Genomic DNA, 121,896 nt, shown 5'->3' with positions numbered 1-121,896 from the left:
TCACGACCAAGACTCTTCAAGTTGCCTTCCTTTCTTTGAAAGACCAATTGGCTAATATTTTTACCGAACCGATTGTTTTTTCTCGTTTTCACTTAGTGAGGACAAGCCTCATGGTTGTTGATACACCGTTAGGCTTACGGGGACGCATTGAGCTGTCCACTCTATCCACCACCTCAGCTGCTCCTACCAACGGCTCCTCCATCTCAACTGGCTCAAGAAGGATCACTACCATGTCAGACTATTCTCAAGCAGATCCTTCTGGAATTAGCTAGACTAGGTTGGTGTCTACCCTTTGAGTATGAGGGTTGATTCAGTGTTGTAGTATGGCCAACAGCTTTGTAACAAACTCTAATATTGTATTCATTTATGTAATACACAGCAGGTGCTTGAGAATATTCCAGGCAAATTTCGTTAGGATTGCCTTGTATATATATTCATAATTGTACACATATACTCATTCAATGAGAATACATACATATTTCTCTCCTATGTGATTTTCCTACACAACTCACCAGCAACCATGACATAAAGATGAACAGAAGGGTGAGCGTGGCAACCGACCAACTCAGAAAAACTCTTTGAACCATCAACGGCTCCTCTAAATATATATAGATTATAAAACATGTAGATTATGAATAAACAATGGAAAATATTAAGAACTGTGCATATAAGTTTGGTTCCTTCTTAATTACATGAAAAAACAATTCTGTAATTCCATTGACACCAGCAATCCATCCTATCTTTTCTATTGAATCGATCATTTATCAAACGGCCACCACCATTCAGTTTCCTGGTTCTCATTGTCCACTCCATTCCATGGATGCTAGGCCATTTACACGGTAGGCCACCAATGTTCTCGACGAATTATTTCAATTAGCAACAATGCCTAGTCAGCATTCAGGATTCGAAATCCAAATGTGCCTTCATTTCTCTTCCAAATTTGCAACTGATGAAAGTTTCTCTTCCAAGTCTTCAAGCAGATCATGGTATTCAGAAAATGCCAGATGCGACTGACAATCATTGATCAATAAAGAAGACATTAAGATACGGATACACAAGTAAATGCATAATTAATTCTAAGAACATGAAAGTTTAGAGGCATAAACACCTGCAGGGTAATGCTATATGCCTTCCATAACCGCATATCATGCTGGAAAAGATCGAAAAGAACCTGACAAATTTACAAGGAATATGGGTTCATAAAGGGTCTAGAGTTATTATCAGACTATCCATATGAGATAAAAATATTTTTGGTAAAATCACTTTTGTCTTCCCCCACTTTCAAATATCAATTCACATGGCACCTAGATGCCTCTTTGGCAAGCATGCACGTGGATGCGCTAGAATGCTCAGCATTAATGCCTTTCCGCACATGCAACAAGTCAAAGACCTTTCTGTTGGCACAACACTAGGATGACAAGAATCATCTGAAAATATTAAAATCTTGACCAAAAATAAATATATGAATACAAATGACAAATCAAACAACGTCCTTTAATTCACAGTGCCATCCCACCATCTGAACATATTTTGAAATTTCTCTTCATATGCTTTTTAGCTTGCTGTACTGGCTCTAATCAATGGTTTTTGTCATTGATTTGTTGTTATCTCTTGTTTTACAAGTGATTGTAACATCTCTAGTGCAAAAATGTTGAAATAGTATATTGAGCTATAAAACACCAGAAGGATAGTAATATAAGAATGCAAGCATTCCCACAGAGGTCAAATAATTGCCCCTACTAGGCTCTACAAAGTCGTCACAAACACTCCTTTGTAGGGTAAGCAAAAATAAGTGTAATTGCCGTTCCACGGTTCCAGTTTGAAAATTCTCACCACAGAAATTACTTATTTGTAGTGATAAGATTTCATCAATAAAGAAAGAGGTACACAGGAAGTATACAAGTGATCCGCCTAACTATCAAAAGGAATAAAATGTCCTTTAATGCGTTTGTCCTATTTGATCTCAGGAAAAGTCATACCAATTATGCGGATGCATAAATACATGAGATACCACAGTTTGTATGAAGGAAGCCAACTGTACCTCAGATCTTCTTAGAAGTGTAGCCAATACAACTATCCACTCTTTGAACTTGACAGAGCACATATGAGCCAAGAGGAATTCTGCATCCAACCGGCTTTGTAACATCCCCATTTGAAGCTGGATACAATAGAGAGATCGGTGAGAGAAGGGGGGGGGGAGGGGGGCGCACGGGGGAAGAGAGAGAGAGAGAGTGTGTGTGTTTAAAAATAAATATTGTGGAATTAGATGCCTAATCATGCTTTGTGATCAAGCCTCTGTATCAATTACTCTACGGTTAAAACACTTAATATAGAGATTAATTAATCGCATTTAAGAGTTTTCAGATGTTAATGCCTTTTGCCCAATCAGTTCAAGCCCTGAAGCAAAGTTCTCCAAGCGAGCACATCCATGTCTTTCTCTTTGAAGATACTCCTGCAGCACACGTTGTCATCAGAAAACTTGAAATCACTTCACAGTAGGACATAATATGCAGAAGAAAAACACAAGCTTTTCTTACCACCAAATCAAACTGGGTGCCTTTTACAAATGCAACAAGCTTGGAAAGTTCTTTTCCTGACATTAAATAACTAGCATGGTTTTCTAAGATATTCTTAACAGGAGCAACATGAGCGCTTTGCTCTTTCATTGAGTTGCTGCTAGAACAAAGAGGGAAAATAAGATCTGAAGTTAGTATCACACGGAATGTCAAAGCAACCGGGGTCTGAGAATCCTAAAAACCATATTGAAAATTTAACCTTTTATCCAAGGACTGCTTCCGGTAACTTGTATGGAATAGAAAATAGCCCAAGAATCTAGGAGATGATCTGTCTGAATCTGTGGATGCCTGTTCATACTCCCTTCCAGATCTCAACAAGAACCTCACCTAATAATAAAATGAAGAAGAAACTATTATCCCTCTTCAAGTTATCGGTACCAATTGTCAAAAAAATCATATCATCATATCAAGCTCATACCAGCTCCCCAGCAAGCTCATATAATGATTCATCAAGCGTTGCCTGCAAAGGGTTTGACAATCATTGCCAAAATTAAACTTAAAAAAGAACAAACAAAAGGCGAACAAGGTTAAAAATGGAGTAATTTTTGCAATGTAAAACCAGTCTCCACCTGTAATAAACGTAAAGCACAGTACTGACTGACAGCGGGACCTTCAAGTTTAGCAATTACCTGAACATTCAAGATGAAATGAATTGATGAAACTAAATTGACAGGTTCACACACTCAGATCACATCTAAAGGCAGAAATTTATTGTATGCATTTAATAATCTCAGACCAGATTTTATCATGCATTACAATAGGGACACTTTTACTTCTTGTGCATAGCCTTGTAACCACACAAGGAGAGATTTTGAAAATGCACCTCTTACATGGAGAATACTGCAGTTTATGTGTAGGGTTGAAATTTTCTTTTTCAAAGGGGCAAAAAAAAACACTTTTCTTTCCTATCAAATTTTTTTTTATTGGTTGTTATTACCGATCAAATTCTAGCGGAGTACTCTAGAAGAGGTAAATGATTGTAAGTGTAATACTTGTTAAAGCATTGGATATTACGCATAAAGTTAAACTGCTTACCATCATGTAATCAGGGGACAAGAATGATGGCAACGATTTTAAATAAAGAAACTTTTTTTTATAGGTTAAATAAAGAAACATATTGTCTCAAAGAATGGTGCAAAACATATTTAACAGTTAAGCTTTAACCCATACTTCAGAGAAAGGAGAGGTTGCCTCCCCAAAAAATGGAGTATGTCTTACAAGTATATAACAAGCAGCAGTTCGATACCATCTCTGCTGGAGGCATTCCTCAAACAACCTAAAAATAGAAAAAACTAGAAGTAAAAAACAATTGGATTTGAGATAATTAGAAAAAAGAACACCAAAATTAAGCATACAAAGTTGCAATGTCTATGGTCCATAATTTGCTGCATTGTGATTAGTTCCTAATATACATGATTAATATACACTTAAAAAATGAGGTAAAATTATTAAATGGAAGAAAAAATGACTAAAAATAAAAAGTGAAGTGAAACACTGAACTCTGTTGATCTTCCAGCAGCAGAAAACAAATCTGCCCAATGTCGACCATCGGTTTTTCTTGCAACGCTGACAACCACATCAAAATACTCTGGGAAACTTCTGATCAAATCACAGGTCTTCTCCAGAAGAGATGAGTTGTTAGCAAATTTAGGGCCTGAAACGTGGTGCTTGTTTATGTTTTGCCTGGAGTTCAATTTACATAGTAAGCAACATGGTTTGCATAAACAGGTAGAAATGTTGAAATTATCACACAACTTCCCTCAAAATAGAAAATTAGGGGAAAATCATTTAAGAACAAGGAACTCATCAATGCCAATAAACAACTTGATTAAGGAACCAACTAACATGTTGGTATAATGGCTCAAGACCTGGTATCAAGTTATACCTTTATCAATGTTGAGGGGTCTTATTAGTAGGTAGGAATGACATTTTAACCTTCAACAAACATAAAAAAAAAAAAAAAAAAAAAAAAAAAAAAAAAAAAGGGGTGGGCACCTACTCACATTGTCTAGTCAACTGTTCCCATATGTGCTAAAGTCAATTCACTTGAGCAAGAAAGTGCACATCATGTCCCATTAATATACGGTCCAGCTAAAAGTCAGATTGATTCCCTTCCTAGATTCAAACATACCTGGTTATTTCTGTGTCAAATACTGTGAAAAGAAGCCATTCCAGACAGTGCGAAAAATGAGGCTTTTCTGCAGATAATTGCGCCAACCGTAAAGCCTCCTCCCTTTTGTCCCTCTGGCCCACGCATACAAAAACTGAATTAGAAAGGAAGAATATTGAAACATAAGAATGAACACTGTTATCAATATGACATATACATGAACTTCTTAACCAAACCAAATACAGAAAGCAGCATTATTTTTTATAGCAGGGAGATATTCTTTTTTGAAGTCTGCTTTTGGACCTATATTTATTTGTAAACAAGTGTTCCAATTTAAGTAGAAAGATTACATACTGACAGACTCATATGTGAGGTTTCACATCCTCACTGAAGCTCTACCATCATCAGTCTGAAGTTGAAAAAACTCTCTAGTGTTTTTTCACAAGTAAAAGAGTTGAACAAAAAAACGAAGAAACTCTAACTGATATTATAAGCCAATAATTAGGCAAACATAAAATATTTTTTGTTATCCTTGAAGCTGAATTTTAAGTGCTTGACGGACCCATCCACTAGCCCTCCAAAAGTCAATTCTATTGTGAAATCACCACTTGTCCCAAAAGCTTAAGTTAATGGGAAGAGGTAGATTATATTATTTAATTTATATTTAACATCTATAACATTCCTTTAGGCTGAAATCACTTTCAACCTCATCATTGAGTAGTCAGAATCCATAACGATAAGCCCTACAACATTGAGTTTCGTATAACCTCAGTGAGCTCTACCTGGCTCATTAAACAAGCACCACAACCAGTTATTGCATGCTTATAATGGCAGTTGTTAAGTTTGTTAAGAGTATAACAACAAAAACAATTAGCTTTTCTCATTGAGAATATCAATCAGTTGTTATCAATTTACTAGAGCTTGCAATCCCTTTGTTATAGACTAATTTTGGTTCATGGTCAAATCATGACATACATAACAATGGAGGACAAGCTCTGATGGGCCCCTTAAAAAAGTGAGGTCTTCAAAGTCAGATCATTCTATAATGTTTTATCTCCCACAATAGTAGCTCATTCCCATGAAAGAACATTTGGCAGAAAAAGGGTCCCTTTAGAGTATCTTTAGTTGTTTGGACAGTTCCTTTAGGAAAGATTCTCGCTTTTAATTATGTAAGGAAGAGGAAGATAACTGTGTGGATTGGAACTGCATGTGTGAAAGAGATTGGGAGTCAACTGATCATCTTTTCGTTAACTGTGAGGTTGCTACTGTTTCATGGAATTCTGTTTTTGGGTTGTTTGGATTATGCCTTGTTTGATAGATCTTTCAGAGGGTTAAAAAGGGTAGTTTGGCTGTTCTCAAAACAAAGCATTGTGGAAGATCGCCCCTTGTTTGATGTGGTGCATTTGGAGAGAAAGAAACAACTAGAATTTTGAGGATAGAAAGAAGATGGAGCTCAAGACTTCTTCTTTAAAACCCTTTACCATTGGATGATTGCTCATTTCAGCTATTCTCTTTCTAGTTTTTTTTTTTTTTTTGATAAGTAATATTAAATTTTATTAATGAGAAGAAGGCGTAAGCCAGGTACACTGGAAGTATACATGTGAATACACCGTTTTAAGAGGTAGAAAAAGTTACAAGGAAATCATGGAAGCTGAGGCCATTGAACTCTAAAGCCATGCCCACAAAAATAAAGTCTTCCATAAAAAACCCCTAAATTCTTCTATAGATCTTTCCTGGTCCTCAAAAAGCCTATTGTTTCGTTCACTCCAGATGCACCATAAGATACAGATGGGGGCCATTTTCCATAGTGCTGCAATCTGCGCTGTCCCTGATATCCCTCTCCAACTTGCCAATAATTCAGCTACCCTTCCCGGCATTGTCCATGCTAACCCCATCCTGCTAAAGAAATGATTCCAAGTGTCCCTAGCAAAATCACAATGTAGGAGGAGATGATCTACTGTTTCCCCACTCTTTTTGCACATACAGCACCAATCCATCATTATAAGACCGCATCTTCTTAAATTATCAATGGTTAAGATCTTCCCGAGGGCTGCTGTCCAGACAAAGAATGCAAGAATCGCATAATAAGAGCCTACCGAGAATTTTCCTTTCCGATGCACACCAAACCAGCTTATCATCAATTAAAGCATTAGGGGAGATGTTATGAAGTAGGTTGAAAAACTCTACCAGCATGCTCACTTCCCAGTCATGAGCCTCTCTAGTGAGATTTATATTCCACACTTGAGTATCATGTGTAGTACCCCACAAGTCTGCCACATTCGCATCTTTTTCCCTCGCAATGCTGAAAATATCAGGGTAAGCCTCCTTAAGAGCTGTATCACCCACCCATACATCATTCCAAAAGCTGATTCTCTGGCCATTCCCCATATCTAGCCTGGTGTTGCTAGAGAATACCCCCCACCCTTTTCTTATATACTTCCATAACCCCACACCATGTGCCCCCCTTCCCTCTTTCTAGTGTCCTGGACTTTGTTTTTCTTCATCTTTTTCTGGTTAGGTGTATCTCATGTGTACATCTTGTGTAGTAGGGCAACGTCTCTTTTGATCATCAATAAAGCTTAACTTATCAAAAAATGAGTATTCATGGAAATTAAGATTCTAATACGAACAAGCAATAAATTTGGTTAGTCCTTTTGCACTTTTTAATAAGGATTTCCTACTTGCAAGAAAAATAAGAACAATAAATGAATTTGGTTAAGTAAGCATCTGATTAATGCCAACTAGAAAGTCAGAAAAGTTAAGATAGTAAATCAGTTTTTTCTAGAAACTAACCCAAAGTGTGGTAGCGATCTAAATGAGATTCATGATTACTCAGTATGCACAAACTTTAATTTTATTGATAATGTTGAAGCCAGCCAATCATAATCTTAAAGCTAATAGTCAAGACGTATTAGTAAATAGCCAATTGCTTTACAAAAGAATACTCCTAAATCATAGCAACACTGCAATACTTGAAAGATTCAAATCCTTAACAACAGGCCTTATACATACCAGTCCCCAATTTTCTTGCGATTCTACTCAAGCTTTGAAATAACATGATTGACTAGACATTGGCCCAGCTAACATAATAAGTACAGCCCAATAGCCTAGCTAGTTGCCAGAAATTATTACACATGCTAATTTTTCAATTATGATAAATCAACAAGGACCAACAATCTGCCGATAGGATTGCTGAATATGGCAATGAGCTCAAGCTTTAGTGTTCCAACAAGAATGGAGGGTGAGATCATAGGTTTAAGACCTATGGATGCAAGTGTAACTTAAAGCCAAAAAGGAAAAAATAAGTTTCATTGCGTTAGATGAGTAAACACAAGTGAAAAGCTTGAGACTGGGAATTTCCAAATGAGGTCACGAGGCTAGTAATTCATGCTATCTGCAGTTGATCTAGGTCCCTTCAAAGATTACCATTATGAGAATGTTGTGTATAACCACCCACCCCTCCCTGAGGGCAAAAACTCTTGAAACACACAGAAGGGCGGGTGGATGGTGGCATTGAGGAAATTATAATATGCTCAAAGTTTTGGTATGAGAAAGGGAAACCTCCATATCAAAGAAAGTTACCTGAAGAAGGTGTCGTAGTAGGCAATGAAGTATAGTTTGAGCTTGAGGAGTAGGCTCAAAACATGGAAACTCTGTGCATGCTGAAAATGACATCCTCTGGGAAACACCAACAACAACACCAGCATTTGGAAGAAGCCCCAGTGGGTATATCTCGCGATCAAATTCCAGCTCCGGATCCAACTAGAAATTAATGCCGAGTTACTTAACTCAGAGAACCTCGACTAAAACCAGATCAAAATATCTTACATCCCACAAGCTCATTGTTAAAGATGCAAAAACATAACTTTTCTGGATGAAAAATTAGTCAAACACATTACCAATCTCAATAATTAGTACAGTTAGTATCTCCTTTTCCAAAGGTAAGAACATCTACAGCCATATTGCTTGCATGAAAGACAACCAGAACATAAAAACATAGTTGACTCCATCTTAATCAAAATTACAAAAGAAGCCACATCTCTCACAGTATCAATTAAAGCCAGAGACATATAATATTGAACTCCGATATGTTTTGAATCAGTACCCCCTCCAATTTTTTCTATATTGGATGATTAGACATCCAATATAATTGAAAAAGATAGATAAATGGAATAGAAAGAATACAAAAACAAGAAAACAAACAAATTACACAAAACTTCACATGTTCTGTTTTGTACTGTCTGGCGAAAAATCAAATATAGTCTTAAAGACATGCATACCTGCATGAAATCCTCCTGTTTAAAAGGGTCAATACCAGGAGAGGGATACCAAACCTGTAAAAATAAGTGGTTTACATCATTTTCTAGGTCTTGAAATGATATTTTATAATCTTTTAAAAAAATTACAAAACACGCTTTTTTGACCTTTAAGCATACATATAAGTGCCAAAAAGTGAACTTTTGTAAATGTGCTTCACTTTTGGTAAGAGAAGTGCTTCAGCTCAGGAATTTTGCACTTTTCACTGAAGCAAGCTTTTACCAACACTGAATAAAATATAAGAGTATTAAAAATCAATATAGACCCCTACAGTTCATTACCTGCATTCCTCGGTGACCATAATCTAACCATGAAACTTCCTCTATTAGATTTGTTTTCTCCTCTGGACCACAAGTGACCCAAAATAATTCAACAGAGTTGGTGAGCTCTCTTTCGTGTCCATCATCCAAGTCAAGAAGTGAAAGGTCTCCATTCGCCCTCAGTATCAGACATCTAGCATAGCACACATCCATTCAGAGCCATGTGATTTCTGAAAATATCTATTTATCACTTTGAGGTGGGGACACATACCTCGCAGGCTCTCTAAGTAACAGAGCCGAAGAGGACGAAAATTGATTGTTTGGGATGCCATCTCTTGGAAGCTGATCAGGGATAAAACGCATGGCTGCAGGATGGCTCTTTGCAGTCATGATTGAGAGTTCCCGTACTGTAGAAAGCTGTTTGTCATTTTATCACTTAAAAATCTATGAAGTATAAAGTCTCATTAAAGAACTATCTACCCTTCAGAGTGCAAACTGAAATTTCAAGAAAACAGAAAGCAGTACTATTTCCAATTTTATACTCAAAGAAGAACAACTAAAAGAACATTCCTTTACCTGTAAATCTGGGGTGCTAGAAGGTGTCAATTCACCTAATAACTTCACATGGAATATGTGGACATCAAACGGTCGATACGTAACAAGAATGTACTCTTGATAGACATCCATCACCATTGGTTTGGCAAGCAATGGTTTCCTACCAAGCAGTGAGCTTTGATCAAGGTGATATCTAGGATAAAAAAGCAACTCATACCTGCAATGGACCAACTCTGTTAGAATTATAAATAGCAATGCCCTGCATTGCATAATAGATGAGCATCAATTGAAATATATTATCATAAAGTATAGGAATTTCAGACAGATAAAAAAAAAAAAAAAAAATGAAGATGAAATAGATTAACTAAATAGAACATGTAACCATTGATAATCATCTCACATGTTAGAAGAATCAATGTAGTTGCAGACAACAACGATCTTCCCCAGCCATAACAAACCCTTGCACTGAATCTTATGTTCCTGAGTAATATCTCCAAAGACTCGCCACCTTTTTGCCCTTATATCATGTAAGATTAACCCACGGAGACCAGCAACTGCTAAGAACATTCCATCCTTGCTGGCGGCCACATGTTGAACTGGCCAATTTTGGGACATGTACGAAACCTGAGTCAAGGCAAAGCTTAATCAGAAAAATCAATATTGCAAGGATATCAATTGTTTTTTCAAGTTTGCAAGTCGAATTCATAACTGGAAGGTTAAGATGTAGCATTTTAAGTTCATCAGTATCCTCGGACTGCACAACAAGCAATCGATCTGCCCCATAAATCACTTGACGGACATATGTTGTGCCTGAAACTCCTCTGTTTAGGCAACATTTTCCAAAAGAAAATGCAACAATTCTCTCCGGAGATCCTTCCTCGATGGTATAAAGCCTATATCCATATTCATCCCACTCTATCAGTGAGGTGCCCCCCATTAAAGGTTCATACTTACTATGCTGGCTTGGCTTAACCATTGGAGAAGATACAGAACTTAAACCAATTTGACGGATTGTTGACATCAAACGGCACCCAGAAACAGACCAGACAGTAAGTCCTCTTAACTTCCACCCAACTGCAAAAGCTGAATTATCAGGTGTCCATGCAATACAACTGACAGAGCCAGTATCCTCCATTGAATATCTGCAAAATAACATTGTCAATATATAAAAAGTTAAAACCTACCATATCTCATGATCTGTAACCTATACCCATATAGTATATGACACAGACTTCAATTCAAACTACGATGCTAATGTCAATAATCCTAATCCAGCAAACTTAACAAATAGGAAGCAGATATTAGCAAATAAATCAAATTGGCTCATCCTACAGAAGAAATACACAACCGACTTTAGCCATCATTAATCAATTCGAATGAACTGCTAAAATAAGGAAATGCATAAAATTTGATACAAAAGCAAGCCTGAAATGCTTAATACTTTGTGGTATATCATTAAACCATGAAATGATGCATCATATTAAACATGCAAGATTCCAATTCTCAGATGCAATGCAGGTCCACTTACTTGCCAATCATTTGATACCACATTACCACATTAAGGACGATGGAAAGATGATGAAAAAGAGACTTAAGAATATCATTTCTTTAGTGTGACTCTAAAGAAACTTAAGAGGATTAAGAATTTGTCTTCTATTTGCAGATGATACCCTTATTTTCTGTGAAGCATACCCTTATTTTCCTTTTAAACTCTAGGGGTTCACTCAAGTGGTAAAGTCCTTGGTCTTGATGGTATGCAAACAATTTCCAGGAGCTAGTGGACTTGGGGAATTTCCCCTTAAATTACCCAAGGTGCACTTGCGGAAAACTTCTTGCCGAGGGCTTGGGACTTTATTCTCGGACACCCGGTGCCAATCAAAAAAAAAAAAAAAATCTGTGGGGCAACTTGAGGTCAAATTCAAGCTTTGAGGACACTCTTTTTATGTGAAGTCGTTTCAGGTTTGAAAGTTAATCTAGCAAAGTCAAAATTGGTCCCGATGGGAAGTGTCGCTAATGTGGAGAACTTGGCCAGAATATTGGGGTGTGAGGTATCCTTCTTGCTTATGAATTACCTTGGGCTTCCTTTGGACGCTACTTTCAAGAACACGGCTATTTGGTATGGCATGATCGAAAAAACAGAGCAGTGACTGGACAGTGGGAAGATGATTTACTTGTCCAAAGTAGGGAGGATTACCATGATTAAGGCCTGGTTTGAATAGCAAAGTCCTCCCAAGTCATCCCATCTCATCTCATATCCAAACACCACAAACACACTTTCTAATTTCAAATTTTCAACTTTTTCATCTAATCATTACCTAACCATTACAACTTTTCCAAACTTCCAAAAAATACAAAAACAATTCAACATTTTCAAATCCCAAAACAAAAATAAAAATTATAATCTAATAATATTTTAACGTTATAATATTTTTATTCAACTTTGTCTCTCTCATTTCCCAAAATCCCATAAAACATATTAACTCAAACATTTCACTACTATTCACAAACCATTTCACTACTATTCACAAATCATCTCATCTCATCTCACTATTCAAACAAGACCTTAAAAGCACCTTTTCTTACTTGCCCAAGTACTTCTTGTCTTTATTTCTGCTTCATAATATGAGGACCAAAAGTATAGAGAAGATACAACAAGGTTCTTTATGGGGATGGGAGACGAATTCAAGTTTCATCTAGTAAACTATGCATAGCTATGCGCTCCCATTTAAAGTGGAGGGTCGGGAGTTTTTGAGTTGTATGTGTTCAATCGGGCTCTATTGCGTTAATATTTTTTTATTAACAAGTTTCAGGGGGCAAATCCCCCTGAACCCCCTCTGAACAGCAGACCAACTTGATATCTTTTACCAATCTACAGAAATGTTCCTACAGGAATCATAATCGCATTTAGCGGTCATTTCCTATGTATTTACACACTAGACTTGAGGTGGGTGATGGGTCTCGTATCAAATTTTGGCAGTCTATGGTATGGAGATAGGATCCTCAAATAAATCTTTCAGTTATGTATGAGATTACGTGTGCAACAGAAACCTCAATAGTCGGTCTTGTGGTATTCTCTGATGGTTTCCTTCAATTGTACATTAGTTTCTTCCGAGGAGAACAAGATTGGGCAGCAGAAGCCATCATAAAATTTTTAATTCTCTACCCTACAAGAGTGAGCTAGAGAAGCAAACAAAATCCTTTGGTGCCTTTCTAAAAAAGGAAGGTTCACGTTTCAATCATTTTAACAGGCTCTCAAAGCCCAAGACACCAATACATTCCCTTGGAGGAACTTTTTCAAGGCTAAGGCACCCCTGGAAGTAGCTTTTTTTGTCTGGACAGCTGCCTTAGGGAAGATCCTTACTATGCTTAACCTAAGGAAAAGTCTGACTATTGTGATGGACTTGTGTTACATGTGCAAGACCATTTGTTACTACATTATGTAGTTGTCAGGACCTCATGGAACAATTTCTTTGCTAGAGTGGAATTAACATGGCTCTCATGCCTAGAAGCTTGGTGGACTTTCAAGCACATTCTTCATTGACAAGGAATCTCGAAGACTATACAAACCAATGTTTTGAATACCGTACCAGATGCCGTATCGGTCAAGGCATTGGAACGAAATATTTCGGTACCGGTACCGTTTCGTGTACCGTTTCTGGATAATCGATATATGAATAAATTATATATATAAATATATATATCTTAATTATATTCCAAAATAATAGTCTATATATGAATAAATTATACATAAATACATATATATAAATTATAAATAGTCTGATCTGAAATGGGGATCAAAAAATGAGTTCGTAGTTTGAAGAAATGAAAAAAAAAAAATAGAGGCCGAAATACCGGCCGGTACAAAATAGGCCGAAATAGAATTTCTGTACCGGTCCAGTGGCCGGTACAGCATATACCGGCTGGTACGGTACGAAATTAAATACATTGATACAAACACAACCACTTTTACCCTGTGAAACCCTAGACCGAGGTAAGGTGTTCCCCTCACACAAATAAGGCAAATCATTGGCTTTTTTATCGATGGGACGTGGCCCCTAGAAAATATTTGCTCCTAAGGGTTTGAACCTTAGACCTAGAGCGACAAATACCACTAAGACCAAGGTTCTTACTATTTGAGACCACACCTAAAGGTTGGATTTTATAGCAAATTAGAGAGGCTTACATGGTAATCCACAATTGCAGTAACAAAGAAGATGGCTCTCATATGCCTATTGTGGTGCATATGAAGGGAGAGGAATAATAGAAGCTTTGAAGATCGCAAGAGGATGATAGATGAGCTTAAAGTTTTTCTTCTCTCAACATTTTGTTCCTTTGGCACTGCAATAGATTTTAAGGGACTGAGTGTCCACAATTTTCTTGCATCGGTTGTACATTCTTGTATACGTCCGGTATACTTGAGCTATGCCTATTGTTGTTATTAATAAAATTTCTTGCTTATTTAAAAAAATATTAATTCTTTAGAGCAACTCTTGGAATTCGAGGACACTTTTTTCTTTTAAACCTCTTGCAACTCAATGGTGATAAAAGAAACTATCATGTGAAGATGAAAAAGAAATGAGGCAAGTTTAAATTATAACATAAAACAAGGACATGAAGGAATATTATCTTAAAAATCTTAGGCAAGGCAACTATATTTTATAGCAGCCTCTGGTGATTCCCAGAATCTAGCCCTACAAAGTAAAACAAAATATCCTTACATTATGCCACTGATTTATAGATTTACTAATTTTATTCAAACCTTACCCCCAGTCATACAAAGACACGGTACGAATAAGAGGTGTGGATTCTGCCAGATCATATAACTCAACAACCCCTCTTCTGGTGCCAACAGCAAGGATTTGTTGTTCGGAAGCTACTGAAGCACATACAGCATCACCAGAGCCCAAAATTCTTTCAGCTTTAATAGAATCAGCTTGCTTTAATCCTTTCTTACTTACTGAACACAACACCATTTGTCCATCAGAATATAACACAAATAGCAACCTCAATGGAAGATTAAGCTCCAATTGAATAATAGCAGCCGTTCTTGAAACATTATGGTCCTGGATAATAACTCTCGGGGCTCCACCAGAAGTGAAACCATTATCAAGAGAATTTGATGGATGAGTGCTTTTACTGCTGTCACGAGAGCGGGGATCAAGTACAAATGATCCATAAAACTGTCAAAGTGAACACTATAATTAAAAGGAAATTATTACAACTAGAAGAAAAATGTCTCTCAATACCAAAGGACTTATAACATCAATGCTTAAAATGTGCTGGCGAGATCTAGTTGAAAAAAACTGCTTATGCCTATAGTATGGCATTACCTCGCCCTTCCATGAGATGTTATATAAAGATCCATTAGAAAGTCCAACTAGCAAATGTTTATTATCGCATACAAAATTGCTCCTGCCAAGAAAAAATATTACTAAAAAGATGTCAGTATGAAAGTGAGAAGAACAGCACAAGATCAAACTATAAAAATGAAATGCTAGCAAACATCATACTGTCTTGTTTTTTGTTACAATATGTTTTTTGATAAGTAACAAACAACATATTGTTAAACATCATGAAAATCAATATTTAATTCAAAATCGAAATAACAAGAAAAATTAGAGTGCTCTGAAAAACTAGAAACCAAGTTGGTCATATCATCAACAATATTAATAACATTACTAAGAAAATACAATCTCATACATGGGAAACTTGAGCAAGATCACATGTAATTTACCAAACAGAACTTCCTTGAATACTTCCCTATACTTCATTTTGTTTTCCTTTTCAAGCTACTTGGATGGGTGGAAGATAAAAGACAAACAATTTCTTAGGCTCTTCAAGAAACGTGAATCAGGTCAAAAGAACTTCCATTTAGGGCTTTATGCAAGCAAAGCAATTTTTCTTTTTTTGATAAATAAAACTTTATTTGGAGAATAATAAGCAAGTTTTGTAATCATTTACCACTGCATGCAGACTATATTCCATCTGATTTTTTTTTTTTTTAATTAGCACTGGGTGTCCAGGAACAACATTCCGACTAATATTGGGGATACACAGACCCTCGGCAAAGAGTTTCCTGCAAGTGCACCTTAGGTAATTCAAGGGAGAAATCCCTCAATTCAATAGCCCCTAGAGATTGTTTGCACCCAAGGGGATTTGAACCTTAACCTAGGGGGAGCATACCCCCAAACTCAAGGCCTTTACCACTTGAGCCAACCCCTAGGGGTTGACTATATTCCATCTGATTTACCTGAGTACGAAACGGAATCGATAATTCTAGTATGACCAGAGTGAATTTTGTGAAGTTAAAAGATATCATTCCATTTTTCATAAGTAATTGAAGATTGTAGTGGTAAATGCCAAGGGCGGCAAAACCCGAGTATACATGATGTAAACAAGAGGAACACTTGAGAGAGAGAGAGAGAGAGAGAGAGAGAGAGAGAGAGAGATCATAAAAATTCAGCCCATTAACATCTATAGAAGCTGCCTAAAGGTCAAAGTATTGAAAAGTAATTTTTTACGTTTGGATGCTGAGGTGATCTCAGATTATCTGAATTTATCTGTGAATGTTAGTATTTTATGGGTCACATTGAAATGCGTTTGAATGTAAATAGGTTGAGATATGTGTTTGAATATATTAAATATGTTGAGATGTATTTAATTTTTTTTATAGAAAGTTCAAGAAGTAGTGGGTCCTATCAATGATTGATTTGGGATGAGTTGGGCTCACTCTAACAACCAAACATATCTGGACATCGTCTCCTCACAATCTTCAAAATTTCTATGATTCCTTTCCCTCCAAATTCATCACACTAGGCAGATAGGGACCATCGTCCATGCTGTTACAATTTGTGGGTTTCAATATAACCCTCTTTAATTGGTAAAGAAGTCCCAAGATATTATAAAATTTTTCAAAGACTACAAACTACAACTGACATAGAGGTTCCGTTGTATGAGTAAAGGGTACTTACACAGCCAAGTAATTTTCCGCAAAAGGCACCTGCTCACTCAGAAGAAGAGATATAGAAGCAAGAAACAAACCAGAGGGTTGCTTCCCTCCAATCTGTATTCTTTTCTCTGTAAACTGAACCTTAAAAATTTGAAGAAAGAAAGATGATGTCTGCAAATAAAGAATAAATAAGCATGAGGATGACACATTGAAAAAACGTTTCAGAGCAAGATCTGAAGTATGCATCCAACACGAAGCGTACAACATGCTACAAAATATGAAGTCAAATCTCTTTCGTCAAGAAAATTATAATTTAGGTCAAAATCAAAGCTCTTGTCATCCTAAAAGATTGATGGTATGAAAATGCTAACACACTCGTGAAGGGTGTCATACCCGAGAACTTAGAGCCCTGACTAGGTATATTAAAATTTCAATTATGTTAAAATATATATATATATATATATTTATATATTTGTTGTTTATGGCATATGCAATTATAAGTGTATTTTCAAAGACTGGTTGGTTTTATTTTGGATGCTGATTTGTGATAATAGGCAAGTGGAGAAAACTGTTGGATTGGGCCCCTATTAGGTCTGGTGTAGGAAAAGGGAAAAAAAAAAAACACTTGACAAAACTTGGACAGGTTCTATATCAGAATTTTTTTTATGGGTCAACAAAATTTTATTGATCACGAGAATAGGCAAAAGCCCAAGTATACAGGACATATACAAGAGCATCGCCCTATGCGTTCTTGTTTAGGAATACAAGAAATTCATGGAAGTTCAAGAATTTCATGCTGTAATGGATGGATTTAGTTCCAATGACTTTCTTGCTGTTTTTCAGCTTTAGTTTGTAATTAGGTGTTTTCTCTAGTATACTTTCTGCGTACTTGGGCTGTGCCTGATTATGTGGTTTTTTAATAAATTTCTTACTTTTCAAAAATAAAAATAAAAAAATCATGTTCATTCCGTTAAAATCAATTACAACTGACCAATGGAGTAAAGTATTGACCATATCAAAAATTTTAGGACCCTAGAAGCCGTAAAAGTAAGTCTACACATCTCTCAAAGAGCCTAGGAAAATGCTGTATTGAAAAATTCACAATAGCAGCTTCTAGGAAGGGACAATGGTGCCGAAAGTCAGCAGCCATTTAAGGATGGTGTCAAGTATTTTTGTTCTTTTTTTTTTTTTTTTTTTTGATAAATAAACAATTTTATTGATCAAAGAATGGCAAAACCTGAAATACAACTCTATTGCCCCACCTAGGTAGGCACATTAGAGGCAAGAAAATCTTGAAGGGCCATGCCATTAAAATCAACAGCAATGGCCCATCTACAAAGAGTTCTAAAAAATAAACGTTTCAGCTCCTCTAACGATCTTTCCTATCTTCGAAAGTCCAATCATTTTGCTCCCGCCACAAACACCACATAATGCAAATAGGGATCATCTTTCACATAGCTTTAATTTGTTATCTGCCTCTTATGCTTGGCCAACTAGCCAACGCTGCTTCCACGGTTTTTGGCATCACCCAGGCCATTGCCAAACGAGCAAAAACCTCACACCATAGAAACCTTGCTAAGTCACAATGCAATAGAAGATGATCTAATGACTCTCCCCGACCTTTACACATGCAACACCAGTCTGCGATAATGATCCTTTTTTTCCTTAGATTGTCAATGGTGAGGATCTTACCCAAGGAGGCGGTCCAGACAAAGAACGAGGCTTTGGGTGGTGCCTTGTGACTCCAAATCTTTCTCCAAGGGAACTGATTATTGGACTTTGGATTGAGGGCCTTATAGAAAGAACGGACTGAAAAAATACCTTTTCTTGCTGGAGTCCACCACATGACATCTTCTTGCTGGCTATTTAGTCTTATGGAGTATATAAAGCTATAAAAATCTGCAATGCTACTTATCTCCCAGTCCTGTACTGCCCTACTGAAATTAATGTTCCAACTAATCCGTCCCCCCGATATTTCCATAACATCCGCCACAGAGGCTTCCTTTGTGCTCGCCAACTGGAAGAGAGAAGGATACAAATCTTTTAAAGTCCTGTTTCCACACCACATGTCGCTCCAGAATTTTATCCTGGATCCTGCACCCACCTGAAGCTTAAAAAAACGGTTAAACACCCCCCAACCTCTTCTAATGTGTTTCCATAACCCTATTCCATGGGCACCTCTGACTTCTCTAGTGCACCATTCCCCCCATAATCCACCATATTTCTTCACAATGACCAACTTCCATAGAGAGTCCGGTTCCCTCGCAAATCTCCATAACCATTTGCCTAATAATGCCCGATTGAATACCCTTTAAAACCCTTAGTATTGCTGCCAAAAGAACTCACCCTCTTTTATCATGAGCCTGCCGTCCCTCTCAGCCTGCCTGACTTTCTCTAAATTCATCCTAAAAAACACATTGGAAAAGGCATTAGAAAACCCTCCTTCAAGTCTACCACAGCTATAGGTGAGAAAAACTTCGAATTTTCAACACTCTTCTTCGTGAATGGATCAAGAAATAGTTGCTGATTTCATTTCAATCCATCTGTCAAGATTAGAATTCCGAAATTTAAAGCCAGGGTCTGAACATCCATTCTCTCAAAGCTGCCGCCACTTGATTGGTACTTAACAGTAAAGTTCTCTTAACTCTAGAAGGCTACCATCTCTATTTCTGTTCCAGAAGTTAAATAAGTGTCCTATGTTTTCTACTCCTACACTCCACAGCACATCTTTCAAGTCCTAAAGGATTCATAGAGGTTGCAATTCTTTGTTCAACCTCTAACAGAAATATCTCCCACTTCCCAATAGTTTTTGATTTGATTTTTGTAAAAGTTGTTTTGATTTTTTGTGTTTGGGTAATGATTGGATGAATAGTTGAATAGTGAATTTTTTAAGATTTGAAGATGTTTGCTTTGATTTTGAAAATGTTTTGAGATATTTTGTACAAATTCTGAAAAAATGCCCGAACCAAACATGGTCATATTCCTGGAAACACGAGCTCAAAAAAAGGAAATCATACCCATTCATGTAAACAAAAGCTTGTATAAAAATGACTCAACATTAGCAGGAGTAAAAAGGGGTTGATAGTAATGGTTATGAATGTTTTCCCTAAGTTGCAAAGGAAGCGTGGATACTGTGCAAGTTAGGAAACAAGGCAAGTAGTATTGACCATTTTTTGAAAAGAGATATTCAAGTTACATGCTATGATATTGACCTTCCTGTAAGCACTTTTTTATGCACCTTCTATATGTTATGTTGTCAAAATATAGTTCTCATGCGCTATTTAAACATAATGGACATATTTATGTTACGAAAGCTACACGAATATTTTTAGTATGAAAGTTATGCGTGTCATGAACTCATGATTATTCTCAAGTCATGAAAGTTAAGATCATTCTTATGTTTTGAATTTTATGAAAAACTTCTTCTTTTTTATGACGTGGGAACCACCCCACGTCAGAGCCATTAGGACTCACCCATGGAACCAGAACCCCTAGGGAGACTAGCACAGCAACCCACCGCTATGACCTCCTAATTAAATCGCAGTCTTGATCCCAAGGAGAATCGAACCTATGACATGGTGCTCATGCACACAAGTTCACCTTTACCACTTGGGCTACCAACGAGTGGTTATGAAAAACTTATGTCATGATACGTATGATTATTCTCATGTTTTGGTACAAATGTTGTTGATGGATGTGCAGGTCACATTGAAGATTGTCAAGAAGGTGTGTTCCACAAGATGTTTACATCCAACATGATGTTTAAGAATGTTTTCAAAGGTAAAACATGGTTCAAAATAATTTTCCTATATGTTTTACTATTTACTAGATATTCAACTCATTTTCTTTTTATGCTTTAAATGTCCTAGGTATTGATCATGAGGAGTTGGCAAGCCAGACCCAGTAATGGAGACCGTGATCTAAATTAGTGTTCAACAAATAATTGTTAGGTTTTGGATTTGATGACAAGATGAAATTGTTTAGTTTAGTTTATTTTATTTTGTTAAATTTCATACTATGGTTTAAGATTTTGTTTAGAATAATGCTACATACCACTCCCATCCCACTTTCATCTCACTATGTAAAATGTGGCACTTTTCTCACCCTTGGATCATCCTTTATTTTTTTTTTAAAAAGAAAAAATTCAAAGGTTAATGGACAATGACACCTCATCATAGTTGGATGAAAGTGGAATGGAAGTGTGATATGCAGAATTTTCCTTTAGTTTATGAATCACTTTTTTTATAAGTATGAATCAACTATAAATTAGCTCTCTCTATTCTTTTTTTCATCCGTAAACAAGATTTTATTGATCAAAAGAATAGCAAAAGCCCAAGTATATGGGACATATACAAGAGCAACGCCTAAGCATGCTTAGTTTAGAGATACAAGGAATTCATGAAACGACAAGCCATTAAAATCAATTACAATCGACCAATGGAGTAAAGTATTGAAAAATACTTAGCTCATCCATTGACTGCACTTGATCTTCAAAACTTCTTTCATTCCTCTCCCTCAAAATACACCACCATAAACATATTGGAACCATCTTCCAAATTGAGGCAATCTAAGAGTTACCTTGAATGGCTTTCCAAGAAGCTAGGAGGTCCATTACCCGTCTCAGCATCACCCAAGCTAATCCCACCCAGCAAAAACTTCATTCTCACAATGTCCTGGCAATTTCACAATAATCTGGATATCTATTGTTATAATGTAACCTTCCTAATCCTACAAGAAGGGAGTTTGAAGGATGATTGGTAACGTCAACAACTGATAGCTTCTCCTCTCCATAAGTAAGGGGTGGAGGATGAGGTCATGGATTCGATCTAAAACTACTGCTGAACTAAAGGCATCAAGCTTAATTTCCAAATAAAGGAAATTACACTTTGACCCCCAAATTACCACCACTTTTTCATTTTGCACTCAAGTTATCAACTTTGACACATTGCATCCTTAAACCGCCTAAAAGTCACACTGTGCACCCTCCACTAAAGATATAACCATTAAAAACTATCATGTGACCTGGCTTTCATCCACCTTAATGGTGAAATCTTTTTTTTTTATATAGGTAATCGTAAAATCTTAACCAAATGGTGCACGTTATAGGTTTTTGGTAGTTTGAGGATGCAATGTATTAAATTAGGTAGCTTGGGGGATAAAATGCAAAAAAAGGTGATAGACTGGTAGTAAAAAGTAATTACTCCTTCCAAATACCTTCAAACTACTAATGCTGCGCAAAATGTTGGATATTTTTCATAAGGGGACTGTGTGTTTGAATTCAACAAACAGCACAACGCAGGACACCATATTCCAAGATCAAACTCCCTATCCCGTTTTTCATGCTGAGTCATTCTGTCCCTTCAGTTCCCAACATAATGCACAATATTCTAATGTTAATATTGAACATTGCCGTTGCCACGTCTGTCAACCAATTATACAAACAAATGTCTTCTTTGTACCCAGACACTTTCCAATGAATTACCATAAGGTAGGAGAAAGCAATACCAGTCGATTCTACGACATAGTTTTACTGAATTGATTGAAACTTCTTTGTTTTTTTTTTTTTTTTTTTTGGGTAAGTGAGCTCATAAAAACACATCAGTAAAATAAACCAAAAGGAGACAATAAAAAGAATGAAACACTTACAAGAACAGCGACTAATTTAGCATCAGGGCTCCAAACAGCCTGTAAATTCTCTCCCTCCCGCTGCAGCGAATCCGAATCCCTCTTGTACTTCCCCAGTCTTACTTTGTGCTAAACCCCAAAGCCCACAAACAACAGAGAAAATGTTAAAACCCAACAAATTCAGCTTGTCCATAACAAAAACTCTCCACACCCACAAATTCGCAAAAACACACATACCCCCACATACAAATACACCAAAAATAAGTGTGTGTGTGTGTGTGTGTGTGTATCCTTTGTATGTGAAATTTAGTACCTGGGAAGAGCTCCAGAGCTCTAAATGAGAAGGGGAGACGACTAGCAATAGGCGATTGATGACCTTGAGGTAGATGATCCGCTGGGAAGAGGGACAGAGCCCTCGTTCCAGTGGGATCACCTGGGGCCAGCCATATGCCATATACATCTTGTTCGTCTTCTTCTTTGATTTGGTTTTTCAGTTATTGTGGTGTGATAAAGATCTGAAAATTAGAGGCCTTGGCTCAGATAGATAGTAGCATACTTGGGATAGATCTGACGCATTTTCTATCAGAAACAAACAGAATAATGCACCCATTTTCGGTTGGATCTTGACCGCCCTTCAGAACATCGTAGCTCTGTTTACAATTTCTCAGTTCTTTTTTTTTTTTTTTTTTTTTATTGAACTTAAAAATGGGAAATGTTATACTATTTCTATGATTTTTATGCAATCATATTAAATAGAAAAATCATATTTATTATCTTTATACGCTATACATTATATTTATTTTTATTTTTTATTGTTTAATTAAATATATGATGTATGAATAATAAGTAAAAGAATTTAATTAGTTTAAAAAAATAAAAATAAGTAAGATATGTGGAAATGATAATATGATGACATATGCATAATCCAATGTAGTCAATTTAATGATCTAGTTATATAAATACGTGTTTGCATTGATATATACATAAACTAATGTCAATGCTCTAAGGCATCATGCTGATACTAAGAATAGTTCAGGTTTCAATTCTATTATATTCAAAAAAGAAAAATTTTACTCATCACTCTCACACTACACACGATATATAATTGTTTTAATTTTTTTCTCTTATCAAATGTGTGATGTACGAATGATGAGTCGAAAAATTTAATTAGTTTAAGAAGAATAAAATAAAAAAATAAATTTAAAAATAAAAATAAATACAATGTAGTGTGTGGAAGTGATGAATAACAAAACTCTTTAAAAAAGATAAACTTTACAATTAATCTACAATTAGTTTATTATTGTACTTAGTTAAGTAAAATTGAAATTCTTTTAATAAAGTATCATAGTTATTTTGGTTGATTTAAAATGAATTGTAAAGAGAAATATAATTTGGTATACATATTAATACGCAACTTTACTTGCATATAACAAAATTCTTCATTTAAGAAAGTATCATAGTTATCTTGGTTGATTTAAAATGAATTGTAAAATAGTTGTAGGAGTATTTTTGGCTCGCTACCAGTCAACCGTTTTTCCTATATCCGTTAGCTCGTTCTTGACTGATCCTATTGGGTGTCAATAATATAGAGTAAAAGGATTCGAACTTCTATAAATTACAAGTTTTGAACACATTCAAAGATCGCAGTAAGGCTTGGGATTGGAAAAATCTGAACAAACTTCATGAAAGACCCATTTCATCACAAGAACTTTTCTCAATCACATTTGACGTAGCAGTAAGAACAAGTGACAGTACCTCAGCAGCATTTGGAAGAGACCCCAATGGATCAATTCAGTATGTAGTAATGGAATTCTCACCAAGTTGCAATCCACACCAAGGAGAAGGTAAGGCAGCTAGCAATAGAGTTCAAGAGACACGCTCAAGACAGATAAAAGAGATTATCATAGAGGGATATTCACAAAAAGTAATAGAAGCCTTGAAAAACCCACATCAAAATATGGACCGGACCATAGAGGGTATCATCTGTGACACTCTTTTTACTGCATGACTTTGAGGAATGGACTGACAAAAATACATCATTCTCAAAATCGATACGCGCATTCCATTACGCAATGGGCAGCAATCAACAATATGTTAAGCAGCATACTCCTGATCAAAATTTCCCAATGTTTGTTAAAAAAATAAGTCTGGTTGCAACCGGTTTTGGGGAACCTGCATCATCGTTGTCCTACGTGGCAGGTTTCCGATACGGCATCGTATAGCATTATCACATTTTAGTTTTGTTTAGTTTTTTTTTTTTACTTCAGTTTTCATTCCATTTTCTCCCTCTCGATTGTCTGAGACCCTCCCCCTCCCCCCTTCCTTGGTTTTTCATTTTCCCTCTCGAAGGTCCGAGACCCTCCCCCTCCCTCTTCCCTCTTCCCATCATCTTCCCCGTGTTGCCTTCCATCTCAGTCACTAGTCTTCGTCCTTCCTTCCATCGTCGACAGCGCTTTCTTCTTCATCTTCTCCTTGGTAGACCCACAAACCTGTTCCCCCGAACCAGAGCCCCTATCATCTTCTTCAACAGATCTAAAGCCCGCTCACAGAGCAGTCCCCGTAGACCATTGGTCTTTGGCTTCGTACCGAAGAGCCCACGAACCACAAAGCTGATTTGTCACCCACGAACCAGAACCACAAAGGCCTGTTGTCTTCTCCACCAGATCTGAAATAAACTACCCCACATAGCACCGACAGAACATTGAGTTTAATATCAGGTTAGTTTTCAATGACTTGAGCTTGTTGTTTTGGTTTTAGTTTCCAACATTCTAGAATATACATTTGTGATCATGTGTGATTGTTAATATATTGGGTGTAATGTACGGGAGGTTTTATTTTTGTGTTTTGTTTTTCATTTTATAATAAAGCTGTTAAATTTGATATTGCCATTTGACACTCCATTGTTAGTTTCGGTGACTTGAGCTTATTGTTTTGGTTTTAGTTTCCAACATTCTAAAATATACATTTGTGGTCATGTGTGATTGTTAACATTTAACAGTGCAATGTATGAATTGTTTTTTTTTTTTTGTTTTCTTTTTATTTTCTTTTTATAATAAAGCTGTTAAATTTGATATGGTCATTTGACACTCCATTGTTAGTTTCAGTGACTTAAGCTTGTTGTTTTTGTTTTAGTTTCCAACATTCTAGAATATACATTTGTGGTCATGTGTGATTGTTAATATTTAACATAGCAATGTATGAATTGTTTTTTTTTTCTTTTTTTTTTCTTTTTATAATAAAGCTGTAAAATTTGATATGGCCATTTGACACTCCATTGTTAGTTTTGGTACTTTCTGTATTTAATATGATTGAACAGTGGCATGACAACCACTTGGTTTTGTTTATATTTTGGTATTTTCTGTATATTGTAATGATTGAACAGTGGCTCTACAATCACTTGATTTTGTTTACATTTTGGTACTTTCTGTATCTAATATGATTGAACAGTGGCTCTATAACTAGCCTTTATATTCAAAGCCTAATGTTATATATCATTTTATTGAGGCAAATATATATCACTTACCAACTAATTTTGGGAAATTAGTCTTTCCTTTCTCTCCTTTGTTTCATCTTAGAAATGTCATCATCCTTATTAATGTCTTATTCATCTTTTGCTAAACGTACCACGGCTCAATCATTGTACTGCTGTGGGGTCAAAGCCACACTGAAATATTCAACTACAGCAAAAAACCCTGGGCGGCCATTCTTAGGGTGTCCAAAGTACAACACAAAGGTAATTACATATGTATCCTTTCTTTTAACATTTCTTTATGTGTTCATTAACATCTTTGTGTTCTAATGGTCAGGGATTACCCTTCTGCAAGTTTTTCCAGTGGGCAGATAGTAATCAAAAGACTGAGCTCCAGCTCCAAGAAAGAATCGTGGACCTGTTACAAAGGGAGAAAGATCTGGAAAAAATAGTCCATCTTCTCGAGAAAAGAGAGATTGACCTGCGGAAGATAGTGGATCATCTTGAGAAAGAGTTGGTGCGTCACACAGAAGAACCTGATATTCAGAGGGAGCGCAAACTGGGCTCTACACTTTTTAGTGGTTTTGCATTAGTGGTACTTTTAATTTGTATTGGATGTTTGATGCTCTTGTATTAGGGGAGAGGGAGTTGAATTCTTGGAGTGTTGTCATTAGTAGATGTCGTAGCTCCTGAATGTTAGAAATTTTTGTAGTAAATTAGGTGGTTTTGTTTTTGTATCTAAATGCACTGAGAATTGCTGTAAATTATTAATTTTGTTGGAGTACGTAATGCACTGAGCATTATTTATTTCTGACTAAAGTGGGAATTTCCAGTGGGCATTAGTGGGATCTAGAACAACATCTAGAAATGATTTAAATTATGTAAAGAATCTTATTGTAATGAGATTTGGATATTTAAAATTCTTGTTTTCAAAGCTGAATTCAAAGTGATCAATGCAGGTTGAATAAATCTAAGCTACGGGTTCATTAGGACCTGGGTTGTAAACTTCTTTTTTGTAAGCTGTCATTCATTAGGACTACTCAAACGGGAGCATTTACAATATAAGACACAATCATATAACCTTCAAACGGGAATAACCCAAATCATTTCAAATAATGCCCGGAATTGATGCTACGGATGCACTACAACACAGATTCATCCAACAATCACACCCAGGTCCCTCAAAGTTACAGATGCACTATAATCCAAAATCAATTACAACTACATGCACTATAACCCAGAATCAATTACAACTGCATGCACTATAAGCCAGAATCCTATACAACCCAGAATCCCAACATTTCAAAACAGAACACATCTTGAGTATGGATCAAATACAACAATGCCAACCAACAGTAATTGATGACCATCTTGTGGACTATGAAGTCCTATAAATCTGGTGTGTAACCAATCCATTTCATAACATAAGTACAAAATCAACCCAAACCATGTATTCATGTAAATCTCATGTATAACCAATCCATTTCATAACACAAGTACAAAATCAACCTAAACCATGCATTCCTGTAAATCTCATGTGTTTTCCCTTCCATTTCATAACACAAGTACAAAAGTAACCCAAACCATATATTCTTAACAAAATATTTCTTGAAGATGTTCTCTACTCCCAATTGCCATTACACCAACAAAGGATGCTTAATACCACAAGTACAAAATTTTCAAAAAAATTTTAAAGCCCTCTCATGCCCAGTAGTATTTCCACCATGGCATCAACCTACACACAAAAACCAATGGAGATCATTTTCATGCCAAATCATAACAAGTTACCAACGTGTACAAGAACTGTATAACTTCATCAAAAACATTTCATATAAACAAGTTGCATTACACAAACCATAATACCATCTAAATGTTATTCAATATTGACATTTTTTGTACCCACGACAATCATGTCATTCCCGTGGTTGTGATCCATCCAACCCAAACCGCATCTATAGATCGATAGAAGTAATATATCACAGTTGAGGTCAACATTACTATTAAAATATCGATAAACCACAAGTTGGGATCCACTTACACTTTCTTGACTTTGCACAACTGTTTCTTGGGGCTGGGCTTCAGTAATGTCAGCATTTGGTATGCTTTCTCAAACAGCCTGATTCAAAATGAGAGCAATGATTCAAGATCAAATATAACTATAATTTTTTTATCTTATAATTCAAACATACATAAAAATCAACATTATTACTTGCTCAAAGCCAAATAAATTCTTACGCATGTCTATGATCGGTGTATCTTCTCCATCTCGCTGAAAATAATATATCAAATATGTCATATAGCAATTATAAAATTAAGCATCAACAAGGGAAAAATCAAAGTATTAATATAAGGACCTATTTGCGTTTTCCCTTTCCCTGCGCTCGCTTCGTCTTCTCCTTTACTTTTCATAAGTCTCTCTCCATCCTGGATGCTCTCCTCATAGATAGAGGTCTCCATTTTCCTCTCACAACATGTGGACTGAGTACTTGTTTTGAAGAACCAACAGTAGCTGAAACATTTGTAGTACCATCAACATTGGGACAACATAGGAGATCTTGATTGCCAGAATACAGGTTAATCATTGCATGCAACTTATTAGTTGCATCCAAAGTATGTTCTCTCGAACCCGCAGCATGAGTAATCATCTTATAACATATGTTCAAAAGACTTGAATAAGCTATAGAATCCTCCTGTTGCTGTACTGTGTCGTAGCTGCTGTGGATTAACATGTATCTTCTTTTGATGTCCTTCCTCCATCGATCTAAAGTGTACCTATCAGGCAATGATTTAATCCCATTACATTTGAACACAGCGAAGATGTGCCGGCACACTATCCCCCTCATTTCAAATAACCCACAAGAACACTTGACAGCTGCATCTTCCTGACTAAAGATCACTGAATGTGTAACCAATTTAGTGAACTCTTCGAGACAAACTTCATCCTCCACTACATAGGTCTTTATGGTACCATCCACCTTGAGTAAAACTGGATCTAAGTCAATAATGCGGGCAAGTTGTTGCTGAACTTCCCTAAACTTTCCATTCGTGTACAAATCTTGATATCTCTTTTCAATTGGAGATCTTGAGATGCAGGGAATTATGACATTAAATGAGTGGAAGTGCGCTACATTTTCATTCTCAATTTTCTTTTTCAAGACATCAAGTTTGTCGATCATGAACATAGCCGTCAAAAAATGCATTCATGCTCTCACTCCGCTGAGTTATACTCATTCCAGCCCAGAAAACCTCTCTCAAGAAGGCCGGTACCCAGTACTCACGCTCAGTGTATAAACTCTACAACCATACATTCTCATGCAAGTTGTACGTGGTGGTGAACTGATCCCAACATTTCTCAAACTCTTCCCAAGTTTGGCTATCATATACACATCTCATTAGTGCAGTTTTCATTCCAGTTTTGTAGGAAGTAAAGCTGCCAAGTTTTTCGGAAACTTTCTTAAGTATATGCCAAAGGCAAAATCGATGTTGGCTCTCGAGGAAAATAATTGAAATTGCATTTTTCATCACTCTGTTTTGATCAATGATAATAGCCTTGGAGGCTATACCATTCATACACTACAACCAGGTCTGGAATAACCACACGAATGTCTCAATATCCTCTGAGGAAATCAAGCCAGCTCCCAACAAAATTGATTGCTCATGGTGGTTTACACTAACAAATGGTGCAAAGGGTATCCCATATCGATTCATCAAGTATGTGATGTCGAATGTGACCACATCACCGAAATATTGGTAGGCTGCTCTACTACGGGAGTCTGCCCAGAATACATTTTTTAACCTCCCGTCATCATCCAGGTCCATTAATGCAAAGAATCCCAGATTTTTGTACTGCATCCGTAAAAAGTAGTCTCAAAGCGCCCCAGCACCACCTGCACCCAGTCGTAGATGTAGTACCTTGTCAATATAGTTACGACAATCCTTTTCCAAAAACGGAAGGTTCTCAAATCCACCCGCGCCAACAATAAAAGATCCGAAACTCTTATTCAATCGGATGCCAGCCATATCATTTGTATTAATGACTCTTTTTATGGATTCACTTACTTCTCTATTACATCGAAAAAACCGTGATTTCTTTGGGCTAAGGTTGTGGTTATGGATATTGTGAACTGAATTCAGCCGAAACTTTCCATAAGGAGTTTTTGAGGCATTAATCTTTGTCTTACATTCAGTCTTTCCTGTCGGATGAGAGTTGGTAACATTCAAAATCCTATTCCGGGCCTTCCCACCACGGGCACAGGCAAGCGTAACATATCTAACAATCCCATCCTCTCCCCTCTTACTCCTTTTTGTCATCACCCCAAACCTACATTTCTTACCATATTCCTTATAATAACTCATTAAATCTTCTAAGGACTTAAACTCCATTTTCGACTTTGGCACATCATCATCATCCATTTGCACTTTCTCAAATTCTTCGACACGGATATGGGGGTTTCAGTTTCCCCACCATCGGATTTATTATCCTGTGCATGTGGTCCATCCGCAAAACATTCATCAACTCTAGAGAATGTACATGGCGATTCGGTTTCCCAACCATCGGGTCTATTATCCTCTATACCTTGGAATTTGCTCATAATGGAGCTTGTACTAATGCGAGATACCCGACCTTCCATGCCATGTTGAAATGGGTAATTACCATTCTGGCAAAAAGAAAAAAACAATGCAATTAAACTCTTTTAAAAAACCAAATTATTAAAATTAATCATATTCGATATGACATCACCACCTGTAGGTTGATTGGATATTGGTTGGCACTAGGATATGATAAAAAACCCAGTGACCACGCATGTATTGGTCCATAATAACCGTACATGTAATTTGGGATGTTTGGACAAGTTGATGATATGTCCTAAAATGTACTTAAATAAGTTATTGATGTGTTTTGAAAATAAATATCAACTAATAAAAAAATAATGTTTTCGATATATTAAATAATATAACATACTGCGGGTGAGGGATTTGAACTAGATGGCTTTGAATTAGATAGGTCTTCTTTTCCGTTTCCCATGCTAAGAGGGAGGCAAATGAATTGTCAATAGCAATATTATATAACTTAAACCACATTAAAATCTATAAACTAGTATATAAAAAATGATCAAAGATATGTATATCTACAAAAAATCCCAACATCAACATTACTAGGAAGGAAACAATGTATCGCAAATGCTTTCCAGCCAATCACTTGGAATATATAAAACCAACAAAGTTATCATTGAGTATAATAATTCTAAGGTGGAGAACATTGACATAGATTTGGTAATAATTCACTACATTCTAACTATGGTTTACCAAGTTGACAAAAGCTTCTTCTAGCAAACATTCAATTTGTCTTGTCAATTTTTTTCCCTCTTTAGATATTTGATCTCTAAATATCTATCCTACTCATTCTGGGATTTGATCTCTAAATAATTAGTGGCATGTTCTATTTTAATTCATAAAGCAATTTCTGTAGTGGACTCATTGTTTTGATTTAGACATGAAGACTTGCTCAAGAGAGATATCAATAAAAACCAACTTTTCAGCACCATTAGATATAGTAAAGAGGCTTGAAGCCACACGGTTAGTACCTATTTAGTCATTCGAAAATATGAAGACTTGCTCATGACTAAATATAGCAAATATTTAGTCATCTGAAAATTGAATCAACCAACTAGCCTACTGTTAAGAGATTATCATGGGCATTAAAAACTTTAAATTTTTCATAGAAGCAATTTTATTCCAGCTCCAAGTCCATGTATGTTGTAGTTGTAAAAATTAAACTAGAGATGCATTTTCATTAAAATACACGTAATGGAAGAAGCATTTTCATTTTTTGTCGTAAGCTGAAACAGAACATCTTCATCAACACAACAACAACAGTACCCACGCAAACTGGAGACACCGTAAACATCATTACTACAGACCAAAAAATCTTTGAAACCAAATACCAAGACTAAATCAATTTGTGTAAAACGAAAGAATACAACAACAGGAAAAAAAAAAGAACAAAAAAGAAAAATAAAAAACATAACTCATTACCGAATAAACCACAATGAGTATGAAGCAAACTCAGATCTAGAAGTAGTGACGGACGGCGACCTCAACAACCAGTTTTATCCACGCCGGCGACTTTCAGACGATATTTTTCAGATCACGACAGTATCGGGTCTTCTTTCTGCTTCAAACGACTAGAAAAACCAAACATCCCGTATATTTCGATTTCCTTCTCTTTTTCTACTTTTTTTTTTTTAATATTAAAATATTAGCTGACGTGGCAATACACGTCAGCCGATGTCGCACCTGTTCTGCAAAACCAGTTGTATATAGTAGTATTGTTGTTAAAATTTTACAATGGAAAGGACCCACCTCTCTAGTATCAGTAACTTTTGTAAATTATGTAATATTTTTTATTTCAAGTACTCTATTTTTATTTCAGGTAGACCAGTTGGTCAGTTATAATGAAGTCTGCAAGCTCACGACTCTTATACAAAGAAAGGGGATCGAAGTTCTCTACTCATCAAAGTTGGTGAACACTTCTATAACCTTGGACTCGTTACGTTGCTCGACTAAACTCGTTGGTTCTGTGTCCATCGAAAGTCAGTAACTTTCGTCACTATCAGCATTTGGTACTCTCTCGATCCCTTGAATAATTCATTAAAGGCCTGTGGTGTAATTCAAAAGGGCTTGATTGCGGGAACAGACGGTGACAAACGTTACTGGGCCAATGCGTCGAGTAGTGGCCGCCTATTAATGTAGAATCATGGATAACCAAGCTGCCACTACCATGTGTGTAAAGTTGGGGCTTACTATCATTTTGTCATCCAATAATGGATTCTACTACTTTGAAAATGGAATAGTGAGGAGAACTAAGACTTTGTATTGGATCAGGCTCCTCGGCTCATTCAAATAAGAGCTGTACCCCATATGAAATTATTCTGTTTCTCGGTATGATCCGGCTGATAGAAACTTATTCTTGTGGATCCTTCCCGCCCCTCTCACATTTCAACATTTTCTATCCCTATGATAGAGAAGTTTCAGCCCTGAAAGAGAGGTTTTCATATGAAAACAAGGTCTGCTGAAATTTTTTCATTCTCACAGAAGATCACCTCCAACTGAAAATTGAACATCCAAAAAAAAAAAGACTTTTTAAAAGTTTGTTTTGAAAATTATTTTCACATAATTTCAATAATATTTAAAAAAAAAAACTCAAAAAACTAATTTTCTTAGTGAATTTCTGGGTTTTTGGGGGCTTTAATTATTTCGCCCCTGTTGCAAATTGCATGGTACCTATATATGAGGGTCGGCCTAAAAAATCTGCGTTTACAACTTTAATTACTTTGGATTTTCTGCATATGTATACGCTTTTCTGCCTTTCCTAGGGATATGGCATCCCATTGCCTTCTGTTTCGTATTTAAGTGTCATTATTTTGTTAAATATTTTGGAGAGAAAAGAAAACAAGTAACAGGAAGAAAACAAGTAAAAAAGAAAAAGAAAATGAACTCAGATATCATGCTGTATGACTAGACTATGCCCACTTCCCAGTCTTGTATGCAAGTTCCTTTCTGCATCCTGTTGACATGTTTCATCTCCTGTGCATGCAAGTCTAGGAAAGGAGAACAACTGAGTTTGAAAAATGAGCTTTTATGATGAACATAGTCTCTAAAAATGAGAAATATTACGGCAATAAAGAGATTCTATAAAAGTAAACTCACAAATTAATATGGTTTCATATGATACGTTGATCTACTTTATAATAAAAGTAATTTTATAATATAACATACCATATCAAATTATGTCAGCTTGTGGATTATTTTTTTGGGATCTGTTTATAACTAAAGTAGTTCTCAAAAAGACGATATTATATAATTTTATTAAGAATTTCTTGTGATGGATAGATATCTTTGGGACACCTTGGTCATTACCATAATATTTTAGGTCACAGTGCCTAATTTACTATGCTTGTAATGGTATCCAACTGCCAGATGAGTTTCAGTCTTCAATTAATCATTTCACACCTGACAATAAAGACTTGAGAAAGCAAAAAGGGAACGACAATTAAAGTTTCATACATGCATATGTTGTCAAGCAAGCACCAGGAAGCCTAAAATATCAGAAATGCATGCATCTTTGTATAAACCTAAGTTCTTTGTGGTCCAACATAATACAGTACTAAAGGAAATAGCATGGTTTCCATCTTTCTATTATTATGTAAGACTAAATCAAATAGGATGATGTTTGTGGTAAATGATTCATCTGTCAGTTTTTCTCCATGTTCTGTGCTCATAGTTTGTTGTAAATTTGATACTGATATTGAAAGCAATACTAAAAAAACTATCTGGAATGGAATTAATGGATTGATCATAAGATTATTGTAAAAAGAAGGATACTAAATCGGCACCCAAAAAAGAACCAAATATTACAGGCAATTGAATGGACACAAAATGGAAACTTGTCATCATCAAAATCACATATGGATATGACAGAGGCTAATGGGGCGATGAGGACCCCCAAAACACTCCATTAGAAAATCCAAATCAAGGGTCAACTCAGTGAAAGCCACAAATCGGAGAAAGATGAGATAATATTTCAACTTTGAGGGGGGAGGGGGGGTCTGCATGCTTGAGAAGTAGTGAGAGAGGAGACAGAGAGGAAACACTTTGTTTATGCATTGGGTCCCTTGAAATCTTATACATATCCAGCACTTTTGGTACAGGAAAACAGTACCTAGTTTCAACCGGTGAAAAGAGCTTGAATGAAGTTTGGGGGCCATGAGTGTCTTGGCCAGGCACAGCAAAAACTTGGCACTGTGGTTTAGTGTTAGCTGAACTTTCATGTTCAAGGGTGCACCCTCTGGCCTACTTAGGTTGGGTTAAAGTCTAGATGCAGGGTCTGCTGATGCAGCCATGATGCTTTTTATCGGTTTTGGTGGCCAAGGATTAGCACCACCGACCGATATTTGTCCTGTTTTCCTCTTTCACTGCTCTACTCTCCATGGCCCCCTGCTTCTCCTCCCCTCCTTATCATGGACTGTGAGGTGGGCATGTCCCACCCAGTTCACCAGTTCTTGTTATCACCTTGTTGATATCCATTATCCACTTTTTCTTTATTCAGTCGTTCTTTTATCTTTTCTTAGTGTGGGGTTTTTTTCTATGAAATATGTAACCATATTAAGTTGTAGAAGTTTAATAAATCAAGAAAAATTATCCTCACAAGTCGATGTAGAGAACACCCCATCGACATCACTGATATGACAAAATTTGATTTACAAGCTTCACTCCATAAAAATTTTTATCGTCATATCGTTTAGATTCTTCTTAATGAGACTCATTTTCAATAATATTAACGGTTGCATGAGACTCCTTGTATTGATAATACTTAACATTTTTATTAAAATTTAATTTAATCTGACGTATTACAGTAAATCACTGTCATGCATACTCATCTTTGCTTGAAACCCAAATCTTTCAAGAAATCTTCCCACTCTCAAACGCTTGTAACAGATCATCACTCTTTAAGCTGCAAAAACATTATTTTAACATATCTTCCTCTCATAATGAGCCTCAACTTTTTCCATAAATTATTATCATTCATCTCTTGAAAAACATGATTGAAAACATTAAGATAATCAACCCACTATCTGATATATCTATGATTTTTCTTTTGGCTCTTTCTCAGTTAAACATAGCCACAATTTGCTCTTGAATAAACAAAAACCTCTGTTATCTCTCATGTATGAATATGAATTCACATTAAAAAAAAATCACATCATAATGAAACAAATCTAGTTCTTCTTTTGAAGACAATGAGCCTTAAAATGGGAAAAATGAAGAAAAATAATTGGAGAAACCAATACATGTACTCAAAAGAAGTGAAAACAGGAATCTTAAATTTTATTTAATTTTTCTATAAATAATAAATAACTGTAGAGAAATAAGAAAATCGTACTTGCTTTGCGTCTACTTCTTTTTAATTTATAGATATGATCAGCTGAAATGATAGATAAGTAATAAAGATGCCAATTAGGGGTACAGACAATAATAATTAGGCGTGATATCATTGACAGAAACATATAATAATTACACACACTAATGCAACTTTAATCCTTGTTTTCTGAACAAATCCTTTGCTTTGTGTCTTTAAAAAAGTAGTTTGTCCAATAGAGAGTGAACATGCAAGATCTTTGTGTCATAATTGCACAAAATAGTCAAACTTTTCCATGCAGAAGAAGCTGGTTTAACTAACAAAATCATCAGGAAACATGAGCATCCCATCCCCCTCTAATTGGTAATTATTAAGAAAGACAGGGCTATCATGGGGTATAATTAAACACATTCAATCACACGAGTAAACAGTGTTACAACAATTAAGGACTTGAGACTTTGCTATTTTTGTTTAGTTGCCATAAGGATCCATTTGTTAGGGATGTTTCTTAGGACACCATTTATGCAGATTTCTCGGATGATTTAGGAATTAACTCGATAATGTAAACGAAAGGAAAGAACTCAAGCATTTACTTCACTAATTAAAAAAAAAAAAAAAAAACCTCGAAATTGAATTATTCATGCAAAATATTTATTGACAAGTCGATATGGACACTACTGACATGTTATATTAAAGTTTTTCAACGTATTTTATAAACTCGTTTATACAAAGTAGACATCTTTTAGATCGAGTACAAGTTGAATAACTCTTATCAATATTAATTTGATTTGAACTTCAAATCAAAACAAAGAATTGATATGAAAATTTTGTGACAAACCAAATCCATTGAGAAGTTCAATTACACAACTATAGAGATAGAATTTAGAAACCCTAAATTATGATGAAGCACCCACTTCCTCACTATTTCCCAATTACAGCACGTGATACACACAAATGTAATTTTACAGTCTGCAGAATGGCTACAAATAGAACATTATATATTACTACAATTTTTAACTATTTTTCTAGAATTGTTTAGACTATCGTACCGTATATTAGGTGAGGCATAGCTCATAAAAGCAGCCTTGCCTGACCCAAGTCACCAAACCACACCCACAGGCCCTTCACTCACCCCACCAATCATTCTCCTCCACATGCTGATATCACCTGCACTAATCAAGGGGGTCCCACCCAAAGATGGAATGAAACCCCTATAACTCACAGCCTGTAAGTATAGCATCTTCTTTGTACTGTAGCTGGAACAGAAGCTTCCAACCCCTCTCTCTCTCTCTCTGTGTGATAACTCTTGTGTATAAAAGTCTCTCCCTGTCACTCAATTCTAAACGTAGCTAAAATTCTCTCTTTCAATCTTTCAAAGGGAAAGGTCGAGGTTTTTGTGTTTATTTTTTCCCAGAGCTCCATGGGCTTCCCAGTCGGATACACGGATGTTTTCTTCCCGTACCTCTTTCTCCATGGACTGTCACTTCTGGGTTTCATCCGAAGCCTCATTTTCTCGCTCTTTCGCTGCCTGGGTCTCTTGGATATCATAGAAACCGACGCGACTTGGCCGGAAGACCCGACCCAGATGCCCGAACAAAAACCCGTATCCGAGCTCCTAATCCAGGAATTCCTGCCCGTTATGAAGTTCCAGGACCACGCAGACTGCGCCGAAGTCGGAGAACCGCCGGAAAGTTGTGCGGTGTGTCTGTACGAGTTCGAGGGAGGGGAGGAGATCAGGTGGTTGAGGAATTGCAGGCACATATTCCACCGGGCTTGTATGGACCGTTGGATGGAACACGAGCAGAGGACGTGTCCTCTGTGTAGGACCCAGTTTGTGCCCGATCATGAGATGAAGAGCGAGTTCAATCAACGGCTCTGGACTGCTACTGGAATACTTGATCTTTACAGTGAGTACAGTGAGCAAAGCTCGTTTTCAGGGTTTTTGTAATATGGATGATGATGGGGTTTTACTCAGCATTTTGAAATGTATACATGCATGAGAAGTTTGTACGTAAAAAATAAAATAAAAATACATATAATATATTTAGAAAATATTTTAGGATTTTTTTTTTTTAATTTCTTCTCATTTTTTTTTTATTCTAATATCTTGTTTCTCTTTGTTGTGAGATTGGGATGCAAAGGGTACTTGAATTATTTAATATTTGGTATTATTATTTCTTAAGATATATATATACACATGCAATTATCGCTGATTTTTTCAAAAAAAAAAAAATTAAAAAAATTATTATTCTAATTTAAATTCCCTTAGGAGTTTCATCTCTGTCTCTCTTTTTCTTCTCTGTCTTTTTATAATTCATTGAGGGGTGTGTCGCCTTTGAATTCATGATGTCAATAATGAATTATGAACTCTATATATGGTTACTAAATAACTTTTATAAATATGATTTTGAACATTTAAATATTAATAATTTTCAAAAGTTTTGATTTCACTTTATTGCATTAATCAAGGTACTCTTAAACCAATTAGTAGTTAATATTATTGAGTTTTTGAAAAAAATTTATTGACCAACTCTTTATTGTTGGGCTGTTGGAATTTGAGTGTAGAAGGGATACGCAGGCAAATAACGATTTTTTCAGATCTGGATAGGTCATGCACTGAATTAATGAAAATATAAAAATTAATTAAAATTTTTTATTGAAAATTTCTTTAACTAAAATCCATGCATTATTTTTTACATGGTATCAATTTTGGAAATAAATCTGAGATAGTGAAAGATGAGTGAGGTGGTACAATTTTGACAGTGAAATCATAAAAAAATGATTGGGTAATGTTATTTATTTATTTTATTATGATTACGTAAATTGGGTATCATTTGAAGCGTATTGATCCATCTTAACGGTGTTTGATTCGGAAAATATCTCAATCCATCTCATTTTATCTCATTATTATAATTTTTTTAAATTTTTATATACATAATTTAATTTTTTTAAATTTCAATTCAATTTTTTTTAATTTTAAAATAATAATAATATTAAAAAATAATATTTTAATAATATTTTATTTAACTTTAATTTTTTATCTAAAATTATCTCATATCATCTCACATCTAAAACAGGATTCTAAAAACTCCTTTTGATATGTGACAACAAATTGTAGGCATGTGGTGGAGCAGTAACCCCTTGCTACTTTTTATAAGTGCAACACAATTAAACAAAACAAAACAAGGAACAAAAGAAAGTGAATAGAAAAACAAAACCCCCTACTCCAATAACTTCTCATGGTTGCTCAGAAAAAGGCGAAAAATAAAAAAGACTTGGCATGGTTGTGCAGGTTATGTCTTCTTAAGATTGGATCTTTAGTATGCATGGAGAACTTGATCAAACAAATATTAGAGAGTAACATGAGATACAAGCTAAAAGTGTCTGGCAGTTTTTCATTAAATCGAAAAGAGATTAAGTTCTCGTTTAGTTATACATATATATTATCAAATAAGATAAAATGAAAGTTGAATAAAATATTATTATAATATATTTTTTAATATTATTTTTATTTTAAAGTTTAAAAATATTGAATTATTTTTTATATTTTTTTAAAAAATTAAAAAATTACAATAATTAAATCACACGAGAGTTTGTCTGTAAACCCAAAGCAAGGCCGAAGTGTGGGGCGCAAAATCATAGCAAAGTTGCATTGAAATTGGAGCCTGTGCCTGACCCATCGGCCATCTCTATCTCAGGCTGTCTTGCTCTAAAGTGTGATGGATTTAAAGGCAAATCTGCTTTGAAAGTTTCCAGCTTTGAGTCGGAACGATCAACCACCTGTCAAAACCTCTTTAAAGTCCCAAAAGATGAAGATCTGATGGCATTCATTTTGCGAAAGAAAAGAGACTTTAAAGGCCAAATAAGTGATTTTTTTTTTTAATGATTTTACAAATGGTAATAAAGTTTATAAATACTGTATAATTATTTTAAAAAAGAGTAAAATTTATTATTAAAAAATAAATTTTTTAAATATAAATCTCGTATTTATTCAATTTTTTTAAAAAATTATCCGACATTTACGCATTCTATTATATCATTTTTTTTCCTTTTTTTAATCTTGCATTTACCTTGTTTTTATATGGTTTTTTTAGTTTATTTTATTTTTTCTAATATGTTAATACAACATTTTTAAAAAACTTAAGGGACTATTTTAAAATTTGACAAAAGTCTAACAACAAATATGTAATTTAACTTTTTTTCTCCACTGTAAATTAGTAATGATATTTGAATATCTTTATACCATATGCCATTTGTATAATATAATTTGATTCGTAATATTTAAATTTAAAAATTTATCTCATAAATCAAATTACGCCACTTAAATATTATGTAGTGTAAATATTTTCAAATAGAATTATTCTTTCCTAAATTTTCTAGCTCCTCAAAAACCATATCCTCCTTAATGAGTTAGGGTTGGACCTCTTGGACCTTAGTCTTCGTTTGGATAGTCAAATGAAATGAGATGATCTATAAATAACAATAAAATAGTTTTTAAATAGTAGTAAAATAGTTTGAATTAAGATATTTTATTGAGGTTTTGAAAAAGGAGAAGAAAAAGTTGAATAAAAAAAATTCTGAAGTAAAAATATTTTTATAATTCATTTTCTCAATATTATTTTTGTTTTTAAATTCGAAAAAATTCAATTTTTTTTTATGTTTTATTTAAAAATTTAAAAAATTTGTAATGATTAAGTAATTATTAGATGAAAAAATTAAAAGATTTGTACTGAAAAGAATTTGTCTTTGTGGTGTTAGGATGCTGACATAGGATAAAATGAGATGAGATGAAAGCATCTATTAATCTAAATAGGGCATGAATGAACAGATTACTATGAAGAATGGTGCATAGCAGTTACTAATTCTTTCCCCCCAAAAAATACTGCATTAGAGACTCTTAAATTTGACAAAAGTCCAACAACAAATGTATAATTTAACGTTCTTTCTACTATATAAATTAGCCTAGCCTTGCTGTTTGAAGGCATTTACACTACACGCCATCAACGTGGCGAGATTTAATTTGTAAAATTTAATTTTCAAATCAAATTATAAGACGTGAATAATATATAATATAAATAGCCTCAAATAGAATTACTCTTTCTTAAATTGGCATGCTCCTCAAAAACCAGATCCTCCTTTATGAGTTGGGGTTGGACCTCGTGGGTTCTTTCGCATATGTGCAATGCTTTTTCACGAGGTTTTGAAAGATTAGAATACGCTGGCATTCTCTTCTATGGACAAAGGTTGCAAGAAGCCAAAAATGGTGGAAATCTACTTGCATTTTTTAACCACCATCAAATAGTCATCCATGTATGGTGAAAACATAGACCTTACGTTCAATTATCGAAATTGGTCTAGCACATTAAGCTAAATTTCTAGGCCAGGAACTACATAACCTACAAAATGAAAAGGCATAACTTTGTCTCCTTTATAGAAACTATAAAGTGTTGCAGACATGTTTTGGATTCAAAGGCAGCCAGACTGCATGAAGAAAACAGCAGCAATTGCACAAAATAAAAATTTATTAATAAAATTTACAATTATTTATATATTAAAAAAAATGATGACGAACTCCCAACAGGCAAAAGTCCATTGAAAATAGAAAACTTCACATAAGTAGCCACCAAATTTGCATAAACCCCAATGGTTGCAAAAGAAAAATAAAGAATTATGCAGCATATAAATAACTGCAAAACAGAAAGAAAACGAAAAAAGTAGATATGATTTGAACAAGAATGAGGAGCTGGAACTTAAAGATGAAAATATGTGCCCCCAATATATATTCAATCATGACTAGTTAAAAATAAAACCTGGTGCTTGATACATTTTCTTCACCTGTAAAACTTATTTATTTAGGTCAAGACCATTGATGGAAACCAAAGCTAGGATTGAGGTTGAAAACATGCCTATGTACAGAGAAACATTCAGCAGAAAAGCTCGTATTACCAGGATTACTTTGAAGGTGACTTTACTAGCATATAGGCATGCATCATGGTCAACATCACTTGGGATAATTATGAGGATAGGCAGGGGCGGGAGGATATGCAGGTGGAGGATACCCAGTGGGAGGGTAACCTTGAGCATGAGGGGGTGGGGGGTAGCCATAGGGCTGCTGCCCATATGCTGGTTGGGAAGGATATCCAACAGGCGGAGGAGTTGGCTGATCAATACGAGACATCTGCTGGACTGGCGGTACTGCCATCATTGGTTGTGGCCCAAACTTGCCATCTCTTTTATCCATTTCAATCTTGTGCTGGGTCTGCATTAGAAACAATTAAAGTAACCATGTCATAGAAACCTTGGAATTGCAAAATCTACATGAAATTGTTTAATCTAGTACACTCCTAAAAGAACCAGATGACTATCCATCATTGGGTCCCAACCCAAGTCATATGATATGATATTGGCTGTCAAAAATGATTGCGTGCAGTTAGTTTTACAATTACTCTAGGTATTTATATTACTTGCACCTTCCTATGGAAAAAGGGGGTTTATATATGGGGAAAGTAGACAGTTTATGTACTGCTCCTATTATGTTGCCAATTGTACCATCCATCTATTCAAACACAGTACATAGTATATGAAGTCCGTATGCTCTATGGTCGTTAAATGAACTTTGTTTTGTTCTCTTGCATACCTGCATACATGCACAAACCCTGCAGAAACAAACCAAGTCAATGAATTAGCAGAGATTTTGCAATTTATGTCTCTTGGGCTCAAGAATGGTGCATTTTAAGGCCTTACGTGCAATAAGTCAGATCAGCCAAACAGTTCAACATCTGTGAAAGCTCTTGAATTTCATCACTTCCGACTATGCATGCAACTATGGAACATATACATGCAAGTTGCTGGAGACAGAACATGAATCCCTGCAAAGAAGACAGTGTGTCACGCAACAAACATGTTGATGATAAAGAAGCAGAGCAAGTGCAAATTGATATTTGGGTGGAGGAGATGTGAAGGAGAGAGAGAGAGAGAGAGAGTACAATAATGCAGTTATCACATTGCGTTGTCTGTATATTGAACTCATCTTGCAACAGAAACCGTGTCGAGGCTACTGAATTTCCAAAGCAACAGAAAACCTGAACAGAGTGAAGAAATCACACATGCAAGAAAGAAAGTGATTATTTTTCTTGTTATAAATTAATAAATTATAGGAGCAGAAGTGAGACTTCATGCTGGGACAAAGGCCCCCGCGGGCACAGGGGAGGGGAGGGGGGGGTGGGGTTGCCAGAGGGGTGATGCCCCCCAAAGCTCTGAAGACCCAAAGAAACCTGCAGGTTGTGTAAAGTTCCATCCCTCAAAAAGTCCCCAAGGCCCCCTCTCCCAACAAACGGCACCCCAGGAAGTATTTCTGGCTTTGTCTCTGACTTCACATCTGAAAATCTCCCTTTTCTCAATTATAAAATAATGACCATCATGAAAAGCGTAAAGGAAACAAAACTGTAATACCTCAGTGCAAAGACAAACTTCAGGGCAATGACTTTCTCCACACCTCCCACTGCATGGCATATAGCCAGCACAGCATGTGTACCTGAAACATATGAAAAATGAGAATTGTGCCACGTTCACTCTAATTCTTGTTAGATGGAAATTCAAAGGGAAATATGTCACAGAATACCTTGACATGTCATTATAAAGAGCCCGTTTTCGAAGCAAGTACGAAACACAGGGACCACTATCACATAACAAAGAAAAATTATACTAGGCACACCTATGAAAAAAGAAAAGAAAAAGAAGAACAAGACTAGAGCAATCAAATTTTTCCATGTCATTTAGTATTGTATTACAATGATTACTAAATAACAAGGTCCAGATCATCTAAGTGAAAACTATCCTTATAGTTCCATTGAGACTAGCATTGACATTATTATATATATGAAAGCAATAATATATATCTGTAAGCAATATGATCGATAATATATATGTAAGCAACTCTGCTCTGAAACAAATATCTTGATATCTTGTCATACATCTATTATTGATCATTGAATACTTATGGAACAGTATGTTAGCCCAACAAAAAGTTGTCCGTACAGAAGATTTCAACATCTGATACAAAAATTAACATAGTTGAATAACCACCAACACCATAACTATTATCCTAGTTCCTATTGAAACCAAATTTTAGTTTGGCTTAGATGTATAGTTTTTCATCTTCAGAAGCTTAGTATCCAAGAAAAGGTTTTATGAGAGAGAGAGAGAGAGAGAGAGAGAGAGAGAGAGAGAGAGAGAGCATGGATATGAATAAACAGAATGATACCCCCTTTATCCCCCAAATCACCCGAGTATTAAAATTTATACAACATGGCAACCAGTAGAACTCAGGATAACCAATATGTCGAACCCAGAACAAACTCTAACAGCCAGAACAAATCAAGAACGCATCAAATATCAGAACACTTACCACAATAGTGCAAAGCAACAATCTGCATACCAAACAAGAAAAATAACAATTTAATCAGTGATCAATGTAATTTGAGAATGAAAATTATTGGTGGAGAGGCGTTCTAAGATTGTAAATCAAGTTTCCAATGTTTTTGAAAAAGCCCAGAAGTATGCATTGATATTACTCAAGAAAACAGAGTATTTATATACTTTCCACTTAGCGTCATTTGGATAGTGAAAGTGTTTAATCTGATCTGATCTGATCTAATCATTACAATTTTCTCAAATTTCCACACAAAATATAATATACAATTCAACATTTTCAAATCTCAAAACAATAATAATATCAAAATCCAAAAGTCTTGACTCTTCAATATCCAATTCGTTTACAGCATGTTTTCAGCAACCAAAAGAGTATGGGCCAAAGGGCGTTTACGAGAAGAAATCACTTGAAAGAAGCCAAACTGTCGCTACCAGTATAGTTTCCGTCTAGAGAACATTTAACACTCGAGTATTTAATGTTATTTTTCTTTTCTCACATTTTCTCCGCAAACGAACAGAACTCTACTCACAAATCAAACGTAAAACACACGCCCGCAAACTTATAAACACCCAATCTCAAGTAAAACACAAATAGATATTCTCAGGAGCAAAACAGAGTCATATATGCACACTATATATATTGCATACAAGGAGTATCGGCGTAGATGGTGCTCATGAGATCGGAGTGCCAGAAATTCCGGTAATTCTGCCGGAGCTGCATTTTCTCCACCTGTTGATCCATGGCAGTTGAAACAAAATGAGATAGCGATTGCAGCGAATAAAGATTCCAAATTAAAACCCTAGCTTCGAAGGGAAAGCTTCAGCTTGGCGTTCGTAGAAGACGCGTCGTATGGACGTTTACACAGACGCGGAGTCTGGTAAGTTGTTAAGTCTGCGTGTGCGAATGTAAATGTAGAGGAAGAATTGAAGAAATAGAAATGCTCCAAAATTCGTAAAAGTACAGCTGCGACACGGATGCTTCAATTAAATGGTTGTTTGGATTCCCAGAAAAGTCTTCCAATCTGACGAATCCACGAGGAGAGAAAGTTCTTACTTCATTCTCTATTATTACTTTGACTTTATTATTAAAATAAGTGTAATGTTATATTACACCACTATCTTATTTATATTTTATTATATATGATGTGATTTATTTATTATTATTTAATTATAAAAAATACGTAATAAATAATTATTTAATAATAATAAATATGTCATATCTTATTTAATAGAATACAAGTGAAATAATAATATAATATATAAAATTTTTATTAAAAATAAATATTAGAGTTTTTTAGATCCTAAAATATTACGATATAATAACATTTATGTCACATTCTACTTACAACTAACTAACAAATAAAATTTTCAAGTGGTAGATAAATTTTAGAGTAGCTGGTGTCGTATATTGCCATTGATTTGGCTATACTTAAATGAAAAATGATGCTCTTGTTGTTGGTGGCTCCGTCTCGAGTTAATCTTGGAAATTTTTATTTATTATTATTATTTTTTTATTTAATGATTAAATAAATATTTTTTAATAATATTATAAAATACATATAAAAAAAGAAAAAATATATATATAAATAATTAATATAAAACCCCAACGGTGGCTATATAGCCACCCATACTTAATTATGTACACTGATTTAAACTTTTTTTTTTTTTTAAAGTAGAAAGAGTAATTTGTACAAACATCAAGAGCGAATCTTTTATAAAAAAACAAAACCATCGTCGTGGTCGCATAAAAAATTGTAAGAAGCATAAAAAGTAGGATAATGCTAAGGTGCATATGCACCTCAAATATGTTATATGAACATAAGCACAAATGATTTTTTTTATAAATATTTTAAAAAAATTTTAATTATTAAAAAATAAATTCATTAATAGTCACTTACTTAATTATTAAGAAAATAATTAGTAAAATAAAATACATGAGGGGTATATTTGGAAGCCATAATGTCGTTTTTCTCAAAAGTATTTCTAGAATAGCGGTGCTACCCTCTCTAACAGTGTAATTATTTTTTATTTTTTTAACATTTTGTAAAAAAAATTAGATTTAAAAAATTATTAAAAAATTCTTTAATTATTAAGTAAAAAATAAATGCAATTTGATAGAAAATTTCAGTAGGAGTAATCTTTTTCTTTTTAAAATTATCGGATATTTATCTCGAGAATTAGTCGAGAACTAGAACCTTATCTAAGATAATAAAAGTTCTTGAATATCTCGTCATAAAAAAAAAATGAAAAAATATAGTTGCAAGCACAATTATATATTAATCTGTGCATCAATATGATGTGATTGATCAAAAAGTAGATTTTATTGAAAACAATGTTAATTTAAATTTTAAGTATGAATAAATCAGTATTGGTACACAGATTAGTGCGCGACTATACTTATATATAGTAAAACTCAAAAAAAATATCAGATATTGGTATTAATATATTTGTATTACTTTAGTCATAAATATAGTTGTAATTATAATTTATTTATTTTTATTGTGGGAGGATTTCTTGTTTTGGAAAAAGTTAATTAAAAAATTATCTCAAAGATCCACCTTTTTAAAAAATTCCTTTATTTACAAATTTTGTCGTAACTATCTCTGAGGTTCCATTCCTTAATAGAAAAGCTGCTCCAATCTCCTTTAATCTAAAAAGATATCTCAGATTCTCAATGAGCATTGAGTTCAGTAAAAATAAAATAAACGTGACATTTGAAATTTGGATTAAATTGAGATTCATTTAGTTTAATTTAATTTTAAATTTTAAATTAAATCTAATATTTAAATGCTTAATTTTTAAATTATTAAATTCATATAAATTCAAAATATTTTTATACGTTAGACTTATAATTTTTTTCAACTTACTTTTTTATATTGAGCCCCGTAACTTTTTTTAACTTTTTATAAATATGTATAAACTTATCTTAATATCAAACACATCTAAACTTATTTTATGTTAGACCCTATAAAACTTACTTCGCAATCTCAACTCATTACTATTCATAAAAAATTCAATACAGCTCAACATTCAAATATGGCCTAAATAGCATCTTGTGTCTTAAATATTTAAGGGTGGTTTAGATACAAAAAGTCTTTTATCTCATCTTATATTGTATCGTCTAATTATTATAATTTTTTTAAATTTTTATACAAAATATAATAAATAATTTAACCTTTTTTAAATTTTAAAAATAATAATATTAATAAAAAATAATATTCTAATAATATTTTATTTAACTTTCATCTCAATTTATTTTATCTAAATTCATTATCCAAACTTTCTGAATATCGAACTCTGAAACAATGTAAGGGTGCTTAAAAAATAAAAAACCAACATTAAGGGATGTGTGGATATTTAGAATATCTTAAAATTTAATAAATAGTAGGAAAATACTTTAGATTATAAAAGAAAAATAAATAAAAATATTATAAAATCAAAAAATATTTAAATATTATGTTTGTTTAGAAATTTCTTACCCGTATGTAAGAGCACTCCAAATGGTTTATGTATCCTAAATTTTAAAATATATCACTATAACTCTTTTTTTTTTTACATATTAACTTTTACAATATATCATATATCAACTTATCTATTTTTTTGTTCGTATTATTTAAATATTATACATTTTAGCATTTAATATTCATTTCAAATATGTTCTCTAACTATCAATAATATTTTCATATCTTTTAATATTTATAATATCTCCACATATACAATGTCATATAATTATGTTTTATTTTAAATTAATTCAAATTTATAAACTAAAATAAAATATAAATTAATTCATAAAAAAATAGATTATATAATGAAAATATTGCCAAAGCATATTCACAGAATATCCATTCTTTATAATTCTTGAAAATATTCTAAAAAAATACCTATTTTTATTATTAACAATATCAAAACTTTTGCATGTATAAAAGTGGATTATAAAAAGAGTACTGGAGAGTAGATGAGAAATAAAAGATTGGGGCCTGTGCAAAACTGATAAAAGGATTAAAATGAAAATAAAATAAAAAGAGGATAAAATAAAAGAAAAATAATAAAAAAATATTTATAAAAATGAACAGAATTACTATAATTAAATATAAAATAGAAATAAAATAGATAATTTAATAGAAGGAATTTTTTACATTTCTTTTATATTTTAAAATATTTAGCCTTTTTTTTTTTTTATATTTTACAAAATCCATTAGTGCTCTGCGACTATGAGTGGTATTTGAGTGGTCTGCGATTCAAGCTGGAGGGTAGAATCTGCCCTGATGGGGGCGGCTCTAAGCTCGATACAATATATGCCAAAATCCACGTCCCATCAATTCATTCCGCACACGGATCGATCCTCCACCCTTATTAACATTTTTGACCTTTTGAGTCTGTCTTCCATTGTGTTAAAATCTAGGACTATGCTACTGTACCGCTGTAGCTTGTAGCTCCAGGTTATCGCACTTGTATTTTTTTATTTTATTTTTTATATATTTTTTTAATTATTAAGTAAAAAAAAATTATCAATACACTTAAAATTATTATTTTAATCACTAAATCAATACTCTATTTTAATATATTTTTATTATTATAGATAAAGTTCAATGCATTAGTATTATAATTTTCAACATAACTTATTGAAAAAACTTTAATAAAATATATGCTTTTATATAAAAAGAAATTATGCTTCTCAACAACATTTTTTATTGAAAAATTTGTAATAAAATATAGGACTTTAGACTAAAAAAACTATGCTTTTTAACATTATTTTTTTCTTGAAAAAAAAGATATAGACTTTAGTTAAAATAAAAATAAAAATAAAAAAAAGGTACAGCTTGAAATCCAAATTTTTTGATTTCATCTACATTCCGACCCAAGTCATAATCTAGGCTAACCCGGGCCACGTATACCCATTTACCCAGTTCAAAACCCTCGTGAATAGTCTTATAAGGATGACTCTTTACTAGGCAATTTAGATAAGACAAATGCTAGATCTACCAAAATTTTTTACAAAAATATATTTATAAATTGACATGGCTTGTGACTTTTGTTTGGCCGGATCTCACTTGCTCTTTTATTACTCTTTTTTATTAGAAAAATAAAGATACGATAAACTTTTGTCTTTCGATTCTAGAAATTCATTCAAATCACCTTTGATGATGTAGATGATTGAAGGATCCGACCATATCAAGTCTCAAGAATAAAAAAGAAATTAAGAGTAATGATACATTGAAAGTTTTTGTACAACTATTTTTATTAAAACTAAATTTTTGTAAAATAATTGTAAACTAGTTGTAAGGTTATCATTTTCCAAAAATTAATATGAAAATAATTTATATAGATAGTTTTTAAAATAGTTTTCAATAAGATACTAAATATATTTCTCTCAAGTAAGGGTACACATGCAACTCATTTTTAACTATTTTTTAACCTATTTCATAATCAATCAATGTAATTAAACATGCAATTTCATTAAAAACGAATTTCATTTTTATAAAACTATCTTTCATTTGTAGACTTATAAAAGAATTGTTTATTATAAATTACTAGCTATGGTTGTAAGATCAATCTGGTGGCAAAGAAATAGGTGCGTCTTTAGAGGGATTTTACTAATTTGAATGAAGTTTTTCTCAATTCATAACATTCATATAAGAACAATATTTTAACCACAAAGAAATTAATTCTACAAAAGTAAACTTACAAACTGATGTGGCTTGATATGGTACATCAGATTGTAAAGTTATTTTTATTGTAAAGTAAATTCAACGTATCTTATGAAATCATGTCAATTTATAGATTTACTTTTATGAAATCACTGTGACTGTAGCAGTTTTCATCATATAAATTAGTACATCAAAAGAAACTGCAGACTAACAAAATGTGAATTCTACCATGGAAGTTTCTGGAAGAAAAGTTCAAAGAGAGAGAGAGAGATGTAGAAGAGAAAGAGAACTTGAACTTTGCTTGTATTGAATATGAGAATTCTTTCTGACAGCTGTTATGAAAATAGATGTAAAGTATTTATAGTAAAATAGATTATATAGTTGAGTAAACTAACTGAACTGAACACATTACAACCAATAGGATGTAACTATTGTGCCAATATGGCTATTTCTAATAGTCACCCTCGAGATGGAGTGTGTATATCCAAAACACCTATTTTGCCAAGTAAAGAATGAAACTGAATACATCCAAGAGCTTTAGTGAAAAGATCACTCAATTGATTGTGAGAAGCAACATGAAGAGTCTTGATTACACTGGCTTGTAATTTTTTCCTGACTATATGGCAGTCTATATCGATGTATTTGGTTCTTTCGTAGAAAACTGGATTGGCTACAATATGAAGAATAGTTTTGTTATCACAAAAAAGAAGTGCTGGTTGAGAGTGTTGGAGTTGAAAATCTTTAAACAATGCAAGTAATCAAGAATGTATACATGTAGAAGCCATGACCCTATATTCTACTTCAACTGAGAGCCTTGAAACAGATTGTTGTTTATTTAATTTCTAAGAAATCAAAAATTCTCCAAGAAAAACACAAAAACCTATCACAGACTTGCGAGTGTCTACACAACCAGCCCAATCCGAGTGATGGAAAGCTTTAAAGTGAAGATTAGAAATGGCAAAGAAGAAAAGACCCTAACCAAGCATGCCTTGTAAATACTTAAGCACTCTATGCACTACATCTAGGTGAGTTTGTCTCGGTTTGTCCATATACTGACTGAGAGCTTGAACAAAATATGCACGGTCAGGTATGGATATAGTAAGGTAGATGAGTTTACCAATGAGCCTGTGATAGCTAGAAGGATCTTCCAAGAGTTCACCTTTTGTAGAAGAAAATGTTCTATAGGAAATTTCACTGGTTTGGCTACTAAGAATCCTGAATCTTGCAAAATATCCAAAGCATACTTTATTTGACATAAAGTAATGCCTTTGGATGATCTGGCCACCTCTAAACTAATGAAATATTTCAAAACTCCAAAATCCTTGATTTTGAACTTGTTATCTAGAAAAGTTTTTAGCTTAGTAATGCATTGAAGATTATTGCTTGCTAAAATTATGTCATCAACATAAACTAGCAAAGCAATAAAAGAGGAAGCATCAGATTTGATAAACAAATAATAATCTGAATGTGCTCGATGAAACCCATAATCAAGTATAGCAGTAGATAATTTGTGAAATCACTGTGTAGTGCTTGCTGTAGGCCATAAAGAGACTTTTTGAGTCTGCAAACACGATGGTCCCCCTTTTTTGCTTAACCAGGAGGTATATCCATATAAACCTCTTTAATGAGGTCACCATGTAAAAAAACATTATTTACATCTAATTGATGTAAATACTAGTTTTTAGTCGCTACTAAACTTAACAAACATCTCACTGTGGTCAATTTAGCAACTAGGGAAAAAGTTTCTTGAAAGTCTAAACCTTCAACTTGAGTATATCCTTTGGCAACCAACCTTATCTTGTATCTTTCTATGCTACCATCAACCTTATATTTAATTCTATAAACCCATTTGCAGTCTATAGATTTCTTCCCAATAGGTAAAGAAGTAATTATCCAAGTTTCATTATCCTCAAAAGCTTTGATTTCAACATTCATTGTCGTTTGCCACTCAGGTATATGAGAGGCTTAGGAAAAGGATGTGGGTTCTGTGTGTGTAGAGATAGTTAAGGCAAAATTTTTGTGAGAGGGAGAAAGTTTATGACAAGAAAGAAAATTAAAAAGAGGAAATTTTGTACCTGAGGAAATATCTACCAATGAAACAGATTGTAATGGATGAGAAGCAGTCCGCTGACAATGATAGTCTTGCAAATAACTTGGTTATATCTGTAGCCTTTTTTATTGTCTAATGGGAAGATAAGTGGTAGGAGGAGAGGGAAGATTTGTAGTTGAAGTAGAGGAATTATGAAAGAAAGAATCAGGAATATCTGAAGTTGAAGAAGAAGAATTATAGAAAATAAAATCAACAATATCTAAGATAGTTTTAGATAGAACAAATGAAGATTGTTGTGGAAATAAATGATGAGAAGTAGGGAAAGAAAAAGGGAAAATTGTTTTATAGAAAATAACGTCCTGAGAGATGAAAGTAGTATAAGTCTCAAGATGAAATAGTTTGTCTCATTTGACAATAAATGGATATCCAATAAAAAAGAACTTTCTAGCTCTATGATCAAATTTGGTTCGATTTCTATTTAGGATGGATGCAAAACAAAGATAACCAAATACTTTAAAATGGGTATATGAAAGAGGAATGAAATGTAAACCTTCATAGGGTGACTTGTTTGACAGCAAGGAGTTGAAGTTAGGTTAATCAAGTGTGCAGTTAGGACACAATCACACCAAAATTCTAATGGTAGACAAGATTGAAAATGTAAGGAGCAGGCAATATTCAAAAGATGTTGGTGTTTTCTCTAAACTGTATAATTTTGTTGAGGTTTTTCCACACAACTTCTTTGACGAATTACACCATTGATTGAGAAATATTCGGGCAAATGAAATTCAACTCCATTGTCTGTTCAAATATGTTTAATCTGAAATTGGGTTTCTACTAGACTAAAGAATGATTGTAAATAGGTCTTGGTTTGAAATTTGTTTTGCATGAGGTAAACCCAAGTAGATTTTGAATAGTAAATATTCAGGCAAATGAAATTCAACTCCATTGTCTGTTCAAATATGTTTAATCTGAAATTGTGTTTCTACTAGACTAAAGAATGATTGTAAATAGGTCTTGGTTTGAAATTTGTTTTGCATGAGGTAAACCCAAGTAGATTTTGAATAGTCATCTACAATGGTTAGGAAATATTTAGAGCTGTCAAGTGCAAGAATAAAAAATGGACCCCATATGTCATAATGAATGAGAGAAAAAGGAGATGTAGAGACATTATCACTATGTGGAAAACGCAAGCACTTTTTTTTAGCCAATGGACCAATTGTACAAGGAAAGGAATATAACATGTATATATTTGATACAAATTTATTTAAAAATTTTAATCTAAAATAAGAAATGTGGCTCAGTCTATAATGCCACAAATCAAAATCTTGATGAACCGTTGAAGCAATAAAGGAACCAACCAAAGATTGTTGCAAGAAATGATATAGACCAGCTCTTTCCTCACCCATCCTAATTGTTGTCCATGTAGAAAGGTCCTAAGGAAAACAAAGGTTAAAAATGAAAATGAGACAACAAAAAAAATCATGGGTTAACTTGCTAGCTTATATAAGATTAAATGAGAAGGATGTAACACAAATGACATTGTGAAAGACCAATTTCTTAGAAAGAAAAATTGTTCCAAGATAGGTTACTTCAACAAGATTACTATTTTGTAACTTTATTGAAGATTTAATTTTAGACGTAATTGAATAAAAGAATTGAATGGAATTGGCCATGTGGTCTGTTGCTCATGTGTCAATTGTCTAAGTTGTATGGTTTGAAGAGATTGTAGATGCTGAAGTTGTGGATTTACTTGAGAAATTTCACAAGCAGAAGATTGTGGAGTTGGAAGAACACCAACTAAAAGAGATGTGGAATTTGATTCTTTTGGCAAGAGATGATCTGATTTCTAGAATAAAGAGTAGTAACAGAAGGTTTAAGAATTGTAAGCAGTTGCTGACACTGCTCTTGAGTAAATGTCAACTGTGGAATTTCATTTCTTACTTAACCTGTCGTCGAAGAAGATGTTTGATTTGTTAAATGAGTTGTTGCTCTTTTAGACTTGAAGTCAGGTGGAAAACTATGAGTTTTGTGCATTTATTAGAGGTATGCCTTGTGTTTCCACAATGGCTACACACAGGAATATTTTTGCTAAAGCTAGATTGCTTGAAAGATGTGTTGCCAAGTTTTCCAGATTTTTTCATCAATGCAACAATTAACTCAAGATTTGGTGCTTGTTTTGTCAGTATTGTAGCAATTAATTCAAGGTTACGTGCAGAATCAATAAGCATCCCTCTTTGTCATTCTTCTTGAAGCATAAGTGTAATAACCTTGTTAATAGAGGAAAATGGTAATTAATTTAAGGTTACGATAAAGTATTTTCTATAGTTTAAATGATCCAAATGTTAATCTTAATAGGTATGGTTTATGACTCATTTGGATGCACACTTAGAATATCTCAAAATTACGTAAATAGTAATTAAATTATTTGAGTTAAAATATCTAATTAAATCAAGAAAAATAAGAGAAAAAAATTGAATAAAGATATTATAAAGTTAAAATATTATTTAAATATTATTCTTATTTTAAAACTTAAAAAATAATAATATTATTATTATTTATTATAAAGAGAGGGTATGGGTCTCCAACAAAATCCCATTAATGCTAACAAAAAATTTGGGCATACGCTGCCTTATGACAGCGTTTGACAATCTGCTAAGTGGACTATCAATTGTAAAGGTGCGCTGCAGTTTTTTGTTTAGAAATCATATATAAAGAACAAACCACAATATTTTCGTACTCGAGATTCTGTGGTAGGGTCTATTCGGAAATAAAATTATTTTCATATATTTTAGATTATTTTATTATTATTTATAAATAATTTATTTTTATTTATAAATAATTTTATTACTATTTACAAATTATTTTATTACTATTTATAAAATATTTCAATAGAAATCAAATTATCTTAACATCCCAATAAATCTATAGTCGGCTAGGGGTATAACCGGTTCCCTTTTTCAATTTTAAAAATTATTTATGTTAGTAATAATATAATGTTTACATATATTAAACTATTAGTCTATTATATTATAGTATAAATATGTTATTTTATATTAACTAACACAAAGTTTGTTAATTAGTTCATGTTTGTTGTTGTGTATTGGTAGCAGGAATATTATTACTAAATTAATTCATATTTATTGTTGTGTATTAGAATTTAATTAGAGCAATATATGTGTTTTGTAATGTTCTAAACAAATCAGTTCAAACAATATAATATGTAATGATTTTTTTTTCTTTTTAGGTTAATTAGTTGTTTATAGCGTTAGCTGATATGTATGTATTAATTATAATTAGTTGATATTTTTATTATCATGGACAATGATATAAAAAATATAAGCTTTATATAACAAAAAAATTTACATTTCAACAATATTTCTTGAAAAAATTGCAATAAATATTGGATTTTTGAGAAACATTTTTCAACATAAAAAAATTAATAACAGAGAGATTTCAGTATTAAAAAAAAAAAGGTTTGATCTGGAACCCGAATTTTCAAGTTGTAAAAATCTGGATTAATCCGGACCGGATCATAACCCGAAACCCGGATATAGCTGGGCAAGAACTCGACCCGAATTTTGAACCTAGGTTTCAGCCCAGGTATATCCAGATACCTAATCCGAAACCCGATTGAATACCTCTAACACAAACTAGTATAGTAGTAAATTTAACTGTAATCTATATAAGTTCTAGACTTTTTATATGAGTATATATATATATGATCAAATATGTAAAACTTTATTTACAAAAAGAATATATATGTATATATATTATAATTTATTATGCCAAAAATGTATCACTGATATATATATATATAAAATAAGTTTATATTAATACCTAAATGTTAATATTTATGTTTAAAATTAAAATTTTATGTTATATTAATTTTATATTATAAGATTAAAATTTATATTTTCTATCAAATGTTATATTAAAATTTATAAGATTATTTTTATGTTATATCGCATATTATCTTAATTTTATATTATAATATTAATAAAATTAAATAATAAAATTACAATTTTATATTGTATTAATTAATAATTTAATATATAATTTATAATTATAAATATATATAACCATTCTATTGAATTTTAGCTAATTTTTAATATATGAAAATGGGAACCGTATCAATTTAAAATCGATTTCAATTTTTAAGAAATGATACTGCATGAAACTTTTGATGCGATTAGATCTAATCAATTTTTTAATATATTTTTTAATAATGTTACATAGTTACGTATAGTTATTTTTATATATTTTATTAATATAATTAATTATAAAATATATAAAAAATATATAAAAGTGAATATTAAATTTTTATATTTTTTTCATTGCTATAATCGGCCATAGCCAGAACTCGTTGACCGCACGCGCGAGGTACAAGTTAGAAGTTACAACATCACACCATGCACATCGGAACAAGTGAAAACGCGAAAAGGTACGGCTCCTCTCTCTAACTCTCTCTCATCACGTACACAGTACTCGACACGCAGCCTCTGGCATTGGTACGAGGGTCTGTGATCTTTCGAACCAGACGAGTTTGAGATTCATAGCGGTGTCAACCTTACCGCTAGTAATTCACTTTCGAAATATATATATTTTTTTTAAAAAAATAAAAAATAAAAAAATATACTTATATTTTAAAAATTACTTGTTTAATTATTAAATAAATTCTTTTTTCACAAAGCGGAACACTTGAATGGATAAGCTAACTTTATTCTTAAAAATAATAAGATTTGGGTTTGGTTACACAAGATGAAAATATTTATCTCATCTACTTGTCAAGGTTTTTTTTTTTTTTTTTTTTTTTTTTTTTTTTTTTTTTTACATAAAATATAATAGATAATTTTTTTTTAAATATTAAGATATAAATAAAATTAAAAAATAACATTTTATTTAAATTTTAATTTTGATCGGCACATAGCTACCTCTGCACCCTTACTACAAAAAGTGTATTTTTTTAACTTTTTTTTACATGTATTTTTTTAATATTTTTAAATATTTTAAAAAAATAAATTTACAATTTTATTAAAAAATATTTCTTTAATTACGAAGTAAATAATTAAATAAATAGAGAGAGAGGGTGGGGAGCTACCAAGCGGTGGGTTTAGAATTTTTTTTTGAGTTTTGCTACATACAAATAAAGTTACATACTAATCTGTGTATCAATACTAATTCATTCATATTTAAAATTTAAATTAACACTATTTTCAATAAAATTTATTTTTTGATCAATCACATTAGATTAAGGAAAATGTTATGATGTGACCAATCACATTAGATTAAGGAAAATGCTATGATGCCCTCTCACTGTGCCCCCTCAAAGTGACAGTTGGTCACAAAAAAAATTTTTAAAATTTTTTTATTTAGTAATTAAGAAAATGATTTTAAGTGTGTTGGTATTTTTTTATAATTTTAAAAAATGTCAAAATATATTAAAAAGATCTGAAAAGAAAAAAAAAAAGTGAGCGTGCGGTTAAAATGAGTAATATATTCTGGATGGTAGAATAGCACCGCTCTTAAATTAATACACATATTAATATAATTATCCTTATGACTAAATTTTTCCTTTTTTCTTTTACTCATAACTGATTCATCTGGTAACCAAATCGGCCTTAAGGCTACTGCATCCATACCGGACACAGACACGTGAGTACGACTTGATCTCCTTCCCCTACTCTCTCACATGATCTAAAACCTCTTTATTTACACTGCAATGCATGCGCAGCGCTCAACCAACCGGCTCGATCGGCAAAACGGCCTCTTACTTTCCCAGCAGTCCAACTCCCCCACCTACCTACCTTCGTCTGCTCTGAAAAGCTAATTTTCTCTCGACTATATCGATCACAGCTCCTTCTATAAATCTTTCAACTATTTCCCTCTATACATTTTGATTCAGTATGTTTCTAAGTGCAAGCATTTCGATTTTCTTATATATATATATAGACCAATATCATCAACCGCTAATCCCGTTTCCAGATCTGGCGCCATTGATCTAACTCTTCTCTATTGCAGGTATTCATTCCAACATTAATCAGGACCTCGCTGCACGCTCTGTTTCCAGTACGTACGAGATTTACGAGCTCGATCGGTAGTCACGTTTACAAGCTCAGTTCAGTTCGATTATTTTCGTATGCATGCAAGCTAGCTACAAAGTTTTAAGGTCTTCATGATCAGATAAAACGCTAGCTAGCTCAAGCGCGCTTAGTGCTTTCGTACACACCGGCTGGCCTGCAACAGAATTAGTACTACTACTACGTCTCTGTCGAATTTGCTCAATCTTATAGGTAAAAATTCAAACCTTTTTTTAGTTCAATAGCAGATTGATTGGGGTCTTCTTCTGATCTACTCTGCTATTCAAGTACCGATTCCTGCCAGACAATTGCTGATAAAAACGTACATTAAGCATGATTTTCTTTTCGATCCTGCGTGCACTTCATTTTTTATGCATGCAGCAGTTGTTATTTTAAGAAACAGAAGGAAATCAGACATGATCTTCCCGCCGATCAATATTATTGAGTTTGATTTGGCAAGAATATTGAAAAAGAAAATGGTCATTTGGGGGAGAGGAAGATCAAATTATTCTGTGAAGGAAGAAAAGGACAAATGTCTTCTGTTAAATCATCCAGAGTGAGGTAATCCAATAATAGCGAAAGCAATATTGCTACAGTTGGATCCATCAAATTCAGTCAACTCATTCATTTTCACACTTTATTTCCTGTCCTTTCTAAAGATGGATACATTACATCTTGAAGAAAATGCCCATTTCTTCTCTGTTATTAATTAACGACGCGCCAATCTTAAGATACCAAATACATGACATCATATTACACGATTTAAAAAAAATATATATAAAATCTGATTTATAATAAAAATTTAAAATTTAATTCCCTTATAAATCATATATTATTAATGTCGCTTTACATATATTATAATCTTGATAGTGGGCTTGAACAAAGCTCAACTTATGAATTCGCTCAAATATTACATGGAGCTAGCTTGAGCAAGACACAAAATCTTAATGTTTGTTTGAGCCAATATTTATTAGATATTCGCTCGACATGTTATTCGAACGAATAACGTAATTTTTGCCAATTAGGATTTTCAGTGCCGCTTTTTATAAATATATAATATATTGACTTCTTGGGTAGGTTTTTCAGCGATTTTCAAAGTGAAAAAAAGAGGTGAATGCATATTATAAAAGAGAAAAAATCCTAAAATAAGTGAGTTGAGATTGTATCATTGTAATCTTATTTGAATTAATAAAATTTTTACAATTTTGTATACGTAAGCATTTTTCTAAACCACGTAAATTATGTATAGTGTGATTTTGATTATTATTTTTATCTGTCTGCCATTGTTGGTATATGTGTTTTTCACAATACTATTATCATAAGAAAGAGTAGGTTGCACATGCATGCTTCCCCCACTCGTGAACACATATTAGTTGTATTAAAATTGTATATAAAGAGTAACTGATCTATTATTGTTCAGTAGTATTTAATTTATGTTTACAGTACATTTTTATTTTATTTTTATCTTATTATGTAAAATGTGACATATTTATCATTATTAGATGATAAATAATTATTTAAAAATTGATTATCTAATAGTGATAAATATATTATATTTTATATAATAAGATAAAAATAAAATGATAATATAATGTATAAAATTTTTTTAATTAATTTATACCGAGCGCGCGAAGTTATGTGCAATTGTAGAAACTTTCCATTAGTAAAGTAATAATGATTGTTGTGTTGCTACGCTAACGAGTGACAGGGAAAACAAAAGGAGAATAAAAAGGTGGTGATGCTTTTAAAGCTTTTTACCCCAAAATCTGGCACAAAATAGTTGCAAACCCTTTATCAGTAGTATTTCCGACAACTTTTTTTTGGGTAACTGGTTGTGTGTTGTCATTCTACATATCGAGAGCAAGTGCTTCGAATTATTTTGAAAAAAATACCACAAAAATAAAAAATAATCAAGCAAAAATACCAAATGATGGACCATCGAGAAAATTGTTTCGGTTTTATATATTTAATATATTTTTATTAGAAAAATTTATACTTATGATAGTAATGATGTAAGATTCCCATTTTGTATTTACCAAAACGATCAAAATTTTTCGTTTCAATGTAATACCTGATATACTATTCATCCTTGTTCTATTTTGTTACAAATTCTATTTTATTCCGACCAAAATTGGTCGGAATTTGCATTCCCAACTATATTCGATTCTGACTTTTTAATGACAATTTTGTGAATTTTGATTATAGATGACATTCATGTAATTTTAAAATCTAAAAGTCATTTATATAATTTTAAATTTTTTGTAACTTTAAATAAATATGACTCCTCATTCTTTTTTTTTTTCTTAAATCTCATTATTTTAAATAATTTCTTAACTCTTATTTTTTTTTATTATTTTGTGTGTCTTAACTCAAGATTGTGGTTTTATTAAAATTATTTTTTAATGCCAATATCTATGCCTTTTTTTGTTTGTGTTTTTTTTTTTACCTATATTCATTTTTATAAATATTCAATGCTTCTACATAATAATATATATAGATAATTTCACAATGATACTCCAAAATATATCAATATCAAAATATTACGTTCCAGTACTTAAACCTGAATGACCACTATAATGAAATTTAAAATATTATGTAAGATTTATTTCTTGTGTCTATATATTAAGACTCCAACAATAAAAAAATAAAAAAATCCTGGCTTATTCCAATAATGGTTTGCATGCATGATTGAAAACTTCATTATGAACTATACTTAGTGGGGAAATAATCAAGCTAGTTTATTTAACATATCGACATATAGGATTCTTATATTATATTAGTCCTCAAATTATATAACATTCACTTGGGTATCTGTCAGATCTCGTTCGGAACTTAGATTGAATTTTTAGTGGAGTTTAATTTTAAGTTGAGTCTAATATTCAAATACCCAACTCTCAAATTACTAAATTCATTTCAATTTAAAATTCCTTTACAAATAAAATCTTCAATTTTTTTCAACTCAATTCCTTTTTATATGTAAAATCTATAACTTTTTTCAACTTTTTATAAATATATCTAAACTCATATTAATATTCAAATACATCTATATTCATCTTGAATAATTTCTATAAAATTTACTTGATTATCTCAATTTATTATTATTTATAAACAACTTAATTCATGTCAACCTCCAAACCGAATTAGAATGTATTTTTGAATGAATAAATCTGGGGAGCAGCCCCTGTTTAGGAGCAGCCGCTGCACACCCTAGCCAAATGACCAATTTCTCCCTGCAATAAAACGCACGCGTCTCTCAGATTTCACCCATTCGAATCTTCCCAGCAAACCTCCTCTCCCCCATCCTCAACCCACGTTCCTTCCGTCTGCACTCTCCCACTTAAATTTCTTATTTTCTTGTTTAAATCTACACATGTGACGGATGGTTTTTTAATTTGGCTTGTTCTCGTGGATATCGGTATGATTTTTTTACTCAACTTGTAGAAATTCCAACAGCTCACAGATTTTTGTGCATCAAAGGAGGATGATGAAGTTGAGGCGAAGGAGTTCAAAATTTAGGAAGCAGTAAATTTCATTACCCTCCTCTAATGCAAAATGATCATCAACTCAACTACTCAGGGTTGAAATACTCGAATCCATACCCTCCACTGATAAATTTATTTTCTCACTTCAAGGAACAAAAAACTGGCATAACCCAACCAAAGGAGCCCTTAATGCAACGGACCCATTTTTTCATCTTCACCTGTCGGATGCTCACAAATTCCAACTGTATTCGCACCACCTCCACTTTCCCTTTCTCCAATCCCTAAAACCCTAGACCCAATGGGTGGTTCGCCTTCTTTAGCCAGTTTTCATTCACTCGACGCGCACCAGAATTGGACCCAAATGACTCATCCACACTCATTAAGGAAAACAGTGTAGCGGTTTGTTCTCAAATGTGGTAGGAGAATTTCTGTGAACGCGACAGGTTAGTGACCAATTTGAGTTCTTATTTACACCGGTTCTAGTTGTGGGTTTTGGCTCACCAGAAGGTTTGAGCCGACGAGACTGGGGCGTATATGACCCGCGGCTCGATTGAAAGGTCAGCCCTCGAGGACATTTTGACGTTGCAAAATGCGGTGTTTGATGATAGATTTAGGTGGGTGGAATTGTGCAGATGGAGGAACGTCACTCGGTATCGCTTGGTAGAGAGACGGCGTCGTCGATGGTAGTGGGCAGAGGAAGGTGACGCGACGCGATGCGAGTGAGGGAGGAGGTTTTTCGCGGGGCAAATTCGAATTGAGGAAAAAACACTACCGACTGACAAAATGCACGTATTGCATTAAAATTAATAATAATAAAAATGACGCCATGTATAGTGTGCAAAGTGTGCAGCTGTAGAGTTGTGGATGCGTAGTCTCCCTCTTTTTGAATGCATGTTATGATCATCAGCCTCACTCCGAGCCATCACAGCCGTCAATTTGTGGGCTGAATCAAAAGTGACCCCACAAGTACGCTCAAAGCGGGCTTTTCAAGTGGGCCATAAGTGTTTCCCCAATCCCTCTTATCCTCGATTTGGGCGCGTACATTCCACGCCTCCCCACTCGACATTCCCTCAGTACCAGCCAGGAGCACAAATTTTATTTTAATATTTATCAAAAAAATCCAAACTGCATTACATAATGACCAAAACGCCCTTCTGCCTAAAATGTTTGCTCTTGGGAGGAAAGATCGAGTGAGGTCAAGCTCACACCTAATCATCACAGAAGCCACACACGTTGCCAACATTATTTCACAAAACAATTATGACATGCCGATCAGTTTGGTAACTTTCGTTTTAATTGCTTTTAAAAGGGCCCCACCACATTATACACTGTACTTAACTGTGGGGTTGACCCCAGATCATTGGTTCCTCTCAGATTTAATTTTTTTTTAAACAAAAAAATAAATAAATAGGGCTTTTGGACAACCATCATGACGTGGCATATCAGCAGCTTTCCTTAACCCCTCTCACAGACCGTTAATTCAAGGAAAGCACGGGCAAAAACGCAACAAGCGGAAAAAATAAAAAAACAAAATAGAAACATATGAAGGGCCAAGAAAGCAAAACCCTGATTATCGAGTTCTGTGAGATCTGCAATATTTAGTGAGAGAGAGACGCTCAAAAATTCCTCACAGAAAGAGAGAGAAACTCCAATGGAAAGTGCGAGAAAATCAAGCAAGAAACCAGGAGAGCAAGAAAGCTAGCTAGCTGGACAGCTCTCCCCACAGCTCCCGGCTCCTTTGAGATCTTTCCAGCTCTTTTGTCTTTGATCTTTCTTTCTATTTTCCGCTTGGTTCATCTTCTGTTTTTATTTTATTTTATAAATTTCAATATATATATATATATGAGGATCCGCAAGAACGCGAAGCTCTCATCCCTGTGGTTCAGCTCATCGCACGCTTTAGCTCCTGAGTCCCTCCAGACGCACGTGTGCCGGCTCAACCAGTCTCCCTGGGATGCGATTTCCTTCGGCCCAGACACCTCTCACCAGGTCAGTCCCCCAATCTTCCATTTCTTTTCATCTCAGCAGATCTATCTGCCAAAACCCTCTTTTGTATATATCTTCGTCCATTTCGAACCCCCCTTCATCTTGCATTTTTTTTTTCTCTAGGGTTTTCTTCGTTTTCTTCGTCCCCACATTTAGGGTTGTCGGAAACACTGATTTCTTTCACTTTTTATCGTGTATTTACCCCCGAATACCCGATTAGGTTAACGGGTCCTCCTCGTTTTTCTGTATAATGACATTATCCTTCGGTTCTTATATACAGTTCGAAGGAGAAGATAGCTTCACGGGAAATGCGAGCCTGGGCGATTCTGTTGGAGCTGAAGAGAGGTAAACTAAAAAACCTTACTGCAATCCTTTAAATTCTGATAGTTTTTCCAATTTGTATCGTATTTTTCTCTTCTGGGGTATTTAGCTAGGGTTTTCCATTCCATTCGGAACTAGTAGTTTGATATGAGAGTAATTATCCAAATTTCGTTGCTGAAAGCATGTAAAACTAGTCAGTGCCTGGTTTTGGCTTCAAAGAATCAAATATTATCTGTTCACGCAGTGTTGCGTCGATGATGAACGCGGTGGCAGCGAAGGCGGAGTATATGGTTGTGAGCGATAACCATATCGTCGAGAAGCAAGCAAAAATGTTTGACCATAGCGAAGAAAGGTCAAGAAGCTGGAATGAGTTCGGGTCGGAGAAGCTGCGACTGGGAGCTGGGAGGAGCTCGTGCTGCCAGAAAACCGATGGGAAAGGTTGGCAATGTAGGAACGAGGCCAAAGAAGGTCAATCCTTTTGCGATCGCCACCTGTCCCATCTTAGGTCTTACAACAACAACTACAACATTGGCAGTCTCAGGAGAGGCCCGGAAGCAGCAGCGGTCGCCGGGGCTCGTCGCCCGAGAGGTCGGGCGGGGAAGAAGGGTTCATCCTCGAACCCTTACGAATTCTATTACTACTCTGGGTTCGGCCCGCTGTGGGGGAGGAAGAGAGGCGATAAAAGATCAGGTGGGAACAAGAAAGATATCGAAGCCGCCAAACTCGTCGACAACAACGGCGCCGCCACTAATATTACTACCGCTCAAAGAGATCAAGGCACTCCCTCCTCTTCGCAATTGGATAACGGTGAGGATTTCGATTACGTGGATGAGGACGACGACGAGGACGAGGACGCCGCCGCCAACAACGACAGTGGCAAGAAGAGGATGCGGAAGCCGGTAAAAGCTCGATCCTTGAAGTCTCTGATGTAGGGATACTCGGTTTGGTTAATTTTATGGCGGATTTAGATTTTCGTATATGAAAATGTGCGTTTAATGGAGTTGGTGTTTTTTAGGGTTAAAGGAACTACCTTTTTTTTATTTTTTATTTTTTTTAAGTTAAACGTTGCGTTCTGTTTTGTCGCGGGTGAGGTTAGGTTCTCTCCGCAGCCCTCAATCCATAGACAGTAGTAGTTTTTCTAGGGTATGAGTCGGGTGGACCAAGATGTCAGTCAATGTTTTGAAATGGAGGAGCTAGAAAGTAATTTCCTACCTCATATTTTTTTCACAGTGACGTGGCACCACATGATTCTCGTCGCAATTAATTATTATGTGATGGAATAGAAAAATGAGATGTTCATTCACAAATAAACGTAGTTAACCTCAAAAAATAAAAAATAAATTTAGTTAAATTTTAGTTCTAATTTAAATTGAAATATGATTCGGTTCTTCAAATATAAAATTACTTATTAAAAAAAAGTTAAAATACTCGAACGGGTATTTTGAGAGACTTTAATATCATTTTTCTATATATATATATATTTAAATGAATGATTTAAATAAAATTAAATACTCCGATAAATATTGTAACTACTTATATTTTACAATGTCTATCTTATTTCAAGTACTAGAGTTTAGGTAGGGATCAAGCTATCATAGTCAATTAGCTTTTATAATTTAGGTCAGGAATCACTCACTTTCAAACAATGTAATCCTAGTGATCATCACCATCATAGCCATAGACTCAATCCGGCTTATGATAAGACATGGTTTTAATGTTTTGAAGTTTAAGATAAGATTGTAAGAAAGTATTAATTTCTTGGTCTCCCAATTATCTTCAACCATATTCTGGATTTGTGTTGTGACATAATTCTAGTTGTTGATTACTTATTTAATTTTTTTTTTATACTTATATGTAATTCTATGTTTTCTACATATTTATTTGTATTTTTTATATTTTAATGTTTTATTTTAACATATTTTGTACTTTTTTTTTTTATCATTTTCTTGTTGATTTTCTCATTTTTTAAAATGTAGTTTTTATATTTTAAAAATAATCTTAAGATCTTTATATGATTTTTGTTAACTATTTAGAAAATTATTCATATCTATATTTTGTATTTTTTTTAAGGCATGTGACATTTCGTGTTAGTATTTACTATTTCCATTGATAAAAATGTCTAAACTAAATAGCAAAACGATGAAATTAAAAACTAAAATGATACAACTATAAAACTCAATGATGATTATTACAATATTTTAACAAACAAATCGATATTCCAAGTTGTTGCCTAAACCCAAATGTCATGTCGAGAATTCACTGTTAAAAAATTAATTTTGTAAAAAGTGAGTAGGGTTCACTATTAAAAAATTAATTTTTTATCATATGAATTATTATTTACTCACTTTTAAAAAAAAGATTATGCAACACTTATACATCCACGGCAATATCATTTTTCATAATTTAAACGGTATGAAGATATATGTGAGCTTATAATTATCCAAGCCTCTTAAAAGTGAGACATCTGTATATACTCATACATAAATTAATATATGGATATATAGATCCAAAGTGAGAAGGACTTGGCCTAGTGGTATACCCTTTCCATAAATATATGCAAATAGTTTTTAAGAGTCATCCTAAATCGGTGAAAAGTTGATGATTTTCTTGAATATTGTTATAGGAACTATATATATATATATTATGGGTATGTAATTGAGATTTTAATTGGTCTTGAACAAAAATATTTTTTACATAAAGTACATTTGAATTTGAAAAATAAAAAATATAAATGGAAAAGTAGAATTGAATGAGAGAGAGCCAATACTTGGCGGGAAAGGTACTTGGGGAAAGCCAAGTTACTTGCTTTTGGATGCCAAGAAAACAAACGGATATGGGAAAGAAAGTTTCATTATCTAATAGCCATGCTTCCTCTTTAAAAAAAAAAAAAAAAAAAAAAAAAACCAAATTGAACAATTCGATTAGTTACATATTTGTGATGTATCTTAATAGCCAGAATTGAAGGATAATAATTAGATGATTTATTGTTCTAGTATTCATAATTTTAAATGTAAATTATATCCCGTAAAATTATATCAGTTTGTGAATTTATTTATGTAATTTTTTTTATATTTGTAACAGTTCTTAAAATAAATTATATTTTTAAGAGAGGGAGAGAGAGATGAAATCCAAAGGACAGGTGAATTTTCTGGATATGTTACAATCTCTAACAGACAGACAGGCACATCGCATGAAATCCCAGTTGTAATGTATAGATGTCCTTTTGGTTTTTTGAAGTAAATGCTCGACTTTTTGGGTAACATCTGTAACCTGTTGTTCCAGTTCAAGTTTCTGATCAGATTATCACTGCAAAGCAAGAAACAGAGCGCCATTGTATTTGGCAAGTACAGTTTCGTCTCTACCTTTGGCTTCATGCAAATAGTCTTCTAGTTTCCATTTCACTTTCTCCACCCAAGAAAAACATGGTTCATCAACTTTGTGTTGTAATATATCCAATGGAAACAAACTTATTAGTTTGGATACAAGAATTATTTCATTTCATCTCATTTTATCATTACAGCTTTCTCAAATTTCTACACAAAATATAATAATCAATTCAACTTTTTAAAAAATGAAAAACAATAATAATATTAAAAAAATATATTTTAACAATATTTTATTCAACTTTAAACTTATATCTCCACTCATTTAGGTTGCGTTTGGATGTTGAGTTAAACTAAATTGAGTTCTTTATAAATAGTAGTAACTTGAGATGATGGAATGAGTTCTGTAGGACCCATCAGATGAATTTAGTACTTTTTATGAAAATTTGGAAAATATTATGGGTCCCACGTGTAAAGAGGTGTTGAGTTGAAAAATGTTATAGGTCTTATGTATAAAGAGGTTTTGAATTTAGATGAGTTTCGTAATTTGAGAGTTGTGTGTTTAGATGTTAGACTCATCTTAAAATTAAATTGAACTGAGCTGATCTTAGTGCAATCTGACAACTCAACTGACTATCCAAATCGCCACGGCCGCCGTGGCCGAGTCATGCCATGTATGAAAACTGCAGATGTGCTAGTGTGCATTGCTTCACAAGTGACAGAAAAAGAGACGGAGATGAGTATCCCACATACACTACATTAAGCAAAAAGAAAGACATCGGGTTCCAGCTGTATGAATAAGAGAAAGTTGTACATGCACAAAATGCTCGAGTATCCCTGTATTAGAAAGTAGAGAAGCTATGGTAGTAGTTTCCAGGGCATCAATATCACTTTAACACACTGCATCAAAGAAAGTACATGAATCAAATATGTATACGTATCAACTTCGTCCACAAATTGTTTTAATAGGCAATTGCAAATTATGAGTCTTTCTCCAGAAATACATTAAAGACAAAGGATGTCAATCACAATCCCTGGGAAGAGAGGACTTTGAAATGCATCAAAGCAATGCGCACCACAACGGCTGTTTGTTGTATATGGATAGTTCTTTCTAAAAAACTTGGTTGGGTTTGGGTGTTGAGAAGTGTTGAGATATGTTAGGAATAGTAGTGAAAAAGTAGATAAAAAATAATAATAAAATATTAAATGGTAGTAAAAAATAATGAATAGTAATAAAAAGTAGGTGAAAAGTAATAATAAAGTAATGAATAGTAGTGGAGAGTGTTGAAAAGTGTTGGTCTCATCTCATCTCAACATTTGGATATACAGTTGGTCTCATCTCAACATCCAAACACTACTCAAACACAAATATTTTTCAATTTCTCTTTCATATTTTTTCATCTAATCATTAAAATTTTTCCAAACTTCCATATAAAACACAAAAAATAATTCAACCATTTCAAATCCTAAAACAAAAATAACATTAAAAAATTATATTATAATAATATTTTAACTTTCTAATATTTTTATTTAACTTTTTCTCTCTCCTTTCCCAAAACCCAATGAAATTTTTTTAATTCAAACTATGTCACTAGTATTCACAAACCATCTCACTATTATTAACAGATTTATCATCTCATATCATCGCATCTGACTATCCAAATAAGGCCTTAATTCCCATCCGCTACGAGGTCAGCTAGATTTAGTTAAAGAATGGCAACCATTTTTTTTAATAATTCAGCTCTCAGGGATCCAAATGAAACATTGAATTAGAAATCCCTAGACTACACACTCAAAAACTAACACCATCTGGCCAAACACAAATTAGTGGAACTATGGAAGAAAATGCAATAGAGACTAATCCACATCTTTAGGCTGGGAGCTTACTTGTATAAATAGGCAGCAATTCCCAAAATTATGCACAAGAGGATGATATCAATGCAAAAGTTGCGGCTGGACCTCAGCCGCATGAAACAAAAAATACGTTCAAAAAGGATGTGAGGGGAGGAAGGAGAAAAGAGGGATGAGGCGTTTTCTCAAAACATGGATGGATAATCTAAATTTCAAATATGAACGAAACGCATATACCTTGGTTATAGTTTCCTTGAGTTTCACATTAGCACTTTTAAGGTCAGCATTTGCTCTATCAACTTGAAATGATGTCGCAACAAAAGTATTCAAATTTCTTTAAAAATGGATCTTGCAACTTTAATTTGCACTTTTATGTTGCCTAAAGGGAAGAAGGAAATTCACATCAACCTAGCCATCGACAAAATTAGATAGAGGATTATATGAGAGGAGCTGATATAGATTCATTCTTCCCAATCAGTGGTATTCTTCCATGACAGATGATCCAGGATATAGGACACTGGCAAAAACACAGAAATTATGGATTACCTTATCATCAATTTCATCCATTAATGGCACTTGTCTATCCAGTTCCTGTACATCAAATTCACATTATTACAGGAAAAACTAATAAGTGGTGGAGAATGGTAAGAGAACAAACCTCATTCATGTCATGTGCCATGTTTTTCAATGTACCCAATCCTTCAGCTATAACATCCAAACCTTGATCCTGAGAAAAAAGATCCAAAAAACCATCTAAAGACAAGCTTCAAAATCAGGAAAGGAAAAAAAAGGCCCAAGTAGTTCTACCTAGCTCATAAAAGTAGTTAAAAACAAGAGGAGGTGCTAGAATCAAACAGCAGGTAGGCAAGATTTCACAACTAACTCAATAATCAATGTTTTATCCATACTTGCCTGTTGCATTCTCCGCATTTCGTACTCCTGCCTAAATCGATCTGATTCTTCAGTTTGTTGAAAATACTCATAATCCAATCTCCCCATCTGGTATAATATATTTGAACAAAATTGGTTAAAAATTACAGGTTTATGATAGCCTCGGTTAGATAAATTGTTACCTGAAGTTGAGTTAAATTTGATTCCAGTATATGAGGTGGAAGTTGCCCCACCTCCAGTTTGTTTAGCTCCATTAGTAGTAGATCCATCACTTATAGCATCAATCTTCTCTTTCAGTGCAAAAACTAAATCATTTCGAGCCTCGAGCTCTTCTTTTGAAATCCCTTTGACCTACAACAAACAAAGTATTATATACATTAATAAGCATACAACAAGGAGAAATTCAATAGAAGCAGTAGCATAAATGTTAGGTAGAATCTATCAAAAGATGGGAAAAAATATACAAATGAAAATCCAGGAAATGCGCAAGAAATCTTACAGATGCAAATCTGTACTTTTCAATCTATTGTAAGCATATATTCCACCAGCTTTTAGATCAATTAAGGCTGGAAGGCAACTATGCAATGTAGACAACCTAATCTTTGGGAAACTTAAGTTGTTGTAAGCCTTCCCTCAAATAATTGAAGAAAATAAGAATCAAAGTGCAGCAGCTTAAGTACACTCGTATCCTTTCCAGTTTCCAACATTTTCTCAGGAACCAAGCAATATGAAGGGAATAAAACTTATCAACAGACAAAAATTGCATTCCCGCCTCCACTCACTCAACGTGAGATAATATAATAAAGATAAAATGTAAAAACAATTTAACCTTTTTAAAAGCAATTCTCTGCAATTTAGGGAGCTCCTCCAGCAAACGAGATTTCGTTCGTCGAATCTCTGCACTTATAGCAACGGCAGTAGCCCTGTTCTTCTGGGTGGCAGTCGCCTCGGATTTCTTAAAAATAGAAATTAAACTAAAACAGTTAGTGACCCACCAAAAGCAGCAAAGTCGGCTCTAAACTCACAATTTTATTTATTAAAAATAAGAAAAATCGATGCCTTAACCAGTAATTTTATTAACAAAAACAAAACTTCAAAATTCAAACTTTTATCTTCTTCACCTTAACGTTCGTTACAATTTTCTTACAAGCCGAACAGAGATTATAAAAGGATAAAAAAGAAAAAGATAAGCAAACACAAAAACCAGCAAGCACCGTCTACGTAAAATACGAAGTCCAACTTCCATACGTTTTTTTGTTCTTTTGCGTTTCTTTCAATTTTCTCGGCAACAAAACAGAGCATGGACACTTCCAAAAGAAAATAGAAAAAGCAACCCTTTTCCACCCACACATACACACGCACAAACAGAGACCTGGAAGGTCGCCTCGGCATCGACCTCGATGACGGCGTATAAACGAGCGAAAGCATCGTCCCCAGAAACATTTAAGTCCTTGTGCTTATCAATATCGTACTTCTCGTACATTTTGCAAACCGCGTCGACGTGCGTAATTAAATCAACCACACTCGTTCGACTCATTCCGCCGGGCCCTCTGAGACAATTTCCGTGTGTATCTGTATCAGAGACTTTCCAGAGTTACCCGTTACTGGATTTCAGGGAGAGAGAGAGAGAGAGAGAGAGAGAGAGAGAGAGAGAGAGAGCAGAGTTAAGGCGGTTCTGAGTGAACGTCTTCTTGTTTTGAAAAAGGTGAAAAAGGTCGTCGATCATTGGTCCTCGAGAGTATCGATGATACATTCTAGAGAAGGAGAGAGGAGCTGTTATCTTGTAACAAAACTTCTATTCCTTCGTCTACATGACTCGTGTTGTAACTCACGTCAGGCCTTTTTTTTTGTAAAAGCTACCATTTAGGAAAAAGGTCGTAAAGCTTATTTGTAAAAGGTCGTATTTAGGAAAAAAAAACTACTATTTCCACTCAAAGTATACCGCTTAAGTATATAGCTCATTAAAAAAATTTATTAATTTTATTTTTATTTAATGATTAAAAATAATTTTAAATATATTAGTATATTTTTTATTTTCAAAATATTTAAATCTATGAAAAAAAAATGTAAAAAAAAAAAAACCTAAAATAGCCTAACGGTAACAATAGACAATAGAGTAGCATGCTCTTTTATTTGTTTGTTTATTTTTATACCATTTTCGTTTGATATTTTTTATTTTATTTTTAAATATCTGTCTATTAATTAAGAAGTAGACAATTTAGGCCTTGTTTGTTTTTATAAAATTTTCATCTCATTTTATCTCATTACAACTTTTTTAAATCTCCATATAAAATAAAATCTCAATACAACTTTTTCAAATTTTAATATAAAAATAATATATTCTAATAATAATTTATTTAACTTATCTCAACGCATCTTATCTCATCTCATCTCTGAAAACAAACTAGGCTTTAGAATCTACATGAATACAACATTGACATTCCTCAAGCAAAATATTAACCGACAGAGATGAAGAGCAGACTTTGTTAAGAAATGGGCTGCCTTGCTAAGAGCAGTCTTCACTTCTTGGGTAATGATAGACTTATAATTTTTTATTATTATTTTATTATTTATAGTGTATTTATTTTTTTTATTTTCTTTTAAGTATTTTTTTAATATTTTTAATCATTAAGAAAAAATTTAAAAATATATAATTTTACTAATAGTCACTTTCTTAATCATTAAGTATAAGAAAATTTTTTAAAAATTAAAAAAAAAGTAGTAGAAGAGTGGTAAGGCTATTATTATTCTCACTTCATATGTTTTTACAGGTGAGATGAAATTAATTGAAATAAAAGTTGAAAGTTGAATAAAATATTATTAGAATATATTTTTTTAATATTATTTTTATTTTGAGATTTAAAAAAGTTGAATTGTTTATTTTATTTTATATGAAAATTTAAAAAAATTGTAATAATTAAATAAAATAAGATGAGATGAAATAAAAAATTTTATAAAAATGAACGAGACCCAAATCTACTAAAATTCTCATAAGGATCATTTAAAGCATTCACCACTTGTAGGCCGACAATCACCTTCAAATAAGACTTGATGGAAACCAAGTTCCACGGCAAAACACCATAGCCTCTAGAGCACCTATAACTTCGACAGCACCTAGTTCCAAGAGCAACACAAAGGTTTTTCCATACAAAAAAGCTATGGAGCGGTCTGGCTGATAAACCCATAATAGCAGCCCTGCATTCACAAGGTTGTCGTAAGACATTTAATGGGTTTATTCTACATCTGCTCCCACCTGATCATAATAGCAGCCCTCACTCCTTCGATCTCTTTTTCTTCCCTCACTTCTTGCACTCCATTCCCGATGAAGGAAGATCTCGACCCAGATGGTGACGGAGACCTAGGCGATGACAACGACGCTCGACCCATACGAACTATTCTTATCTTTCTCTCTCGACAAATAACTCCTATACGGATAGGGTAGTAGAATATCACTTTCAAGCAAATAAATCATTGTCGAATGTAAACGGCTAGTAGAGTATCACTTTCAAGCATATTCATCTTCTCATTGACATTTAATCAAACATATGTAGGGTAATTAGCATCCCGATTGAGTATTGGAAATGATGAAAATTACCTCAGCAACACCAAGATCACCTTTCTCGGCCATGAAAAACCGTGCTCTTGCCGAATAGGGTGGTGCAATAACTGTGTTCTTGCCAGAGTCCTCCTTTGGTCAACAAAATCGTATTGATGGTGAACAAGCAGGGACAGACCCGTCTTGCCCAATACTACGAGTACCTCACTCTCAAAGAAAGACGTGCTCTTGAGGGAGAAGTTGTTAGCAAATGCCTCGCCCGTAACAAGCGACAAGTATGATTATGACGAAGATGACGAAGCTCAAACATGATGAGGTCTGAAAAGTAACACAATTTTGTGATGGAGAAGAGGAGCTTGTGTGTGATGAATTCTAATTGCTTTAGTGTGTTTTTGCCTATGTATCATCTTGTGAATGGAGGGTTGCTGATATGGCTTTATCAGCCGGACCGCTGCTCAACGTTTATGTTTTCCATAGTAGCTTGAATCTTACCTTCCAAATCTCTGATAATGACGCCAACCCTGAGTTTATTATTCTCCATATAAATTGCCACATCTTAGTTCACTTTAAAAATACCTGGAGTAGGAGCTATCCATCTGCACATAGCAGGTTGTAAAAGGTCATAACTCTGGTTAGCAATGATAACAAGCTGGTTTGGATGTGTGAAAACACCATCATGTACCAACTGATTTCTTCTCCACCATAGATTTCTTGTAATTACTTCAAACAAACCAAGCTCGTCTAAAGATAAGAATTTAGCAAATTGGGAAACACCTGAGGAAATCTGGTTAGTCAATGTTGCATTTCTGCAATTTAATACTGCTTGCATGCCAGACATCTTGAGTAGCTGGACAAAACCATAGTACATGAAGAGTAGTTTAAATAGATTGACTTTAGTAGGGATACCATCTAGACAAGCTTTCCAAATAAAGGTTTTTATAATATTAGACACATTCATATCCTACAAAACTTTCCACACTCCAGCAACATTCCTTTGATATGATGTTTGTCCTTTATGTCGATCCATGATAGCCCTTTTCAAATGGTAAGCACTCTCACTGTAAACAATCCTGTGAGGGGCTATCCCCGGAGTCGGGCCAAGTCTAATGGGCTCGGCCCACAAAGCCCAAGAAGAGGGGGTATCCCTAGAGCTAGTCTGGGTACAACGGGATCAGACCATGAAGCCTAGGAAGGCTCTAGGCCCGAGGGCAAGGAAGATGCCAGGCCAGATCGGCCCAGGAAGCCTGGCAGCAAGAGTGACTGGAAAGCACATGCCGATCAGAAACCACCTGACATCCCTACTGGCCAACAAGCCTCTGCAAGCGAAGACAAGAATAGTCCTTGCCCCAGAGCCTTGGCATGTTTTTCAATGTACCCAATCCCTCAGCTATAACATCCAAACCTTGATCCTGTATGAAATAAAATTGATCTTTCATGTTAAGGTTGCCACATCAGGCTACATAAACTAAATGTGATCCAATAACCCTAATTGGCACATTGTGATTTAAGATATTTCACCAGTCATTGGTGCTATTATCCTATACCCATATGTATGGCAGCATATCATTGACATGGGTTTATAATGGGTTCTCAAAAAATAAAATTAAAAGAAAGCCATGCGAGCATTGAGGGCAGAGGTGTTGTGAAAAGATCCAAACCATCTAAAGACAAGCTTCAAAATCAAGAAAGGAGGCCCAAGTAGTTCTACATATCTCATAAAAAGTATTTAAACAAGAGGAGGTGCTAGAATCAAACAACAGGTAGGCAAGATTTCACAACTAACTGAATAATCAATGCTTTATCCATACTTGCCTGTTGCATCCTCTACATTTTGTACTCCTGCCTAAAGCGATCTGATTCTTCAGTTTGTTGAAAATAATCATTATCCAATCTCCCATCTAGTATAATATATTTCAACAAAATTGGTTAACAATTATAGGTTTATGATAGCCTCGGTTAGATAAATTATTGTTACCTGAAGTTGAGTTAAATTTGATTCCAGTATATGAGGTGGAAGTTGCCCCACCACTGGGTTTATGACTGCCAGTAGGTGAGTTTGGTGTTTTCATGGTTACTACTAGCTTTTTTCTAAGATTTGAGATGATAATCAGTGGGATTTGGGCTTGAAATTAGTTCATAGGGATTTTTTACCCTGATCAGATGCTTCGCAAGGATTGAAACTTCATGAATAATTTATTTTTTCCTTGAGAAAATTCCTTGCTATTCTTCAATTCGCCCCTAACAAATAAATTTCTTCTAATCGAGAAGTTGTTGTCTTCGACCACCTCTTTCCCTTTCCTGATCGATCCTTCTACTAGTGATTCTTCCCATTTATCAAACAGAGGGGACATTGGCAAAGTCAGAGCTGAAGAACCAAATACCCTGTTTTCCCTTAAGTCAGCGCTATATTGTGGAGTATCTTGGCACATATCTTTCTCTACCCATGGATCCATCGGGAGTTTGAGGACCCTTCCTTGACCATGATGCAAAGATTGAACAGTCATGAATATAGGAGATTCCACATATAGCCAGGGCCTAGACGGCATTTGTTATGGGGAAGAATTTAGAAATTTGCAGAAAATTTGGGAGTTACGAATCATACCACACGCGTAATAGAAGTCGAGTAATCATTCGTATTTAAAAGAAACCCAAATGTCGAAATTGTAGTTTTTTGGTTCCCAAAGACCTTGTTTCAAAGGTTTGGTGATGTCAATCTCCACCTTAATCCTGATGAGTTTCTTACAGGCTAAACCAAACAAAGGGTCAACATCTACTCCAAGAAAAATACCTAGAGCACTCCCTATTTGGAAAGCGCCTTTTTTTCTTTTTGTCATATGATTTTTGGTAAGGCTGTGGATTTGAACATAAAACAGTGAAGTAGTGAGACTAATTTCTTTTCATGTAGATTCTGCAAGGCAGCTTTTAAGGAGATGCCCCTTAAAGTTCCAAGGAATTTGATTCAAGATTCTCCTTCTGTCACCAGCATTTTGAAAAGTAAAGAGAAACAGGTTTACATCGAAGTCTTCAATGTGGAACTTACAGAGGAAGCTCCAAGCAGCTCTGAAGGAAGCATGTAATGAAATTCTATTAAGAAGTCGAGTTGTAACTATCCTACCAATGAGTGCTAACTCAGGATCTCCATTTGCTGGTTCATTTTTAGGAGATATGTTTAAACCTTTTCAAGAAAGAGCTTCTGTTTGGTTAATCAATTCTTCCATATCCATAGCAGAAGATTTTAGAGAAAGAAGTTGTAAAATTAAATGAAATGGTGGGAAGATTAGAGTAGTGGTGGTTAAGTTTCACTATTGAGAGTTGCAGAGACAACTCTAATATAGAGAGAGAGAGAGAGATCCGAAGACAATATTAGATAAAAGATTTGTAAATGTTTAGATAAATTTATTATAAGTTTTTGTCAAAAAATAAATCTCATTTTGAAAAAATATAAAAAAAGAAATTACTTTTTTAGTAGAGTTTATTTTTTAATTTTTTTTATAAAATATACTTATTTATCTAAAACTTATACTTAACAGTACTAAAAGAAGAAAACATAAGCATAAAAGAAGCGGAAACGTGTGTAAATAAATTGGATGCTATTGATGTCACTGTAGATGTCGGCTAGGCATCAATTTTGGGTACCGGGTGAAACGCATTAATTGTAGATGAATAATGTTATATATAGTTATGAAGTATGTAAATATTGTAGTCATTTTAAAAAAGAGTGAGGTTTATTATTAAAAAATTAATATTTTTTTTTTCATGTGGATCTCATATTTATTTATTTATTTTTAAATGATTGCATGACGTTTACATACTCACAACTATAACTATCATTTTTCCTGTTCAAAACTCACAATACTGTATCTTTCTCCCTCTCTTAACTCCCGTCACCACCTTGTATAGAAGTGTTTCTTGTTCATGTTTTTATTTTTGCTTTCTTCAAGCTAGGCCAGGGTTAGATATAATAACCATGTTTCTTGTAAATCACCATGTTTGGTTTCATGCCCCTCTATATTTCACCGAGATCACCAATATCAAGTCTTTGTCTGCGTCGATTCCATCATTTATCTGCTGAATTCAACATGAATGATATCATATGGTCCAACACGAGGAATATATGCATAGAAATTGCCGATAAGTTTTGCATGTCAAGTCCCTTTCTCCCAATTTTCTGATCCAAATATGAAAAGACATAAACGTACATCTCATGTATACTTTACCGTATTTCATGGTCTGATCCACACTGTCCACAAACTGCCTTTTCCTCTCTAAATTGAGTGAAAATAATTTTAAAAATCCAAACCAATGATGGTTTTGTTAGGTTCCAAGATCAATTAAACTCGAAGAAAGAATGAGAGAGCTTCATTGTTTTTTGTAATGTTATTGTCCGCTTGGCAAGATTTCCACAAGGATCGATGCCTCTTGATTTTCCAAACCAATGATGGTTCAATTAAACTCGAAGAAAGAATGAGAGAGCTTCATTGCTTTTTGTAATGTTTTTGTCCACTTGGAAAAGGTCTAGATTTTTCATAGTTGTATGTATCTCTAATCTGATATCTTACTGGTATGGTGTTATGGTAGGTAGGTATAAAGAGAGACGTGCATCATCAAAATGTAAGTACATGAGGTGTAAGTTATCAGCCAATACGGTACAATATCGGCCATGTTTCAACTTTTTTCCTCACGTTCAAAGTGCAGGCCACCAAACGCATTTGCATTTGGACAACGATATTATAAGGTGCGGCTCTTCCTGGACTTCCTTTACGCTTCTATATTTCCAAGAGTTGAAGAACCCACGCGCAAAAAATTGTTCTGTTATAACAGCTACATCAACTACGCCGGAATTTACATCAACAATAATTCCCTTCATCATCCTACACAATACACTACACATGATTTTTATTTTTTATTATTTTTCTCTTAGTAAGTATGAGGTAGGATAATGAGTAGAAAAAAAAAACAATTAATTTAATAGAAATTTAAAAAAAAATTAAAACATGTAGTGCAAGATAATGCGTAGCAAGTCAGTTGGCGTCCCGATGTTTACTGCCGTAAGCAAAAATCGAAGCACATGTGTTGGAATATAGGCAACATCTGAAATTGATTCCAATCAGAATAAAAAGTCATAAAAAAGCTGTTGAATTGAGTTGAGATGAATTTGATTTAAAATTAATGTGTTGTCAACACTGTTTTCATTGCTAGGTGAAACATCTAATTCACTGGCAATGCCCAATTTTAGTTTTGGTTCATCTAATATTGACGAGAGACTCTTGAGAGTTTCGCGTGCTTTAGCTTGAACGACAAGAAATTGGAAAATTTTACGTCGGTAAAGAAAATAATCCAAAGAGAAACACAGCTGAATGAGATTGAACATTTTACTCGTGCTAAGACAATATCTCGAGGAAACATAAATTGATGCCTAAGCATAAACCTTGTAACCAACTGAATTAGCTTGGAACAAGACAAAATAACCCATAAAAAGCCAGTGAAGAGCATTGATAGTTTTCCATCATGAAACTAAACTTGGAATGTAATCCCCCCGCCCCAGTTGAATATCAATTATCTACATGACTTTAAGGTCTCATTTAGTTACATAGATGAGATGATATAATAAATCCATAAATAGTAAAGAGATAATTTCTAAATAATAGTGAAATAATTCAACTTTAAATTTTTATGAAATTTTGAAAAATGAGAGAAAAATATGAATAAAAAAATTATAAAATTACAAAAGGATTTGAATATAATTTTTTTAATATATTTTTTATTCTGAAATTTGAAAAAATTGAATAGTTTTTCATATTTTACTTGAAGTTTTTGAAAAGTTATAATAACTAAACAATGATTAGTTGAAAATTTGAAATTAAAAAAACGCTTGTGTTTAAATGATGTTTAGATATTGAGATTAGATAGTTTCAAAAATGTGTGAAAACAAAGCCGGCCTAATGGATGCTTGGAGCATGATTACAAATCAAATCATCCATGATACCTACTAAAAGTTGTCCAAACCCTATTTGTCTAGTGGCAAACAAAGTTATTGTTTCCTTCCTCTTCCTTTCTTGGTTGGCTGTGCGTCCATCGGTTCCTTTCCGGTAACTTCTGATACATCCGCTGCAAAATGAAGGCAGAAGAGGGTTTTTTTTTTGTTAGTATAACTTGTGACGCATCAAATCAATAATAAACTGATTGAATCATAATTATATGTTAGTTAAAGAAGTGGTCCGTTGGAGCATTACTTAGGAGCTGGGGGATAACGGATGTGACAAAGATTACTACAAAACTCTACAAACACACGTATGTACATCTTATGGAAAGAAAACTATGCAATTGCCTTTTATGTAGCATCCGAAATCAGTTTATCAGCTTATTTTGAATTCATTATCATAACAAGTATCGGGTCGGAGAAAGATTTAAATGTCTTGGAAGCTATACTGGTTGGTGTTTTATCGCATGGTGACATTTCCCTTTTTTAAAAATTGTGTGCTCAACAACATCCCTATATAAAGAATGAAGTAATTTATTTCCATGGAATGCCCAAATGCAGCAAAAATTACAAAGAAAAGCTTAGAATAGGATAATACCATCAGGACCCCGGGCCATCAACGTGAAGAATATATTGTTAAGCTTCTCCATCTTCTTAGCATCTTGCGCCTGGTCTGTCTTAAACTTGAGACACTAGCAATAAGCAAAAGAACCCATCATGCGAGTGACCACATGCTAAAGAAAGAGATAAAATTCTGATTCCATGGTCATTAACAACGAGTGACATGCAGTTATTCTCTATTCTTGAAAGCCAGCATGTGCACAAAACATTCCAAACCCACTATCCATTGCTGAGTCACCTATAATATTAACTCCAGTTTTATGATACACACACTCAAAATACATGCATTATGATATAATGGTAGATTTGCTTTAGCAATGAAAGAAAGCACGGTGATTTTAAATGTCAGGTTTCATTGATGCCCAAGTGGCAATGGCATAATAATGAACAGATCACATTTATTGCTAAAGAAAGCACGGTGATTTTAAGAAAAGATTCATGCCAGGTTTCATTGATGGCAATGGCATAATAATGAACGGATCACATTTATATCACTGGCATTCTCGTTAGGGGTGTAAATTGGTCCGGTCTAGTCCCGGGGGAGGGGGGGGGTGATGGACAAAAATCGGTCCATCATTTTGCCCGGACCGAACCGGTAGCTATTGGCCCATTCTGTCCGGCCCAATTATTTTTTAATTTTTTCTCAAATAAATTAATAAAAAAATTATTTAAATTACTAAATTAAAATTAAGAGAATTATTAATGCAAATTATGTAACTCACTCATCAAAAAATATATTTTACTACAATTATATTTATGATGCTGATAGTTACTAATTACTAACTTAGACTTTACTCTTTAGTATGTATAATTATTAATCATGTCATACATTTTATATATGGTTAATGAATATCAAATAATTTCATTATTCATAAATTATTTATGCTTGCTTGCAACTTAGGTATTTAAAAAAAAAAACTAACTAATTATTTTAATTAAGTTTAAATAGTAGAGAGTATGTATGAATGTATAATGTATTAACTATTTACATATAATGACATAAATTATCACAAAATTTATAATTTATTATTAATTTATAGCATATATTATTTTATATGGCCATTGATAATAAATTAGATGAAAATTACATCATTAACTAATATAATTACTATATAATAATAATTATTAAATTATTAAAAACATTTTAAAAATATATATAGGAGTTCGGTTTGGTTTGGTCCGGTCCAAAACTTAAGAGACCCCAGACCAGACTGAATTTTTTTGGTCCACAATTTGTGGGGACCAAGACTGACCGGTATGGAGTTCAATCCAATCGGTTTTTCAAGTCCGGACCGAACTCCTTACACACCTAATTCTCATGAGGAAAATAGTGAGCAAAATGTCCTCCAGTGCCTCATAATCTATTTTCAACTCCCAAAGACCTATTAGGATGTTTTGCTGCTCAAATAAGCAGTTATTACACAAGACAGATCAATTCTCTAAAGGTATAAATAAATTATATTATGTAGATAAACTGCCTCGGCTAGCTAGTCAGCTGCTTTGGTGATTCTTTAAAGAGAAAGCTTATTCCAATGTCATCCTCTTTCTAGTTTTAAATGGTCTCATTCACCTACACTCTGATAAACTGCCTCGGCTAGCTAGTCAGTTGCTTTGGTGATTCTTTGAGGAGACAGCTTATTCCAATGTCATCCTCTTTCTAGTTTTAAATGATCTCATTCACCTAAAAGAGTGTAGATGAGTGCCTTGACATATATTTTTCTGAACTTCCAAGAAATGTACGATCATATGAAAACTCATATACACATCTTGACACTGTTAAATATGAAAACGATAAACAAATTACATATAAAGGAATAATGCCAAATATGGACACTAGCAAAGAACCACCAAACATAGATTGTCATTATCTTTTCATTAATACATTTTTCCTTTCTAGGCAAGACAAATATTAGGACACGTTTGGTAAACCACAAAATTTCCAAAATTTCTCATAAACTCCTCATACACAAAAAAACTTCTCTATTTCGAATTTTAAACTTTTCATCTAATCAATACTCAAACACAAAAATTATTACAAATTTTACAAACTTCAAACAAAATTAATATTAAAAAATTATATTCAAACAACTTTTTAACTTTATCTATCCACTTTCACAAACTCTAATACAACACTTATTTTAAAAAATATTTTTATTCACCTTCTTCTCTCTCCTTTCCCAAAACCTAATCTCAAAACAAATTCTCAAATATTTCCAAACATTCTTGATATCCAAACATGCCCTAACATTGACCAAAAAGGAGCACAGACAATGGGGAGGACCCCAACAAACGCCAAACTGGTTAATACAGTGCAAGAAATAAGAAACAAACAAATGAACATGAGTACAAAAGCTGATCCCATATTTCTTGGCATAAATACAAGAAGATGTCACCATTCGGGTGATTTTTAGCGCAATCCAGTGTAGGATTGCTGTGAAATGCGCTCTATTAGATCTCAATTAGGTAGATGCTGCTGGACACCAGATTTGCATTGTCAAAAGAATGTTGTGAAAACCTTGGAAAAGCAGGACACAAAAGGCCAGTGGAGTGTGGAGGAGCTCGGCAGCATGTGTCCTAAAAGCGCAGGTAAAAAAGGATGTCTGACTGGTCGAGCAGGTTGTTGGTAATCTTCTCAGATATACATAATGGGTCTCAACATAATTTAGAATGCTTATTTCAGGGTTTACCTCTTGTCCACATTAATATGATGGAAATACTCAATTATTTGCATGATTGTCTCTGAAGCTAGACTTTTCATTGAACTCAATAAACAAAAAGGAGAACGTTGTCTAGTTACGCCTTTGTGATTGGGTATTAACCTTATCATTTGGTGGCTTTACACGACAATTTGCTTCAAAGCTTCACTAAATCCACAAGGGGATTCCAGAGTTGAAACTAAAATCTATTAGTATCAATAGAATTGGAACTCCAATCTTTGCTATGAATGCCAACCTTAGACTGTCCTCATTGAAACCTAAAAGCAGCTCATGAATAACTGTGTCCCAAGTCACTAGAATGATTAATAAAACCAAAAACTTACCATTTGGAAGATGGTCCCTCTTTGTCTTATATGGTGCATTTGGAATGAGAGGAACAGGCGCTGTTTTGAAAATAGAGAACGTTTGGTGGAAGGAATTAGAGCTTTCTTTTATCACACTTTGTTTCTTTGGGCTTCGACTGTTGTCTTGGATGGGATTAGTTTTAATGACTTTTGTAATGTTTTTCAGGGTTAGCTTGTAATTAGGTCTCTCTCTATGTACACTTCCTGTGTAATTGGGCTTTGCCCAATTACGTTTATTAATAAATTTCTTACTTACATAAAAAAAAAAAAAAAAAAAAAGGAAGAAGAACAAAACAAAACAAAAACATACTATGATTCTAGCTACAAAAACTAAACTGACAGCAAATTTCAAGGAGTTTGATTGGAAATAGCACAGATAAAAATCTCTACAGATTAAAAGAAATGGACAAAGAAGATAGAACACCCATACCTCTCGGTTGTCAGTGACCTTGAGAACCAATTTACCATCGCAGTTCCGGTATTTCATTACATACCGTGTCTATATATCCAATAAAATTGAAAGAAAAAAGAATTAATGCAATATCGTTATAAAAAGAATGAATCAGATAAAATATGGTAATTGATAATCTTTTTCTCGGACTTTGACGGGAACCAGAAAGAAGATAAGGGGGAAGGGGGATGAAGAAGGGGTGTAAACGTACAGAATCGGGATCAGCACGGAACAACTGCACGGATCGCTCGACGAACTCATCCCATGAGGTGATGTAAACCATTGCGCCGCAACACAAGGAAAGATAGAGAGCCAAAATTTTCTAGACAACCTAAAAACGATTTTGTTTTCGCAGGTTTAATACAAGGCATATATCCTTGTTTATAAGGAAATTACATTGAAATGAGATTAAACCCAAAAAAAGCTATATATTTTGATGCAGAAATCTACAATTTACACCAGAAAATATACAAAGCAATTTTCAAAGAACACATCCACAAGTTTTCCTCGTCATTAGCATCAGCAAACCATATTTTGAAAAAAAAAAAACTCATCCCAATAAATCAATCTCAGGGACTACAGAGAGATTACCGTGTGTTGGCTGAAGTAGGAACCGACCGGGACACCCTAATATATTGAAAAAATACCGAGAGGGGAGAAGGAACCGACAGCGAGGGGCAGTTCTAAGAGCTGCGAATGCATAGAAAGACATAAATACATGATCATGCAAGATGTAAGGGTTATTTGAAAGCTTAATGCAATAATGTAGGACCAAATTCTCAGGTTTAAGCTTTTAACAGTTCAGTTCAAGGAACCACGCCAAATAAAACTCAAATCAAAACTACAAAAGACAATGCATTCCACACTTTTCAAACTCAACCCATGCATTTCACTAGCATAGAGATCAAGCTCCTTCGAAGAACTCATAAAAATATTTTTTATATCAAAACAGATTATAATTACATTCTAGCCAAAAAACCCCATATCTGTGAAAAACAATCTAAAAGGGAAACATGGCCACCGAGATTTCTATCAACCAGTTCAAAGAGATCCATGAAGAACAGATTATTAAAAGGTTGAGAGAAATGGTTGAAACTTGCATACACGTACAGAACAAAGCAAAAAAAAAACCCAGATCTGTGAAAAATAATCTAAAAGGGAAACATGGCCACCTAGATTTCTATCAACCAGTTAAAAACCCAAACCTGTTCTAGCGCAAAACGGTGTAATAATGTATTATGGACTCGAAAATACGAAATCAAAATGGACAACAAATCTTCAAAAAATCGTAGAAAATACGAAATCAAACAAAACCCCACAAAACATAATATCCAAAATCTCACTAATCAACAAGCGAAGGCAAGATTCAACCAAAAAAAGATAAAAATACTGAAAAGAGCGAAACATGCACCAAGCAAACCACACAACCCGATTCAAAATTACACCAAATCTATGATACGAAATTTCAAAAATCCCATAAAATGTTCAAATCTAGAACGACAACCAAGATTTCAGGCTTAGGGGAAGTTGGATTTCCGTAGTGTTTTTTTTGGAAGGAACAAAGCTACAGAGATGGGTAAAAATGGAGAGTTCAAGTTGAGAGAGAGAGGAACATACCGTAGCCTGTAGGCACGCACTAGGCTTTCGGAGTTGAGAGAGAGATGGCGCGAACGGCGAACGGAGAATGTTTGGAGGCCTCCTAGTTAGGTGAGGTATGGAGGTAAAGTTCGGATCTTTAGGGTTGCTGAAGAGAGAGGGCGCCGAAGGCGGAAGGAGAAATGAGAAGATGAAATGGGTGGGGCCGGTAACGTGTAACCGTATCGGTTCGATTCGGTTTGATTTTAAAGAAAATTTAAAACCGAATAATAGAACTCCCAATTTTTATCCCATCCTTTAAAATACATCACCAAATTTCATTTTTTTTAGTTTACATATTGATTTTTACAATACATCATATATCAACTTATCTATTTTTTCTTCATATCATTTTAATATTATACTTTTTAATATTTTATAAGAGAAAAAGTACAATAAAAGAAATTAATTTTAATGAAAAAGTACAAGAAAAGATAGAAAACAATTAAAATATATTTACATTTGTGTACAGTTGCTTCTACATCTAGAGGCAACACTATACACAAATGTAAAATAGAAAAAAAATAAAGCATCCGTTGGATTCATGTTTTAGACCATTTTTCTTTATATTTTACATAAAAATGGGTTTTACAAAACCCATTGTGAGTGCTCTAAGTATCCGCCGGTCTTATATTTTTCAACATCGATTACATACCGATTAGAGCATTGACAAGGCAATCACCCAATGCAAGTGTAAAATAACTAGAATTCTACGTAAAGTTGTCAACCATGGCCTAATCAAAGTTAGTAAGTTTGACATAAATGTTATAGTCATTCTTAGGAGTTCTTCAAGTCTGGCGAGACACTTTACAAAGAGTAAATAATATTTTATCAATTTTCTTCTACTGGTTACTCTCTCTTACTCTCAATTTTTCATTTATTTCCCAAAATCCTCCAAGTCTCTTTTCTCTTTCTTTCTTCCTAACTCGATTCTTTCTTCTTCAACCGTCGCCTTTCTTCAGCCTGCAACCCCTATTCAGGTCCAGCAGTCGTCTTCTCCAGCGGACCCCGTCGTCTCCGAGCTCTCCAAAGTAAGTCTTTCTTCCTCTCTCTTCTTCGCTCTTCTCTCCCTCTTCTCTGTTGAAGTGGATGTTCATTGGTATGCAGCTCTCTTCTTTCCTTCTTCTTCGATTTACTTTTTATCTTCAACAACTTGATTAAATCACATCCTCTTTTGCCTAGCCAGGTCGAATCAATTGCTCAGTATCGGCTTGCTCCACGAATCACGCCGAAGGTTCTTTTTCCTCCACGAATCTGCCCCAAACGATAGCATCTATTCGGGTAAATGCTTTTTTTTTTTTTTTTAAGGATGAAATGGTATACGGAATATTGTCTATTAAATTTTCTATAATATTTTTTTGGGCAACTATTAATATTAAAGATGGCAAGAACTAGATCTACATTTAGCACTTTCAAATCTGCCATTAGCTTGGAAGTAGGAGATTATATGATGATAATTTCTACCATTGGGCGACAAATTGTTGGCTACTAAAATCTGGAAGTGCTTGAATCTTGTATATTACACATTGACAGCATATGAAATCTACTAATACAATAATACAATACTTAGAGGAAATATAAGCCTCGTAAAAGGTCCTCAGATGGGAAAAGAAAGTTTGGTACAAATTTTGATGTCTTCTGTATTTATTGAGTTAATCAGTGAACCACTAGAAACCTTGTTAACTCTGCTTCAAAATCTTGATCTCTTCTGAATTTTATAAATATGTTAGAATGTTTTATCAGAAAAAAGAAGAGTAGGATCCATACTATTTATGTTGGAACTTGCCACCATGAATGATGGGATGCAATCAGAGAGCTATCCGAGCACCTTGATGGTTTGTTTGACGTTGCTTTTCAATGTTGTCTGGGGTTCTGACTTACATATATATATATATATATTATATAAAACTTTGCCAAGAAAATGTTTTTTGAGATTTTGAATTACTTTCCTTGAATAGTCATGGGTATGGGTTTAACTAGGAGTTAGGACAAACTGGTTTGACTAGTTTGGATTTGATCAAGTTTTGTTTTATATAGACTTATCAAAACACAAGTTTTGTAATAAGTAGTTAGAAAACAAGCAAAAATTGAAGTTCTGGATTTTAAAATTGTTCTGGACTTTAAACAAGTAAAGAAAACAAGTAAAATAGTTGAGTTACTTTAAATTTTATAAATGTAAGTTTTATGGATTTATTTTATTTTAATAAAACTTTAGTTGAGATTTCTAGACTATTTCCATTTTATCTGTTTTATGGTAGTATTTTTATTATTATATGGGGGCTAGAACATACCAATTAATAGGGGATTAAAGGTAAAAGATCTAACTTTTAATTGGAGTTCCATTTGGTGAGTGTCATGATTTAGTAGAAGTCATTAAAATTGGAGTTCCATTTTGATATCCTTACACCTTCATTTGACTTGCTAGTTTTGAGGTGCCATCCCTTGATATTTCAGTTTTCAGTTTTAATACCTCCTACATACTGTTTTGCTAAGAATCTAATGGACAAATATGGGTCTTGGTTAATACTTAAAAATGATAAAATCAGGAGCATTATCATTGTCTTCTTCACATGATAATGCTTGCTAGTGTGATATTCTGTTACAATTTAGAAGCTCCTTTTTTTTCCATGTACAAAGTAATTTTTGAACCACAAATCCTAGTCCGGCCCTATAGGTACAATGAATATGAAAGATATATATCAGCAGCTTCTCCTACTAATGCTATGGTAGTATAGGTTGTTGCTTGACATTATCGTAAAGCCATTTTGCTCCTTTTAGAAAGGTCTGGGTATAAGCATAGCAGGTTGGGACTGTGTTAAATTGAGACTGTATAAGCACATTAGGCTGGGAGTTCTATTACTCCTCTTTTCATTTCTTCTTCTCTTTTCTGTGTTTTTTTTTTCCTTATAATCAGCCAAGTATTGATTGGTTGTGTCCAGTACTTAGCTACTATAAAACAAGTTTGGGTTAGTGACAAGTTGTATAAACTGTCAAGTACTCAGTATCTATACAACATGAAGATCTCATGTTAAAAGAGAAAGTGAATGTGCTCAGTAGAGAGATATAGAGGATCTTAAAAATAGGGGCAAAAATTGACTTTCTTTAACTTAAAATACATACTAGAAGAAGGGAATTAATACAATTAGTATTAACCATTAATTACAAACTAAGTCAAGTCATGATACAATGAGCTTGAATAACATTCATTACAAACCATCTACAAAATTCAATTCTTCATCTGGTTTGTGAATTTTGAAGGGTTATGTTGTGGTAGCTCTTAGTATATTCAGGTACATGCCTTTTCTTTTCCCAATTTTTTTATACTTATATTTTTTTCTTTATATTTTTGAATCCCTCATGGTTGTTTGTAATTGTATCATGATTGACTTTTTTATGAAGGCAAATAGTTTTATATGCAAGTAAAATATGGGCCTGAAATATTTTTCTACATCTCTCAAGTTTCTAATTGTTAATGAATTCTGAAAGTATCTTTTTGATAATGGTTGTTTGTTTTCTGTCACCTTGTATTTTTTTATTTTATTATTTTTTATTCTTTCTTTCCTTGTTTTTGTGTGTAAGGGCTGACTTTAGTAATAGTGTTTTCAAGTGATCTTCAAAACTCTCTATTTCTGGCCTTGCTTGCTTGGCCAAGATTATAGTTTCATTGTTGGTATTTTTTTTCCTGCTGGTATTTTCACATGTTGTCTTACTAATTTCTTGGTTATATCAATTATTCAATTCTCCTTTGGTTTCCATGTGGGCTGTTCTCCTTTGTATCTACAAAATGATGTTGAGATAAATGATATATGGATTGAGATACTGCAATATGATGTTGAAATGCTTTATAATTCTCAGCAGTATGATGCTAAGAATTTAATATTGGACTTGACTATTAGGCAACTTGTCTGATTCATTGAAAATTTAATATTTTTTAAGGATGGACACACATTTTGATGATGACCCGTTCTTCACTACTTTATTACAAGGTGGAAGTTGAGATTGTAATAACATCCTAACGCAACATGATAATGTTGTTGTCCAAGCAACTTCAAATGACGGTGAAAAGAGGCATCTTTCAAAAATAGTTCAACGAGGTACATCTTTCACTGTTGAAGAGGATAACCTTCTAGTCTAAGCTTAGCTCAACATTAGCATCGATACGGTAAGGGGTACTGATCAAAAGTCCACTCAAATGTGGAAAAGAATTACCACATTTTATCCTGAATATAAAAAACCAAACATTGCCAACCGTTTTGAAGGCTTTTTGATCAATTGGTGGTCCATGATTAAAAAATGGACAAATAAATTTTGTGCATATATAGCACAGGTAGAGTCATTACACTCAAGTGGTGCAACGGATCAAGACAAGGTATGTACTCTAAAACCTTTTTTGATTTAATTTGTAATGGACTTACTTATTAATTAACAAATATTTCTTTCACCTTTGTAGATTGAGAAAGCGAAGGTGTTGTACAAATGGATAATAGGGATTAATTTCACAATGGAGCACTGTTAGTTTGAGACACCAACCAAAATAGCAACAACACATCTCCACCCTTGGTAAGAAAAGAAGGTCACCTGAAAAAGTGTCTAATATTGTTGATGTTGACCAAGCTAAAGAGGACATAGATGCTCTTGCTGAGAGACCTCTAGGCAAAAAAACTGAGAAAAAAGGGAGGGGAAGCAGAAGTCCATGGAAGGCAACGATGGTGAGATCAAGATTGTCTTGGCTAAAATGATTGAGGATCGAGCGACGGCCATGGAAGAGCATAGAAATGCGACCCTGAAGGTAGACCTAGAAAGATCAGCAACATTTGAACTAAAAAAGAAGAAATTCGAGGCAAAAATGATGTTGCTAGATCTAAGTGGCGTGAATGCCATGCAATAAGAATATTTTGGCTATATTCAACGGAAAATTTTTTAGGAATGGAGGAAGGATACCGGGGAACATCTACATCTCCTTCGACACCTTATGGAGGTGTCTAATGTAACAGCCCGCTAGAAATTCAATTGTGAAATTTCTATTAACTTTAGGAATCTCGTGAAAAACCCATAAGTTTTCACGAATCCATTAATCGTATAGGTTTTTTGTCTAACTACATAGTTAGTGTTATTATTTACTATGGTATTAGAAGTGTATTTTTGATTATTGGAGATAGTTAGAAGTGTCAAAATGTATTATGGTTTGTGCCATTAGACTCGGAGGGTTATTTAAAGTCTTATGGCGCAATAACATTTTTTCATATTTTCGGACAAAATGTCTGTTCAAAATTGTAAATATTATTGGATAAAAAGAAATATCTTGAGGTAATTTTCGTGAATATTATTGGGTAAAAATATTTTGAGTTGATTTTTATAGATATTATTAGATAAAAATATCTTAAGTTGATTTTTGTAGATATTATTGGATAGAATATTATGAGATAATCTTTTATAGATATTTTGGGTAGGAGAAAACCACACTTAACTCTCAACTCCAGCCTTATCACCTCCCTAATCTCGTCCATAAATGTGTCCAGCCATCACCCATGAACTTATCTTCAATAACTCCTTCTAATAAAAGATTATCAAACACTCTCTCTCGGACAGATTTTAGGAGATCTTTTGCATGCCCATTTCGAAGCTGTTGTAAGTGTTTTATCATAAAGTCTCCTTCATATAAGTTGTTCCTTTTTGAGTCTAGTTTACATGGATATCTTATTTGCCCCATTTGAAGATCATTTGGTCAGTCAAATATTGTGTAAACTATAGAAAGGTCATTCTGGGAGATAAACTGGAGAATATGATATAGTTTGGAGTTTTTGACCAAGCTAATGGATAGATATTGGTCCGAAATTTTTATGGAGTATTGTTAACATGTATATGTGACTATTGGTTGAGGAGTTTTGCATGATTAAAGGTTTTGATGAAAGATGTTCTTAGATTTAGAAACTTAGAAACTGGAAGAGGAAAAACAGTTTCTGTTTTGAGAAAGTTTAACTCTTTGGTGGTCTAAACCTATTCTAATGACTTTGATAATTTTATTGGAGGATCCTAAACATCTTATATACATGTTATATTATTATTTTGAAGATATTTGATGTTAGTTTCAAAGATATGAAATTTTATGCAAAGAGATATTCAAATAAGTCAAAGTGTGGATATTCTTGGCTAAATTTATGTTTTGGTTAATTTCTAACCATATGATCTTAAATTAGAAGCTTATATATGTTTTAGGACATCTTTTTAAACCATATGATGGTTTGGTTTGAAGATCATATATTTATAAGTCATAGATCAAGAGATTTATCAAAACTAGTTGAGGGAAAAGTTTATGTTTTTGGACTAAGTGTAAAACCAAAAACTCCAAATGTTATTTTGTGATTTTGGTGACTTTAGTTTGATGATTTAAAGCATGGTTGATGTTAGGATGATATTATGAATATGTTAGAAGTAAGATTTGATTTTTGAAATTCTTGGAGATGTTTTGATTTAAGGTCAAAACTTGTGATTCAAGTGCTTGGATCTTTTTACAAAAAAGTTTGGTGTTGATTATTAGTTTTTTCTGAATGGATGTTTTAAGTATGGTTTTGAACTTAGGATTGGAAGATGTTTGTTGCAAAATTTTGGTTTAAGCATGAGTTTTGAAGTTGGAAGGAATTGCAACAAAAATAAAGGGAAATGACCTATGCATGTTTCGACCATAGTGTGTTCTTCATAGTTGTGTTTTGTTTTAAATTTTTCTGAGTTGATATTTAAGTTTAGGACAAGATTTACATGAGGAATGTAAATTTTAGAAACTTTTGGAGTTAGTATGCAAAATCCTTAAGTTATGGGTAAAACGGTCATTTTCCCACATGTAGAGAGTAAAATGAAAATTTTACTCTTTAAGTTAGTATTTTCCATATTTCAAATTATTAGTGATTTAGTTCTAACTTTTAGAATCACTAATTACAGTTCCTCGTGATCGCACTTGAAGTTTTATAAGAAACGCGGAGATCGAGGTAAGTTAGCTTTTAACTTACTAGCAGTCTACTGTGTATGTGTGCTAAGTAAAAGAATTACAGTGTATGTATGTATGTTATCATATATGTCATGCTATGCCAAGTTATCATGTAATTGTCTATTATACAGAATTTATTCTGTCATCAATTTTTATCTGTTGCACAATATATTCTGTCATGTATTACTATACATTACAAATATGTCATGCTAAATATGTTGTTTGTTATATGTTATGCCATGTTACGAAATGTTACTATCTCAAGTTGGTTATGTATTTCAAATTATGTTCAAGTCACGTTATGTTACGTCAGGCCTTCAGTCCTTTCATATTCCAGTCACGTTTCATCTTGAGTATATTCAGTTTATGTAGAATACATGGGGCCACAACAACTGTGGAGTATGTATTTAACTGCATAGTGATGTATAGAATACATGGGGCCACAACAACTGTGGAGTATGTATTTACACATAGAATACATGGGGCCACAACAACTGTGGAGTATGTATTTTTAATGTTAAGTCAAGTTTGTGTAGAATACATGGGGCCACAACAACTGTGGAGTATGTATTCACACGTAGAATACATGGGGCCACAACAACTGTGGAGTATGTATTTTTCATGTTAATTCAAGTTTCAGAGCAAGTTCATGCTAAGTCAAGTTTCAGATCAAGTTTATGTCAAGTCAAGTTCAGTTCATGATTCATTTTAAGCTATGTCAATTATGCTATGTTGTACGTTAAGTTATGCTTTAATTACTTATAAATTTGATTATGCATTTATGCTTTTACTGTCATACATGCATCATTAGTCTGTATGGAAGTTTTTTGTTAACTTGCTGAGATTTGTAATCAAATCTCACTGTGGTAGTCCCAACTACCATTCCCCCCGAATGGTAGATCTTAATACAGGACCTGAAGGAGGATCAGGAGCTGACCAACTAGACACAGTCGACTGAACGACGGTGCGTCGTTAATGTTAATATAGTAGTTAAATTACTACTTGTACGATGGAGTTGCATCTCCAGTACTTTTGGATCATAACTATTTTGGAATAGTGCTGTGATCTTAGTTATTCAATGGATCTTTATGTATGAAGTATGTTTTAAGTATTGGGATATTTTCAGTTTGGTGCATAGTATTGCTAAAGAAAAAAATTATCCGCTGCGAATATTGCATAATGTTAGATGCATGTTAGGATTATTGCATCTTATATGTCATGAACGGGGGCAGGTAACCTTGTGTTGCATGTCTCGACGCTTCAAATGTCCGTCCGATCCCAAACGGAATTTGGGAGCGTCACATCTAACGTCTAACATTGGTTGTGAAGATTATTTTTGAATTATTAGTGGTTGCCAGTCACATGTGGGCTGGATAAACATGTGGCTGGGTAGCAACTAAATTAATGGACTGTTTTATTAATTAGTGGATTGGTTGGTTTGTAGTGGAATGTTTTGGGATACATTAGTGGACTGTAGTGGGGTTTTTTGTGGACTGTTAGTTTGTATATTTGTGGACTATATTAAAAATATGCAAATAGAGTATTATGGATGTTAGTATTATTTCAAAATATAGTAGCTCTTTCTAACTATTTGAGTAATTTTTGAGATATCTTTGTATTTTTTTTTTACAATTTTCTAACATAGCAGGGAGAAGATTATTATGAATATGTCAACTATTTTTTATAACATGACATCGGTTGCCCTCTAAATTCATATACACCTGCAAAAGAAAAGCACTTAAAATAACCGTGGATATGAACTAGAAAAAAATATCTACATAAGTTTGGATATTCCATGAACTAGAAAGAAATTCAATGTCATAACTTTGCTTCTGGTTGAATATTGAATTACAAATTACATGAACTCCAAATCTAAATTACAAATTAGAATTAGAAATCCAAATTAGGTATGACCATGAATATTCCATAAATGATCAATAAGATCAGCCTGGAGTTGACTATGAGTGTCTCTATCTCTAATTCGAAGATGTTGTGCAATGAACTCTATGAATTTAAATATATTATCGCGTGAAATTGGCTTATCTGGAGTCTTTTCTGTTTGTTCATAATTGAATTGCTCAACCCTGAGATATAGATGTCACTCATCATCAACGATCATATTATGTAAGATAATGTATGCGTACATAATGTCTTTTAGTATTTCAGGATGAAAAAACCTCGCAGGTCCACACATAATTGTAAATCTATCTTAGAGTACATCGAATATATGCTCCATATTTTTCCTTGTAGACTCCTGGAAAGCAGCAAAGTATTTTTTCTTATTTCCCTGAGGACATGAAATTGTTTTCACTAATGTTGCCCACAAAGGATATATATTATCTGTAAGATAATATCCCATTGTATATTCATGACCATTGATTGTATAATTGCACGAAGGAGCACGACCTTCGGCCAACGCAGCAAAAACAGAAGATTGATCAAGTACGTTGATATCGTTATGTGATCTAGGAAAAAAAAAAGCATGTCATATCCAAAGATCATAAGATGTAACAGCCTCCAAAATAATATTTGGTTCATTCACATGACCATAATATATACATTTCCATGCAGTAAGACAATTCTTCCATTTCTAGCGCGTACAATCAATGCTACCCAACATACCTGGAAATCCACTTCTTTGTCTAGTATCTAGTAACTTCACTATATTACTGCTGTTTAGAGATCTCAAATACTCATTATCAAAAATTGAGACAATTGCCTTAATGAATTTCTTCATGTTTTGCCGTGCTGTACTTTCTCCGATTCTAATGTACTCATCCATTAGATCTGCGGTGACCCCATATACTAGCATCTTAATCGCTGCAGTTATCTTTTGAAGGGAAGACAATCCAAGCCTCCCACTAGTATATCTCTTTTAGACAAAATAATCATCGTAGAAGACTACTACAGCATGTATGTGTAAAAAAAGATCACGACTCATTCAAAACCTTCTCCTAAAAAGATGGGGTGGATATATTGGTGTTTCAGCAAAATAATCACTCCAAAAGCATTGATGACATTCGAATGAATCACGTCTGATGAATCTACAACGTTGAAGAGTACGACGAGATGTAAAAGATGTTTCCTCGAATATCATTGCAATTGCTTGCATCATATTCGATGAATCACGTATGATGCAAGCAATTGCAATGATATCTGACTCATGATCAAAATAATCATCATCAAAATTTGAAAATGGATGCATAGCAAATTGAGGGAAGAAAAATAAAGGATTGGAGGAAGGAAATTTGGTTTTTGATGAGTAGAGGATGAGTCTATTTATAGAGTTTGATCCTCATCTATTAGTTATAACTAAAAAAGTTGATAAAAGAATAAGGATTGGCAAAAATTAGTTTATTCAAGAATTGCAGATGGTGATTGGTTGTTATAGAAAGTTGTTGGCATATTTATTGGCTTCAACCACAATTCTAAATATAAAAGTTAGGTAGAATAAATGTTGGTATGTTTATATATGTAATTGTTGGATGAATGGTTGGTAAAATATATTTTTTGAATAATTAAATCGAGGGAAAAAGTAGTATATTTATAATAATTTGTAGTTAAATAGTTAAATAATAATTTATTTAATAAATTTATTAACTAATATATTAAGTGCATTTGTAAAATATAAAAAAAATTAAATATTATTAAAATTTATAATATTTTATTATTATATGGACTTTAAGATAGCTAGTCCAATGTGGACTAATCTATTGAAAAGTCTATTTTAGAACTAAAAGTTAACATTATAGCTAAATTATAGACTCTAGGCCATTGTCAATGCTCTTATTTTCCTAAATCGATATTCCGGTTTTAATGTATTATATTATATTATATAATATATTATAATATATAATATTATAGTGAAAATATATTGTATTATATTATAATATATAGTGATATAATATTAATATAACTATTAATATGCACTATATAATATTAGTATAACTATTAATATAATAAACAAAATGATATAAGATTTTAAAATTTAATATTATATTAATTAGTAATTTATCCTATAATACAAACTATTTTATATATAATTATATAATATATATAAAAAATTATATACAATAAAAAAATTAAAAAATATATATATGAACCAATCTAGTTTTAGGAAAAAAAAAATCAAAACCGTATCGATTTTAACTAGTTTTAAGAAAAATAAAACTAGTACCGGATCTACCCAAATTTGGGACTGGACCGATCCTATTAGTTTGGTCTGATCCAATCCGATTGACCGATTTACTAGTTTTTTTTTTTTTACACCCCTGGGTGAGGGAATTCATATAAGTCTGGGCAATGTAAAATGACACAGCATTGGAGGCTTGGTTTGGAGATTAGACGGCATCTTTTTAATAAAAGCTTGAAACGTCAATGTTGGACCTTTTAAGTTTAAGTGGGTCTGTAAATTGCACCGTTTGATCTATAAAAATGGTGTGTTTTGGTTTCAATCTTTATTTTGCTTATAAGGGACTTTTATGGAACTACAGTTAGAGACAATTAAGTATCACGCCAGGATGGGTTTCTCGATTCATTGTGGAGCACTTTTATACCCATCCGATTCAATCCGGACAAATAATCGTCCTGATTGCCTTGGTTTCCAACTTTTAGACTAAATCGAAAAAATATTCTGCCCAGTTCTACACTCCTATGAGATAGGACAGATTGATCTGAGAGTTGAATTTGGGTATAGCTGAGTGAGAGCATCAGCATCCATTTTCCTATAATTTAGTTAAAAATATATTTTCTAATTTTCTAAATTTTTTTCATCTTTTGAAAATTTTATACATTTTTTTATAATTAAATGTATACATTTTATACATTTCATTCTCTATTGTTTCTTTTATCTATTAAAATAATTTTTTATTCTTTTTTTTTAATACTCCTTTATTTATGCATCTTTAACTATTTATTTTTTTGTCTTTTCGAGAATTAGCGGAAAAATACTTTTTAACTTGTATTTTTTTCACATTTTTGTAATTATTAAATTATTTATTGTATTCAAATTTTCAATTTTTTATCTGTAACGATGTTTTTAAAACTACTCATCTCTAAATGATAATATTTTTAAAGTTAGTGTTTTTTTAGTAATAATATTTTTAAAAAAATCATATTTTCACAAATGGTCAATTTTAAATTGGACCATTTCATTGGTGACATTTTTTTTTTTCAAATTTCAACTATAACAAATATGAGTATGAGAGGAAGTGTATATGATTGAAAGAAAATTTTGTTTTATTTATTAGAATAATATATATATATATATATATATGAATAATGATTTGGAGTGTTTAGGCATGTGGATGGGGATGCACTCACGTCTCGATGAGGATTGAGACGAGAAAAAAGTTAAAAGTTAAAGAAAATATTATTAAAATATAATTGTTTATATTATTTTGTTTTGAATCTTGAAAAGAATTGAATTGTTTATTATATTTTATGTGAAAATTTAAAAAAATTATAATAATTATATAAGATGATATAGTTTGAACTGTATAACCAAACCAGGTCTGTGAGAGCGGAGATGATAATGAGTTGAAGTTGAGTAAGGTTACGATTGGTTTGGAGGGGACCCTAACTAGTCTAAACATTGTCGTTTTTCATATGAAAAATGACATCATTTTATTTTAACCATAAGTTTTTTTCTTTAAGATTTTTATAATTTTTTTCAACATTAAATTTAATTATTAGTATTGATTATAAAAAATGACTAATTTACTAAATTTTAATATTTGTCTAATTACATATTATTATACTATAGTATTACGTGTTATCAACTTATTATACTAGACATATCTATACTAGTGTCTAATTTATTTAATTTTTTTGAAAGAAAACCTCCTTTGTATTATTTATGAGTTAACCATATACAAACACTCTTGTACAACTACCTTTTGAACTTCTGGTGGACAACATTCCATCCAGATTTGTTCTTCTATGAAAGAAAAAGAAGCTTTAACTAGTAGATGTGCAACTTGATTACATTCCCTAAACATATGCTGTACTGACCACCTTTGTATGTTTTTCAAGACCATCTGCCCCTACCATTCCCAACTTTCATTCTCAATATTAACAACCTTTACAACAATTAAAGCATCCCCTTTAAAAATCACATTTTCAAAATTAAGTTCTGCACATAGCTTCATAGCCCTCCATAAAGCTAGGAGCTCAGCTACAACTGGATTGCAGCAACCCTCTTTCGAACAGCATAGAGATACCAGCACCTCTCACTTTCCATCCTTGATCACAACCCCAATTCCCACTCTCCCATCTTTAGCACTCATACCAGCATCCCAGTTTACTTTGATGAACTCTCCTATCGGAACCTTCCACCTACAACCCTTTCTTCCCCCTTCAGGTCTCACCCTTACATCATTTCTTATAGTTTGTGCCATCTGAAAATTCTTAAGAGAAACTGCAGCTTGTTCAACTACAATTCCAGGACCTGTGAATTTCTTCTAAAAAATAAAGGCATTTCTTCTAAACCACACCCCCCTCATCACCACTGCAACTAGAGATCCACCTTTGCTACCATGCTCAATAACCTATCCCATAATTCATAGAAATGAACCTCATTACTTGGCCATTTCTGAAGAGGACTTTTCTGTTCAGCCCAAACATCCATAGATCCCCTACAACTCCATAAGGCATGAGTAATCGTCTCCTCTTCAGTTCCACAAATAGGACAATATGCATCTTCAAACACTTTCCTTTTCTTCAAGTTGCTTCTGGTTGGCAAGCAGTCATTTAAGGCTTTCCAAAGGAAGACTTTGACAACCCCTGGCACATTTAGATTCCACAAATTCCTCCAATCAAGCCAATTCCCCTCTGATTTTTCCCCTTTCTCCCTTCTTTTCCTATACATCTCCAGATGATAAGCACTTTTAACACTGAATAAACCATCTTTTGAGTAGCCCCAAATCTGTTTGTCAGGCAAACCAGATTTACTTATAAGTAGGCTACATACTATCTTAGGTTCATCCTCAGTAAGCACCTTTTTTACAAGCTCTTCCTTCCATACCCCTCTGCTACCATCTATTAACTTATTAACTCTTGCATCACTATTCAAGACAGCAATAGGAGATTGTATACAATGTGTCACTAGGGTTGGAATCCATCTATCACTCCACACTTTAACATTCTGACCAATACCCACCCTCCAAACCAGTCATTGTTTCAGTAACTCCAAAGAGCTCCATAGGCTTTTCCAAATCAGAGAAGGTCTATGACCCAAAGTTGCTTGTAAGAAATCTAAATGCCTGAAATATTTGTCTTTCAAGACCATGGCTGCCAAGGATTGAGGATTAGTGAGGATTCTCCAACACTGCTTTGCAAGTAGAGTAGTGTTGAAACTTTCTAGTTCATGAAACCCCAACCCCTCTTCAGTTTTTGACAACCACATTTTTGCCCAACTCTTTCACTGGATCTTCTTTTTATTTTCCTTAAAACCCCACCAGAATTTGGCCATTATTGCAGCTATTTCCTTACAAAGTTTCCTCGGAAGCTTAAAAACATTCATATGGTAATTAGGCACTGCTTGAATGACAGCTTGTAGGAGGACTTCTTTACCAGCAGGAGATAAGAACTTATGCTTCCAGTTGTTCACCCTCTGCCAGACCCTATCCTTTATGCTTCTGAATGAATTGTACTTAGACCTGCCAATCATAATTGGCAATCCCAAGTACTTTTTGTAACAACCCGCTAGAAATTCAATTGTGAAATTTCTATTAACTTTAGGAACTTCGTGAAAACCCCATAAGTTTTCACGAATCCATTAATCGTATAGGTTTTTGTCTAACTACATAGTTAGTGTTATTATTTACTATGGTATCAGAAGTGTGTTTTTGATTATTGGAGATAGTTAGAAGTGTCAAAATGTATTATGGTTTGTGCCATTAGACTCGGAGGGTTATTTAAAGTCTTATGGCGCAATAACATTTTTTCATATTTTCGGACAAAACGTCTGTTCAAAACTGTAGATATTATTGGATAAAAAGAAATATCTTGAGGTAATTTTCATGAAGATTATTGGGTAAAAATATTTTGAGTTGATTTTTATAGATATTATTAGATAAAAATATCTTAAGTTGATTTTTTGTAGATACTATTGGATAGAATATTATGAGATAATCTTTTATAGATATTTTAGGTAGGAGAAAACTACACTCAACTCTTAACTCCAGCCTCATCTCTTCCATATCTCATCCATAAGTATCTCCAGCCACCTCTCCTCACGAAATTATCTTCATTTACACTTTCTATTGAAAGAATATCAAACACCCTCTTTCGGACAGCTTTTAGGAGGTCTTTTGCACACCCATTTCGAAGTTTTTGTAAGTATTTTATCATAAAATCTCTTTCATATAAGTTGTTTCTTTTTTAGTCTAGTTTACGTGGATATCTTATTTGTCCCATTTGAAGATCATTTGATCAGTTAAATATTGTATAAACTATAGAAAGGTCATTCTGGGAGATAAACTGGAGAATATGTTATAGTTTAGAGTTTTTGACCAAGCTAATGGATAGATATTGGTCCGAAATTTTTATGGAGTATTGTTAACATGTGTATATGATTATTGGTTGAGGATTTTTGCATGATTAAAGGTTTTGATGAAAGATTTTCTTAGATTTAGAAACTTAGAAATTGGAAGAGGAAAAACAGTTTCCGTTTTGAGAAAGTTTAACTCTTTGGTGGTCTAAACCTATTCCAATGACTTTGATAATTTTATTGGAGGATCCTAAGCATCTTATATACATGTTATATTATTATTTTGAAGATATTTGATGTTAGTTTTAAAGATATGAAATTTTATGCAAAGAGATATTCAGATAAGCCAAAGTGTGGATATTTTTGGCTAAATTTATGTTTTGATTAATTTCTAACCATGTGATCTTGAATTAAAAGCTTATATATATTTTAGGACATATTTTTAAACCATGTGATGGTTTGGTTTGAAGATCATATATTTATAAGTCATAGATCAAGAGATTTATCAAAACTAGTTGAAGAAAAAGTTTCTGTTTTTGGACTAAGTGTAAAACCAAAAACTCCAAATGTTATTTTGTGATTTTGGTGACTTTAGTTTGATGATTTAAAGCATGGTTGATGTTAGGATGATATTATGAATATGTTAGAAGTAAGATTTGATTTTTGAAATTCTTGGAGATGTTTTGATTTAAGGTCAAAACTTGTGATTCAAGTGCTTGGATCTTTTTACAAAAAAGTTTGGTGTTAATTATTAGCTTTTTCTAAATGGATGTTTTAAGTATGGCTTTGAATTTAGGATTGGAAGATGTTTGTTGCAAAATTTTGGTTTAAGCATGAGTTTTGAAGTTGGAAGGAATTGCAACAAAAATCAAGGGAAATGGCCTATGGATGTTTCAGCCATAGTGTGTTCTTCATAGTTGTGTTTTGTTTATAATTTTTCTGAGTTGATATTTAAGTTTAGGACAAAATTTACATGAGGAATGTAAATTTTGGAAACTTTTGGAGTTAGTATGCAAAATCCTTAAGTTATGGGTAAAACGGTCATTTTCCCACATATAGAGAGTAAAATGAAAATTTTACTCTTTAAGTTAGTATTTTCCATATTTCAAATTATTAGTGATTTAGTTCTAACTTTTAAAATCACTAATTACAGCTCCTCGTGGTCGCACTTGAAGTTTTATAAGAAACGCGGAGATCGAGGTAAGTTAGCTTTTAACTTACTAACAGTCTATTGTGCATGTGTGCTAAGTAAAGGAACTACAGTGTATATATGTGTGTTATCATATATGTCATGCCATGCCAAGTTATCACGTAATTGTCTATTATACAGAATTTATTCTGTCGTCAATTTTTATCTGTTACATAATATATTCTGTCATGTATTACTGTACCATACAAGTACATCATGCTAAGTATGTCATCTATTACATGTATTTCAAGTCATGTAATATTCATTGTTGCAAGTATGTCATGTTAAATATGTTGTCTATTATATATTATGCAATGTTACGAAATATTCTATCTCAAGTTGGTCATGTATTTCAAGTTATATTCAAGTCACGTTATGTTATGTCAGGGCTTCAGTCATTTCGTATTCCAGTCACGTTTCATCTTGATTATTTATGTATGGAGTCACAGCAATTGTGACGCATACACTACGTGAGACAGCAATTGTGACACGTAGAATAAATGGGGCCACAACAACTGTGAAGTATGTATTTTTCATGTTAAGTCAAGTTTGTGTAGAATACATGGGGCCACAACAACTGTGGAGTATGTATTTACACGTAAAATACATGGGGTCACAACAACTGTGGAGTATGTATTTTTCATGTTAAGTCAAGTTTGTGTAGAATACATGGGGTCACAACAACTGTGGAGTATGTATTTACACGTAGAATACATGGGGCTACAACAACTGTGGAGTATGTATTTTTCATGGTAAGTCAAGTTTCAGATCAAGTTCAAGTCAAGTCAAGTTCAATTCATGTTTCAATTTAAATTATGTCAATTATGCTATGTTGTACGCCAAGTTATGCTTTAATTACTTATGAATTTGATTATGCATTTATGCTTTTACTGTCATGCATGCATCATTAGCTTGTGTGGAAGTTTTTTGTTAACTTACTGAGATTTGTAATCAAATCTCACTTTGGTAGTCCCAACTACCATTTCTCCCGAATGGTAGATCTTGTTACAGGACCTGAAGGAGAATCAGGAGCTGATCAACTAGACACAGATAACTAAGCGACGGTGCGACGTCAATGTTAATATAGTAGTTAACATAAATTACTACTTGTACAATGGAGTTGCATCTTTAGTACTTTTTGGATCATAACCATTTTAGACTAGTGTTGTGATCTATTCAATGGGTCTTTATGTATGAAGTATGTTTTAAGCATTTGGGATATTTTCAATTTGGTGCATAGTATTGCTAAAGAAAAAAAAAATTATCCGCTGCGAATATTGCATAATGTTAGATGCATGTTAGAAACATTGCATCTTATATGTCATAAACGGGGGCAGGTAACCTTGTGTTGCATGTCTCGATACTTCAAATGTCCGTCCGATCTCAAACGGAATTTGGGGGCGTCACACTTTTCACAGCTTATAATCAATCTGGCCCCCAACTCTTTAAGCACACCCTCCTTCACATCTTTCTTTGCATTATAACTAAAGAAAATGGTAGTTTTATGCTTATTTAAACTTTGTCCCGAGGCTTTTTCATACATCTCCAATATGCTCATTATCTTCCTCCACTCACCCCAACTTACTTTGCCAAAAATGATACAATCATCTGCAAACAGCAGATGAGTTACTCTTGTTCCACCTCTTGCCACCACTACCCCTTTTAACTCTCTTTGTTCCTCTGCTAATTAAAGCATAGCACTCACTCCCTCTGCACACAACAGGAATAGATAGGGGGAAAGTGGATCCCCATGTCTCAATCCCCTCGTTGGCTTCAAAATCTCACCTAGGCTACCATTTGTCAAGACTGCATATGTCACAGTTGACACACACTCCATGATTAAAGACACCCATTTTTCAGAAAACCCCAACTTTTTCATTACTTCTTTCAGAAAAGACCATTCTACCTTATCATAAGCTTTTGAAATGTCCAATTTGAGAGCCATACTTCCCACCCTACTCTTCTGCCTTATTTGCATAGAATGTAACACCTCATAAGCAGTGATAATTTTATCAGTGATCAATCTCTAAGGGACAAAAGCACTCTGATTTCTTGAGATAACATCACCAAGAATCATCTTTAATCTGTTGGCTAGAGTCTTTGCAATGATCTTATACATTACATTGCAAAGACTAATTGATTCCAATTAACAGAAGGATTAGTTTCTTCAACTGAGAAATCTTCTTTATTAATGATATCAGGGGGTTCAATCCTGGAACTGAAACTAATAGTTGAATTAGATCTATACATTTTACTTACTTTATTTTTAAACAAAACAGTGCCTCACACCTCAGAAGTCTCAGGTAATCTCAAAACTAATCTCACCCTGGCGTCCAAATGCCCTACGCTCACCTAGCAACGGGTCTTACAGGACAGTAGGTCTCTTGACAGGTCTGGGAATAACTAGACAGAGTAGGAGCTTGGTCTTTGGTTTGTAGAACAACAAAATAAGTGAAATGATAAGAAGTAATTACGAACTATCAATTATATCATTGCAAAGACTAATGGGGCGAAAATCACTAACAGATTTAGGTTCTTTCAATTTAGGAATCAAAACAATGAAAGTATGGTTTAAGCCCTTATCTATCCCCCCTCCATTTAGAAATTTTAAAGTAGCCTCACACACATCACTCTCCACAATTTCCCAATATGACTGATAAAAATAGGTCCCATAACCATTAGGCCTTGGTGATTTTAAAGGGCCCATCGATCTTACAGCTTCCACCACCTCCTCCCCTGTAAATTTCTTTATCAAGTACTTGTTCATCTCCTCTGTCACTTTTCCTTTTACTACACTCAAACAAGCCTCAATATTACTACTAGAAGGAGCTGCAGTCAAGTATATCTCAGAAAAATGATCTTTGAAAGTTTCAGCAATCCCTTCTTGATTCATCCTCAGAATGGACTTTGAATCCACTACTGATAAGATCATGTTTTTCTTCTTTCTCTGGTTTGCACATGCATGAAAGAACTTTGTATTATTGTCTCCCAAATTGTACCAATTCCTCTTTGCTCGTTGTTTCCATTTGAGGTCCTCTTGTTCTAACAAAAGTCCAACTTTATCCTGAAGATATCTGAGTTTTTCAACATTCTGTGGGCCTTCATGCTCTTGTAGCTTCTGAATTTTGACAGTCAACTCATCTATATCTTTCACCCTATCACAATCCTTCTTTCTGAACCATCCCACAAGTCCCCCTCTGCAAGCCTCCAACAAAGCAGAAACTCTTCTAATAGGATCTATAATAAGACTCCTCCTATTCCAACCTTGTCTAACAAGATGCTCACATTTATCTTCTTTAATCCAACTGGCCTCAAATCTAAAGGGAAATTTTCTTTTATAGTGCCTTGCCTCTTTTCCCATCATAGTTAATAAGATGGGAAGATGATCTGAACACCTTCCTGAAAGACCCTCCACTTTCACCCCTTCAAACATATCCATCCACTGATTATTTGCTACATACCTGTCCAATCTCTCCTTTGTGAAAGTAATATCCTCATGCCTATTGCTCCATGTGAAGAAACCACTGCTACAACCCAAATCAGAGAGGCTATTCTTCTCTATCACCTCTCTAAATTGAGCCATCTGCCCTTCACTCCTCAGATTACCCCCAATCTTTTCTGCTTGTATAAGGATTTCATTGAAATCACCTGCAACACACCATACTTTCCGGTTCAAAGGTTTCAAACTATCCAACAATTCCCAAGACATACTTGTCTTTCTCACATCAGGATGGCCATAAAACCCTGTGAAAAACCACTCCTTCATTTCCCCTTTTTTTTTTATTAGAACATTTATATGCCACTGAGAAAAGTTCAATAATTCCACCTCCTCCTTTTCTCTTCAAAAAACAGCTAAACCACCTTTTCTTCCCATTGAACTCACAGCAAAACATCCCTCCATTTGTAATTTCCCCTTTAACATCTCTACTTTCCCTCCATACATCTTTGTCTCCATTAGAAACACTACATTGGGCTGCTTAGTTTTTACCGTGAGGTAAAGATCATGAACTGTCCGAGGGTTCCCAAGCCCTCGGCAGTTCCAACAAATCATTTTCATAATACCAGGTGGGGCTGTTCAACAGCCTCCACCTCACAGAGATTTGACATAGGCTCTGCACCCTCATTCAACTTTACCTTCTTTCCCCCCCTACCACCATCATATCCACATCATCATCAGTTTTTGTATGTTTTGAGTTGAGATTTAATGGATATACCTGGCTCACCTGACTTCTTCCCCTCACTCTTCTCTTTCAGCATATTTTCTTTTCTGGTTGTGTACCCTTTTCTTGCAGTTCCTCATCATCATTATGCTCCACCTCCAAATTTTGCTCTGGTGCCAATACAGTGTTAGCTATAGGGACCACAACTGAATTTTACCCCTCTCCCTGCATATCTGAATCATCACCTCTCGACTCAATCTCTACCCTCACTCCACTCTCTTTATCTACCTTATAAGTCCCAACAATTATTTCCTCAGACACCACTCCTTTACTCAAACCCTCCTCCTTCAATTCCTTCATTCCCTTCATCACTTCTCCATCATCACTTCTATAATTCTTCTTTCTGTTTTCTTTTTGCTGGCTTTGTTTTTTAACAATCAAAGATGCTCTCAACCAGGTACCATATTGATTAGTACCAGAACCCTCTCCCAGAGAGCATCCCTCCTTACCATGTACTATGCATCCATACTGGAAGCACATCCTCGGGAGCTTTTCATATTGAAATGGCACCCAAATCTGGCCTCCTTCCACCTTAACAGTTCTACCTCGAGTCAAAGGAGCTGTCAAATTACACTCAATTCTAACTCTCAAGCATCACCCCCAAGCCAATCCCTCCTCATCTACTTCTACCTCAATCACCCTGCAAACTATATTCCCAATCTCCTCACCCATCCGTTTATTCATATACCCTAGCGGTAAGTTATGCATTTGGATCCACAAATTTTCAAAATCAAAGTTCATTAAATTTGGTTGAAGTTCACCATCATAGTCTTTCAGTACAAACAAGTAATTTTCAAAGAGCCAAGGACAACCCTTTAACACTCTCAATTTATCCCTCAAATAAGCAAAAGTAATCACAAAGCAGTTTAGACTAATTTCTTCAAAATCGAGAGGTAATCTAACCTTCCAAATCTTCTCCATTAGTCCCTTCACTGTCTACTTTCCGATTCTCCTCGTCGCACATATTTTCCCCACAATACTCCGTTCCCCCCTTCGTTGAACACTATCCCCCTTCCCTTCATTCACTACGATCGGAGTATTCTCTTCCTCACTGAGCCTTAATCGACTCCATACCTCCGCGATCTCCTCCATCACTACACTCTGCTCACCACAGTGAACAGCAACTTCACTGTTCTCCTCCCACGAAACGCGGGAAAAAACTAACTAACAAACTTCACCTCCAATCGCCTTCAGACGGTTGAGAGAGAAACTTTGGGACCAAATTAGTATGGCCTTGTCGGACTCTCTTCTTTAGTATCTAATTTATTATATACTTGATTATGTATATTATTAATACTATGATGTTTACATATACTAGACTATTAATCTATTTATATTATAGTGTAAATATATTATTTTATAATAATTAACATATACTAGTATAGTATTAAATTTAATAAGATTGCATCAACGGGACATTTTTTAGCAAATTCTTATCCTCAGTGATAGAAATAACACTGATTTAATTTGACTCATATTACCCGTCTGAAATGGCTGGCTAACCATATCCCAAAATGAGGCCTAAGCTGCGTACAAATAAATTTGCGCATCAATCTACGTGCTAATACTGATATTTGAAATTTAAATTAATATTATTTTCAATAAATAATACTCTCTAATCAATTATATTAGATAAATATACGTATTAGTAGACATAATCGCTTACAATTAAATTTTTCTTTAACAAAAAATAAAAAGAGAAGATTGGGACCAAAAGGGTTGTCATTTTCTGTGTCACCAGCGAGAATCAAATTTAGCACCCCTGAAATGGTCTTCGAAACGATACGGAAGAAACCTTCCCAACAGACAAAAGGATGTAGTTTTAGCATTGATTCGAGCTATTGTAATGTACCCATTTCATATAAAGTACAAGTAGTCTTTTATGCCTCGAGTTCTTGTAGGAACAATGAAGGTAAAGATAAGTGTTAAAAGTGACAAAGAGATATTATAAAAATAAATTTACAAATTAATATAATTTGATACATTATAATTATTTTACGATAAAAATATCTTTAAAATGTAACGAATCATACCAAATCATGTTAGTTTATAAATTTATTTTTGTGAAACTCTTTCTCAAAAACAAGAAGAAACACACTTTGTGACAGAAAATTAGAACTCCCCCCATCTCAAGCCACATTTGCTATACTATAGACAAGCCAAAATCTCATGAACATGAACAATTTATAAACAGAGTATTTATTTTCTTGAAGCTGGCTAAATTTTTTCCGATCAATGTCTTTGGATCCACCTCTAGGGAGATTGGTGCCATACCATGAACCATTTTCGAAACTCAAACTTCTTGGTTGTCTTTCGCAGATGCTCTTATCTGCCGGTTTTCTTCTTAAACGATCTAATATTTCCCTCTCTAGTCCCCAAACAAATTCTTTGATACTTGCTGCTCCCACTTTAGACATCTCACAATATTGTCACTCTTCTTTTATCGAAGCACTCGAACGGGAGAGGGTACGGAAATCTGAAGCTGATAGTTCTCTGTAATCCTTACGGACGCTCCAAAGGATCTCTGCACACGTCCTCATGCTGGGCCGATTTTGTCTGTGTGGAGCCAAACACTGAGCGGCTAGTTCAAGAATCTTTTCGAGGGCTAGGTGATTTGCAGCACTACATTCCACCTTTGGGTCCAAGACTGAAATAGTATCTCCATCGGTAAACTTCTTCATGGCCTGCATTAGGGAGAAGAATTTTATATTTCTTGTAGAAATCTCCCATGTAACTTAAATGACCTAGCCAGTTAAAGTAGATAGCAAAGCTGGAAAAGTGTTGGATGGACTATGTGGGAGACATTTGATGGATGTGTGCTGCATAATCATACATCAAGGATTTTTGTGGAAGTCTTTATCCTTTTCCCCCTTTCCATATAAGATTATTGATGAAAACTAATAGTGACCAAAGAAGAGAGCAGAAGAGAATCATACCCATCTTGCTGTTATCCGCTCCTTGATTTCTCGTTTTGTTTCGATTGGACGTCTGCCTGTGACTAGTTCAACCAATAATACACCAAATGAATAAACATCACTCTTTTCGGTTAGTTGATAAGTTCTGAGATACTCTGGATCCAAGTAGCCAGCAGTTCCTTTAACTTGGGTAGACACATGGGTGGCACCTGAATCAGTGTCAGCTGCCAGTCTAGCAAAACCAAAGTCGGCTACCTTTGCTCTTAAGTTTTCTGTAAGGAGAATGTTGGAAGATTTTATGTCTCTATGAATGATAGGGTGATCTGCAATAAAACCGACACGCAATCCAGTTAAAAATAGATTCTAACTATGATGCTCTTAAACTGGAAACAACTTGCTTAATTTTTTACAAAATCTGAATTGGCTCACCACCAAAAACATACCTGTATACATATGAAGATAGGTAATGGCATGGGCCACATCAATTGCTATATCTAGCCGTGCAGCAAGGTCCAGAATGTCGCCATGAATACCTGCATTAGTTCTCATATCAGATTTCAGCAACTCGAGCTCATTTGCAGTTGCAGGTACACGCAAAGTGAAAGTAAAAGCAACAGAAAGGGAACTCACAATCCAAGTGCTCGCGGAGGGTTCCATTGGGAACGTACTCCACGACAACAATCCTTTCATCTTCGTGCTCCAAACATCCATAAAACCTGACCAAATTCAAATGTTCCACCCGCGCCAGAGTTCGGATCTCACTTTGGAATTCCACCCCCAAATGCTTATCATATACACTCTGCAAACAAAGAAATGTAACCAAAGAATAAGTGGTTAAACCCAGAAATGTCAGAGAGTTGTCAGGCCCATAAAATGGAATCCATCCTAAATAACTTTGATCAAACCTTCTTGGCACGTTTTACAGCAACAACGGTTCCATCTTCGAGTCTTCCCTTGTAGACTGTCCCAAACCCACCTTGTCCGATCTTGAAAGACGGGGAGAAATTCCTCGTGGCCTTCAAGATATCTTCCATGGTAAATTGTGCACGACCAGGCTCTCGTACATGTGTCGAGTGATTTGAACTGGCATAGACTCCCGAACTACGTCTTCTCTCGCTACCAGCTCTTGAACCATCAGACGCAACTAAGAAATCAACAACTCAAAAGTTCATTTTAACTCATTTCGCGAATGAAAATGAGTTCGATTTATCATAGCACTGTAAACCCATATCATTATACCAACAAAAGGAAGAAGATATTAAAACTCCGGATTTACTTGAAAAACCGGACAAAACAACGATTTTGTTTCATTTCTCAATGATTTCTCAGCAATCTAACACAGGTGTCAGGAATTAGTCAAAAGAACGAAACTTCCGGTCTCGTATCGAAAATATCAGAAATCTCAAAAAAGCTAGGAGAAAAAAAAAAAAAACTGCCAAACTTCTCGAATTAACTTGATACTATTTCTTTCCTTCTAGTTTCCAAGTCTTTGAGAAAAGTGGAATTTTACCGGAGGGAGCTTTGAATTCCTCGGAGTCCTCGACGCTATAGGTAGAGCTCTTGGTCTCCGGCGGAGTAAAGCAGGCCACGAAGACTCCAGCGACCGATCTAGCAGCGACAGCGACGCGGCTCCGTCCGCTGGAGCTGGAGGTCCCGACGGTGGAGACTTCGGAGTATGCGGAACTGGGAGAGTAGGGAACGCGTTCGGGCGTTCTCTGGGCGCCAGAGGTACTCTTCCGGCCACCGAACGGTGAGTTTGGACTTTTCATTGGGAGGGAGAGAAAGTCTGACAGGAGGACGTGAAATGGCGGGTGGTTGAGAAAGAGCGTTAAGTAAGACTTTAGATTTATGAGGGGGTACAGACTAACGTGCGCCTGATGTGTGCCTCTGTTAATAGCAACCGATAGATTAGACTTATGGCCCATGGTCATATGTGGTGTGAGGAAACGTATTGATGGCAATCAACCGTGAACGCGCATGCTGAATTCAGCATTGAATGGTCAATGGTGTTTGTATTATTTTCAACTACTTTGGTATCTCTATTCATAATTTATTATTATTATTATTAGTTTTTTAAGTGAAGTTCAGCTCTAAGTTAAGTGTGAAGCATATCTTGTAACCAATGTTTTGAATAGATGCCGTACCAGTTAAGGCACTGGAACGAAATATTTCGATGTTGGTATCGTTTCGTGTACCGTTTCGGGATAGTCGATATATAAATAAATTATATATATAAATATATATTAATTATATTTCAAAATAATAATTTATATATAAATAAATTATACATAAATACATATATCTATATAAATTATAAATAGTTTAGTCTAAATTAGAGGTAAAAAAATGAATTTATAGTTTGAAAAAATGAAAAAAAAAAATCAGGACCGAAATACAGGCCGGTACATAGGTCGGTACAGACCGAAATATTGGCCGGTACGGCTGGTATTTGAACCGGTACGAAATATATAGAATTTCTGTACCAGTCCGATGGCCAGTACGGAATATACCGGCCGGTACGGTACAATTTTAAAAACAATGTTTGTAACCACCCGTCTCGAGTTGTTCCGAGTGCCAGTAAAAAAGAGAGATGGTGGTCGGGTGTATCCGTGACACATTCAATATAAGTTGGAAGATATTAAGTGTTGGGAAGAAGAAGATAAGAGCAGAAAGTGAGTTCAGAGTGATTAACCTCCTCTTATTATTGACCTTCTGTGATTTATATTCTCCTCGTTAAAATCTTGTCTGCTCAAATTGCCATATTGTCACATACGTAATTCTTATTCGACTTCTATATTCTTTTCTTTTTGTTTTAAAGGAAAATCTAATAGGATTGTTTGGTTATTTCAAGTCTCAAATTGTTAGTGCCAATTACAACTTGGAAGTGCATTTATAATGAATTCCTTGTTATCTTTGGTTTCTTTTCAAATTTTTTAATTTTCCTTTTTAATATTTGGCCTTCTTACAAATCATTTTACATTAGTAGAAAAATGAATTTTAGATTAAAACCTAAAACTTACTTTACCAGGTGAGTTTATTAAAAAGAGAATGCTTGATCCCAAAAAACATATAAAATAAATATTTTTATAAATTAATTTAACTTGATATAAAATATTAAATTAAAATTATTTTATTAAAAATAGACCAAATATATCACCTTAAATAATATTAATAGAAACTCTTTTTCTTTTATATGTATTTAGATATAACTCATTTCAACATTTAAAAAGTAAAATGGTAAGAAACGAAACATCATTGACGGTAGGATGAAACATAACGTAGTTAATAATGGGTCATGATTCGAAGTTTCCTATAATATTTAAAATTTTGTAAAAAATATAATTTTTTTTTAAAAAAAAAAGAGAAATGCTTTTTTAAAAAAAAAAAAAATTCATTTACACTTATCGGTCTACTTATTCGGTTAAGGAAAAATCTAGTTACAAGCACAACTGTGCATTAATATGTGCATAAATTTAATATGATTGATCAAAAAGTAGATTTTATTAAAAACAATACTAATTTAAATTTTGAATATGATAGAATCAGTATTGGTACGTAAATTAGTACGCAACTTTACTTGTACGTAGTAAATCTCTAATACTAATATTTTATTTAACTCATATAAAACTATCTCATTTTATCTCATCTTATTTTTAAATATATTTTCATATTAAATATTACATATTTCGAAGAATAAAAATAAATTAAGACCGTGCTACTCGAATCGACGATTTAACCGAAGAGTTTTACTACGTATAACTAAAGTTGTGTACTAATTTATGTACCAATATTAATTATTTCATATTCAAAATTTAAATTAGTACTGTTTTCAATAAAATTTATTTTTTAACCAATCACATTAGATTGATGTATATATTATTGTACAGTTATATTTGTAACTAGATTTTTCCTTAGTGCATATATTGTTTTGAGAATTTAAAAAGTTGAATGAGGATTTAAAAAAATTGAATTATTTATTATATTTTATGTAAAAAATTAAAAAAAAATTAATAATAAAATGAGATAAATTGAAAAAAATTTTAAATTCAAACTAGTACACTACAAATAATATTTAATTTAATAACGCCGGTCAAACTCAACATTTTCCTTTTGATATATGGGTGGTCTACGTGTATATTACATGACTTCTTCACGCGTTATTGCAGCATTTCTCACAACAGCTAGATGATTGGTTCTATCCGAAGAAAAAAACAGAAAAAAAGGGCAGTGTTGTAATAATTTAGATTTCTAACGTTCACCCTACGCTTAATGATTTTGAATTATCAAGAATACTAATAATAACAATTAATTTGTCATTATCAGAGTTAGCTCTTTTTTCAACCAAGAAATTTGAAAAAAAGTGAAATATTAGTTGAACAAGAATCCTCACAAAACTACCTCGAAAGAGATACATATCTAGTGATTGGCTGCCAGGAAAAAAAAAACATTACTACTTATTAGGTTGGGTGCTTGGTCTACTAGTGGTTAAACTAATACTGATTACGAGAAATAGTATTGATTGTAAAGTTATTTTTATTATAAAATAAATCTAATGTATCATATAAAATCGTTTATGTGTTTATTTTTATGAAATAGTTAGAAACCAAAGCAAGAAAAAATATATTTTAAAAAATAAAATAAAATGCAACATTTTTATTTTGAGATGAAATGTAAATACTGTTACGGCCGTAAAGATATTTGATAAAAATAATTTTATAATCTTATATACTATATCAAATTACTACGTCAGTTTATAAATTTATTTTTATAAAATTTTTTTACGACTAAATTATTTATTTTTTATAATAATAAAGCCATATTGTTTAGTCGATTTCTATTAAGAACAAAGGTAGTCACAATGATCGATGTCCAAATTTAATGTCAAACTTCTCCCCTTATATATGGTTTAAGTTTAGATGTTTTGTCTTAAAAAAAAAGTTTAGATGTTTTGGCATGCTTCTTAATTTATGATCGATCATCAGGAGCTCTTTGAGATGGAATGAATACCTCTCTCTCTCTCTCTCTCTCTCTCTCTCTCTCTCTCTCATATATACAAAATTTAGTTCAACGAGACTTCATGCTGTGAATTATTATAAGAAGACAGACTTCAGAAATCCCTCCCAAGACACGATTTTGTCGACATCTTTTGAAGGGCCAATCACAACTGACAGCTTCTGCCCTCCATTCTACTTTAATTTCTCCAAAAATTAGCAACCTAATATTTACCACTACTTTAAGGTACATTTTTAGTGTAAATTGCATCCAAGATGTCATTTCTCACCATTTTAACCATAATTCTTTTATTACTTTTTTTAAACGAGACATCAAATAATTGAGATAAAAAAAAACTAGACGTCGATAAAAAGGAAAAAAAAAAAACTTACAGACATAAGCCTCGTTTGGTTACGCAGTATAGATAAGATGAGATAAAATGTATTGTTGAAAGTTGAATAAAATATTATTATAATATAATTTCTTAATATTAGTTTTATTTTAAAATTTAAAAAAATTGAATTGTTTATTATATTTTATATGAAAATTTGAAAAAAATTGTAATGATTATACGAAATAAAATGAGATAATTTGATTTTTGTTAACCAAACCAGCTAGATTTTCCCTACTTTTTTTGCTCAACAAAAAGAAAAAGCATGAGAGCTTTGATTAGAAGCCAAACATATGTATTTTTGCAGATATGGTGGACAATCATTTCTAAATGAAGTAATGGAACTTCAATTAAGTAGAGAGTGAGGAAGTTATATATATAGTTGGTTGAGAATTGCCATAGTAGTAAGAAACCACCTCTCCAAATCAATCTCTCTTTTAAGAGTAAGATCAAAGACAATAGATTATTTAATATAGGAGACTTTTTGTGCAATAACACAAAGAAAAATGTTAATATATTACATCTTTGTTCCACTCTTATTGTATTGTGCTGATTTGTTAATAAAAAACATACAATATACTAATGTAGGAATAGTAGTATGAGACAGCGCAATTCTCTACCAATCACAACATCATACAACTCAATTTAAAAAAAAAAAAAAACCGTTGAAAGTTTCTCATTTGTCCCTACCTTTTCCAACAAGACTACAAATATCAGTATTTTTCGCAGAGTAATGCTATTTAACATCTTTACATTATTTTATAATGTAATGTGAAATTGTTAGAAAACTATTTGTTATGCTTAATGTGTCTTCCACTTATTTGATGTCATATCAAAAGATATTTAAATAATGATAGTTAAGAGGACGATAGTGTTAAATGGAGGGGGCGCCCACACGGGTAGACTCCCCCTTTTCAATGCATGCGTTATAACGCATGGCTTAAAGCCATGCGTTACACAGCCGGAAAACGTTTCTAGCGTATTGAAGGCTGGCCTTAAAGGCCAGCCATGTAGGGGGGCTATATATAGCCCCCCTCCTTTTGATTCTGGTGCATCAATCACAATAGTGAAAATCTCTCTCTCACTTGTTTTCTCTTGAAATAGTTTATAGGCTGTGGATTTATTAAGTGTTACTCTAGTCTTATAACTACGTAGTACACTTTACCATTAAGAGAAAACGCTTGGTTTTTATTGCACTGGAGAAACTTGTGGAGCATTTCTTTAAGTTAAGCCTGAAGTACTTTCCGCTGTGCTTTCTTACATTGGTATCAGAGCCAGGTTATAATTGCTTCCAGTTTCTTTTTGGCATATGCATATAAACTGTATTTTTTTATCTATTCGCACACATGTGGTGCTGCAGTGTTTAAAAAAAAAAAAAAATTTTGGCTGAAGCACTGTGCAGCGGTGCAGCGCACACCACCTACACACTGCTCTCGGTGGTGCAGCATGCACCACCCATACGTGGGAGGTGCAGCACGCACCGGAGGGTGCTGCGCGCACCACGGTGCTGCGCACACTAGCAGGTGCCCACGGTGCATGGAGCACCGTGGAGGCACCTGCAGCACCACCTCGGTGCTGTGCGCACCAGAGGGGTGCTGCCGGCACCAGAGCTGCACCGGCTCGGTGCTGCGCGCACCGTGAGGTGCTGCCAGCACCACCAAGGTGCTGCGGCAGCACCCAGCTTCCTCTGGAAGCAGTTTCCGGTGATTGGTGGCGTCGGTGACGTCCATAAACGGCAGCTGAATTTTTTTTTTCCGAGTTACTGTTCACATGAACAATAACTTGCGGGAGGAAGGAGATGACTTGAGTCATCTACCCTCTGATGGGCCGGGCTGGGCTTGGGCCCTTCGACCTACTTTGTTTTGGGTTTAAGAAAAAAAAAAAAAAAAAAAGAGGAGGGCTGGGCTTTTAAGCCCAGTGTTTTTTTTGTGAGTTTTTTTTATTAAAAATCGGAAAAAAACATAAAGTGGCACAATGAGTTTTGAATCCAAGACCTACCACTAAAGTAAGGAGAGGGCGCACCGAATATTCTTTGGTTTAGGTGAGGGTTTTAAATGTTTTTATAATAGTTTTTGTTAAATAATAATAATAATAAAAAAATTTTTGTTGGCATGATTTAATATATGCTTAGATATATTGTTATATTACATGTGATCTTTTATTTAATGTTATAGATTAAATATGATAACATGTGAATATTTGTTTATTTTCATGCTATTTTCCATAATGTTATATTATATGTGATTTTTTATTTAATTTTGAGATTAAATGTGATAACATGTATGTGTGTATTGAACATGTGGAAATGTGATTATTTTATCATCTATGAATGTTAGACTTGAATGTTTAGACATTAGTCTTTATTTATTTTAGTGATAAAATAGAAAAATCTCACTAAGTAGTCTTAGTTAGAATTGTCAGTGTGAATGATAGGCTGAAAGAATTGCAGTGACTCCAGTAAGAACTGTAAATGCACTGTATAGCCAAAAGACCATGGTGACCCCAGTAAGAACTGTAAATGCACTGCATAGCCAAAAAGACTACAGTGGCCCCAATAAGAACTGTAAATACACTGATGGAACAAGAAAAATGGACTGTAATGGTCTCATATGAACCATCTTTATAGACTGGCCCAACAGGTTGTTGTAGTCTAGCTGTCTTTGTAGACTGGCCCAACAGGTTGCTATGGTCTGGGTAGCTGTCTTTGTAGACTGGTCCAAAAGGTTACTGCGGTTTTAGTAGGTTATGTCTTTACATGTGACTAGGCCTAGATGACTATTTAAGATAGTGGGAGTATGGTTGAGATTTATGATGATAAATTCTCCCATATTTGGTTTTTTTTTTTTAAATTTACGCGGGAATTGACCTAGAAATCTAATAATTGGATATTGTGGCGCAAGAGATGATTATGAAGTCTAGCGATTTTTCGATCTTGCAACATGTCTAAATTATTTTTTTCTAATTTGAAAAGACGCGGCAGATTTCTTAGGTGTGTGAGTAATATCCCTTCTTTGCGTATTGTAGTGAAATGACATCCAAGAATATTGTTGCCGACTTAAACAAAGGGGAGAAATTAGATGGGGAAAACTATGACATATGGCATCGCAAGATCCAATATGTCTTAGATGAGCAAGAGGTCTTGGAGGCCTTATCTCACACCCTTACTATGCCCGGGGAAGGGAACTCGGAACAACACAAGATAGATCAACAAGCCTATACCCAATGGGCTAAGAAAAATTGATGCGCGCGCATAATTATGTTAAGCAGCATGCACAATGATCTAATGTGTGAGTTCGAGGTCTATGACACTGCCCAAAGCATGTGGGAGGCTTTGAAGTTGAAGTTTGGTGGAACTTCAGCCACTAGGTTGCGTGGATTAACTATGAGGTTCGACTCCTATAAGATGCGTTCTGACCACACGATGAAGCAGCATCTTAGGGCTATGTCAACTATGATCCGCGAACTTAGGCCGGCAGGAAACAACCTGACAGATGAACAGCAAGTATAGACAGTGATAAGATCTCTATCGAATTCTTGGGAGAATATGAGCCAGAACCTGACGCATAACGAGAATATCAAAGACTTTGATGATGTCTCGCGTCACTTGGAATTGGAGGCTGAGCGCCTAGAGGCTGCTAAGCCCAATCATACGGCCTATGTGGCTAATGCTGGTCCGCGCAAGGCATCAAGGCCTAAGCGCAAGAAGTCCAAGAATGGAGTAGCTGCTGGACATATTAAAAAAGTGTCAGGAACTTCTCAGCGCACTAAGAGGGGCAAGCGCGGGAAAAACAAGTCAAAATTAGAGTGCTTCAACTGCGGAAAGATTGACCACTTCGCTCGTGACTGCACTGAGCCGAAGAAGGTACACTGTAACAGCCCGCTAGAAATTTAATTGTGAAATTTCTATTAACTTTAGGAACTTCATGAAGACCCCATAAGTTTTCACGAATCCATTAATCATATAGGTTTTTGTCTCACTACATAGTTAGTGTTATTATTTACTATGGTATCAGAAGTGTGTTTTTGATTATTAGAGATAGTTAGAAGTGTCAAAATGTATTACGGTTTGTGCCATTAGACTCGGAGGGTTATTAAGGTCTTATGGCGCAATAACATTTTTTCATATTTTCGGACAAAACGTCTGTTCAAAACTGTAGATATTATTGGATAAAAATATCTTAAGCTAATTTTGTAGGTATTATTGGATAAAAATATTTTAAGCTAATTTCGTGAATATTATTGGGTAAAAATATATTGAATTGATTTTTGTAGATATTATTAGGTAAGAGAGTCCTACACTCTACTCTCACTCTGGGTAAGAGAGTCCTACACTTAACTCTCACTTCGGGTAAGAGAGTCCTACACTTAACTCTCACTCCAGCCTCATCTCTTCCATATCTCATCCATAAGTATCTCCAGCCACCCCTCCCCATGAAATTATCTTCATTTATACTTTCCATTAAAAGAATATCAAACACCCTCTCTCGGACAGCTTTTAGGAGTTCTTTTGCACGCCCATTTCGAAGCTTTTGTAAGTATTTTATCATAAAATCTCCTTCATATAAGTTGTTTCTTTTTTAGTCTAGTTTACGTGGATATCTTATTTGTCCAATTTGAAGATCATTTGGTCAGTCAAATATTATGTAAACTATAGAAAGGTCATTCTGAAAGATAAACTGGAGAATATGTTATAGTTTGGAGTTTTTGACCAAGCTAATGGATAGATATTGGTCCGAAATTTTTATGGAGTATTGTTAACATGTATATATGACTATTGGTTGAGTATTTTTGCATGATTAAAGGTTTTGATGAAATATTTTCTTAGATTTAGAAACTTAGAAACTGGAAGAGGGAAAACAGTTTCTGTTTTGAGAAAGTTTAACTCTTTGGTGGTCTAAACCTATTCCAATGACTTTGATAATTCTATTGGAGGATCATAAGCATCTTATGTACATGTTATATTATTATTTTGAAGATATTTGATGTTAGTTTCAAAGATATGAAATTTTATGCAAAGAGATATTCAGATAAGTCAAAGTGTGGATGTTCTTGGCTAAATTTATGTTTTGGTTAATTTTTAACCATGTGATCTTGAATTAGAAGCTTATATATATTTTAGAATATCTTTTTAAATCATGTGATGGTTTGGTTTGAAGATCACATCTTTATAAGTCATAGATCAAAAGGTTAATCAAAACAAGTTAGAAACAAAAATCAATGGAAATAGCATATGAGAATTTCGGCCCTATGGATTTTTAATAGTTGTGATTAGTTTTAAATTTTTTTAAATTGATATTTGAGTTAAGGATAAAATTTACATGAGACATGTAAATTTTGGTGACTTTTGGAGTTAGTATGCAAAATCCTTAAGTTATGGGTAAAACGGTCATTTTCCTACATGCAGAGAGTAAAATAGAAATTTTACTCTTTAAGTTAGTATTTTTCATATTTCAAGTTATTAGTGATTCAGTGCTAACTTTTAGAATCACTAATTATAGTTCCTCGTGATCGCGCTTGAGGTTTTATAAGAAACGTGGAGATCGAGGTAAGTTAGCTTTTAACTTACTAGCAGTCTACTGTGTATGTGTGCTAAGTAAAGGAACTACAGTGTATGTATGTGTGTTATCATATATATCATGTCATGCCAAGTTATCACGTAATTATCTATTATACAAAATTTATTCCGTCATCAATTTTTATTTGTTACATAATATATTCTGTCATATATTACTGTACCTTACAAGTACGTTATGCTAAGTATGTCATCTATTACATGTATGTCAAGTCATTTAATATTCACTGTTGCAAGTATGTCATGTTAAATATGTTGTTTATTATATGTTATGACATGTTACGAAATGTTTCTATCTCAAGTTGGTCATGTATTTCAAGTTATGTTCAAGTCACGTTATGTTACGTCAGGGCTTCAGTCCTTTCGTATTCTAGTCACGTTTCATCTTGAGTACATTCAGTTTCGTGGGGTCCACAACATCTGTGGCACACGAAGTATGAGGTCACAGCAATTGTGACGCACACACTGCGTGAGACACAACAATTGTGACGTGTAGAATACATGGGGCCACAATAACTGTGGAGTATGACGTAGAATACATGGGGCCACAACAACTGTGGAGTATGTATTTAACTGCATTGTAATGTATATAATACATGGGGCCACAACAACTGTGGAGTATGTATTTTTTATGTTAAGTCAAGTTTGTGTAGAATACATGGGGCCACAACAACTGTGGAGTATGTATTTTTCATGTTAAGTCAAGTTTCAAATCAAGTTCATGCTAAATCAACTTTCAGATCAAGTTCATGTCAAGTCAAGTTCAGTTCATGTTTTAATTTAAGTTATGTCAATTATGTTATGTTGTACGCCAAGTTATGCTTTAATTACTTATGAATTTGATTATGCATTTATGCTTTTACTGTCATCCATGCAGCATTAGCTTGTGTGGAAGTTTTTTGTTAACTTACTGAGATTTGTAATCAAATCTCACTTTGGTAGTCTCAATTACCATTCCCTCCGAATGGTAGATCTTGTTACAGGACCTGAAGGAGAATCATGAGCTGATCAACTAGACACAGTTGACTAAGCGACGGTGCGACGTCAATGTTAATATAGTAGTTAACGTAAATTACTACCGATACGATGGAGTTGCATCTCTAGTACTTTTTGGATCATAACCATTTTGGACTAGTGTTGTGATCTGTTCAATGGGTCTTTATGTATGAAGTATGTTTTAAGCATTTGAGATATTTTCAATTAGGTGCATAGTATTGCTAAAAAAAAAAATTATCTGCTGCGAATATTGCATAATATTATATGCATGTTAGGAACATTGCATCTTATATGTCATGAACGGGGGCAGGTAACCTTGTGTTGCATGTCTCGACGCTTCAAATGTCCGTCCAATCCCAAACGGAATTTGGGGGCATCACATACACTCTGACTTTTCTCGCATTATTTTTGTAACTAGCCATGTGATGGTTGCTGACTCCTATCCTTTGTGGACTGTTGATTCAGGAGCGACCGAGCACATAGCGTGAGATAGAGTCGGATTTGTGGAGTATCGCCGGATTCCAACTGGGAGTCGTGATATCAAGGTGAGGAATGGAGCTAGCGTGGAGGTACTGGGACTTGGTACCTACAAGTTGGACTTGCGGGGTGGCCGCACTCTTTTCCTCCACAATGTGCTATACGCTCCCGAGATCCGACGAAACTTACTTTCAGTTATTACTCTATTAAAACTTGGTTTTCGGATTGTTTTTGAAAACAATTATGTTTCCTTTCATTTGGGCCATGTGTTTTATGACAATACTTTTCTTTAAGACGGTTTTATGATATTGGATTTGGTTTATTCTAATATAAATGAATCTATTGCTTTTTGTTGAACCCAAGATTTCAAGTTTTGTGTAATTATATATTTACACATAAATTTTGATGATAACAAATGAATTCAAAGAATAAAGAAGTCTCAAACTCAAGTTGTCTACACAATGGAGTCAAGCACATCAAGGAAACAAGCATGAGCAAGAACGGAACAAGTTCACATTAAAATTATAG

General features: G+C 33.8%; 10 protein-coding genes across 19 annotated transcripts; 3 read left to right on the top strand and 7 right to left on the bottom strand.

Moving 5' to 3' along the window:
• Positions 1–565: 565 nt before the first annotated feature.
• On the bottom strand, positions 566–23,073 carry LOC122299082 (guanine nucleotide exchange factor subunit RIC1-like). Of its 2 annotated transcripts, XM_043109009.1 has the most exons (23): positions 22,706–23,072; positions 22,414–22,521; positions 16,790–16,938; positions 15,149–15,230; positions 14,583–14,998; positions 10,528–10,960; positions 10,219–10,442; positions 9,840–10,035; positions 9,535–9,680; positions 9,285–9,456; positions 8,967–9,020; positions 8,269–8,448; positions 4,708–4,820; positions 4,077–4,259; positions 3,795–3,852; positions 3,146–3,205; positions 2,995–3,036; positions 2,776–2,903; positions 2,538–2,673; positions 2,375–2,452; positions 2,042–2,158; positions 1,109–1,171; positions 566–1,010 (listed from the first exon to the last, which is right to left on the bottom strand). In XM_043109009.1, exons 1-23 carry the CDS (start codon positions 22,850–22,852, stop codon positions 924–926), a joined length of 3,372 nt encoding a protein of 1,123 aa, XP_042964943.1. In that variant the 5' UTR covers positions 22,853–23,072; the 3' UTR covers positions 566–923. The 2 variants fall into 2 exon arrangements, with proteins under 2 accessions (XP_042964943.1, XP_042964953.1); XM_043109019.1 differs by lacking the exons at positions 566–1,010; positions 1,109–1,171 and adding an exon at positions 1,180–1,408 and having other exon boundaries at positions 22,706–23,073.
• A 2,914-nt stretch (positions 23,074–25,987) lies between these two features.
• Positions 25,988–26,829, top strand: LOC122301657. The gene is made up of 3 exons (XM_043113052.1): positions 25,988–26,125; positions 26,199–26,456; positions 26,821–26,829. Exons 1-3 carry the CDS (start codon positions 25,988–25,990, stop codon positions 26,827–26,829), a joined length of 405 nt encoding a protein of 134 aa, XP_042968986.1.
• A 1,139-nt stretch (positions 26,830–27,968) lies between these two features.
• On the bottom strand, positions 27,969–29,043 carry LOC122301656 (protein FAR1-RELATED SEQUENCE 9-like). Its single transcript, XM_043113051.1, has 3 exons — positions 28,348–29,043; positions 28,071–28,130; positions 27,969–27,977 (listed from the first exon to the last, which is right to left on the bottom strand). The coding sequence occupies exons 1-3, from the start codon at positions 29,041–29,043 to the stop codon at positions 27,969–27,971; spliced, it is 765 nt and encodes a 254-aa protein (XP_042968985.1).
• Positions 29,044–37,082: 8,039 nt separating this feature from the next.
• Positions 37,083–37,852, top strand: LOC122301973 (brassinosteroid-responsive RING protein 1-like). Its single transcript, XM_043113311.1, has one exon. The coding sequence runs from the start codon at positions 37,201–37,203 to the stop codon at positions 37,726–37,728; it is 528 nt and encodes a 175-aa protein (XP_042969245.1). The 5' UTR covers positions 37,083–37,200; the 3' UTR covers positions 37,729–37,852.
• A 3,678-nt stretch (positions 37,853–41,530) lies between these two features.
• LOC122299072 lies at positions 41,531–45,278 on the bottom strand. Of its 2 annotated transcripts, none has more exons than XM_043108990.1 (8): positions 44,859–45,271; positions 44,188–44,209; positions 43,402–43,458; positions 43,233–43,314; positions 42,767–42,862; positions 42,525–42,649; positions 42,418–42,436; positions 41,531–42,039 (listed from the first exon to the last, which is right to left on the bottom strand). In XM_043108990.1, the coding sequence occupies exons 1-8, from the start codon at positions 44,950–44,952 to the stop codon at positions 41,782–41,784; spliced, it is 753 nt and encodes a 250-aa protein (XP_042964924.1). In that variant the 5' UTR covers positions 44,953–45,271; the 3' UTR covers positions 41,531–41,781. The 2 variants fall into 2 exon arrangements, with proteins under 2 accessions (XP_042964924.1, XP_042964932.1); XM_043108998.1 differs by having other exon boundaries at positions 41,806–42,039; positions 42,354–42,436; positions 44,859–45,278.
• A 17,719-nt stretch (positions 45,279–62,997) lies between these two features.
• Positions 62,998–65,003, top strand: LOC122301972. Its single transcript, XM_043113310.1, has 3 exons — positions 62,998–63,456; positions 63,734–63,798; positions 64,019–65,003. The coding sequence occupies exons 1-3, from the start codon at positions 63,310–63,312 to the stop codon at positions 64,704–64,706; spliced, it is 900 nt and encodes a 299-aa protein (XP_042969244.1). The 5' UTR covers positions 62,998–63,309; the 3' UTR covers positions 64,707–65,003.
• Positions 65,004–67,769: 2,766 nt separating this feature from the next.
• On the bottom strand, positions 67,770–71,639 carry LOC122299063 (syntaxin-73-like). 7 transcript variants are annotated; one of them, XM_043108946.1, is made up of 8 exons: positions 71,212–71,638; positions 70,669–70,794; positions 69,861–70,190; positions 69,607–69,675; positions 69,495–69,539; positions 69,186–69,248; positions 68,985–69,050; positions 67,770–67,997 (listed from the first exon to the last, which is right to left on the bottom strand). In XM_043108946.1, the coding sequence occupies exons 1-7, from the start codon at positions 71,374–71,376 to the stop codon at positions 69,033–69,035; spliced, it is 816 nt and encodes a 271-aa protein (XP_042964880.1). In that variant the 5' UTR covers positions 71,377–71,638; the 3' UTR covers positions 67,770–67,997; positions 68,985–69,032. The 7 variants fall into 7 exon arrangements, 6 of the variants coding, with proteins under 6 accessions (XP_042964880.1, XP_042964869.1, XP_042964902.1 ...); XR_006239568.1 differs by having other exon boundaries at positions 68,985–69,248; positions 71,212–71,639; XM_043108935.1 differs by lacking the exon at positions 68,985–69,050 and having other exon boundaries at positions 71,212–71,637.
• A 7,631-nt stretch (positions 71,640–79,270) lies between these two features.
• LOC122299050 (signal recognition particle 9 kDa protein) lies at positions 79,271–85,341 on the bottom strand. Of its 2 annotated transcripts, none has more exons than XM_043108908.1 (6): positions 85,126–85,341; positions 84,100–84,198; positions 83,720–83,884; positions 83,488–83,556; positions 79,974–80,067; positions 79,271–79,503 (listed from the first exon to the last, which is right to left on the bottom strand). In XM_043108908.1, exons 3-6 carry the CDS (start codon positions 83,789–83,791, stop codon positions 79,427–79,429), a joined length of 312 nt encoding a protein of 103 aa, XP_042964842.1. In that variant the 5' UTR covers positions 83,792–83,884; positions 84,100–84,198; positions 85,126–85,341; the 3' UTR covers positions 79,271–79,426. The 2 variants fall into 2 exon arrangements, with proteins under 2 accessions (XP_042964842.1, XP_042964836.1); XM_043108902.1 differs by having other exon boundaries at positions 83,720–83,839; positions 85,126–85,340.
• A 13,014-nt stretch (positions 85,342–98,355) lies between these two features.
• LOC122301654 lies at positions 98,356–99,794 on the bottom strand. Its single transcript, XM_043113050.1, has 3 exons — positions 99,583–99,794; positions 98,652–99,189; positions 98,356–98,523 (listed from the first exon to the last, which is right to left on the bottom strand). The coding sequence occupies exons 1-3, from the start codon at positions 99,792–99,794 to the stop codon at positions 98,356–98,358; spliced, it is 918 nt and encodes a 305-aa protein (XP_042968984.1).
• An 8,261-nt stretch (positions 99,795–108,055) lies between these two features.
• LOC122299049 (calmodulin-binding receptor-like cytoplasmic kinase 2) lies at positions 108,056–110,880 on the bottom strand. Its single transcript, XM_043108895.1, has 6 exons — positions 110,451–110,880; positions 109,846–110,084; positions 109,571–109,739; positions 109,384–109,473; positions 108,962–109,263; positions 108,056–108,709 (listed from the first exon to the last, which is right to left on the bottom strand). The coding sequence occupies exons 1-6, from the start codon at positions 110,869–110,871 to the stop codon at positions 108,455–108,457; spliced, it is 1,476 nt and encodes a 491-aa protein (XP_042964829.1). The 5' UTR covers positions 110,872–110,880; the 3' UTR covers positions 108,056–108,454.
• Positions 110,881–121,896: the final 11,016 nt, after the last annotated feature.

The sequence above is a fragment of the Carya illinoinensis genome, chromosome 2, assembly GCF_018687715.1.
Source record: "Carya illinoinensis cultivar Pawnee chromosome 2, C.illinoinensisPawnee_v1, whole genome shotgun sequence".
Lineage (NCBI taxonomy): Eukaryota > Viridiplantae > Streptophyta > Magnoliopsida > Fagales > Juglandaceae > Carya > Carya illinoinensis.
This window is presented reverse-complemented; position numbering and strand designations above follow the sequence as displayed.

Excerpts from the sequence above, each read along its gene's own strand:
- LOC122299082 (XM_043109009.1), bottom strand. The coding sequence starts at position 22,852 with ATGTATATGGCATATGGCTGGCCCCAGGTGATCCCACTGGAACGAGGG. Across the intron at positions 10,036-10,218 it reads TACATTGATTCTTCTAACAT|GTATGAGTTGCTTTTTTATC; the intron begins GTGAGATGATTA and ends GGTCCATTGCAG. Across the intron at positions 2,453-2,537 it reads GCACCCAGTTTGATTTGGTG|GAGTATCTTCAAAGAGAAAG; the intron begins GTAAGAAAAGCT and ends CGTGTGCTGCAG.
- LOC122301657 (XM_043113052.1), top strand. The coding sequence starts at position 25,988 with ATGTCTTATTCATCTTTTGCTAAACGTACCACGGCTCAATCATTGTAC. Across the intron at positions 26,126-26,198 it reads GTCCAAAGTACAACACAAAG|GGATTACCCTTCTGCAAGTT; the intron begins GTAATTACATAT and ends TCTAATGGTCAG.
- LOC122301656 (XM_043113051.1), bottom strand. The coding sequence starts at position 29,043 with ATGTTCATGATCGACAAACTTGATGTCTTGAAAAAGAAAATTGAGAAT. Across the intron at positions 28,131-28,347 it reads CTGTTGGTTCTTCAAAACAA|CGAGATGGAGAAGATACACC; the intron begins GTACTCAGTCCA and ends TATTATTTTCAG.
- LOC122301973 (XM_043113311.1), top strand. The coding sequence starts at position 37,201 with ATGGGCTTCCCAGTCGGATACACGGATGTTTTCTTCCCGTACCTCTTT.
- LOC122299072 (XM_043108990.1), bottom strand. The coding sequence starts at position 44,952 with ATGGATCAACAGGTGGAGAAAATGCAGCTCCGGCAGAATTACCGGAAT. Across the intron at positions 44,210-44,858 it reads CATCTACGCCGATACTCCTT|ATTGTTGCTTTGCACTATTG; the intron begins GTATGCAATATA and ends TTTGGTATGCAG. Across the intron at positions 42,650-42,766 it reads AATGTGATAACTGCATTATT|GGATTCATGTTCTGTCTCCA; the intron begins GTACTCTCTCTC and ends TCTTCTTTGCAG.
- LOC122301972 (XM_043113310.1), top strand. The coding sequence starts at position 63,310 with ATGAGGATCCGCAAGAACGCGAAGCTCTCATCCCTGTGGTTCAGCTCA. Across the intron at positions 63,457-63,733 it reads GCCCAGACACCTCTCACCAG|TTCGAAGGAGAAGATAGCTT; the intron begins GTCAGTCCCCCA and ends TCTTATATACAG. Across the intron at positions 63,799-64,018 it reads TCTGTTGGAGCTGAAGAGAG|TGTTGCGTCGATGATGAACG; the intron begins GTAAACTAAAAA and ends CTGTTCACGCAG.
- LOC122299063 (XM_043108919.1), bottom strand. The coding sequence starts at position 71,376 with ATGAGTCGAACGAGTGTGGTTGATTTAATTACGCACGTCGACGCGGTT. Across the intron at positions 70,795-71,211 it reads ATGCCGAGGCGACCTTCCAG|AAATCCGAGGCGACTGCCAC; the intron begins GTCTCTGTTTGT and ends TCTATTTTTAAG. Across the intron at positions 69,249-69,494 it reads TGGATGAAATTGATGATAAG|GTTGATAGAGCAAATGCTGA; the intron begins GTAATCCATAAT and ends ACATCATTTCAA.
- LOC122299050 (XM_043108908.1), bottom strand. The coding sequence starts at position 83,791 with ATGGTTTACATCACCTCATGGGATGAGTTCGTCGAGCGATCCGTGCAG. Across the intron at positions 80,068-83,487 it reads AGGTCACTGACAACCGAGAG|TGTCTCAAGTTTAAGACAGA; the intron begins GTATGGGTGTTC and ends GCTTATTGCTAG. Across the intron at positions 79,504-79,973 it reads GATGGCCCGGGGTCCTGATG|CGGATGTATCAGAAGTTACC; the intron begins GTATTATCCTAT and ends TTCATTTTGCAG.
- LOC122301654 (XM_043113050.1), bottom strand. The coding sequence starts at position 99,794 with ATGATTGGCAGGTCTAAGTACAATTCATTCAGAAGCATAAAGGATAGG. Across the intron at positions 99,190-99,582 it reads GCAATAATGGCCAAATTCTG|TGATGCAAGAGTTAATAAGT; the intron begins GTGGGGTTTTAA and ends TGTCTTGAATAG. Across the intron at positions 98,524-98,651 it reads TATTGAGCATGGTAGCAAAG|ATGGCACAAACTATAAGAAA; the intron begins GTGGATCTCTAG and ends AAGAATTTTCAG.
- LOC122299049 (XM_043108895.1), bottom strand. The coding sequence starts at position 110,871 with ATGACCATGGGCCATAAGTCTAATCTATCGGTTGCTATTAACAGAGGC. Across the intron at positions 109,740-109,845 it reads CTGTAAAACGTGCCAAGAAG|AGTGTATATGATAAGCATTT; the intron begins GTTTGATCAAAG and ends CTTTGTTTGCAG. Across the intron at positions 109,474-109,570 it reads CCTCCGCGAGCACTTGGATT|GTATTCATGGCGACATTCTG; the intron begins GTGAGTTCCCTT and ends GAACTAATGCAG.